The following is a 141,418-nucleotide window of genomic DNA, read 5'->3' as shown; positions in this document are numbered from 1 at the left end:
GAGAGACCTGATAAATAAATCAACTTAGAGGCCAGCCGGGCATAGAGTGAGAGAAGAATCCTTCACGCCTCTAAGCCCCAGTTAACATCAAGGACCAAAGACACCACAAAATTAAATATATTCACTTATCTGAGAGAGCTCAAGATCCTCATCATTTTCTTTAGCTGTCCAAGATAAGAGTCACAGGACTTTCCCCCCATTGGCCTTCAATCTGCACCTATTTGAACCCTCATACTCATTGATTGGAAGGTCTTTTTTTTAACTGGCCCTTTTTATGTGGAGATGGACATCTGAAAACATCAGGGAGCTTAAAATTAGCCCATCTTTACAGACAGCCAGGCACAGTTATTAGGGCTTAATTGAACATGACTGACTTTCCTCCAACAGTCTTTTTAATCCACTCTGAAAAGTTATTTACATATTTTCTAAAATTTGGTCTGTTTTTCTTTTTCCATATAGCAACTTTCAAATGGAGGCTTTTGACAACAGGACATTTAGCAACAAGCAAAGTACTGTACAGTGAAGTGCTGTTTTGTGTTGGGATTTAGAGACAGAGGTGAGGGGATGTAGCTGTGTGTTTACTTTAGAAAAACATTTCATCCCATTTTCCTATCACTTCTTCCTCATTCCGTTTGTTAATCTCAGCATCTGGCTGTTAAGTTTGCAGCAGTTTGGCAAGACCGTGTTCCAGGTTGTATCCATAATGACACCCTTTACCCTGCATAATGCACTACTTTTGACAATAGTAGTGTACTGCATAGGGAATAGGGTGACAGTTTGGGTCTCAAACCATTCTAGTATATAACCTGGGTGGGAGTTGATGTGTCTTTAGGCACATTTTCCCTCCCTGACAGGGGCTGGTATACGGAGGTGACAGCATCTGCTGGGAACTCTTTCTTCCTTTGTGGTTTAGATAAGTAAGTGTTGAGAAACACCCTTGTGATTAGAATTTCCTTCAGATATTTCTATCAAGATTTCATAACAGAGCAGCAGGCAGACAGACAAGACAGGCAAATTCATCTTACCTGACTGAGAGATGAGATCCCTACTGTCCAAAGGAATAGAGAAGCAGGTTATTTAAAATATTTAAACCAAGCTGTTTGGCATTGTTTGTCATAGTGGTGTATTGTTTGGTGATTACATTTGCTGGCATAGTTTGCATCATTATACATTTGCAGGAGAAGGATTCTGCCAAACACTCAGCTACACATGTGTTTCTGTGTGTGTGTGTGTGTGTGTGTGTGTGTGTGTGTGTGTGTGTGTGTGTGTGTGTGTGTGTGTGTGTGTGTGTGTGTGTGTGTGTGTGTGTGTGTGTGTGTGTGTGTGTGTGTGTGTGTGTGTATATATGCGACACTTCTGGTGTGAAACCACGGATGTCACTCTGAGGGAACGGAAGGAAGTGACACAGAAGGAACACCCCTGCTACGCTGTCATCGCCATCCATACCAGTGTATAATTTCAGTGTGTCTGCATTACACTTCACAGGTAGATGACACACACAACTACAACAATAACCTACCATCGGCCTGTCATCTCCTAAGCATCTGTTAATGTTGTTTCTACCAAACAATTATCTATTCTGAAGATGGAAAGAAGAGCACGATTCTCCTTCCCCCCAATCCTCTAACTATTTCATATTTTCACCCATCTGCAACAAAATAATAATTTACATTTCCTTGGGCGGGGGGGGGGGCTCTCTCCCTCCTTCCCCCTCCCTCTCTCTCTCCCTCCACCCCCCTCTCTCTCTACCAGAAGCTTATTTAACCAGAGGTTAGCTGACACCAGTGTGGTGGTTGGCTGGCCCTGTTCCAAAGCCCCATTATCACAGAGGTCAGCCACCTAATCTTGAGAAGCTACTCTTCTCTGCTCTTCATTAATGCTTTATTAACAAGCTACAGTATACTGCAGGGAGATGACTCTACACTTAGGATAATTGGGATTAATAAAAAGGGCCGGAGAGCTCTGTAGGAGGAGGTGAGGAGAGAAGGGGCAGGGGTTGAGAGGTAGGGGGGCAGGGGGCACCCCTCATCAACCCCTACATAGTGAACTAGTCTCCTCTTAAACAATTAGCTTATTTGCATATATGGAATGTTAAATGGGATAATTGAGGGACATGCTCAAGTCCCCAGACTAGATTTTAATTGATCTGGATTTTTCTTAGATTATTGGAGGTGAAGAGAGTTACTGAATTTTAAAGATAATGTGAAAGTAATTTTATAACATATCATACTTTTTCTGTACTTAATAGTAAGGACAATACAGAATATTGTCTGAATGTCCAGAAAATACATAATATTAGTATTATTCGTTCAACGATTCAGTCAAGCAGGAAGCAAATTCTCATGGACCTTTACTTTTGGTAATCATCTCTTCCAATTTACATTTTCATTCTCAGTAATTCCCATACAAGGTTGTTCCTATTTCCTCACACGACCTCTACTTAAGTATAGTGTCTGTTATATCCTCCCTCACGTACATGTGCTCTCTCTCACGCACTCTCTCTCTCTCTCTCTCTTTCTCACTCTCGTTCACGTTTACTCTTTCTCACTCTCATGTTTACTCTCTCTCCCTCACACTCTCTCTATCTTCCTCTCCCCCCCACTCTCTCTCTACTCTTTACACTCCTTCTCTTCTCTCTAATTGACTTCATGCCTGATCATGTTGAGGAACTGCCTGCCTCTCTCTCTCTCTCTCTCTCTCTCTCTCTCTCTCTCTCTCTCTAACACTGTATTCTCCTGTGTCCTCACTCTATTAACACAGAGTATATCCACATTCTGCTGTCTGTTACTAGACCAGCTCGGGGATGATGCTAGCCTGTTCCACCTCCAGGCAGGAAGAGATGATTCCACCCTCCTCTTTCCCGACCCAACGTTACAATTAAGAACAACATTATGAAAATCTTAGATCAACATCAAAGTTAGGTATAGGCTGTAACCTCTTTAACTACTTACAAAGTCAGCAAGCAAAACAAAGAAAGACTCAATAAAGACTATATTAATACGTGAACACACCAAAAAGCCCAATTGCATCGTTCCACTTTGTGTTACTTCTGTAGGCCTACATACAACATCGACGGGTGGGTCCCATGTTGTACAGAGTGTTGTGTTGGAACGTTGGAGTGTTATGGTGGAACAGAAAATATTGGCAGCAGAAAAACCACTCCTTCCTGCTCCACATGAACCCTCCAATGGTGTAAGTACAGAGGATTTAAATCGTTACTTATTAATAAAGAAATTCTCAATTCTTTGATTCCATCTTTTCAAGTAGGTATCCCAATTATGCGGAATAATTCAGAGCCCTTTAAGCAATTAGTTCAACTGACCTAGATAACTGTGGCTGGAATTCAGCTTTTTTCAAACAACTGCTTTCTTTCCTTTTTTTATCCACTTCAGAAAATGGAACAACCCCAATTTCCAGACATTTTTACCTGGCTTCAGGATAATCCACCGTATTATGCTATTCCCTAATGTGCTCTTCATTATACATTCAATGTTTTGTTGTGGGGGAGCATTTCATACAAAAAAAAGTTGTATATAGTTTGTCCATTTCTCTGCTCATGATAATAACCGTCACTGAAGTGCAGTGGTGTCACATTGAGGGTAAAAAACAACAGGATGTTTACACTCAGAAAGAACATGACTGGACTTTGATTTCACCACAACCCAACGTTGTATGTGTCCTAAATGGCAACTGATTATTATACAGTGCACTGCTTTTGACCAGGGCCCATAGGGATCTGGTCAAAACAATTGCACTATATGGAATAGGGTGCCATTTGGGATGCACTTTGGAGTGTAGCCTATGTGATGTAGAATAGCCTCAGTAGATAGCAGCCGTGGCAAAATCTACTCCAAGATCTTTCAAGGTATCACTCTGTTCCCTTTAAACCAGAGTTAAACATGTCATTTACCGAGCCCTCCTTGTGGAGCTTGTCTGTAGCTGTTGCTGTGAGCTTCCCTGAAGCAGATACACAGATCCTTAGCACAGGCACTTTAGCACTGTGGTTAATGGTGCACCCGTACCAGGATCACTCTCCTGCCCAAGCTCCCTGTGTAAGTGTACAGCTATTGAATAGTGTTACAGGACCATTTGTGTGCCTAAGTGCTCTGGCTGCAGTTACCCACAGCTTTGGTGTGTTACCCTCAGACATAACGATGATCTTAATGATGCCACTGTCAATTAATAATTAACCGTGATGTAGCCACTGAAGTAACTTTTATCCAGAGCTATCTGAGGTTACAGAGGGCTGCAGAGTTTACCACTGAGCAAGCTGGAACGTGTTCTCATTCTAAACTATATTACGATGTTGCCCATTTACTTGATTATCAGCACTACCAGTAATATTCCAATGCACCAATTCTATATGGAGCATCACACACACATAAACACACACACACACGCACGCAAACACACACACACACGCACGCACGCAAACACACACACACACACACACACACACACACACACACACACACACACACACACACACGTTTAATTTGTATTGATGGTCTCAGATGTTTCTTGGTTTGCTCATTTTCACCTCATTCTCACCTCATTCACACCTAGTGATGTATCTGCCTGCGATTAACACTAGGTCATAACCGTGCTCCATGGTTGACAACCGCAAGCAACTAGAAACACAGTACTGTACTGTATATCGAGCAGACAAACAGCCATACGACCTTACTGTCACCTTTAACAATGGATTTAGTCACTGTTCATTGTTTGGCTGGTGATTTCTGTATTCCTTTTCAAGGCATAGCAATTAGATCATGATAATCATCATCAAGCATTCATGCATGCTTACAGAATAATCCTTTTTACATGACTGTCCTCAGAACATACATTGTTTTTGTAATTACAAATAGACTTCTTCAAATACATATTTTTTTGTCAGGAACCTTTGGGTAAGACATGATACATACTACACACGGGTGTAGTCGGCAGGATGAGCTTTTCTTCTCTTTGACATTCAATCCCCCACATTACTCAAAAATCAATCAGTCTGATTTTTTTGGCCCTAATCTGTGACCTAAACATGTTACCTTCCATGTTTTCTCACGTGTCACCATATTGTGCCCACATATCTTGCCAATGACAGGCCTGCTTTAGAATTCACCAGGAAGTGATGTATTGTATCCCTCTGTTTACAATGACACTCTTTAAATAAAGCACACATTTAACATTGGGCTCAGCTCAGTGCTTGTAATACTCAGAACGTCAGTTTGGCAGCAGCGACTGCCTGAATTCATTGAATGCTTTTAGTCGACTGGGTTAAGCAGCTGAGAGCAGCTCTTTCTCTTCCACCCATATTCTACAGTATTCCCCACAGGCCAAACTAACGTCTCCTGGTACTGTTAGCCCTCTTTATCCTGAGACTCCTCTGACAGAACAGACTTCAGCCTACTCAGCTACAGTGCTACTTCTCTATGGTCTGCATCCCAAATGGCACCTTATTCCTAAATAGTTCACTACTTTTGACCGGAGCCCATGGGGTTCTGGTAGTGCACTGGGTCGCCATTTGGGGCACACAATATGGCATCACCATTGAGTCAGCGGCGACATAAACACACAGGAAAGATGAGGGAGATCTGCACGTTCATCCATTATTTATGAATGTGTTTAGCAGCAAGGATATAAATGCTTCTTCCTTACTTGGCCTTTTGTACCCCGTCCTCAGACTGTGGGATCTGTTCAGAGATAGAGATGGAGATGATTCTGGGTATTTCTACTTGTGGTTATTCTTTATGTATCCAGTATGATATGGTGTTTGTATGGGCCTGGGGAACTGGTCCAATATGTAGTCAAAGATTGCAGTTATTTATGATTCAAATGATAATTTACATAATATGTATACAACTATGATTGTATATGCATGCCATGTGTTAAGAAAACATGCACAGCACAACCATTGACTTATAAGGTTAACTGTCTGAGGAACTGGTTCAACAGGGGTTAAGCTGTATGTATGTGTATACCATGCCACCAATGTATACATGCAGTCTTTACAGACCATGCAGTAACAACAAATTGCCTTGCTTAACATGTAGCTCATGATCATGCCAGAGCCAGATGTGTTTCCAGTGACCACGGTGAAGAACAACCTGAACAGCAGAAAAAGAAGTGCAGTCCTCCAGCCTCTTGGGAAGAACCAAATCCATCTCCACACAAACTCCCCCTTAATAAGTTGGCCTGTGTGTTGTAATCAGAGAACCGCAGGTTTGGGTGTGAGTGGAGTTTGTGTGTATTTGTGTGTGTGTGTGAGTGCATGTGTGTGTGTGTGTTTGGAAGTTTGAGTGACAAGGTCTCGCTCTTGCCTTTTGTTTGAATTAAGAGAGGATAGACCGCAGAAGGTTTGGTATATTGAAACCTCCATTTGCATATTTGCCGGCGTTATTAAAGGGATCAGTTTTAGCCATGCAAGCCACAACAAACAGAGTGGGAGTACAGAGGAGCAGCATGGTTTAATATTACAGATGACACCCAGGGAACGACCTCACCCACCCCCTGCCCCAGCTCAGAGACTGATTAGAAGCTACTTAATTAGGAAAGCTTCCCATCTCTCACACTTCCCAACTTTCACACATCCCTCCCGCCCTCCCCTCTCTCTCTCTCTCTCTCTCTCTCTCTCTCTCTCTCTCTCTCTCTCCATCCCAGCATCTCTCCACTAACTTCTCCCCTCTTCTCTCTATGTACGCCTGGAGTTTAGTCATAGATTCAATATTTACCCAGCGCTCATCCTGTAGTTTTACCAGGGGTTTCTACACAGAGGATCTGGTGTGTGTGTGGGGGGGGGGGGTATTAATCATAAAATCTGCTTGTGGCTTGAATGCAGGTGCAAACCAATAACCAACTGGCATTTAGAGGACTTTCATTAATATTTTGTCACAGATAAAATTGGATGTCTGTTGTGTTTAAACACCTGGACCATGATGAGGGTTTTACATCTCCCTCTGTTGACAGCTCATAATCTTTGTGTTCAGTGAAACAGAGATACTATTGTGTACTTTCCAAAAACGAAATGCCTGTTATAGTTTTCCATTGCAAAACATTTGAATAGTTTCACTACTATGTGCCCTAATGTACCTGACCCGCTAGGGTAGGACTTGACTTGAGGGCCTTTTTGTACCTGCTGTTAGTGTTAAAGGTCAGGGGTCAACTGTCAGGGTCTATCCTCTAGAGCAGTGGTTCCCAAACTTTTTATTGTCCCGTACCCCTTCAAACATTCAACCTACAGCTGCATACCCCCTCTAGCACCAGGGTCAGCTCACTCTCAAATGTTGTTTTTTGCCATCATTGTAAGCCTGGCACACACACACTATACGATAGATTTATTAAACATGAGAATTAGTGTGAGTTCTTGTCACAACCCGGCTCATGGGAAATGACAAAGAGCTCTTATAGGACCAGGGCACAAATAATAATCAATAATTTTGCTCTGTATTTAACGATCTTATATATAAAACCTTATTTGTTAATCGAAAATGTTTGAATAACTCACCACAGGTTAATGAGAAGGGTGTGCTTGAAAGGATGCTCATAACTCTGCAATTTTGGGTTGTGTTGGAGAGAGTCTCAGTCTTAAATACATTTCCACAAACAGTCTGTGCCTGTATTTAGTTTTCATGCTAGTGAGGTCCGAGAATCCATTCTCACATAGGTACGTGGTTGCAAAAGGCATCAGTGACTTAACAGCGTGATTTGCCAAGGCAGGATACTCTGAGCACAGCCCAATCCAGAAATCTGGCAGTGGCTTCTGATTAAATTACATTTTCACAGAACCGCTTGTTGCAATTTTGATGAGGCTCTTGTTCAGATATCAGTAAGTGGACTGGAGGCAGGGCATGAAAGGGATAACGAATCCATTGAATATAGTTGCGGAGAGTCCCTGTAATCCTAGATTCAGATCGTTCAGGCGAGAAAAAACATCACCCAGATAGGCCAGTCGTGTGAGAAACTTGTCATCATGCAAGTGGTCAGACAAGTGAAAATGATGGTCAGTAAAGAAAACTTTAAGCTCGTCTCTCATTTTTTTTTAAACGTGTCAATACTTTGCCCCTTGATAACCAGTGCATTTCTGTATGTTGTAAAAGTGTTACATGGTCGCTGCCCATATCATTGCATAGTGCAGAAAATACACAAGAGTTCAGGGGCCTTGCTTTAACAAAGTTAACCATTTTCACTGTAGTGTCCAAAACATCTTTCAAGTTATCACTCATTCACTTGGCAGCAAGAGCCTCTCGGTGGATGCTGCAGTGTACCCAAGTGGCTTCGGGAGCAACTGCTTGCATGTTACCACTCCATGTCTCCCTGTCATGGCTTTTGTGCCATCAATACAGATACCAACACATCTTGACCACCAAAGTCCATTTGATGTCACAAAGCTGTCCAGTACTTTAAAAAGATCCTATCCTGTTGTTCTGGTTTCCAGTGGTTTGCAGAAGAGGGATGTCTTCCTTAATTGACCCCCCATAATTGTAACAAACATATACCAGGAGCTGTGCCTGGCCCGCCACGTCTGTTAACTCCTGCTGTAACGCATGGAATTCACTGGCTTGAATGCAAAGCAGTAACTGTTTAAAAAAACCTCCTGCCATGTCACTAATGCGTCGTGAAACAGTGCTGTTTGATGGAGACGACGTCTGTATAGTTTTTTTGGCCTTTTCCCCCAGCATTGTCTCAGCCATGCCTGCGGCAGCAGGAAGAATTAAGTACTCCACAATAGTATGGGGCTTGCCTGTCCTAGCCACTAGGTAACTCACCATATAAGACACTTCTAGCCCCTTCTTATTAATGGTCTCTGTTGCTTTTATATATGTCTTACTACTCAAAATTCTTCTTAATTCTTAAAAGCTCCCGTGGCTTATTTTTCAAATTGGCATGTCTGTTGGTGTTTCCCGGGTAAGGGGGCAGTAGCACTTCGGCGGCATCAGATTCACAACTGTCATTGTCCATGCTAGCTGGGCTAATAACAAATGTAGAATTACTGATGCTAGTATTGGACGTGCTCGTGGAAGCAGAACAACTTGTGTCGTTGACAGGTGCAGGTGTAGTACTGCTGGTAGTAGCAGTACTACCAGTAGAGCTGGTATGTGTCTCTATGGACATGGGCCTGTTGTAAAATTTGAATAATTGTTTTCATTTATTAAAAAATATATATACTGTATATATATATATATATATATATATATATATATATATATATAACTATATATATATATATATAACTTTATGTACATATATATATTCTTCATGTGAATCACATTTATATTTGGTGTACCCCCGGGGGTACACGTACCCAAGTTTGGGAATACATGATCTAGAGTGATGATTCTAGAGACCGCTCTCCTCAGACACCAAGGCCAGGGTTTAGCAGGGTTCTACTGGGTTTCACAGGTCAGACCCCCCAGCTGCCCCAGGGCTAGAACGCAATTACCTGTTTATAGGACACTGTTGTACCTACTGTAGCCGCATATGCTAATGCATTTCCCCCTCAAGACTCCTTGTGGTCCTCTCAGTGCAGATGTTTATCAAGGAAGCTGGATAGTCTTAAAGTATATGTTTCACCCCTAAGACTTAAAACCTATGTTACCTTCCAGAATTAATGCTTATACTAAAAGGGGAAGTTTACCTAAAATCCCAAATTTCCCAAGTGATCCATTGTTTGTGCACTACTAACTCTGCTCCATTGTCAGTCAAAGAGAGATTGAGAAATCCGCGAATTCTGGACACTTTCTTTGTTTTATTGAAAGCTTATGGCCAAAGGAATTTTTTTTAATCCAAAGTATTATCGGTTTTGAGTCAGGAAATGTGTACTTTTCCAATTAAAACAATTGCGATTATTTTAAAACATTATTTTATGTGTGCGCTCTCACGGGGCAAACTCTGTGACATATTTGGAGCTTGAAGTCACAGATGTGAGTTTTATGGGGGGGAAGAAGGAGCTGGTGTAAAAGGTGAAAGACATCACAGGTAGCCTAAAGTTAGTGGAAAAGTGGAAATCTGAAGCGATGGCGGCAGGTGCAAGCTGGTGTTCGGTCCTAAGCTGCACTTTGTATAAGAAATCTAGGGAAGAAGGTATAACATTTGACTGTATTCCGTTGAAGGATACAGACAGATGCAGAAGCTAGTAACGATATAAAAAAAGGAAATACAATGTAAACACTCCTGCATCCAATCTTGCAAATCCACCCGTGTGTCGTAAGCCCTTCATCGATGATGACTACGAAAAAGTAATAATAGGAACAAAACACAGAAGAAAACTCAGACACGGCTGTTTTTTCTGTATTCCCATCGACTGGACATGGTGCCATGCCAAAATACAGAGGCCTTTTTTCAGAAGTGTCAAAGTGAGCGTACGGAGGTACTATGTAGTCTAATCATTGCAGTTAGAGTCAATGTTATTGTGTTGTAAGCATTGCACCATGTCATGAACAGTAGACATAGCCTATTCAAAGTTCAGGAATAACAATGTCACATAATAAGTTGAATGGACTCACTCTGTGTGTAACAATAGTGTTTAACATAATTTTTTTAATTACTACCTCATCTCTGTACCCCACACATAGAAAGATCTGCCAGGTCTGTAAATTGAGCATTGAATTTCAAACACAGGTTCAACCAAAAAGACCAGCGAGGTTTTCCAATGCCTTTTAAAGCAGACATTGAATATCCCGTTGAGCATGGGGAAGTATTTAATTACACTTTGGATGATATATAAATACACAAAGTCACTACAAAGATACAGGCATCCTTCCTAACTCAGTTGCCGGAGAGGAAGGAAACCACTCAAGGATTTCACCATGAGGCCAATGGTGACTTTATAACAGTAACAGAGTGGCTTTGATTGGAGAAAACTGAGGATGGATCGACAATATTGCAGTTATTTCATAATACTAACATAAATGACATAGTGAAAAGAAGGAAGCCTGTACAGAATAAAAATATTCAAAAACATGCATCCTGTTTGCAATATGGCGCTAAAGTAAAACTGCAAAAAAAATGTGTCAAAGAAATGTACTTTTTGTCCTGCATACAAAGTGTTATGTTTGGGGCAAATCCAACACAACACATTACTGAGTACCACTCTTCACATTTTCAAGTATGGTGGTGGTGTCACGATCGACGTGGTAGTCATATTCGGACCAAGGCGCAGCGTGCGTAGAGTTCCACATGTTTAATTAATAAAACTCACCAAAACAATACAGAACAAACTAAACGTAAAGTCAATGCAGTGCTCACAGGCACTACACAAAAACAAGATCCCACAACAAACAGGTGGAAAAAGTCTGCCTAAATATGATCCCCAATCAGAGACAATAATAGACAGCTGCCTCTGATTGGGAACCATACCAGGCCAACATAGAAATAACAAACCCAGAATGCCCACCCTAGTCACACCCTGACCTAACTCAAAATAGAGAATAAAGGATCTCTAAGGGTGTGACAGTACCCCCCCCCCCCCCCCCCCCCCACAAAAGGTGCGGACTCCGGGCGCAAAACCTGACTCTATAGGGGAGGGTCTGGGTGGGCATCTAGCCTCGGTGGCGGCTCCGGTGCGAGACGTAGACCCCGCTCCGCTCGCGGATCCACCCGCTTGGGTGGCGACTCTGGTGCAGGGATCGTCACCTGAAGCTCCGGGCCATGGATCGTCGCCAGGGGGATCCAGGCCGTGAATCATCGCCGGGGACTCCGGACCATGGATCGCCGCCGGAGGAACCGGGCCATGGATTGTCGCCGGAAGCTCCGTCCAGTAGATCGGCGCCGGAGGAACAGGGCCGTGGATCATCGCTGGAAGGTCCGGCCTGGGTACCCTAGCAGGAGGCTCCGGACTAGGAACCCTTGCAGGAGGCTCTGGACTAGGAAACCTCGCAGGAGGCTCTGGACCATGGATCATCACTGGAGGCTCTGGACTGGGTACCCTCACAGGAGGCTCTGGACTGGGAACCCTCGCAGGTGGCTCTGGACTGGGATACCTTGCTGGAGGCTCCGGACTAGGAACCCTCGCAGGAGGCTCTGGACCATGGATCATCACTGGAGGCTCTGGACTGGGAACCCTCACAGGAGGCTCTGGACTGGGAACCCTCGCAGGAGGCTCTGGACTGGGAACCCTCGCAGGAGGCTCAGGACTAGGAAGCCTCGCAGGAGGCTCTGGACCATGGCTCATCACTGGAGGCTCCTGGCCATGGATCATCACTGGAGGCTCCGGGCCATGGATTATCACTGGAGGCTGTGGGCCATGGATCATCACTGGAGGCTCTGAGCTCTGGATCATCACTGGAGGCTCCAGACTGGGAACCGCCGCTGGAGGCTTCGGACTGCAGACCGTCGCAGGAGGCTCCGGACTGCAGACCGTCGCTGGAGGCTCTGGACTGCAGACCGTCGCTGGAGGCTCTGGACTGCAGACAGTCGCTGAAGGCCTGGTGCGTGGTGCTGGCACAGGGCGTACAGAGGTGGCATCGGACGGCTAACACGCTCCTCAGTGTGACTGTCTTGCCTCTCCAGCCAAACCAACAGCTCTTCCGCTTCACTCTCTTCTCATTTCGCCAACCACTCCTCGAAGGTCTCTATCTCACCCCTCCATTCACTCTCTCTCAATCTCTCCATCGCTTCCTCCATGGTCTCTGACTCACCCCTCAGCGTCGCCGACCACCCCATGTGCCCCCTCCCCAACATTTTTTGAGGGCCTTCTTGGGCCTACGTCGTGGCCGCCGCGAACCCCGTTGTCGTCTCTGTCCCTCCTTCGCTGCTTCCACCTGCTTCCATGGCAGGCTTTTGTCTCCTGCCATTATTTTGTCCCAAGTCCAGGATGTCCTCCACTCCTGGCTTTCCTCCCAGGCCCAGGATCTCTGCTCCTCCTGGGCACACTGCTTGGTCCGTGGGTTGTGGGATCTTCTGTCACGATCTACGTGGTAGTCATACTCGGACCAAGGCACAGCGTGCGTAGAGTTCCACATGTTTAATTAATGAAACTCACCAAAACAATACAGAACAAACGAAACGTGAAGTCAGTGCAGTGCTCACAGGCACTACACAAAAACAAGATCCCACAACAAACAAGTGGGAAAAGGCTGCCTAAATATGATCCCCAATCAGAGACAATGATAGACAGCTGCCTCTGATCGGGAACCATACCAGGCCAACATAGAAATAACAAAACTAGAATGCCCACCCTAGTCACACTAGTTCCTGAGTGGTCTAGTTACCGTTTTAACTTAAATTGGCTTGAAAATCTATGGCAACACCTGAAAATGGCTGTCCAGCAATGATCAACAACCAACTTGACATGTTTTCACCTTGTCATTATGGGATATTGTTTGTAGATGGGTGAGAATAAAAATATATTTAATCAATTTTGAATTGAGTCTGTAACACAGCAAATTGTGTAATACGTCCGGGGTATGAATATTTTCAGAATGTATTGTTCCTGTTACTTTGACTATTCACAAGTCCTCGCAGTCTTCCACTTCCTGAAAACCAGTGTAGACCCCACAAGGCAATGGGTATTTTGCACGGATGGCATTTACCACGTAGCATGGGAGAGGAATCCGGACTCCTGGGCCCAGTGTCTCATCACGGAAGTCCACCTCCAAAACGATGCCGTATTAGACCAGTCTGAACTTTCTGTAATGATAAACATAGATCAAAATGAAAAGATTTGAGAATCTGGAGCAGCAGTCATCTACTTTTGAAAACAGTTTCTTATTTTCTGTTCTTAGATTTTGCTGTTCAATGTGTAGGCCTATATTTCCTATATCCTACTCAAATAAAAGATGCCAAAAACATTGTTATAGTGTGAAAACATATCTGGACAGTGTTTAGGCTCATATGAAAACATCAACCCACTAACTATCCAGCTCATAGAGGTTTATGAGTTTTGCTACTAACTCGTTGGATAATGGTCCATTTGGCCCAGCTGGAATGGGGTTGTGTCTCCAATTTCTTTTTGGGATACAGATTTTTTTTCCAGGACACCAGAGTTGATGTGGACAGCAAAATCCCTGTGGTCGTGAAATCAAACTAACTGCTCCTCATCATCGATAAGTTCCTCCATATGTAATCAAATTGTCTGCAGCATAAGCGGTCTTCATGAGTCGGCATTGGAGCACAGTTACCACAACTGAACCACTAATCTGCGTTGATCCTGGGGTTGGGCCGGGGCTGAGGCCCTGCTATTGCTGCAGCCTCGGTGGCTAGAGTGGTGATGGTCATCTGAAGCTCAATTTACCTAAATTCTTCGTCAGAATAGTCAGGCTCAAATAAATACGGTTTGACGACACCATCCAGTAGTTTTCTTCATCACTCATGAGAATTTTGTCATCAGACATGTTTATACTGTAGGTTGTTGTTGCATCTGGTTGTGAATAAGGGCCTGATGTAGTTTTACGTAAAGGGATTCCCCCATGAGAGCGCATAAAATCATCGCAATCGATTTAGGTGGAGAAGTACACATTTTCTGACTCAATGCCGATAGTACTTTTTATTTTTTTTAAATGCTAATTCGGCTGTACGCTTTCAATAAAATAAAGAATTTGTCCACAATTAGTAGATTTCTCAATTGCTCTTTGACTGACAATGGAGAAGAGCTAGCAGTGCACAAAGACACAAAGTCACGAGCCACGTGACCCATTTTAGCAGCATTCCAGTTCGAGACTGCAGGGAGAGAGAGGTGAACTCAATCTCCACCTAACTACTTTTACTAGATCTATTGTGTTATATTCTCCTACATTCCTTTCACATTTCCATAAACTTCAAAGTGTTTCCTTTCAAATGATACCAAGAATATGCATATCCTTGCTTCAGGACCTGAGCTAAAGGCAGTTAGATTTGGGTATTTAATTTGAGGTGCAAAGTAAACCCTGGTTCAAAACCCTGTCAGTCCCATGTGCATAGACTTTGAACACTGTGGCTAAAGGACAGTCCCAAGTGCACTGACTCTTTATAGAACATATTTGAATTGCCATAATATATAGTTGATAAAGGACATCCTTGTCTTAAACCCATAGATAATGTAATATTCTGTCAACAACACAACTATGCATCCAGCGACATATTAATTTAGTTGCATTTAGAGTAGACTGCTCTCATCTGCATGTTGATCAGCCTGTGTTTGTAAAGCATACATTAAAGGGATACTGGGAGATTTAGATTAATTCATAGATATGTTTGTGTCTCTGCGTGAAGTTTGAAGAAAATCAATGCTAGCTAATTGCAATTGCTGGAAGTCTCCGGGTGCAGTAGCCAGCTCCTCTCAAAAGCAGGGAAATAGACCTAACTACTCCAAAGTTATGTGGTTGGTCATTTATAGTCTTAGAAAGCTGTACATAGTAATCAATATTTTATCAATTATCACAGCACACTCACAAATCATATTGGACAAGTCATAGACAGCTAGTACTATCTAGCTCAAAACTGAAGCGCTGTCACATTGTCGGAGCTGGCCAGCAGTGTTGACATGAGACGTCAAGCACAACCTATTATTGCGCCTATGGCAAATTAATGAAATGCGTAGCTTGGAGAAAATAGTTCCAAACAGAATTGCAATTGAAATATTATAGTTTAATATACAATGCATTCTGTAAGTATTCAAACCCCTTGACTTTTTCAAAATTTTCTTTCGTTACGGTCTTATTCTAAAATAGATTTTCTCATCAATCTACACACAATACCAAATAATGACAGAGCAAAAACAGGTTTTCAAAGATTTTGCAAATGCATAAAAAATATAAAAACTGAAATATCACATCGTATTCAGACCCATTACCCAGTACTTTGTTGAAGCACCTTTGGCAGCAATTACAGCCTTAAGTCTTCTTGGGAATGACTCTACTCCCATTCTTCTCTGCAGATCCTCAAGCTATGTCAGGTTGAATGGTGAGCATCGCTATTTCAGGTCTCTCCAGAGATGTTAGATCGGGTTCAAGTCCGGGCTCTGGCTGAGTCACTGAAGGACATGCAGAGACTTGCCCTGAAGCCATTTAGGGTCGTTGTCATGTTGGAAGGTGAACCGTTGCCTCAGTCTGAGGTCCTGAGTGCTCTGGAGCAGGATTTCATCAAGGATCTTCTTGTACTTTGCTATGTTCATCTTTCCTTGCCGCTGAAAAAAATCCCCACAGGATGAATCTGCCACCACCATGCTTCACCGTAGGGATGATGCCAGGTTTTCTCCAGATGTGACACTTGGCATTCAGGCCAAATCTTGGTTTCAGCAGACCAGAGAATCTTGTTTGGCAAACTCCAAGCTGGCTGTCATGTGTCTATTACTGAGGAGTGGCTTCCATCTGGCTACTCTACCATAAAGGCCTGATTGGTGGAGTGCTGCAGAGATGGTTGTCCTTCTGGAAGGCTCTCCCATCTCTACAGAGAAACTCTGGAGCTCTGTCAGAGTGACCATTGAGTTATTGGTCAACTCCCTGACTAATGCCCTTCTCCTCCTATTGCTCAGTTTGGCCGGGCAGCCAGCTGAAGAAAGAGTCTTGGTGGTTGCAAACTTTTTACATTTAAGAATGATGGAGGCCACTGTGGTCTTGGGGACCTTCAATGCTGCATACATTTTTTTGTATCCTTCCCCAGACCTGTGCCCGTCTCGGAGCTGTACGGACAATTCCTTCGACCTAATGGCTTGGTTTTTGTTCTGACATGCACTGTCAACTATGGGAACTTTATATAGACAGGTTTGTGCCTTTCCAAATTATCAGGTATCAAGTTAAGACCCAAGTGCAGACTGTGTGAAGTAAAAATGTTTAATGTAACAGGGGCAGGCAAACAGGTCAAGGCAGGCAGGGGTCGATAATCCAGAGTAGGAGCAAAGGTATAGGACGGCAGGCAGGCTCAGGGTCAGGCAGGTGGGCTCGGAGTTAGGACAGGCAAGGGTCAAAACCAGGAGGGCGAGAAAAGAGAAACTGGAAAAGGCAAGAGCTGAGACAAAACGCTGGTCGGCTTGAACAAACAAGACAAACTGGCGCAGACAGACAGAAAACACAGGTATAAATACCCAGAGGATAAGTGGGGAAGATGGGCAACACCTGGAGGGGGTGGAGACAAGCACAAAGACAGGTGAAACAGATCAGGGCGTGACACAAATCATGTTGTTACGTAAGGCTCTTGGTGGAGGGAATGCAACACCCTGCTACAACTCAACTCCCAGTGGAGTGAAAAAGGCATGTGTTCGTAGGTGCGGGAGAAAGAGGCTGAGAAAAGTTACCTTTACAGGGAATTTATTTCCTTCACACGGTAAACTGAGAAAAGGGGGGTGGACGGAACCAAAGCAAAGAAATTAAAAGTTAAAGAGCCCCCTCTCCTACCTTACCTAACTACACACTACTTACCTAATCTTAGCACCACTTGGCGCGCTAAACAAAATACAGGGGGTGGTCCGCCCAGGTCTTACCTAGTGTGCATAGACAGAGTACATACTACAGGTATGTATGCCCACAGGCCTCTTGCCTAAACACTTATAAGGTGCCTTCCCCTTCCCCCCCTGGGAACAAATGAAACAGAATAATTCACCAAACTTAGTGAACAATTTAAATAAACCAAAAAACACTCAATCCTACGGCATACACATACCTCTGCAGGAGAGGCTACAAAATACGTTACAACAACACTTTCTAACCAACAACCAACACAGCACATACAAAGAAGCTCCCTCCTAACAAAGGAACACTGGCTTTTCAAGCTACGGAAGGAGTCAGTAATTGACGAGCCAGCTGTTTACCCTGACGCGAGGGCGGGGTCAGAGCTCCAATCTGCAATGGGGCCGACCAATCGGCTGCTAGGAATCCAAGACGTCATCCGGAAATACACACATACAAACCCACAACAACACAGAAACTGGTGAAGGTAACACATGTCCAATCAATTCAATTTACCACAGGTGGACTCCAATCAAGTTGTAGAGACATCTCAAGGATGATCAAAGGAAACAGGATGCATTTGAGCTCAATTTCAAGTCTCATGGTAAAGGATCTGAATACATGGGGTATGAATACATGTAAATAAGGTACTTCTGTTTTTAGTTTACAAATTTGCAAACATTTCTAAAAAACATTTTTTGCTTTGTCATTATGGGGTATTGTGTTTAGATTGGTGAGGAATAAAATGTATTTAATAAATTTTAAAATGAGGATGTAATGTAACAAAATGTGGAAAAACTCAAAGCGTTGGAATACTTTCCAAATGTACTGTATGCTTAGAATACAGTAAATAGAGTACAAGGTCCTATCCACCAAAGTTTATTTCCCTGCTTTTGAGAGGAGACTTCCAGCTATTGAGCTAAGCTAAGAATAAGCGTATGTCAATTATCTTCAAACTGCATGCAAAGACATAAAAATTATATCTGTTCGTTAATTTGACTCTGGGTAAGTAAAAAAAAAAGGCCAAATCCCCAAATCTTGCAGCATCCCTTTAAGGACTGATTGGGAAGCCACTCAGAACTAAATTGTGTTTGCTCAATCCACATACAGTCCAAAAAAACTAATAGCAAAGATAAATGTGTATGGGTTGTAAGAGAGTATAATTATGTGTGTCTCAGGCAAATTATTGGTAATGAGTCAAGAGACTGCACTCGTTCACATACATTAAATCAGCTATCATTAAATACATTAAAAACCATCATTACCAAATTAGGGCTTTGATTAATCCCGTTAATGACACGGTGGAGCTCGTGGGAAAAGACACGGCCTCAGATGTCTGTTCGCCTCGCTGTGATGAAACATTGCCTGCATAAGATCTCTTTTTTCTCTCTCTCTCCTTGCTCTCTTCTGCGCTCTCTCCCATCTCTGTTTCTCCCCCTGTATTTCCTCTCTGTACCTTTCTCTCTCTCTCCTCTGTTTATCTCTCTTTCTCTCTACCTCTTTCACCTCGGTCTCTCTTTCACTCTCCCCACTCTCTTCCCACTCTCTCTCTCTCTCTCTCTCCCTCCCTCTTTCCCCTTATGGTAAAACAGGGTTGCTCTTGCACAGCACTGCCACTTGAAATGCAAACGAGGAGAATGCATGCAGCCGACTGCTAATGAGAACAGATCCCCATGATAAGGAGAGGGAGAGAGAGAAGGGTAAGGGGTGAGAGAGAGAGAGAAGGGAAGTGGGTGAGAGAGAAGGGAAGTGGGTGAGAGAGAGAGAGAGAGAGAGAGAGAGAGAGAGAGAGAGAGAGAGAGAGAGAGGGGGAGTTGAGAGAGAGGGGGAGACGGACAGAGAGAAAGAGACAGATCGGGAAAAAGCAAGAGAGTGAGCAATAGAGAGAAAGCGAGGGATCGGGCGAGAAAAGGAAAGCGAAAGAGGGAGAGACGGTTAATAAATGGGTGAATACATTAAAAAGGTGAGGGAGAGAGGAGATCTGAACAGAGGATAAGAAGCGGCAGAAGGAACTGTGATGTCCCCAATTAGGAATGGTGTCACCCCCTGTCTGGGCCTCAGTAATAAAGCCCTCACTCTGTATTCTCCCTCACATGGGTCCCTCCCTTACACTCTGTTAACATTCTAATGTCCTGGCCGTGGAGCCCCACATTAATTACCTGGCCGTTTCGATGAACCCCTCAATCTCCTTCATGTTTGCCTTAAAATGGAAATCTGAGCTCTGGATTAGGACCGTTACATTAAAAACATAATAAGTACTATTTACCCAACTAGCAAGCATCTGTAGCCTATTAATACCGTGCGATGCAGCTGGTGCTGTCTTTCCTTCTTTCCTTATTGACTGTTTAGGTTACTATGATGTAATCCCTGTGATATTCCATATGTTGTCTCTTTCTGGCCCTCTAATAGACAGCCTACTGTTTGAGAGAGGTCGTGCTATGTTTCACTTTTTTTACAGGTGTTTTAAATGTACGCACATCCCCTCCAATCAATTCTTAACAGGCAGATCCAGTGATTTAAGGCAATATCCCAAAACAATTTCTGTATGGTCACTTATAATAAGAATAATAACCGTATCGAAAGGCATGTCTGTGTATGAAAAGTATATATTTCTTGGCTTTTCTCTGTGGAGAACAATCGTCTTGTTCTGTGGTCTCTTTACGTATCATAGTAGATAGGAAATTGCAGCGGAATGGACATTCTTCAGATACACTGACTCCAAATTGACAACTTTCATCTGGTAGAAACCACGGTTGCTGTATTGTTTTCAGAATGTAGTGAACCCAAAAAGAAAGGGTAACCCATTTTGGTGTGTGCATGTGTGTGTATGTGGCTGTGTGTGTTCATTCGTTCGTGCACGAGCGTGTGTCACCAGAGACGTGTTCTTTGGGTGGTAATATACAAGAGAAGACCCTAGATAAAGGGGAAAGATTACATTTGTCCCCCTGTGCAGCGGTGCAGAGCTGCCTGTGAGAGGAGGCTGAGAGAGGAGAGAGTCAGAGAGAATGTAATGGTTGTATTACTGCATTCCACCATGCATTATTAATGTTAACGTGATCAGGACAGGTGGACAAACCCAGGAGAGATATCACTGCTTAATGAAAAGACCTCATTCTTTTTCTCTCTTTCTTTCTCTCTCGGTCTCTTTTTCTTTCGCTCCCCTGCTCTCTCTCTCTTTCTCTCTGTATATCTCTTGTCATATCTCTCACTTTATATCTCCCTCTCTCTCTTGCTCCCCCCTCTCTCCCTCTGGAACAGGCTGTAGCAGCTGTTATTGTTGCATTGAGAGGTGTTAGCTCCTGTGCCACAGTGGGTAAGGTAGCCCCTCTATTTAATTTACAAAAAACATAGCCTCTCCTAATTGACTCTGTTCATAGACCAGCGCTGTGGTCGCGCCTGTCTACATTTTAAATGAGGAGGCAAATAGGTTTTAGTGCTACATGGATAATTTGTGTTTCCAGTCAGTCGGAGCATATCAAAATTGCCAGTCGATAAATTACCCCGATAACTGTTTTTGTACAAATCCTTTCCAGGAATTAAAGGATGCCAGCATTGACATATATTAAAACATCATGTTGACACACAAGCCCCCCCCCCCCCCCCCCACACACACACACAAAAAAAAGTACAATACAGTCACTTAAAATGGAATGATTTGGTTGAATGTCAGATTGGGAAAATGTGTCTCTTTGGGAAAGCGTAGGGCCTAGCAAAACAGTATTAAACACATGGCCAGCAGAATGCTCTCCGACTATTAGAGCTGTATTTTATAATGCAGTGTATAACATTATGCATTTTGTATAGAGTGTGCACTAAGAAGTTATCGCTGCTCACATTCCGGTAGACTGAGACCTGAGTTTTCCTCCATCTCGGCAAGAACTGGCTAGATGAGGAAACTTTGAGCTGCTCTTTCATAAATATAAAATCTAATCAGAGATGATTTGTTTTAGTTGCACTATTTTCACCAATATAATGTACCAAATGTACACTATTCAGAACATACACAATTCAGACACATCAAACTATGTCCAAATGTACACTATTCATACACATCGAACTCAATCCAAACACACAATATTCAAATGACTTAAACTATAAAAAAGAAAACATCCTTTTCACCCACGCAAAGGCCCTATCTATGCTCTTTTTGAACCGATTCTATGTTGAGCTGAGGTAGCATACAGTCTTTTCAGTCTAACACACCCTACACTCTACAGTGCATCTGTTATATTTTCTGGTGTTTTAGAGGAGATCCAAATATACAAGGTAACACACTAAAAACCTACTTGACTTCTTTATGAATCAGTGTAAACAATGATTTTACTTAGGAGAACATTGAGTCCGTCTGGTGTCCTTCTTCATGTCTAGAACGGTTCTGAGGCCATCCAAGTCCACTATAATATGCTATAATATGTGTTAAGTCCTTTACTGCCCCCTGCTGTGTTGTGGTGGTATTACAGGGATACATCAGAGCAGCTGACAGTGGTTGTATGGCAGGCAGGTGGCTCCTGTGGGAAATGCACACCTCAGTGAATACAGATCCATTGTAGCTCTAAGAGCACTGATCTAAAGAAGGAATTAAATATATGCTTGTCGGTAATCAAAAAGCAATTTTACTGGCTTAGAGATGGACACAGATGGGTTTTGTCAGTTTCCATTATTTCATTGAAAGCATAAAGCATAGGTATGATTGTGCTACACAACAGTTCTTCTGTCCCTGCATGCACACCCATGTGAATTATTTGAGGGAGTAGGCCTTTACACATATGTGTTAGTTTAGGTACCAGTAAAATATTTGACAAAATAATTGAGAACACTAACATTCACACTAACATGCCCACGTACACACACACGTACACACACACACACACACACACACACACACACACACACACACACACACACACACACACACACACACACACACACACACACACACACACACACACACACATATATATATATATACAGTTGAAGCTGGAAGTTTACATACACCTTAGCCAAGTACATTTAAACTCAGTTTTTCACAATTCCTGACATTTGATCCTAGGAAAAATTCCCTGTCTTAGGTCAGATAGGATCCCCACTTTAGTTTAAGAATGTGAAATGTCAGAATAATAGTAGAGATAATTATTTCTTTCAGCTTTTATTTCTTTCATCACATTCCCAGTGGGTCAGAAGTTTACATACAGTTAATTAGAATTTGATAGCATTGCCTTTGCTCCTGACAGAGCTGGTGTAACTGAGTCATGTTCGTAGGCCTCCTTGCTCGCACACGCTTTTTCAGTTCTGCCCACAAATGTTCTATAGGATTGGGGTCAGGGCTTTGTGATGGCCACTCCAATACCTTGACTTTGCAGCCATTTTGCCACAACTTCGGAAGTGTGCTTGGGGTCATTGTCCATTTGGAAGACCCATTTGCGACCAAGCTTTAACTTCCTGACTGATGTCTTGAGATGTTGCTTCAATATATCCACATAAATTTCCTTCCTCGTGAATCCATATATTATGTGAAGTGCACCAGTCCCTCCTTCAGCAAAGCAACCCCACAACATGATGCTGCCACCCCCGTATTTCACGGTTGGGATGGTGTTCTCCGGCTTGCAAGCCTCCCCTTTTTTCCTCCAAACATAACGATGGTCATTATGGCCAAACAGTTCTATCTTTGTTTCATCAGACCAGAGGACATTTCTCCAAAAAGTACGATCTTTGTCCCCATGTGCAGTTGTAAACTGTAGCCCGTGTTGGAACAGGGTCTTCTTCCTTGCTGAGCGGCCTTTCAGGTTATGTCGATATAGTACATGTTTTACTGTCGATATAGGTACTTTTGTACCTGTTTCCTCCAGCATCTTCACAAGATACTTTGCTGTTGTTCTGGGATTGATTTGCACTTTTCGCACCAAACTACGTTCATCTCTAGGAGACAGAACGCGTCTCCTTCCTGAGTGGTATGACGGCTGCGTGGTCCCATGGTGTTTATACTTGCACACTATTGTTTGTACAGATGAACCAGACTTGTGGAGGTCTACGGTTTATTTTCTGAGGTCTTGGCTGATTTCTTTTGATTTTCCCATGATGTCAAGCAAAGAGGCACTGATTTTGAAGGTAGGCCTTGAAATACATCCACAGGTACACCTCCAATTGACTCAAATTATGTCATTTAGCCTATCCGAAGCTTCTAAAGCCATGAAATATTTTCTGGATTTTTTTCAAGCCGTTTAAAGGCACAGTTAACCTAGTGTATGTAAATTTCTGACCCACTGAATTGTGATGCAGTGAATTCTAAGTGAAATAATCTGTCAGTAAACAATTGTTGGAAAAATTACTTGAGTCATGCACAAATTAGATGTCCTAAACAACTTGCCAAAACGATAGTTTGTTTAACAAGAAATTTGTGGAGTGGTTGAAAAACGAGTTTTAATGACTCCAACCCAAGTGTATGTAAACTTCCGACTTCAACTGTATATATGTATATAATATATATATATATTGCTCTCAGAACAGAACAGAACAGCCTCAATTCGCCAGGGAATGGTTTTGAAGCGTTTCACAGGAATGCTGGCCCATGTTGATTCCAATGCTTCCCACAATTGTGTTAACTTGGCTGGATGTCCTTTGGGTGGTGGAATATTCTTGATACACACAGGAAACTGTAGAGCATAAAAAAATCCAGCAGTGTTGCGGTTCTTGACACACTCAAACCGGTGCGTCAGCCACCTACTACCATATCCTGTTCAAAGGCACTTAAATATTTTGTCTTGCCCATTCACCCTCTGAATGGCACACACCATCCATGTCTCAATTGTCTCAAGGCTTAAAAATCCTTATTTAACCTGTCTCCTCCCCTTCATCTACACTGATTGAAATGGATTTAACAGGTGACATAAACAAGGGATCACAGCTTTTACCTGGATTCCCCTGGTTCGTCTTTGTCATGTTATGCTGTATACAGTGCCTTCAGAGTGTACTCACACCCCTTGACTTTTTCCACCGTTTGTTGTGTTAGAGCCTGATTTTCAAATGGATTAAATTGAGATGTGGTGTCGCTGGCCTACACACAATACCCCATAAATTCAAAATGGGATTATGTTTTAAGAAATGTTTACTAATTTATTAAACATGAAAAGGTGAAATGTCTTGAGTCAATAAGTATTCAACCACTTTGTTATGGCAAGCTTTAATAAGTTCAGGAGTGAAGATGTCCATGAGCTGCACGGTGCAATTTAAGATGATATTTAAGATGATATTTAATGACTACCTCATCTCTGTACCCCACACATACAATTATCTGTAAGGTCCCTCAGTCAAGCAGTGAATTTCAAACACAGATTCAACTACAAAGACAAGGAAAGTCTTCCAAAGTCTCGCAAAGAAGGGCACCTATTGGTAGACGGGTAAAAAATAAAAAAGCAGACATTGAATATCCCTTAGAGCATGGTGACGTTATTAATTACACTTTGGATGGTGTATCAATATACCCAGTCACTACAAAGATACAGGCATCCTTTCTAACTCAGCTGCCGGAGAGGAAGGAAACCGTTCAGGGATTTCACCATGAGGCCAATGGTGACTTAAAACAGTTACAGAGTTTAACGGCTGTGATAGGAGAAAACTGAGGATGGATCAACAACATTGTAGTTACTCCACAATACTAACCTAAATGACAGAGTGAAAAGAAGAAAGCCTGTACAGAATACAAACATTCCAAAACATTCCTCCTGTGTCAGACCCTGATCTGTTTCGACTGTCTTTGTGCTTGTCTCCACCCCCCTCCGGGTGTCGCCCATCTTCCCCATTAACACCTTCGCATTTGTACCTGTGTTCTCTGTTGCCAGTTCAACTTGTCTCGTCAAGTCTACCAGCTTGTTCTTCGTACTCCTGTTTTCTTGAGCCGGTTTTCTAGTTATTTCCGGTTTTTGATCATTCTGCCTGTACTGACCCTGAGCCTGCCTGCCGATCTGTACTTTTTGACACTGCCCTGTATTACTGACCTCTGGCTGCCCTGACCCTGAGACTGCCTTCCGCTCTGTACATTATGGACTCTGCCTGGACTACTGCCTCTGCCTGCCCTTAACCTGTCATTTGCCTGCCACCTGTTTTCATAAATAAACGTCTGTTATTCAAACTGTCTGCATCTGGGTCTTATCTTGTGCTATGATATCCTGTTTCCATTAAGGTACTAAAGTAAAACTACAAAAAATGTGGCTAAGTAATGAACTTTACATCCTGAATAGAAAGCATTATGTTTGGGGCAAATCCAGCAAAACACTGAGTACCCCTCTTCATATTTTCATGCATGGTGGTGGCTGCTCCATGTTATGGGTATGATTTGAATTGGCCAAGACTAGGGACATTTTTGGGATAGAAATAAATGTTTAGAGGCAAATTCCTAGAGGAAAACCTAGTTCAGACTGCTTTCCAACAGACACTGGGAGACAAATTCACCTTTCAGCAGGACAATAACCTAAAACACAAGGCCAAATATACACTGGAGTTGCTTATCAAGATAACATTGATTTGTGCCTGAGTGCACTAGTTACAGTTACTTAAATCAGCTTGAAAAGGGCTGTCTAGCAATGATCAATAACCAACTTCACAGATCTTGAATAATATTTGAAAGAATAATGTGCAAATATTGTACAATCCAGGTGTGAAAAGCTCTGATACTTACCCAGAAAGATTCTAAGCTGTAATAGCTGCCAGTGTGATTCTAACATGTATTGACTCAGGGGTGTGAATACTTATGTAAGGGATGGATTGACATTTAAAGAGTGGTTACCTGGAGGGAAATGGCGGAAGGTCATGCTTTTTCCATTTCCGTCAAGGGGAGGTTTAAGTAAAAATAAAAAACTATGTAGTCCAGGGGTGGGTCATGTAATTTGTAATTGAAATGTTTCAAAATTCAATTTTCAATATTTCACAGTGTTTTAGAATGAGTTGCTTATTAGGCTATATATCGACGTGTGCCCAAAGGCATCTCTCATCTCTGATTCTCTGCTCTGCTCCCAATACCAAGTGGGCATAAGCTATTTAGTGTGGTTTCAATCAAATGATCCATAGCCTATATTCTACTGTATATGGCATGCGATGTGCATGCTCGAAGAATCACAGACCAAAGTTATATGTCTAAGATAGCTGCTGGGATATTCTAAATATAGGCTGCATTACACACTGCAATGGCTGTTCCAACCCTGAACCTTGGCCTGCTCTGCTCTTGCTGGTCAAACACATGTTGTGTGCTGCATAACCAGTGGCTGTGCTGTGTTGGCCTACGGTGGCAGTTCAGAAGGAGAGTCAAAGGCTTCTTCTGAATATTTTTATGTATTAGGTCTAGTCCAAAACAATGCATAAAAAATATTGCGCACGGACTAGCCTATAGACTATAGCCTATGTTCTGTTCAGTTTGAGAAGGGGAGCGCGAAGATGAGGAGGACCGGAGGTCAACTTTGATAGCTTGCTACTACAATAATTGATGTAATTAAAAACAATATGTTTCTTGCCCATGATGTATTTATCAGAGTTATTGACCTCACAATAAGCCAGATTCGAGTGACTTACATTGTGGTGCTAAAACTTCAAGCAGCAGCCAAGGCATGTACAATTGGAAATGGACAGCTTATGGTGCTGAAAGTAGGCACATTTAATTAGACTTTACTAACAACAAGAGGGCTTTGTGTTGGAGCCTATTTCTTCCTATTTAAATTAAGAGGTAGGCCTACCTGTTTGACAACCCAAATAAGGCTATAGGCTGCTATATCCATAGATGTGTCGGACAATTCCTCCATCCACCATGTACTATTTAAAAAGCCCACCTCCATGTCAGTGAAGAGCTGTTAAGACCAATACTTGAATATGAGATGGTCTGAAATAGGTCTACCATTTATCAAAGCAAATGACAAAAAGCAAAGGCCATGTTAGCTTAAGATTTTGAGGAAAATAAAACGTGTCCATTTATATAAAGTGATATACGGTATGACAACATTTTGGTCCTCTATGCTTTGTGCTAGAAATGAGCTGTGTTTTTGTGAATATGTGTGTGAATATCATTGTTACGTTTCTTTGACAATCTGAAATACGACCTTCTATAGCCGAGTAGACAAAACATAGACTGTGCTTGGAAAGTAATTTAATTCTGTCACTATCAATTCATTAAGCTATTCACAGTCTGTACAATAGAATATGTTTAAACCCAGACAGCTTTTGGGGAAACACCTTCTCTCGCTGGGTTAAGCCACGGAAGAAGAGTAGCCAACAGTTAAACTTACATTTTTCTGTGTCGTCAGGGGTGGAAAGGTAGGCCTAACTTTTGAAAGTACCATGCTCAGATTCCTAATGACGTCTCATATTTAATTACTTGCAAACAGGGACAGTTTCGTTGCAAACAAGACACACTGATTTGGCATTGGAGAAATATGAATTTGAAAATAATTTGTGTTGTATTAAAAAAAGATTCTGCTAATATGTAAAATTATATAGAAGGCTTTTCTTTTCTCGGACCTGCAAATACAATAATAGATTCAAGCAATGCTTTTACTATAAAGGCAATATTTCCACCTCTACTCTTGTCCCCGGTGGTCTGCGAACCCACAACCTTCTGGCCCGCAGCCTTGTGCACTATCAAAATGAATACAATACCATACAATGGTTTTATAATGAAGAACAGTATGTATAACTGCATATCTAAGGTTTGTTCTGGTCTGTCCAAGAAGTGAGGGTGAAAGGTAGACATGTTCTCTGCTATCCACTTTGTTTTAATCATTATTTTGGGTATAGGGGATGGTCACATGTTTTTTTTTTTCAAGCTTTCAGGGAGGGTTCAGAGAAAATATATTTGCTGAAGGGAGGGCCTTCCATTTTAATTTCAGAGAGGTCTGATTTCTCCATGTAACCCTTATTATAAATAATGTTCACATATGAGATATCCGTATTTCTTATTCAATATATTTGCAAAAAAAATCCAAAAAGATGATTTGCCTTTTACATTATGGAATATTGTGTGTGGGTGGGAGAATTTTTTTGTTTTAATACATTTTGAAATCAGGCTTTAATACAAAAACATGTGCAATATGTGAAAAGGTATGACTACTTTCTGAAAGCACTGTTTGCAAATTGGTTGAAAATGAAATACAGAAATAATTCAATACATGTTACATTCACTTCTAGCAGCTATTACAGCTGTGATTATTTCTGGGTAAGTCTCTAAGAGCTGTGCACACCTTGATTGTACAATATTTGCACATTATTATTTTTTTAATTCTTCAAGCTCTGTCAAGTTGGTTGTTGATCATTTCCAGATAGCCATTTTCAATTGAAGTCAAACCTGTAACTAGGCCACTCTAGAACAGTCAATGTTATCTTGGTAAGCAACTTCAGTGTATATTTGGCCTTGTGTTTTAGGTTATTGTCCTGCTGAAAGGGGAATTTGTCTCCCAGTGTCTGTTGGAATGCAGACTGATATTACTGAACAACGTCTATTTGCGCCCCTACTGGATGGAAATTACAAGTGTAATGGCTGTGCTCAATGCAATGGCACTTATAAATGTAGATCCTTCAAACACCCACAAACAGAGAAACAGATCCCAATCAAAGGTGTTATTACGTGCTCCACTAAGGCAGTTATTTATCTTATAACTTGTCCTTGTGGTAAAAATTATGTGGGTAAAACAAAGCGCAAATTAAAAGTACGTATCTCAGAGCATCGTAGCACCATTAGGTGTAAAAACTTTACTTATCCAGTTGCGGCCCACTTCTTGGAGGCAGGCCACTCGATTTCGTCTCTGCGTTATATTGGCATCAAACATGTCACCCTCCCTAGGAGAGGGGGTGACCTTGATAATTTATTGTTAAAACGAGAGGCTGGCTGGATCTTTAACTTAAAGACCCTTGCTCCCTTCGGTCTCAACGTAGACTTTGATCTGAAGCCATTCTTGTGATTATTGTGACTTTGACATTGTAATTGTTTGTAAGCTTGTGTAGTCAAAAATGAATTTATGATCGTATACTATCCATTTGTATGCTGTTCTTTGTATGCCATTTTAATATTTGAGAATTAACCAATGATATTAGGCCACTCTTGGCCATGATTACAGACACCTGTGTCTTTTGACACTATATAAACGAGTCATCCCGCAGTGTTTGTGATTATACCCTGATGAAGACAGCTTGGCTGTCGAAACGTTGGTAATTACATTTTTGCATCTGAGCTCCTAGAGTGTGCTTTTTATTTTATTTTCAAGGAATGCAGACTGAACCACGTTTTCCTCTAGGACGTTGCCTCTGCTTAGCTCTATTCTGTTTATTTTTTATCCTAAAAAACTCTTTAGTCCTTGCCGATGACAGGCATACCCATAACCCATTTCCCTAAGTGGCGCAGCGGTCTAAGGCACTGCATCTCAGTGCTAGAGGTGTCACTACAGACCCTGCTTCGATTCCAGGCTGATTGGGCGGCACACAACTGACCAAGCGTCGTCTGGGTTAGGGTTTGGCTGGGGTAGGCCGGCAGGGTAGCCTAGTTTGACTGGGGTAGGGAGGCAGGGTAGCCTAGTGGTTGGAGAGTTGGACTAGTAACCAAAAGGTTGCAAGTTCAAATCCCCGAGCTGACAAGGTACAAATCTGTCGTTCTGCCCCTGAACAGGCAGTTAACCCACTAGGCTGTCATTGAAAATAAGAATTTGTTCTTAACTGACTTGCCTAGTTAAATAAAGGTAAAAAAATGTAAAAAATAATTTGTTCTTAACTGACTTGCCTAGTTAAATGAAGGTTAAATAAACACACACAAAAAATATTAAGAGTGGTACTCAGTAATGTGTTGGATTTGCCCCAAACATAATGCTTTGTACTCAAGACATAAAGTTCATTTATTTGCCACTTCTTTTTTTCGTTTTTACTTTAGTGCCTTATTGCAAACAGAATGCATGTTTGAGAATATTTTATTCTGTACAGGCTTTCTTCTTTTAACTCTGTCATTTAGGTTAGTATTGTGGAGTAACTACAATGTTGTTGATCCATCCTCTGTTCTCCTATCACAGCCATTAAACTTAGTAACTGTTTTAAAGTCACCATTGGCCTCATGGTGAAATCCCTGAATGGTTTCCCTCCTCTGCGGCAACTGAGTTAGGAAGGACGCCTGTATCTTTGTAGTGACTGGGTGTATTGATACACCATCCAAAGTGTAATTAATAACTTCACCATGCTCATAGGGATATTCAATGTCTGCATTTTTTTTTTCTCACCCATCCACCAATAGGTGCCCTTCTTTGAGAAGCATTGGAAAATCTCTCTGGTCCTTGTGGTTGAATCTGTGTTTAAAATCTACTGCTCGACTGAGTGACCTTACAGGTAAACTAACTGTATGTGTGGGGTACCGAGATGTGGTAATCATTCAAAAATTATGTTAAACACTATTATTGCTCACAGAGTGAGTCCATGCAACTTATTATGTGACTTGTTAAGCACATTTGTACTCCCAAACTTATTTAGGCTTGCAATAACAAAGGGGTTGAATACTAATTGACAATTTAGCTTTTCATTTTGTATAATATGTGAAAGTATTCTATGGCGTTTAGGCCAGTGACATAACATCTCAATTTAATAATTTTAAATCGACTGTAACACAACTAAATGTGGGAAAAGTATAGGGGTGTGAGAACTTTCAGAATGCTCTGTATACATTAACCCTAACATATTAAATTAATTATTCTGTTCTGTTCTGTTATGTTACCTGTCAGTGTTTCTCTGGTTGATAGTAAAGATATAAACATGAACACAGATTAAACCAATGTATCTCAATTATATTATATTGCTATATTGTTGCGAATAAATTAGGAATAGAATGTTAGTGAGCAGCCCAATAGTAATACTTCCTCTAAATAGGCGAGGGATGCCCCCGTGCATGTCCTGCCTGTTTGGTTGGGGAGGAGGACAGGTTTGCCTGTGTAGAAGGGTCCAGGGTAGACTGGGCCAGGGGAGGAAAATGCAGAGGGGGTGAAGTGCAGACACCCAGCCACCCAACACTTTGACAGGCAGCGCAGGCTTTGTTTACCAGCAGTATCCCCATCCATGCTGATGAGGACGGAAGACGACACAAATAATGCATAAGGAAGGCTACACACACACACACACACACACACACTTAGCTTTGCACACACACAGCTCCTCAGACAGGTATGACTGGGGTTAATGTAATACTTATGGAGGTGTTTTGGGAGGGATGGGTACATATGAGGGGAGGATTTGGGGGTGTATGGAGGGAGGGATGGTGAATAGGGGGGAAGGATTTGGGTCTGGGCTGCCGCCTCCTGCCTAGCGAGGTCCCTGCTAACCGACTGAGCGCAGCTCCTCATCAGCCTGGATTAGCTGCATGTCAGGATGGAGGAGACATGAGAGTGGCACTGGGTTGATAAGACACTGCACCACCACTGGCAGCCAGACACATACAAACACTCACCTCCTATATATCCTCCTCCTCCTCTTCCACCATCACCTCCTCCTCCTCTCCCTGTTACGGGCATTAGTCATGGGACTGCGTTAGGGGATTCCAGGAACGAGGAGACGCTAGGAAAAATAATGATGGGATTAGATATCCTGGATGAGCTGTTGGAAGCCGTCATGTTATGAATGTGAATGATGTGATGTTACTGTCTGTGTCCCGAATGTTCCCATATTCCCTATTGTGTACTACTTTCAACCGGAGCCTTATTGTCCATGGTCAAAAGTAGTGCACTTAATAGGGAATCGGTTTTAACCTGGGACAAAGCCTATGTGTGTGTTAATATCATGTCACCTTAGATGAAGAGCAGGTTATGTTGTAGCCGCTGGGTCACACTTATCCATTGTCCATTATGTACAAATCCTTATCTTGGATATCAAATTAGGAGAATTGTATTTCCATGTGGTAACAAGCCAGGTTTGTTTTGCTGGGTACTGTAGGTTGTTAGTAACACGTATGAAAGGTCTACAGTAAGAGCACTGAGAGTTAGGCCAGGATATCCTCTCTGAACAACTTGGTCCAGTGAAAGCTGTCATTATTTTTCAATAGAGGAAAAAAATAAAAAATAAACACAATAGTAAAACCTAGAATTTATTGTGGCTTTTGGTAGCTAGAACATTGTAGCTACGCCCGAGGCTAAAGCTTACCTGTGCTTTTATACATACTTTATTCTTACCTGTTCTCTTGCTATGCCTTGGACCCTGTATGATAGCTTTCTGCTTCAATTCCCCAGCCACAGCAAGCTGTTTGAATTCACAAGGTTGTGAATAAAACAAGCCTGGCCTGTTTCTTCTGCCCGAGTAGCTTAGTGTATAATTCAGGATCTTGCCATTGGTTATAAATTGACAATGCCCACATAGAGAGCAACAATATCCCACCTCTCAGGTCTGGTATGATGGCTAAAACAACACAAACAACAGACAACTAACTATCCATCAGGCAAACAGATCATAGAAACAGAATGAAAGAAAAGATAGGAAAAGTGGTAGTTATCCAATAAAGTGGAAGCATTCGTTGTGGTGATAACCAGAAAATGAAGGTTGGTGTGAATGGTGGTGTGGGTGAGTTTGGAGTGGACTGACACCATGGCACAGCTTAGCAATAGTCAATGGTTTGTGGTGCTAAGGAGAGGTCTGAGGAAGCTTGATGTGGACAGCAGTATGCAGCTAGCTGGCTTTCTGTAGCGAACAAAGGTTATGTGTGTATGGTGGTGTGGGTGTGTTGGGAGTGAACACCACACCGCTGTTTGTCAGTAATCGGTGGTTCGTAGTTAAAAGAAGCACTGAGGACTCCTAGCATGGACAGCAGTATGCAGATAGACTAGCTGTGTCTCACCACAGCGAGCTATCTAGCTGCGTACTGTTGTCCACATCGTGCATCCTCTCTACCAATACCACAACTACTCACAAACCCCTGATTATTGCCAAGGTGTGCTGTTATGGAGAATGTAGCATGGACAGCAGCAAACAGTAAAGCTACCCTTCCCATAGCGAGATAGAGCTGAGAGAGCAGCCTGGCTAACAAAGCCACCGCCACCAGCCTGGTCTGAGGGAAACATGGAGCCTGAATATTTTATGACCCCTCCGAGCACAGAGAGGCTACAGAACTGGACTGGCTATGATTGGAGAGGTGTTGCTCAGTGCTCACCAAAGGTCAAGACAAGAACCAACATAGAGAAACAGAAGCAAAAGACTTGTTTGAGGAACACCAAAACAATACGTCTTCATGAAAAGTACTGTATACAATGCTGTAAAGCGCCACATATGTAGTTTTTCTATACATCACTACTGCTCTATCTCTGTTACAACCAAACACATACCGGTAACTGCCAAAATAAAGGGAACACTCGATTAAACGAGGGAGACATAGTATATTGAAAGCAGGTGCTTCCACACAGGTGTGGTTCCTGAGTTAATTAAGCTGCGTACTGTTGTCCACACCGCGCATCCTCTCTACCAATACCACAGCTACTCACAAACCCCTGATTATTGCCAAGGTGTGCTGTTATGGAGAATGTAGCATGGGCAGCAGCAAACAGTAAAGCTACCCTTCCCATAGCGAGATAGAGCTGAGAGAGCAGCCTGGCTAACAAAGCCACCGCCACCAGCATGCTGTCCATTAACAATCCAGCATGCTGAGAAACATGCATTACAATGGGACGGCTGGAAATGTAATTTGAATATTGAAACAATGTTGCAAATGTCAGAGAGACAGACAGCAAGGTTTATACAGATCTTCGATGTTGAAAACTAAATGTTAGTCTAAAAGAAATGTGAGATAATGACTAAATGCTTTTTATAGTGGAGATCATGTTTATAAATTGCGTGGTTGGGCTGATGAGACAGTGGATTGTGCAGTCAGATTGAATAGAGTAAATAGATTACGTCATAGATTTTGCCAGTGGTAGCTTGTGGAATAGACACCGGCTGGAAAGCGGTCTTAACCAATCAGCATTCAGGATTAGACCTACCCGTTGTATAATTGTTCGATATGTAATGACATGCTCTGACTATGAGTATATGTTCTTGATATGCTTAGACTTTGTGTCCCAAAATAGCAATGTGAATGCAATGGCATTCCTCACTGAGACCTCTTGCAATGTGAGCAGAAGGATATCGAGTTCTAATCCAAATCAGTTCTCTAAAAGTGGACTAAATGTACACCAACCTGCATCCATTACTGTCCGTCTCACAATTCTTCCTGCTCTGTACAGTTTAGAATAGATGGAGAAGACTATGGAGCTCCTGCAGAAATTTGATTTATTTTGTCGTAATCCCATCCAGTAAAACCACAGGATTGATAGAGATTTGGTCAGTTTTGCACACTCAAAGAAACCACTAGCCACAGACCCATGCCAGACAATTAGCTAGACTACTCCTCTCAAACCCATGCCCGGCTACCAGTTTGCCTGTATGCTATCCAGCAGTGTTTCAGAGCAGCCTGCTGCCTATATGTCTGGCTGCCGACTGAGACTTGGTACTGGTCCAGTCCTGACCAGATGTAAGCCTGAGGGGAGATCTGTCCATGGTCATGCTATAGGTCAGGGTTAATGGTTGTTCTGAGGATCCATGTTAAGCACTGTTGAAGTCCAGGCTCTACAGTATGTCACCCTGCGAGAGCCCTGCCAGGTCCTAGTTCCCATCCCCGGGAGAGGTCAGAGGGCAGAGGGACCATTAGTCTCAGTCCTGCACTTCATTAGCCCTGGTTAAATACGCGTTTCCTCTACAGGGATGGCAGCAGCGTAATGGCTGAAACCTGCATTGGCTCTGTCTAGCTTTTCTCTAGTGCCATGATCTGTCTCTGTGCTGTATGTGGCCGTAATAACTGCCATATGTTCCATGTGGCCTGAGTGTCTCTCCTGTGAGAGGAGGCTATATCAGGTCATATACGGTAGCTTTGAAAGTGGCCGAGTTTTGTCAAGTCAACGTATCCACAGTTACTTATAGATCCAGTGACGTACGTATACAGCTTTCCTATCAAACCCTGGATGCACGTCCGTGTATGAACTTTCACCCCTGATATGTTTGTCAGTTATAGACTGACATGGAGGCCTAGAGTGTTACACATCGACAGGCCCTATTTTTCTGCTTTGAGAAAACACTCTTATGGGTCTTTTACACTGTCATCGATGGAACAGTGGCCTGCCACTGTCCTTTTGGCCTTTCTCTCCACTGGAGAAGAGCATCTCTCCAAAGTGCTACCAACCACTGATGGGCGACGCTGGCCGCTACCTGCTGGGCTAGCTGTCTGGTAGGTGTCAGAGCTGTGATTGCTTTCTGACCTAGGCTGCCTCTATTATGTCCATAATAAAACCTCCTCTTCCTCTGCAGCTGAACTTTAAGTGGGAGAAGCCGCCTGCCTCGCCGCACGCCTTTCCCTTTGATTTCACACGGCCGCTGGCATTTGATCCATAACGTGTGTCTTCTTCTGCGACCATGCGTCGTGATACCTCCGGGACCCCCGGGGAACTGCCATCATGGTACAGCAGCCTTGCTTGAAGGCTTTGGTCTCACCAACACTCATCCCTGGCCTTTACTACAACTCTTTGATGAAGGGCCTTTTGACCAGATACAGGAGGCCATCTTAAGGACCTTTAAGGAGAATCTCATCTCTCTTGACAGAAGAACATGACCTTGATGATGGAAAACTAGCCTAACTACCGTTCAAAGTTCCCGTTCCGTTTCACAAGGAGCGACAAGGTATTTGATATGACAAAAATGTCAGATGGCAAAAATGTCAGATGACAAAAATGTCAGTTTATCAAAGTAATTACCAGAAGTTAGAGAGAAACAAATCCCTGTCTTCAAATGGACATAACGTCCCTGGTGGAGGAATATTCCTGTGGATGGGCAGTCTTCTGTACCACTGTTATCTCTTTATTGTTTTGACGGTCTTTGATCCTGATGTTAGCTCAGCAGCACGTCCATCAGAAAATGCAGCTGGCCGGTGCAGTGCTGTAGGAGACGAACTAGACGGCAGGCCGATATCTCTCTTTACTGGGGGTATGGATTTGTCATCTAATGCTTTTGGAGGTGGAAGAAAGAGAGAAAGAGAAAGGGATGGTCACAGTGAGAGATGGGGGGAGTCGTGGGGGAGGAGAAGTGGAGAGGGGTGAGAAAGGAGAGTTGGGGGGGGGGGGGTCTTTTTGAAGAGCATGGATGCATCATCCTATAACTTGGCGAGTTGGCTGCACAGGCCTGTCTGTCTGAAAGGACCCATTGATCAGCCCTGAGTCTCGTGTTCAACTCTAACCACCATCCTTCATCCCGACTGTCACTAAGCCATCAACATCAAATCTAGCCGCTTTCACATTCATTCGGCAGGCCTAAGAGCAGAGCAGAGCAGAGCGGAACTAGCTTTCTCTCAGATTCTCCTACAACCCGAATAGGCATGGGAGCGATAGAAAAAGCCCACTAGACTAGAAACACCCTGAACTGCTGCCTGCTGCCACGTCTCTGGCAGCCATTACTGCCTTTCTTGTGATTTTGTGACAGTTTTGGATATGTCACCTTCTGATCTGATGCGGTCGAGGGCTCGAGGGTGTGGGCTGGAGTAGAGAAGACGGAGTAGAAAGCGAGCACTTTGCATTCAATTACTCCCTTTTTGGTCGTTGTTCCTCTGCCATGTGAAGAACAAAGACACACAAACAGACATCCAGAGGTGCTTTCTCCCATTTTTCATCCCTGTTGTCAAATTAATTTGGGTCTGTACAGTGTTTTCCTGGTTACTGGATGGATGGCATGTGATTTATTGATTTATTTTTTCCTCTCTTCCATCTCTCCCTCCTTCCATTTGGAGGCTTGATGGAACAACAGGGAGGGTTTGTGTCCCAGAGGAGGGCTGTGTAGTGTACAACTCTGTACACGCCACTTTACACCAGCAGTCACTGTCGGGAACATACAGGAGAATTCAATTTACACTGCTTTTAGACAAATGTAAACATACCGCACGCAGCTGCAAACCTCCAGAGCACAGGGTCGTCAACCCCAAGCACACTGGAATGTGATTTTGTGAATATGATTCCACAAAGGAAGTGTAAATTAGACCAGGTATATATTATATGAAAAATCTTGCATTATCTCTCCAAAGCCCCTTTGCTGTGAAAACACTTTATTTCACTGGTCGCCTTTAAAGTTCAAATTATTCCCGCGGAAAGTAATGTCAAACTCCTTTTGAAAACCCAACCTAATTATACAGATATATAACTGAAGAGAAAAGAAACGGTCACACATTCTGGGTTTGAAAATGCATGGATGTAAGGATGTTTCCGGTCCTACTGATGTTACTGATATTTCCGTGGCTGATGGTGTCTTCAATTAAAACACTAGTTGTTTGAATGAATTTCTCTTCCCATGGAGAGAGACAGAGGGAGGCTGGGGGCTGGGGGGGGGGGGGGGGGGGGGTTGTCAGACTGCGGCAGGCAGACAGACTCAAGGTTTCTGGAGGAAAGTGATGTCTTGAAGAGGAGTGATCCCTGGCGCAGAGCAGTGTCAGAAAACCTCCCTGACGCTACTAATCCAGCTCACGGACGGGAAAAATAGTAGAAGCCTCTCCTGTGATTAGCTTCCTAATGAACATGCCCAAAATGGAGGGAGAGCAGGAAATAGGTCAGAGGAACCGCTCGTTAGCCAGTCTGAATGTGTATCCTAAATGGCACCCTATTCCCTATATAGTTCACTACTTTTCACCATGGCCCATTGGGCTCTGGTCAAAATTAGTGCACTATATATGGAATAGGGTGTCATTTGGGATGCACAAACTTTGGTCCTCTAATGTTATGCAGATTATAAATTCTTTGGCAAGCAACTCCCCGAAGAAGATTAGGCCCAATAAAACAACATGGCCACCCAGCCCTAACTGGTGTAATAATCACTCCAATGTGTATCTGCCTTTTTTTTACAGGCTTGACAACACTTCAGTGTGCTTTAGATTGCTTAATTAACAGATTAATACATCTCAACAGGACATCAGAAGAGAGGGGTGGAAGCTTCCCTACGTCAACACAGGCATAGACAACATTATCATTTGCATTTGCAGAACCCACGGATACAAAATATATATACCGAAGTATGTGGACACCCCTTCAAGTTAGTGGATTCGGCTGTTTCAGCCACATCCGTTGCTGACAGGTGTATAAAATCGAGCACACTGCCATGCAATCTCCATAGACAAACATTGGCAGTAGAATGGCCTTACTGAAGAGCTCAGTGACTTTCAATGTGGCACCATCATAGGATGCCACCTTTCTAACACGTCAGTTAGAAATTTCTGCCTTGCTAGAGATGTCCCGGCCAACTCTAAGTGCTGTTATTGTGAAGTGGAAATGTCTAGGAGCAACAACGACACAGCCACGAAGTCGTAGGCCACACAAGCTCACAGAACAGGACCGCCGGCTGGAGTGGTGTAAAGCTCATTACCATTGGACTCTGGAGCAGTGGAAACACGTTATCTGGAGTGATGAATCATGCTTCACCATCTGGCAGTCCGACGGACTAATCTGGGTTTAGCGGATGCCAAGAGAACACTACCTAACCGAATGCATAGTGCCAACTGTAACGTTTGGTGGAGGAGGAATAATGGTCTGGGGATGTTTTTCATGGTTCGGCCTAGGCCCCTTAGTTCTAGTGAAGGGAAATCTTAACACTACAGCATACAATTACATTCTAGACTATTCTGTTCTTCCAACTTTGTGGCAATAGTTTAGAGAAGGCCCTTTCCTGTTTCAGCATGACAATGCCCCCGTGCACAAAGCGACGTCCTTACAGATATTATTTGTCGAGATCGTGTGGAATAACTTGACTGGCCTGCACAGAGCCCTAACCTCAAACCCATCGAACACCTTTGGGATGAATTGATTGGAGGCTGTTCTAGCAGCAAAGGGGGGAGCAATTTCATATCAATGACCATGATTTTGGAATGAGATAATCGACGAGCGGGTGTCCTCATACTTTCGGTCATGTAGTGTATGTGATTTTGTTGTTTTTAATGTGCACATCATTTAATGGAAACGTATTTTATACAAATAATATTTATTGGCTTATATAGATTTTTGCTCATCTTCGTGTTGCTTAAGTTGTTTGTATCAACAGACTTTCCCAATTGAAGCCCAATTGTGGTTAAGACACATTTTTGTCTGGTTGCTTTTCTTAATCCTTTTCCACAGTGCTTTCCCCACAGCCTTCTTCCTCTTGTCTACTAAGCTCTGTGTTTGCTGACAATTGGCAGATCTGTTTTTATACTCTGTGTCATCAATAGAAAATTAAACAGTGTTGCTCTTGATGTGAACAACTTAAACCATCAAAGATATTAATTGTTGCTAAAAACGCTTTCAGATCTTTGCTATTCCCTTTGCTGAGACTGGCTTCCATCTGTCTCCCAAACACTGCACCAGGAAAGGAATATGGTGCACACACACACACACACACACACACACACACACACACACACACACACACACACACACACACACACACACACACACACACACACACACACACACACACACACACACACACACACACACAAGGGGGTTTGAACATACTCTCAGATTGACTCAATGATGAAAAAACAGACAAGCAGTATTCAGTTGTGAGTTATAGAAACAGAGGAATGAGAGGACTTCTGTGTATCTGTGAGGGTCATGCTGTTACTGATTGGCTAATTGAAGATGTATCTACTCTTTGCCTAAAGCCTGGATATGTGAATAGTTTATCTTACCCTAAAAAGTCTGTAGTAGCAGAGGGAGGCGAAAAGTGAGCTTCCCATGAGGTGTCAGGCTCCACTATCTCTCTCTCTCTCTCTCTCTCTCTCTCTCTCTCTCTGCTACTACTACCACCCCTTCTACCTCCTTCTAAAATGAAAGTCAAAGTAGGATTTAAAATGGCAAAAGTTGCAGGTTAGAAATACCACAACTTCTCTTCTTCTCTACTCTGTGCCAGTAGTCTCTCTCTTTCGCTCTCTCTCTGCCCCAGTCAGCCTTGGCCCCGGCCTCAACCTCACAGCTTTTATATTTCCTTTGTTGGAGTGGCTGCACTGAGACAGTGGTTCTCCTACCCTCCATCCACCCTCCATCCACAATCCTCACCCCTCCTTAACCATTCTTTACCCCTCCTCCTTTGTGGCTCTGAAAAAGATGACTGCCTATTAACAACCTGCCTCCCCCCTTCACCACCTCACCCTTTCCTTCCTTCCTCCCTCCATCCCTCCATGCCTATCTCTCTTTCTCTTTTTCTATCAGTCTTTCTCTCATACCCTGGCTTTATGCTTAGCAAACATCAAAGGGACCTATCATACCCCGATGTTTTAAATCTTTTAACAGGGAATAACAGCCAAAGAACATCCAGATCCCTGGCGTCCCACAGCCATGTCACTGTGTCGTCTTCCACCTACTCCCCCTGCTTCCCCCGCCACAACGCCCCCATCTCCAGGGGAGGGCCTCCCACTCCCACCGACCAGGTGGAGATCTCTCCTCTCTCTAGTTGGTGCATGTATCTCTACTCCAGCTCTGCAGGACCGTGAGGGGCCCAGGCTCTCTATGTGCTTCACTGTGATCAGTGGCTAGGCCAAATTCTGTTTGAAATGAGAATGGGCTAATTTTGATCAGCCTCCCTACTTGTCCTCCGTGGCTCCGTGGCGGCTGGGGGAAGTCCCAGGTGTCTCAGCATGCCAAGGGTCATCATTAGAAAACGCATGACGCCTTCAAAGAAAATGAAGAGAACAAGAGAAAAGCAAAGCAGACAGGCAGGCGCACCGCCATTGCGTCTTGTGGCAATGTTTCTCTTTTATTTTTTTCCCTTCAACTCCTCTCTCTGTTAAATGTATAAAAATTAATGAAGAAAATTTACACAACCCACGCAGGCTCTTTCCTTTCTCCCATGTCTCTAATTTTCTCTTTCTGTATCTCATGTTTTTTTGTCTTTCCTTCTCTTCTTTCGGTTTAATTTCGCCCCCTTCTTCCTGGCTTCGGTTGGTGTGTATATAGTAAACAAACGAGAGAGTTGCAGAAAAGGAGGAGACGACCTAGCAGAGGTACTTTGAGGGGGCTCATTTCTGAATTTGGAATTCTGAAGGATATGCCTGATCAAAGGGGGCTCAATATCTTTCAGCTGTTCAAAGGGACTGGTATAAAACAAATGTGATGTGACCAAGAATAGAGGAGCTATCATTAAGAGAACTGAAGCAGATAACGACAAGGAGAGCAGAGGAAGACATAGCCACGTTCTAATTCTCTACCCTCACTGAACAGATGCACATTTCTTTGCTTTCGCCTAGCTGTCTTGTATGTCTTCCCATGTTTCTTATAGCGATTAGGGAGGGAATGTGTTATGTTGGAATCTCAGACAGAGACACCGCTATGCTATAGCCTGTCAGAGCCAACCGTTGAGTTGATTGTTATTCTGTGCTGTGCGGTGTGAGAGCAGCACGGGAAATGGGGAAGGAAGGATACTTCTGCACACAGGAGTCGCTAGGAGCTAAACGTCTCTTATGGGCTTGTTGAGTTTTACGTCATCTCCGTGTTGTTCTATAATGAGGATGACAGTATCCATGTGAACTTAACAATCTCTTATCCTGTGTGTGCATGTGTGTTTGCATATGCTTGTGCGTGTGTATATGTCATTATGTGTAGTCTAGGATATCACGATCCCAGAGCAGAAGAAGCTAACGTTATCAACGCCTCCATGAACCTTCACCCGGCCTGAGCCATGCAATCCCTTATACAGTACATAATAACAATACATAATTGACTGTGTGCATGGTTCAGTGGAGGCTGCTGAGGGGAGGACGGCTCATAATAATGTCTGGAATGGAGTTATGGGAATGGTATCAAACACATGGAAACCACGTCGTTGATACCATTCCATTGATTCCATTCTTGACATTATTATGAGCCGTCCTCCCCTCAGCAGCCTCCAGTGGCATGGTCACACTCTGAAGATAATCCAGCCCCATACTCACATGTAAAGCGTAATAAAAAGTAATCAGTATGGTGTATAAAAACACATGCTAGTCTGTGTATGGTCACACTCATAATCGCATGTAAAGCTTGAAAATATGCCAGTAATGTTTCAAATCCATGGTAGTCTTTTGTGAGAAATTATTTGTATGATAAAGGACGCCTCTAGACTAACAGCAATTGTCCCACAGGGGAGAGCTGTATCTACTTCTGTATGTAAAATAATGAATTAATGTATTGTATAATGCAACCAATGAAATTAATTAAGGGGTTGTAGGTCAACGGAGGACACACATTTTCCAGTGCCACGAGTTCTCCCTGCTAAGATTTCCCGATAAATATTTCTGAAGGTCTTGGATGAATTTTTCATGTCTGAGTTGTGAAGATGAAAGGAGGGTGTTGGGTGGAGGGATTCAGGGGACGGGTAGAGCCCTTCCTCCGCTGCTCCACTCGGCTGCTTAGCCTGACACGAGAGCTGCCTAGCTACCAATCTTTATCAATGACATCAACGACATCCACCGCCACATTATTGCTTTAATTACCCAGTGCTTTTTTTGCATCCCAAATGGCACCCTATTCCCTACAGTATATCGTGCATTACTGTTGACCAGAGGAACTCTGGTCAAAAGTAGTGCACTATAGATAGGGTGCCATTTGTAGGCACTCTTTGTCACGGGCCTCCGCAGTGTCATTAGAGGCGGTGCAAGTAGGTAGCCTAGTGGTTTGAGCGTTGGGCCAAAAACCGAAAGGTTGCTAGATTGAATCCCTGAGCTGACAAGGTAAAAAATCTGTTGTTCTTCCCCTGAACAAGTTCCTGGGCTGTCGTTGTAAATAAGAATTTGTTCTTAACTGACTTGCCTAGTTAAATAAAGGTACAATTTTAAAAAAAAGATAAGTATTCAACCCCATATTTTAAAAAACGGAGAAGAAAGAAGCCGTCCAGTTAGGTGATTAAGGTGCTTAGGGGGGGATCTTGTAAATTAGAAGCATTCACCTCCAATGTGATTTCCTGTCCACATCCTTTAAAAAATAAAATGATGTAATAGTGATCAAATAGAGCAGTGACCTATGGTACTGCTATTGGGCCCATGCTCCCTAAAGTCACAGCGGCAAATAATACTGGAAGCTCTGAGACGATGATGTCATTCAGCATGAGGCTGGAAAAACTCTATACTATTTTGTGCCTTCAAAAAGTATTCACATCCCTTGACTTTTTCCACGTGTTGTGTTACAAATTGGGATTAAAGTGGATTTAATTTCAATTGTTTGTCAAAGATCTACAAGCAAAATTATAACATTTGTAAAACATAATGAAAATAAAACACGTTGGTTGGGCGGCAGGTATCGTTGGGCGGCAGGTAGCCTAGTGGTTAGAGCATTGGACTAGTAAACGAAAGGTTGCAAGATCAAATCCCTGAGCTGACAAGGTAAATATCTGTCCTTCTGTCTCTGAACAAGGCAGTTAACCCACTGTTCCTAGGCCATCATTGAAAATAAGAAATTGTTCGCAACTGACTTGCCTAGTTAAATAAAGGGACAATTTTAAAAAAGATAAGTATTCAACCCCATGGGTCAATACATGTTAGAATTACCTTTGGCAGTGATTACTATCTTTCTGGTTGAGTCTCTAAGAGCTGTGCACACCTGGATTGTACAATATTTGCACATTATTATTTTTTAAATTATTCAAACTGTGAAGTTGGTTGTTGATCATTGCTAGACAGCAATTTTCAAGTCTTGCCATAGATTTTCAAACCGATTTAAGTGATAACTGTAACTAAGCCACTCAGGAACATTCAATGTTGTGTTGGTAAGCAACTCCAGAGTATATCATGTTAAACACTCCTGAACTTATTTAACAAAGGGGTTGAATACTTATTGACTCAAGACATTTCAGCTTTTCATTTTTCGTTAACTTGTAAAAAATTCTCAAAACATATTTCCACATTGACATCATGGTGTATTCGGTGTAATTTAACCCGTTTAACCCATTTCAAATTCAGACTGTAACACAACAAAATGTGGAAAAAGTCAATAGGTCTGAATACCTTCTGAAGGCATTGTACATTCTGACTTTTCCAGACCGCCTTTCAAACACCTTGGTACATACAATTTACAGTATAACAGCACATTTATTTTCTTCTCTAACTGATCCATAAACTAGATTGATAGTGATCGATGGTCAAAACTGATCTATGTCAACATTATGATACCACCATCTTTTATCTGCTCACAGATTGCACTCTAATTCTGTATCAGGAAATATTGTTCCCTCCCCCACCCCATCCAGGGAAGAAGCAAAGCTGGCTAATTCAGGAGAAAACATCTGGCACAAGGGCAAGATAAAAACAATATCCCACCTGGGATACATACATCCACTGTACAATCTTTCTAGAGCTGTAACCATCTCAAACAGCTATTCACATGTCGAGGTTTGAAAACACCAACAATTAGCTTCACTTTGAATAATTTTTCTCTCTTCCCGTTATTTTCAGTGGCACAACTTTCATGTTCTTCTTATGAATCCACTCCACAAGGCCAAACACTCTTACTAATTGAGATCAATCTGTGTGTAAATTGCAGGGTGTCCCAGTGTCCCACTCCCAGCATCTACACACAGACTCCCTGGAGAAGCAACATATCAATTAACACTGAGTTCATGTTAATTGAATCCTCCTAAATAAGAAGTAGAACAATATTTGACCTGCTTAAATGGAAGTCTGGCCTCGAGAGAGAGAGAGAGAGAGAGAGAGAGAGAGAGAGAGAGAGAGAGAGAGAGAGAGAGAGAGAGAGAGAGAGAGAGAGAGAGAGAGTCACGTGTAACCCCCCCCCTGTCACTTCAAGACAAACTAGGTTGAAACCAATTTGTTTCATCTTAATGGTGCTATTCTTCAAGGGTGTTCTGCCCTAAATTTGGGTGATGATTTGTAGGTTTATTTGTTTGATCGTTTGTTTTGTGTGTTGGTTCTTTGTGTTTGTGTTTTTTTTTTTTTTACTTCCGTAGTCACATGGAAAAGCAGCTTAACTTCACCAATGGCTCCAAACACTCAACACTTTGTTGGACCAATTGCTTAATTCCTTTGTATTCTGGCTGATCAATGCATTCACTTCAAAGAGACGGGAAGCGTCTGCATCCACAATGGATTGATCAGTTCTAATACAAGTTATTAACATACAACTTGTTTAACAAGTCAGGCCTCTGTACTGTATCTGTGAATCAAGTGATGCATTGATGAAACCAGTCCAGGATTGTCAATGTTCTTAAACATTGAACAAACACTCCTTCTCTACTGCAGAATGGATGGGATTAACCACCATCCACCATATAATCGCTCTCTCGCTGGCTCTCTTCTTCCCTTTATATTCTATTCACTTCTCTCACTCTGACTCTCTCTCCCTCTCTCTCTCTCTCTCTCTCTCTCTCTCTCACTCTCTCCATAGCTCTGTGTCTCTTTCTCCCACCCCCACTCTCTCTTCATCACTAGTATACTTTACTGAGGGGAAAGGTATTAAACAACCTCATGAATAGCCGGGGGTTCCTACCAAGGCTGCATTTCTTTTTCATCAACAAAAATAACTCTTCAGGTGCAGTAAAAGCATGCTTAGAAACTAAAAGGCAAGTTTTACAGATGAGGCTAAACACACACGCAGGTGCACACAAATACACACGCTCATGCATGCACACACCCACACACCACACAAAACACACACACACACACACACACACACACACACACAAAGAGCTGGCATGTGGAAGCTAGACCAGGGCATGGATTGCTGTTATGCCTTGGTCTATGGACTGTTTACAGGGTAGGGAAACTAATATGTGATTCTGTAATTTACATGACCTATCCCTTTACACAGTGGACCGTGTCTTTTATACTGTTTTTCACACTGTGTATTCATATACTGTATTCTACATATAGCTAATTTTAATATATCTACTACTGTACATTACATTTTAGTTTCACTGTTTATACACACCATATATTTATATACTGGATTCTTATATACTGTATTCTGAAGAAGAAATAGTTTTTTAACATTTATTTAACTAGGCAAGTCAGTTAAGAACAAATTCTTATTTTCAATGACAGCCTAGGAACAGTGGGTTAACTGCCTTGTTCAGGGGCAGAACACAAGATTTTCACCTTGTCAGCTCGGTGATTCAATCTTGCAACCTTTCGGTTACCTGTCCAACGCTCTAACCACTAGGCCACCTACCATGTGAGGCAAAACACAGATTTTTTTTAAACATCATTTGAAGCTCCAATTACAATTTTGAAAGACACCTTTGTGGAATTGTTATATACTTTTGTGTAAAAAAACATGGAATTTAAAAACAAAGAACAACATTTTAAGTGAGAAGAAGGGATTGGTCTGAAGCCCGAAAAAATAAAGGAAAGTCTCATGAGCTCCACAAAGCCTACTCCACAAAGCCTACTCCACAAAGCCTACTCCACAAAGCCTACTCCACAAAGCCTACTCCACAAAGCCTACTCCACAAAGCCTAATCAACCAAGCCTACTCCACCAAGCCTACTCCACAAAGCCTACTCCACCAAGCCTACTCCACAAAGCCTACTCCAGAAAGCCTACTCCACAAAGTCTACTCCACCAATGCTCTACCAAGGTTGTCCAGCACACACCTTTGACCTTACGCTACTACAGTAGCTACTGTATGTTGGTATTGTACTTGGGTATGCAAACAATGGGTATGCAGGTTGCTTAGGATTCAAACCTTCTCAAACAGCCATATATCATATTTCCCAACATGCTTTATTGCAAGGTGATTTTCTAAATTGTTTTAATATCTGTGTTTTTGCATGTACATTAATTGGTTGATTATTTTATGCTACACACGGATAAACTAATCCAATCTGTTAATAGTCTGACTTATTGCACCCATTACTGAGATGGTTGTTCCAGTTAAGATGATTGAGGTCGTCTAAATATTACATTTTCCCTACCCTGGCAGTCATTCTGAATGCAGGTTGCGGGTGATAAAAAAAAAGTTCCACTTGTTGGATATCTTAACTCTGTCTGGATTCCAATAGGAATTAAACATCACTTTTCAAGCCAGAATAATGTGAGTTGAAGGCCTGATGTGGCCTGTAAACCAGGAGTTTCATAACACCACTGTGTTAGGGTATAACTAGGCGCTCAAAGAAAGGCCTTATGGTATATGTCATGTATTGGGATAAATAATGTAATTTTAAAGGCTAATAAGGCTGGTGGAACCCCCCAAAGACAAAAGGGTTCTCAGTAGAATCCTTCATAGAGGGTCTACATAGAGGAATTCTAGGTAGAAGTATTTGCAGGGGGTTCTATTAAGAACCCTCCATAGAGGGTTCTAGGTAGAGCACTGCAAAGAGTTCTAAGCACCAAAAAGGGTTTCCCAATGGGTACAAACCGAAGAACAGTATATGGTTCTTCTTAGATCTTATCTTTCTAAGAGTGCAGTGTTATTTGGGTTGTTTAACTGGATTTGTTCTCACATTCGTGATTTCTAGTTTTTTCATTATTATTTGTGTTCTTGTTTGACATTTTTACTGCATTGTCAGGAGCTAGTAACACAAACATTTCACTGCACCCGCTACAACATTTTCGAAAATGCGTACGCAACCAGTAAACTTTTTGAAAGCTAAATTAAGCCTTGGAAAAAAAAACAGGGCTCTATTTTAACAAACCTTACGCAATAGTACATCTTAGAGTTGGCATTAGAGGTACAGTATAGGTTCAGGGGTGTGTCAGAAATATTTTTGCTGCAACCAAAATGACGGGTGCAGTAGCTGGTGGTGGCAGGAAATGGCAGGGTTTTGATGAATATATAAGTTGTGGGTGTGTTGAGACTTGTCCCATCACTGGCCAATGAGAACGTGCTCCATGGCTAAATATGTGGTTGCTTCAAGTTGTGTATTTACAGTCTTTTATGTATTGCGTTGTCATCAACTCCAATTCAAATGTTAGCCCGTTATAGCCTAGTTCATTCAATATCCCGCTCCATATTTGCTAAATATGTTCCAAAACATGTTTGCAGTCCACAGTCTTCTAATTGCATTGCTTCAATATGGAAATACATTGTTAAACATAGGCTATAGCAGAGAGGAAGAGGCGAAGCGAAAGGTTTTACTCCACCCAAAATCTATCCATGAAAATAATAATTTTTGTATGGAGGTCAATGAGTGTCGAAGTCGGTCAACAACAAAAATTGTATTACTAGTTTGCAACGTGAGGCTTATTTGTTCGAATGGAAGTTCCGTAATGGCTAGGAAGTTACAAATACACTGATATGAGTGGACGCATGTGGCGTTTTAGCAACTTTAAAAAACAACAACTTTATATCGAAGTTGTGCCTGTTGTCATGAAGATAGACAGAGGACTCATCATGGATTTAACCCGTTTTAACATGGACATTGCCATTGACGCCTCCGCCATTTTAAAGTAGTCAACTGGGTGGGATTCCTATGAGTTGGGGGCAATCATCCAATGAAGAATAAGAAAATGTACTACTTTAAAATGGAGATAGCCTCAATGGCGCTGCCCATGTTGTCACAGACGATATAATGGGACAGATACAAAGATGAGTCCTTTATCTATCTCTATTGCCACTTGTTCATGCGTGTATCTGCCCTCTCATTTGCTAGAAAGGTCCCACGTGATCTAGCCTCCTCCATAGCCACGGGAAGTAGTTTGGGGGTTGGGGTGCTGCAATTTGCAGGAAGAAAATTGCTCACTCTGAAGACGTCTATATTGCTCCGCTACTTGAAATACTTTGCACACAAAAAGGGGTTGTTTACCGTGTTATTTGATCAATATTTTATTTTTATTTGATGTGGATGTTTTGTGTCTTTGCCCATAACGTTGCACCTTTTGATGTAAATGTTTGAAGACAGGGTTTGGTTCTTTATTGGTTTCCATAAGAATGACTATGGCAGAGAAAGGGACAGGGCAACAACTCTTACAATTCCAACTATTGACTCCTGCAAGATAATTAAGAACAGTATCTAACTACCTTTATTGCAAAGTTGAGATGCTAAAAAAAAAAAAGCCCCTCGTTACAGACATCTATATCGGTCCGCGAATACTAGTAAAGGCCCAGGGTACTGCTTTTGTGAAGAAGGAAAAAAAAATCATACAAATGTTTTGCCAGGGGGTGCTGCAGAATCATCAGCACCCCTACTTCCCGCTGCTATGGGTAAATTGACAAACCTTGGGCTGGAGAATGCCAGTGTGACCGTTTTTACACGACGAACTTGCAAACTAACATGCGTTTGACACTTATGCCTGCGCCTCCTTAGCACCAGACGGAAATAGAGCCCACAGTGTCTTAATTAATTCAGGCTTTAGTGGGTTTGAGTAGCTTCTTTAGCGTAGAAATATGCAATCTCCTGATACAGGATCAGTCCCCAAGGGGTTTCCTCTCCTCTTTATGGCCTGGACTGGTGTACATTTCCCGTTACATCAACAACCTGGGTTGTTCTTTTAGATTCACATACAGTACCTGCTGCAATATTACATCAAACTGACCTGGGCATCGTTCATTTGCATAGTTTAGTACTTTGAAAAATATCTAAATTGTTCTGGCTAAAACTTCTGTGTACACTGCAAACTACAAATCAATCAAATCAGTGCAAAGTTTTGCAGCAAAGCAATTATTGCAGTTGACTAGCAGCTTTACTGGGGTTTTTAGACTAACACAGAGTGGTTAATATTTAAATATCTATGCACCCTACACACATTTATATTTCATCGGGTTTCCAATGCAGTTTATACTCAAAGCAAAGTGTTGGACTGAGTAATTATTTCAGTTTAGAACTTTTTCCAATCCATTACTTCCATAAATACAAGAATCTGCGTTATAGCTCCTCAGAGGGCTAATTTAAGAAAGGCATGTATTCATTAAAACAACCCTAGATGGAAAGCGGAGAAATCCCTAAATAAGCTGTTGGTTGAATAAGATGATTTCTCTCCTTCAAAAGAAACAGGGGACAATTATTGGAGGAAGCAGTGGTTATTTTTCTCCCTCTCAGCTGATTTAGTCTGCTACAAGCAGGTCTCTCTCTCTTTATTTCTCTCTGGACACCTCAAAAAAATAATGCTTCCATCAATCAGTGTGAACCCAGGCTGCCCATTCTCCTAGCTCAGAGCAGAGGGAGAGTAAGGAGACACACACATGCAGACATGCACACACACACGCACACAAGCACACACACACTGGACAACTACACAGATGAGACCCCAATGTCATCTGTGGTCATTCGATGGAATTAATAGTAGTAATAGTCTATCAGATTAGATGAACAATATTAGATCAATAGAATGTTGTATGTAGATATTATAAAAGAGATTAATATTTGAATATTAATTTGTCTCTCTGTGTCTGTGTTATTAAATAATATGGTTTATAAGATTTTCAGTTTGTCATTTTTTGTAGTGTTGTGTCAATTCTTTTGTTGTGTTGTGTGTGCCCATTGTTGATCTCTGAATCCAGAGTCTGGAATAACGAAATAAATATTGAGCTGTTTAATATTTTACAGCCAACTAGGAGTAAAGTGGTAGTGTTTTTCTGCCAGACCTTGTCTGCCCCCCCCTCCCCTCCTCCCTTCACAAATGCATTGTGTGCTGTGGCCAGGCTGATCCATCACTCTGTGTCTGGTGGGAAAAAAAGCACTTTCCCAGGGTGTGTTTTTTATTTCTGCCAGCGCTGCTGTTTCCGTGGCACCCATGAGACCACGCTGATGGACACTGGTCATCACAGGAGAGCTGGGGGACTCCTCACAACCTTCTATACACCCCTTTACCTCATCCCTATCCACATACAGAAACATGCACTTACACACACACACACACACACACACACACACACACACACACACACACACACACACACACACACACACACACACACACACACACACACACACACACACACACACACACACACACACACACACACACACACACACACACACACATGTAAGCAGGCACACACCCACACAAATACACACATTGATATACACACACATTCCACACCTTTCCACCCAAGCCTCCAACATCCCCCCTCCCTATCCCACCACTCACCTCATGTGTCCTGCCATCACCTTCTCCCATGTCCACCCTCTCCAGTCAAATCCAATCTTATTGGTTGCATACACATATTTAGCAGATGGTATTGTGGGTGTAATGAAATGATTGTGTTCCTAGCTCCAACGGTGCAGTAATATCCTACAATACACACAAATCTAAAAAGTTAAATAATTTAATTCTATATATATATGAGGATATATAGACAATATGGACAGTATATGGATAGAATATGTAGTATATCTGAAGAATAGTATATGTACAGGAATAGTTCAATAGGACACGCCTTGACAAGAATACAGTATATACAGGTACATTTGAAGTGGGTAAAACAGTATGTAAACATTATTTAAGTGACCAGTGTCCATAACTATGTAAATAGGGCAGTAGCCTCTAAGGTAGAGTAACCGGATAGTAGCCGGCTAGTGACAGTGACTAAAGTTCAGGGCAGGGTACTCGGCTAGTTGTGACTATTTAACAGTCTGATGGCTTTTCACCTTCTCTACTGCGGCCCCGTCGATGTGGATGGGGGCGTGCTCCCTCTGCTGTCTCTTGAAGTCCACGATCAGCTCCTTCGTTTGGTTGAAGTTGAGGGAGAGGTTATTTTCATGTCCTCTCTAGTCCTACCTAGTCCTCTCTTGTAGCTAACGTGACAAGGTCATCAGAGAAAGAGCATGTCATGATTTGCATGTCATCATTGTGTGACAGTAAGGATCATAATTAACATGATTATTAACAGGCTGGAAGGTCACTGCAATTCCAGACAAAAGCAACAGTGAGGGTGAAATTGTAGTGAGCTAAGTAGCTTGTCTAATCATAGACAAGCTACTAAGGTGATTTTTCCATTCTGCAGTTATTCACATATTGGTCTGATATGGAGGAGGTGCATTGCAGGAGACACTACAGAAATTCATACAGTGTTTCATTTACCAACTGTGATGCCTGGTTTGCATTGTCGTTGGAGAGAAAGCTAGGTAGCTAGGGGAGGAAGGGGGTTGTGTGTGTGTATATGTGCTTAGAACAATTATGTTGCAGTAAATATATTCAAATTGAAGTCTGCTCCAGTTTTACTCAGACAAACTGAGATTTGATTTCCAAAATGCTTGCTCGTCTCGTTCTACACAAAGAAGCCAGCGGGGAGAGAGGGAGAGAGAGCGAAGGAGAGAGAGAGAGAGGGCGAGAGAGAATGAGAAAGTGAGAGCGAGTGAAAGTGAAAGCGAGAGAGAGAGAGAGAGAGAGGGAGAGGGAGAGAAAGAGGGAGCAATCACTGGAGAGAAGTGAAGAGAGCTGGAAGGCAAATCTAGGTGATGTGTATGTTCTCTGAGCGCCCCTGGGTCTATCCTGGGTAGGTAGGATCTGACAAAGAGATCTGTACGGGGGGAGAAATCCTCCACTCTGCTAGAGCATGGGAAATTAAGCTCAGATAAAGATTCACTCTTAAACATATTCCCTTCTCTCTTTCTTTTTTCTTCCCATTCTTTTTTCTCTCCTCCGCAGTAGCAGGAGAAATTACTAATTGTACTATTTGATAAACCAAAACAGTCCTGGTTGATAAGACCTTGGCTGCATCCCAAATGGCACCCTATTCCCTTTATAGTGCAGTACTTTTGACCAGGTCCACATAGGGCTCTGGTCAAAAGTAGTGATATATATAGGAAATAGGGTGCCATTTTGAACACATACGTGTAGTTGGTGTAGCAGTCCCAGAACTGGTTGTTAAGACCTCTAGGTGCTGGTTCAGTCCCAGTTTAGTCTCCCTGAGGTGTTTGTTCAAAGGGAACCTCTACTAAGCCTCCTGGGGATGTTTAACTCATTGCTATGTTAAGTATTTAGAGAGAAACTCCACAAGTTTGGTCCTGTCTGCCCGATCCACAACTCAACTGTCACATTAGGTCCCAAAGAATTCTGATTGGAAGGAATTACAATCTGACCAATCACATCATTTTGACAAACCCTGGCCACCACCAATGACAAGTGGGACAAGGGGCTACTGTTTTTTTTGGGCGCAGACATTTAATTAGAATATTAAACAACACGACACTAAGTGCATTAAATTAGATGATTAACTAAGATTATAGCAGCGATGGCTGTCTGTCTGGTTCCCTGTTTTGATATCAAACAGATTTAGGCAGAGCAAACAGTGTTTTTTTTGAGGGGTTGATTTATGAATAATTTAATAAAGTCAGTGGAGGATACATCAATAAACTGGTACCGAATTGTGTGGAATTTCTAATTCAGAAATTGACACTCAGCAAACATCTTAGCAGGTCTTGTGAGTAATAAGGCTCTCGGGTTCAAAATGCATATTATTATTATTTTCCGGGGACAATAATAGCAGTGAAACCCTCCTGACTAAGTGTAATATATTGTGATGAATGTTACTATTTTTTGGTAAAAGAACTCAATGCATACATTGCAGATATAGCAATGAGTGTTATCAAATATGATAAGAATATGACTTTGAATTATTGTAATGAAATGTCAAAATACTTTTGATTCAATCCACATTATATATTCACTACAAGCAATATAGAAGATACAATTTGATGAAGCTCAAGTTGACTGTAGGCTGTATGTTGATTGTTCAGTCAGGTCACTCTAATGTTAAGGTTTGAGCGCCCTCTAGCTGTAGATTTAGAACATAACAAAAACACGTTTCACAAGTATTGTGAAAGGCCGGCTGACGGTTGACGGTGTACGAGGGAGTTGTGTACGTTGGTCGCATGAGGCTCAAATCAAATCAAATGTATTTATATAGCCCTTCTTACATCAGCTGATATATCAAAGTGCTGTACAGAAACCAAGCCTAAAACCCCAAAACAGCAAGCAATGCAGATGTAGAAGCACAGTGGCTAGGAAAAACTCCCAAGAAAGGCCAAAACCTAGGAAGAAACCTAGAGAAGAACCAGGCTATGAGGGGTGGCCAGTCCTCTTCTGGTTGTGCCGGGTAGAGATAACAGAACATGGCCAAGATGTTCAAATGTTCATAAATGACCAGCATGGTCAAATAATAGTAATCACAGGTTCCATGATTGGTGAAGCCTGTAGAGTTGATCCATAGTTCGGGGAATGGGAATGGGCGGAGAGCAGTGCGGACCAAATGGAGGAAAAGGAGAAAACGTTGGTGAAGCAACAGCTGCGCTGGAATGCAAACAATATGGGTGTCAGTTATGATGGTATGGAGCGGGAGGATGAGGGTCAAGGACCAGAATGGTCGGTAGTGGAAAGACATAGGAAGAAGAGAGATCATGATATAGAAAGCAGTGGGGCGTCTAGTAAAGAAACCATAAACAGGGCCAAGGTAGGAAGCAAGAGCAGTGATGTGTTGGATTGGAAAGTGGTGATACTGTTTGATGAGACCACAGGGCCTCACTTACACCCTATCCAACTAACTAATGCCATAGAGAAAAAGGTAGGTGAAGTGAAATTAGCCTGGTTTATTGGAAATGGTAGATTGTTAATATTGTGTGGTAGCCAGGCCCAGCAAGAGAAGAGGTTGAATTCATTACGGTGAATGTGGAAGCAATGTGAAGGTGATGTGCTGTAATTGTGGGGGAGAACACAATGCAGCATTTGGTGGATGCCAGGTACAAAGAGAGGCTCAGAGATATAGGATCAGTCATGATGCATTGTATGCAGAGGCCGTAAAACAGAAGTTAGGGATTTATTTGGTTTTGAATTGTATTTTCAGAATTGGGCAGATCATGATTGATCGTACATTCCAGCACAGTAGGTGGAGGCATGCACTTAAACGATTGTTTGAAGACCGCCAGGATATCATAGAAGAAGAAGAAGAAGAAGATTGTGAAAGGCCTGCTATCCACGCTAGAGAGCACCAGATTATTGTGATGATCTTAAGTAGGAAATTATTTCCCTTATTGTAAAATGTATGACTTAACTACCAAATATTTATCTCAGATTTAACACAGCAACAAGACAGATTGGACTATGGAAAGGTGTTCGAGCAACAAGATGACCAGATTTAATACCAGGCCCTATGACTCAATAACGCTGTGTGAATAATTCATTTTGAAAGTGTGAACGTTTAAGAAGCAGCAGAGCACGTTTCAAGTTATTTTTTGAAAAATAAATAAGTGTCTACAGGTCGCTCTCTTTGGACTATTACTGTTTCTTGTTGTTCTCTCTGTTTCCCTCAGATGTTGCAGCTGATGTTGTGAGTGTCCATCCAGGCCTTTTCTGACCTCCTGTGAGGCAGCAGGCATGTGGATAAGCTAAAGTACATTTTCAAGACCCGTAGCTCAAATCAAAAACTCATTATAGATTTTACCTCCAAGGGAACCCAGGTCTCACAAGGTCCTTGGCAATTTTACCTGTAGAGGAACCTAAAAGGGTTAGAGTCTCCGAGGATGGGTGAAGGGGGAGGGTGTGAAAAGAGGGAGGACAGGGGTGGGAGACATAGCCTAGCCCAGGACCCCAACCCTCATCTATCCTGTGCCAAGCAGGGGGGCAACACAGGTCCAAAATTGAGATTTATAAACGCTTCAACGTCAGTGATCCCCCGAACATCAGGGCCAGCACCACAGGAGAGAGAAGAGAGGAGAAAGCAGAGGAGAGGAGTGGAGAGGGGGATACATCTTCCAATCTAGGGGTATAGGTTGCGTCACAAATGGCGTACATAGTGCACTACTTATGGGCCCTGTCCAATAGGGGATAGGGTGCCATTTGGAACATAGAGATAGAGATGAAGTGCTCTGAGTCTTTCACTATGTAAGGGGATCACCAGGGGAGTTATAGCTTCCTTCAACCCACCTTGCCACCCTGCCCTCCAAATAATATATTTAACAGTTATTAGAGAACCCTGGTCTCTCTGTGAGTCCCCACACCCTCCTAAACCATGAGTTCCCACACCCTCAGTAACCGTGTGTACTAACAAGAAAGACGGAGTCCAATGAGGCAGCCAGATCGCATCAGGACATCTGTCACTTTACAGCCACGGTCTCCTTAATGAGGGACAAGGCTACCCATGCCCTGGGCACACGATCGGAAGAAGGGGAGGAGGAGAGGGTGGTTAGCAGTCGCTGGGGGCGTTAACGGGGCAACACAGCCGTCAAAGTCATCCGATGCCCTTTTTCTAAAACAAGTTTTTCCAATTATAGCAAATCTGGGTGATCTGTGGCACTGAACTATCAGGCCGCTGTGGCCAGTATGCGGCAGACTGCTGACATCAAAGCTGCCAACCAACCAACTGTGGGTGCCATGGTGGACTTCATAGAGCTTTCAATCAGTAGACTTCATAGGGGTAGTGTTCCAAATGCCACCCTATTCCCTTTTTAGTGCACAAAGTTGACTAGGGGCCATAGGGTTCTGGTAAAAAGTAGTGCACTACAAGGGGGGATAAAGTGCCATTTGGGATGCACATAGAGCGTGTCAACACCAAATGTTTTCAAAATACTCTGTCTTAATTTGTAAGAGAGAGGGGTGGATGCCCTACAGAAATCATTAAAACATAATTACAGCTCATCAGCTATGCAAGTGCTTACAAGAGGCCATCACCGGAGATCTGTTCCTTATACCTCCGGGCAGAGAGGGAGCATCAGGCCACACACTCATCCAAATTCCCCTTCAAAACCTAGCCATGTCTCCATCCCAAATGGCACCCTAGCTATTCCCTTTATAGTGCACAACTAATGGCGGCGGCCCATAGTACAATAAAAGATCATATGGAGCTATTTGGGATGCATGCAGCAGTGCAGCCATACTTCCACAATTCCTGTGAAAGGCCTAGTCGGAAAAAGCATCCTCAATGGAGATTCTCCATAGAAATCTCAAGCATTTTAGTCCAGGACTAAGTTCAGGCCTAGATTCAATCAGATCAAGCATTAACCAGCGATAACAGACACCCACATAGGTGGTGTTGGAGGTGGAATTGTGTTGCAGCTGCTCTTGCAATCATTGTCACACCCGCCCCACTCAAGTTAGAAGTTTAGTTATAAATAATTATGTTTATATTGGATTTGACAAAACGGATCTGAGTGAATAGAGCCCTTAATCTAGGCCCGGGAAACTGTCCCCATATATTTCACATAAAACCCCTACATGTGGTATTTCTCAAGTTAGGGGCAAACAGGTTTGCAACCACAGACCCGGTCTTCCTATCCAATCACATCTAGAGCTAGCAGTCAGGGTTTTCTCCATGGTCAAAAGTAGTGCATTATAAACAGTTTAGGGTGCCATTTGGGACATATGCAGTAAATGCACTACTATACTACCACACAGTGGCGCCCCACTTGTGATTGGTCCCAAAAAATAAGTACGTATTTTTATTTTTTATTTTTTTGGGGGGGGGGGGGGTGTTATAGAAATTCATGGCTTATGAATGAAATGCTCATAAAAGTACAGTAAATGCGTATATTTTCCTGTTGCAAAAATATATTGTTCATAACAAGCTGTTCAGATACTTACTACTCTGCCCCACAGTGACTGCCAGCAGAGGCAGCTCCGCCTCTGTGGGCGCATAGGCCATGCGAACATTGTTTGGATTGTTTTGCCAGCTATTTGCTATGATGGGGAACTGCCCTAATGAAATTGCAGGATTTCATAGCATAAATTATAACAGCACAAGGTAAATGGACCGTCCTGAGGCTCTCAAATGTGCGTCAGAACTTCTGAGTCTCTCGCGCCAGAAGGCTTACTTCCGCACGTGAGACTAGATCTACTCTATCAGGTACAGATAGGGTAAAAACAAAAAAGACAATTGCAATTAACTCGCAAATAAATAATCATGGGATCCTGGGACCTGACAAACCAGACAACTACTTACAACAAGAGTTGAAGGACAGAGGGATACACTAGGTAAAACCTTCTCGTCGCAGATCTGGTAGGACAAGAGAGCATGGACAATTTTATTGCTTAACCCCATGTCGTTCATCAGGTTCTACTGTAGGTGAAAGGGTGGCATGTTGTGTGAACTAAAAAAGCATAAAACTGGGTGTATTATCAAATTAATTAGCCAGCTACAGTCAATTGGAGAAACATTGAGAAATACTATAGTTTGGTCAATTACATTTTTTTGGTAAATATTTTTCACTCATATTGTAAGTAATTATAGGTTATATTTCATAAAAATCTGGAAACACTGGACAGTTACTTGAACGTCCGCTACTTTGACTGCATTATTTGCTAACTATATCTGGAATATGACTTATTATACCTGGGGAAAAAAGTATCTAAATAATGGTTCGCAGTAGTGCCAGTGTGAAGTAAGATCCATTGAATTATTAGAAAGTAAGTGGTTTTGCTATGTATGCAGGCTTATCTATGAGGAAATAAGCTATAGTAACACTATCTTCCCACACAATGGCACTCCAAGACCGTTCACCACTAGACCTACCATCTGGTCCCAAGGCTGTCGGGTGACATCACAGCCTCCAATAGGATATTAATACGTTGCATCTCCATTCCCAAGAGAAAGCAGGGGGCACGTTCAGCAAGACTCAATGTTTTGGAACATTTAGATAGAAATATGCTATGTAGAACAAACATGGATCTCTTACATGTAGAATAAGGACTCACGTCAGCTCTATTTGTAGTATTTCTATCTGCAACATTTAAGAACATTTTGTGTACTGAACATGGCCCAGAAGAGCACGTCTGAGAACCACATTTAAACAGATACTGAAATAATAAAAAGTCATGTTGGTAACTGTCAAAGATAAAACAGGTACAACATGGATATCATTGTTTTTATTGTTCATCAAAAAAAGATAACAGGTAACCGAGGAATTTGATCAGGAGTTGTTTGAAAGTGCTGCAGGGATCACTGTTATCAACCATCCTAATAGCATAAATCATTGTTAAGTAAACAGTGTGGTTTGTATAATAACAATAATCCACAATGTACAGTTGTCAACACAAATAGGATTTGTTAATGCATAACCTGGGATGGTCTGTCAGGAAGGAAGTACTGTGCCTATAGACAGTCTACACCGCCTTGAACTTATCACATTTTGTTGTTACAAAGTGGGATTGAAATATATTTAATTGTACATTTTTGTCATTGATCTATACAAAATACTCCATAATGTCGAAGTGAAAATGAAATTCTAAAATGTTTACAATATAATAATTTATCAACTAAAATATAGTTGTTGCAAAAGTATTCATTACTTTTTTTAGGCAAGCCAAAATTAGTTCAGAAGTCAAATTTGGCTTAACAAATCACAAATTACATGAACTCACTGTGTGAAATGTTAGGGGTTGACAATTTTTAAATGACTACCCCTTCCTCTGTCTCCTATACATACAACATATGTAAGGTCCCTCAGTAAAGTATTGAATGTCAAGTGCAGATTAAACTGCAAAGACCAGGGAGCTTTTCTAAAGCCTCATAAAGAAGAGCAGTGATTGGTAGATGGGTATCAATAAACCATCTAATGTTGAGTACATCTTTAACCATGGTCAAGTTAATAAATATGCTGTGGATGATAAACCACCCAGACACATCAAAGATAGTCGTCCTTCTGAACTGAGCTGCAGGACAGGAAGGACACTGCTTAGGGATGTCACCATGAGGCCATTGTTGATTTAGAAAAACCTACAGAGTAAAATGGCTGTGATGGGAGAACTGAGGATGGATCAACAACATTGTAGTGACTCTTCAATAATGACCTAATTGACAGCGTGAAAAGAAGAATCCAAATATAAAGAATAACAATTATTCCAAAACATGCAAAAAGGCACTAAAGCCATACTGCAAAGAAAAAATTCAACAGAAAAGGAATACACTTTTCTGCCTAAATGCAAAGCCTTATGTTTGGGGCAATCCAACAACACATCACTGGGTAACTGCCTCCTTATATTCAAGCATGGTGGCTGGATCATGGTATTCTTGACATCGGCAAAGACTTTTTCAGGATGAAAAGAAATAGGATGGAACTAAGCACAGGCAAAATCCTAAAGGAAAACCTGATTCAGTCTGCTTTACACCAGACACTGGGGGAGGAATTCACCTTCCAGCAGGACAATAACCTACAACACAAAGCCAGATCTACGCTGGAGTATTTAGTTCAATCTGCTTGAACACATTGGGCAAGATTTGAAAATCACTGTCTAGCCATGATAATAATAAGAGAGAATAAATTGCACAATCCAGGTGTGCAAAGCTCTGATGAGACTTACCCAATAAGATTCATAGCTGTAATTGCGGCCAAAGGTGTTTCAAACATCTATTGACTCATTTATGTTTTATTTTTCATTCATCTTAAAAATGTTATCTTTTCTCTTCCACTTTGACAGCAGGGTAGCCTAGTGGTTAGAGCGTCGGACTAGTAACCGGAAGGTTGTGAGTTCAAACCCCCGAGCTGACAAGGTACAAATCTGTCGTTCTGCCCCTGAACAGGCAGTTAACCCACTGTTCCCAGGCCGTCATTGAAAATAAGAATTTGTTCTTAACTGACTTGCCTGGTTAAATAAAGGTAAAATAAAAATAAAAATAAAAAATTAGAGTAGTTTGTGTAGATCGTTGACAAAAAAAAAGACAATTAAATCCATTTTAATCCCACTTTATAACACAAAATGTCAAGAAATCCAAGGGGGGTATAGACTCTTTATTGCCTCTGTATGTAGTGTACCTAAATGTATTTTTGGTGGTAATGTAAGTCGACTCAAATTTAGCTTGTGTTAGTTTAGTAGATATAGAAGAGAAACATTAGAATATCAGATGGTTAAAATACAAAATATTCTATTGAAACGTTAAAAAGAATAACAAAAAAAGATGAAAATCATGTTCTTGTCATTTAGAAACTGTGGAAATACTACATTTTTTAAAAGTAACGTTATACCGTACTAAACAAAAACAAAAGGACAACGGCTTCATCTGAGACCCCCTTATTATTTGTTGTTTACAAAACAAGGTAAATGTAATTTATATTGGAACTTACATAATAATTCCCTGCCACACACGCACACAAACAGCATTATCAGTCAGAAATCATGCTTTGACTAGAAATGGTGGTGAGGGCGCATTACTACAGTGAATCACACGCATCCCTCATAGTAATCTTTTGGTTAGACAGTCTTTCTACACACTATTCTCATGACTTTTACAATGCTAAAAACGTGTTCTTCTAACATGCTAAAAACTAAATTATATAGAAATGAATATAAAATAAGAAACACACATTTCTCCCCCAAAAAATCTAAACAATCATGGAGAGAAAATAGTCATCATTTGGAAATGGGAATAATTGAAACCATTTGTGATATATTAACACTCTTAACATGTATTGCAGTCTATCAATAATGCATCAAATATGTGTATGCTTTTATTTGATCATTCTAATATTTTGATGGTCCACATTGTGATAGTTTCTGAGACCAAAGTGATACACTTTAATTTTGGGGTTCAAATAATTAAAATCTATACCTTGCAAGCGCAATCTACAACTGATGATCCCATGAGCTTGTCATCAAATCCATGCAAGATGGGCAACAATTGGTTTACTGTGCAAGTCAACGCAACTCCTTTATTGAGTTACAATTGTCATACCTTAACATTCATAATCTTTTAACAAGTCGAGACTGAACACTGTAGCATTTCAGATGGTAGCATTTTTTCCCCATTGGTTGAACGAAATTTCAACTTAAATAAAGTTTACCGCAAATCTAAGTTTGTCAGATAATTCCATGCAACAAAAAAGTGGTGTCAGGTTGAGGTGAATCCATATTCAACAGCAACTGCTGTGTAGATCAGCCTATAAGCATGAGGAGATATCTGCAGGTCTGAATCCTAAATGAATGGAAAAGATAGGCACTATATGACTAAATTAATTAGATGTGTGCCACCAATGGAAGGCAGGAATATGATACTTCTGACTGATTGAAAGGTGCAAAACAATTCAAACTGACCTGGCACGGCCTGCATCACATGCTCTGGTAGCCTACAACCATACCAGTGAAGTTGAAAATGCTTCAAACATATTGTGAAATTGCTAGACATAGGGGGAAATCAGATAACAGAGGAACCTCTGGTATATCTCATTCTGAATGCATCACAGTGGAACGGACATGTTGAAAATGTCTATTGAAAGAGTTAAATACTTTACTGACACATTTATGAGTAAAAGGATAGGATAGTAAACATAGACATGCACAATGTCATTAAGTGAGTAGCCAAGACCATATTGTAGATGCACATCAATGATGCAGAGCGGATGTCACATACAATAGTGTTTTATAATTGTCCTTGTTGATAAAACTCTTCCTTGCTTTAGTCTGATTATAACATGTGGTTCTTACCACAGCAGATATAGTATGGGCATAGGCATGCTTGTTGACTGGGTTGTCACACTTGTCGGTAAGTTTGGAGGTTCCTTTCAAACAACCACAGGTATTTATAATCTAAATAATGACAACAAAATAATTAAGTAAAAATCATGAGAGGAATCCCTAAACTCCTACATCCTGGATTCAGGTAAAAAGTAGAGACATGTTGCTATAAAAAAAAAAACAGTAAATAAAACAAAATAACAAAAGATGAGCTTTTATCAGTTCTTCAGTCCAGGGTTGGGCCCAATTCAGAATTTTGGAATTGACTCCCATTCAACTCATGAGTTGACATTTTAATTGAATTTAGCCACACTCCACAGGATGTAGAATTAGAGTTTGAGTGACAGGAAGTATAATTTAATTCAGTACAATTCAAATAAATTCAACTCAGTCATAGAACATGAGTTTCATTGAAGTCACACTTCCAGATACACTACCGTTCAAAAGTTTGTGGTCACTTAGAAATGTCCTTGCTTTTTAAAGAAAAGCACATTTTTTGTCCATTAAAATAACATCAAATTGATCAGAAATACAATGTCAACATTGTTAATGTTGTAAATGACTATTGTAGCTGAAAACTGCTGATTTTTAATGGAATGTCTAAATAGGCGTACAGAGGCTCATTATCAGCAACCATCACTCGTGTTCCAATGGCACGTTGTGTTAGCTAATCCAAGTTTATCATTTTAAAAGGCTACTTGATCATTAGAAAACCCTTTTGCAATTATGTTAGCACAGCTGAAAACTGTTGTTCTAATTAAAGAAGCGATACAACTGGCCTTCTTTAGACTAGTTGAGTATCTGGAGAATCAGGATTTGTGGGTTTGATTACAGGCTCAAAAGGGCCAGAAACAAAGACCTTTCTTCTGAAACTCGTCAGTCTATTCTTGTTCTGGGAAATGAAGGTTACTCCATGCAAGAAATTGCCAATAAACTGAAGATCTCATACAACGCTGTATACTCCCCTCACAGACCAGAGAAAACTGTCTCTAACCAGAATAGAAAGAGGAGTGGGAGGCCCCAGTGCACAACTGAGCAAGAGGACAAGTACATTAGAGTGTCTAGTTTGAGAAACAAACACCTCACAAGTCCTCAACTGGCAGCTTCATTAAATAGTACCCGCAAATGACCAGTCTCAACGTCAACAGTGAAGAGGCGACTCCGGGATGATGGCCTTCTAGGCAGAGTTCCTCTGTCCAGTGCCTGTTCTTTTGCCGGTCTTAATCTTTTCTTTTTATTGGCCAGTCTGAGATATGCATTTTTCTTTGCAACTCTGCCTTTTGAATTTCTTTGAATTTCACTTAATTCAAATGTATTTCCTGTAATTCAAATTGCAATTCTTATCCTGTTTGCTGCTTAAATTCAAATTCAATTCAAGAATAGAAATGTATAAAGTATTCTCAATTAAATTCTGAATTGAGCCCAACACTGATATACAGTCACCACCAAAATTGTTGACACCCTTAATAAAGATGAGCAAAAATGACAGTATCACATAAATAATACAAATACTGAACAATATTGTATGGCCTATTCGAAAAAATTTGAAAATTATATTTTATAATAATACAATTGCTCAGAGAAAAATATAATAATTTTGTTTAACAAGCTAAAAGAATATATATATTAAGATACGTAAAAATGATTGCCACCCATTTCCAATACATTGTGCACCCTTGCAAGGATAAGGGCACTTGTCCTTTTTCTATAAGGTTTTATGAGATTTGAGAACACATTGGGAAGGATCTTAGACCATTCCTCCACACAGAACCTTTCCAGATCCTTGAAATCCTTTGGTCTGTGCTGGGGTTCAAGTCCAGGGCCTGAGATGGCCGTTTCAAAATGTGGATTTTGTTATCAATTAACCATTTCTTTGTGGATTTGTTTTTTCTTTGTGGCCAAGTTTCAGCCTCCTGGCAGAGACAACAAGGGTTCTGGCTAAATGTCCTGGTACTTGGTAGAGTTCATGATGCCGTTGACCTTAACAAGGGCCTCAGGACGAGTGGAAGCGAAACAGCCATATTAAAAAAGATCTACCACCATATTTTACAGCAGGTAAACTAAAAAAAAATAAAAGTCTCTTTTTCAGGACACTGTCTTTCAAAGATAATTCGTAAAAATCCAAATAACTTCACAGATCTTCCTTGTAAAGGGTTTAAACACTGTTTCCCATGCTTGTTCAATGAACCATAAACAATTCATGAACATGCACCTGCGAAACGGTCGGTAAGACACTAACAGCTTACAGACGGTAAGAAATTAAGGTCACAGTTATGAAAACTTAGGACACTAAAGAGGCCTTTCTACTAACTCTGAAAAACACACAAAAAAAAGATGCCCAGGGTCCCTGCTCATCTGCGTGAACGAACCTTAGGCATGCTGCATGGAGGCATGAGGACTGTAGATGTGGCCAGGGCAATAAATTGCAATGTCCGTACTGTGATACGCCTAAGACAGCGCTACAGGGAGACAGGACGGACAGCTGATCATCCTCGCAGTGGCAGACCATGTGCAACAACACCTGCACAGGATCGGCACATCCGAACATCACACCTGCGGGACAGGTACAGGATGGCAACAACTGCCCGAGTTACACCAGGAACGCACAATCCCTCCATCAGTGCTCAGACTGTCCGCAATAGGATAAGAGAGGCTGGACTGAGGGCTTGTAGGCAGGTCCTCACCAGACATCCCTGACAACAACGTTGCCTATGGGCACAAACCGTTGCTGGACCAGATAGGACTGGCAAAAAATTATCTTCACTGACAAGTCGCGGTTTTGTCTCACCAGGGGTGAAGGTCGGATTTACATTTATCGTCAAAGGAATGAGCGTTACATCGAGGCCTGTACTCTGGAACAGGATCGATTTGGAGGTGGAGGTTCCGTCATGGTCTGGGGCGGTGTCACAGCATCATCGGACTGAGCTTGTTGTCATTGCAGGCAATCTCAACACTGTGCGTTACAGGGAAGACATCCTCCTCCCTCCTGCAGACTCATCGTGACATAACAAATTCTTATTTACAATGACGGCCTACCTCGGCCCAAACCATAACCCGGATGATGCTGGGCCAATTGTTCCACCCTATGGGACTGCCAATCACAGCCGGTTGTGATACAGCTTAGACTCAAACCAGGGTCTGTAGTGATGCCTCTAGCCCTGAGCTGCAATGCCTTAGACCGCTGCGCAACTCGGGGGCCCGGTGATGGATGACAAATGGATTTTACATGTGTGTTATCTCATTTTTACACAGGAAGCCATGGAAGGCCACAATATAGTTCCTTAAACTGAGACTCACATTAAAAAGTAAAATAAGAATCTTTGGGGGTGCCAATAGTTGACACCTATAGTTTTTAGATTTGTTTTGTTTTACTTGTTAAACCAAATCTACTTCTCTGAGCGATTGTATTAGTATAAAATAAAAATAAAAATTGCATACAATATAGTTCAGAATTTGTATTCTTTATTTTATACATTCTTTTTTGCTCATCTTTATCAAGGGTGCCAATAATCTGAGGCTACTGTATCCCTGGTATCTATGAATTCTACACCACCATTCTGTTTCATTAAGAGGAGCATCCCTTTTCCTCAGAACATTGACTAATCATTTAGTGGTCTAACACAAACATTGCTGTCATTCTACAACTAACTCACTCTGGAACCAGCTCCTTATTCTGGAATCAGCCCATCACTATGGAACTAACCTATCATTCTGGATCTAGACCATCATTCTAGCATTTTCCACAGTACCTGGAATCAACTCACCTGACTAGTTAGCACAGTGCCATTTTCTATAAGTTTAAACATCATCTGTTCGACGAGTCAGCCCTGAGCAAAAACCTTTATTCCAGTTCACATGCTGTAATTAAAAGAGTTGACTAGCTGGCTGTGTATGGACAGTTATTGCCACATTTTTGTAATCTCCTTCCTGTATGGGTAAAGTGACTGTCCTTCCACACTCACACCCCATTAGCAAAGGGAACGTTGGCTTCCTGATTGATACTCTCCTTGACGTCTAGGGGGAGTGAGTCAAAGAGGTGGTCCTCCACCACCAGGCAGTTCCTGCGGAGGAGATGACACTGGCCAAGCTGGGCTGGCAGGCGGTCCAGACAGTTTCCCTTAAGCTCCAGGTTTGTTAGCTGCACCAGATTGCTTATCTTCTCTGGAAGGACAGAGATACAGTTGTGTCCCAGACATAGTGTCTTCAATTTGGTGCACTTGAACAGCTGCTTGGGTACCACCTCCACCTTGTTTCCTGTAATGGCAAAGTGCTGGAGGTTCTGCATGAAGCCGATCTCCAGAGGGATCACCACTATGGAGTTGTGGCTAACGTCCAGATACCTCAGCTTCAGCAGGTTAAACAAAGGTACGGGCAGAGATTCAAGTTTGTTGTGCGAAAGGTAGAGGGACTCAAGGTTTTTGATGTGGCTTATGGACAATGGAATGGTGATGATTTTATTGTGCCACAGTTTAAGGCAGATCAGCCTATTGAGGTGCTGGAAGCTGATGACCTCCTCAATGGTGCGAATGTTGTTGGATTTCAGGTCCAGCTCTTGCAGGTTGGTCAAACTGAAAATAGCATGGGGAATCCTCTCCAGTTCACAATTGTGAAGCTCCAGTTCAGCTAGGTTCATCATTTTTTTCAAACTGTTCAGTACCAGGAGTTTAGTACCGTCATTATGTACAACCAGCTTGATCAGGTGTGGAGAGAGATCTGTTATGTTGGTTGGGACCTTCGTCAAGTTGCTTTTTAGATGCAGAATCTTCAGATGTCTCAGGTCTCTGAGAGATTCTAAACCAATCATCTTGTTGTTTTCAGAATTCAGATTCCCGACCAAGTATAGCTCCCTCAGACTTTTCAACAGGTACACCCAGGTGGGGATCTCAGCTACGTCTGTAAACTTGACATGAAGGCACCGGAGGTGGTCACGAAGGAAACTGAACGCGGTCTGCTCAACTTTGGCAGGGCAGTGATAAAAGTGAAGCTCCTGAAGGTTGATCATCTGGGAGATTTTGGCTGTTATCCTGGCCTCTGGGATCAGCTCCAGCTTTAGGATCTCCAAATCCGTCAGATCGAAGACAGCATCTGGCAGACCTGACAGCATGAAGAGATGGAGCTCCAGTTTGTCCTGAGCGTTGCGGGTTACATGCTGTCTCAGTTTCTCAAAGGTCCACTCGTGATTCAAGCTGATCTCTCGCAGTTTATTCTCGCTGACTTCAGAGAGGAAGACGCCAAAACGCTTCGAGTACAGCTGGTCATACTGATCGACCATGTGCAAGAGAAACGCAAAGTCGTTCTTCACGTCAGGAATGTCACTGAAACTACTCTCCTCTCTGACTTTCTCGAAAGAGTACTCCTTGAGAGGTCGTCGAAACAGCCAGAAGAGAGTGTATATACAGATTAGACCATATATACAGACGAGGGAAATATAGCTGACAAGCAGCTTCCTTAACATGAATGCCATGTTATGTGTGCATTGGAATTTAGAGTATCCGGTTAAATGTTTTATGTCAGGCTCACACACATGGTCAAAGTCAATTGAAGCAACAAATGTCATTGTGTAACACAAGATCAAAATGAACTTCACGGTTTTGATCACAGTTTGAGCAACATAGAGCTTGTAGATCAAATCACTGTCTTCCACGTGGGCACGGAACTTCCTAACCTTTTCAAACAAGGCCTTGGCCTGCTCTCCATCTTTCTTGTCCAGTATGGTCATGCATGGCACTTCAATAACAGGCTTATCAGCAGTAAACTTGACCCCAGATTTAGCCAGCATCGGGGTGGACTGGTTAGGACTTCCCTCTTCACTGCTGGTTGAGAAATGTTTTGGTAGGGAATGGGCACCAGTGAGCCTTTGCTTATTCTCCTCCGAGTCCTCACATGCAGTCTCGGACAATGCCTTGGTCGTCCAAGGAGACTCAAAACACTTCCCCAGAATCCCCACAAAATGCTCTATTTTTGAACTAGTCTTTGGATATTTGAACCAAAAGTTACTGCTGACCATGAGGACGATGGTGTGTATGAGAGCAAGGTATGGGAAGTATTTTGAGTACCACGGCAGGGCAACGTGGTAGCACATCTGATTGACAAAAACATACTGCTGAAAGTCCAGGTTTGTCCTGACGCCTGTTGGCGGAGGCTGCTGTCCAACACCACCAAACTGTGTGAAGTGGATGACACTATCCGGTAGATCATTAATCATTAGGGGCGCTGCGGCTAGAGTCACCCTGCTTCCTCCGTTCCCTGACCCTGACCCAAACCCCTCCTCTGGCTGCGGTGTCGTGAAGGTGCTGGGGTCCTCTGGAGTTGGTTCCAGAACGGGAAGGCAAACCACCTGGTCTTTGGTTAATTGCATGGTTCCAGAAAATATGGCCAGCATCAGCATGACGACGCCCAGGTAGTCCATAAATACGTCCCACCATGGTTTCAGGATCCGATAGGTCGGCTGGATGTCATTCAGGGCGGCTACCTCTGTGAGAGTAAACATCACTGCAACAGAAAACAGACATATTAATTAAACAGTGAATTGAAGATGGGGGGAACAAACGGCACTGTCTACCCCAGTACCTTTGTTATTGTTTTTGCTTTGTGGACGAAAGGTTAGGTTCATCAAGCAGCGTGGTAAAAAAAAAACAGCAGGATTCCAGCACTCCACTTACCAAGACCATTGCCGAATAAGGCACACTGTCACCTGCTTTTATCGTAAGCCCTGAGGTGGTACCACCCAGCACATCAAGAAGGGAGTGTATTTCATACCGAACCTCTCCCTTGAGATGACTACATCATGATTTCAATGGTAGAGTTGAACTGCTAGAGGCAAAAAAAAGTTATATTTTGGTATTTTTCTAGTAAATCTATCACTTTGTGGTCAAAATGTACACCAGAATTTACATCTTTCACTATAACTAAGCCTTAAACATTTGATTTCAATGAGAAAAAATATTTTTAATTAAAGTTACTCTTAGAAGTTATGGCCCATGTTATACAAAGAAATTGGCATCGTAGGCAATGTAACCAATCACATCCCTCATTTCAGTTGTATTATAGCACATCCTACAAATGATCAGCAGAGGGCGACCATTTTGAATCCATTTCACATTCACTCAGTTGGTAATACTTACAAATTGGATCCTAACTCTAAAAGTAGCAGAGATCCCACTCTGGAACTTTAATATGATAATGATTTACTTTGTTTTACCTATTTTCTATTGATATTGTTTTGTATATACAGTGCCTTCGGAAAGTATTCAGACCCCTTGACTTTTTCCACATTTTGTTACATTACAGCCTTGTTCCAAAATGGATTAAATAAAAAGATCCTGAGCAATGTACACACAAAGCATAAACCGTTTATTAGACATTTATAGAAATATATAAAAAATAAAATCAGAAACACCTTATTTGCATAAATATTCAGACCCTTTGCTATGAGCCTCGAAATTGAACTCCGGTGCATCCTGTTTCCATTGATCATCCTTGAGATGTTTTCAAAACTTGATTGGAGTCCACCTGTGGTAAATTCTATTGATTTAACATTATTTGGAAAGGCACACACCTGTCTATATAAGGTCCCACAGTTCAAAAACCAAGCCATGAGGACAAAGGAATTGGCCGTAGAGCTCAAGAAACAGGATTGTGTCGGGGCACAGATCTGTGGAAGTGTACCAAAATAATTCTGACCATTGAAGGTCTGCAAGAACACAGTGGCATATATATTTCTTAAATGGAAGAAGTTTGGAACCACCAAGACTCTTCCTACAGCTGGCCGCCCGGCAATCGGGGGAGAAGGGCCTTGGTCAAGGACGTGACCAAGAGCTCCAGAGATCCTCTGTGGAGATGAGAGAACCTTCCAGAAGAACAACCATCTCTGCAGCACTCCACCAATCAGGCCTTTAAGGTAGAGTGACCAGATGGAAGCCACTCTTCAGTGAAAGTCACGACAGCCAACTTGGAGTTTGTCAAAAGCAACCTAAACAATCTCAGACCATTTGAAACAAGATTCTCTAGTCTGATGAAACCAAGATTGAACTCTTTGGCCTGAATGCCAAGAGTCACGTCTGGAGGAATCCTGGCACCATCCCTACGGTGAAGCATGGTGGTGGCAGCAGCATCATGTTGTGGGGATGTTTTTCAGCAGCAGGGACTGGGTGACTAGCCAGGATCGAGGCAAAGATGAACGGAGCAAAGTACAAAGAGATCCTTGATGAAAACCTGCTCCAGATCGCTCAGGACCTCAGATTGGGTATGAAGGTTCATCTTCCAACAGGACAACACAGGAGTGGCTTCAGGACAAGTCTCTGAATGTCCTTGAGTGGGCCAGACAGAGCCCGGCCTTGAACCCAAATGAACATCTCTGGAGAGACCTGAAAATAGCTGTGCAGCAACGCTCCCCATCCAACCTGACAGAGCTTGAGAGGATCTGCAGAGAATGGGAGAAACTCCACAAATACAGATGAGCCAACTTTTAGCATCATACGCAAGAAGACTCGAGGATGTAATCGCTGCCAAATGTGCTTCAACAAAGTACTGAGTAAAGGGTCAGAATACTTGAATAAAAAAATGAAATATCATTTTTAAATTAGCAAAAATGTCTAAAAACCAGTTTTTGCTTTGTCATTATGGTGTAGTGTGTAGATTGATGAGGGAAAATAATAATTTAAACAATAAAGCTGTAACCTAACAAAATGTGGAAAAAGTCAAAGGGTCTGAATACTTTCCGAAGGCCCTGTTCCATTAAAATTATGCTGATTCATGACTTAGACAGGTTGATAAAAACTGCCTGCCTGTCTCATCCCGACACGTTCATTACTATGTGACAGCTGTTGATTAAATTTGATAATTGAAACAATAAGGTTTATACAAATCTCCGCTGTTGAAAACTAAATGTTAGTCGAAAAGAAATGTGAGATAATGTCTAGATGCTTTTTAGAGTGGAGATTGAGTTCTTAAATTGCCTTGCTGGGCTGATGAGACAGTGGATTGCGCAGTCAGATGGACCAGAGTAAATAGGTATTTTTACATCATAAATTTAACTTGTGGAATAGACACCGGCTGGAATGAAGTTTTAACCAATCAGCATTCAGGAATAGACCCAACCGTTGTATAAAAAGGCAACTATTGCACAATCCAGGTGTGCAAAGCTCTTAGAGACTTACCCAAGAAGACTCACAGCTGTAATTGCTGTCAAAGGTAAATGTAAACTCAGCAAAAAAAGAAACACCTCTCACTGTCAACTGCGTTTATTTTCAGCAAACTTAACATGTGTAAATATTTTTATGAACATAACATTCAACAACTGAGACATAAACTGAACAAGTTCCACAGACATGTGACTAACAGAAATTGAATCATGTGTCCCTGAACAAGGGGGGGGGGGGGGGGGGGGTCAAAATCAAAAGCAACAGTCTTGTGTGGCCACCAGCTGCATTAAGTACTGCAGTGCATCTCCTCCTCAGGGACTGCACCAGATTTGCCAGTTATTGCTGTGAGATGTTACCCCACTCTTCCACCAAGGCACCTGCTAGTTCCCGGACATTTCTGGGGGGGAATGGCCCTAACCCTCATCCTCCGATTCAACAGGTCCCAGATGTGCTCAATGGGATTGAAATCCGGGCTATTCACTGGCCATGGTAGAACATTGACATTACTGTCTTGCAGGAAATCACGCACAGAACAAGCAGTATGGTTGGTGGCATTGTCATGCTGGAGGGTCATGTCAGGACGAGCCTACAGGAAGGGTACCACATGAGGGAGGAGGATGTCTTCCATGTAACGCACAGCGTTGAGATTGCCTGCAGTGACAACAAGCTCAGTCCGATGATGCTGTGACACACCACCTCAGACCATAACGGACCCTCCACCTCCAAATCGATCCCGCGCCAGAGTACAGGCCTCAGTGTAACACTCATTCCTTCGACGATAAACGTGAATCCGACCTTCACCCCTGGTGAGACAAAACCGCGACTCGTCAGTGAAGAGCACTTTTTGCCAGTCCTATCTGGTCCAGCGACGGTGGGTTTGTGCCCATAGGCGACGTTGTTGCCGGTGATGTCTGGTGAGGACCTGCCTTTACAACAGGCCTACAAGCCCTCAGTCCAGCCTCTCTCAGCCTATTGCGGACAGTCTGAGCACTAATTGAGGGATTGTGCATCCCTGGTGTAACTCGCGCAGTTGTTGTTGCCATCCTGTACCCGTTATGCAGGTGTGATGTTCGGATGTACCGATCCTGTGCAGGTGTTGTTACACATGGTCTGCCACTGCGAGGACGATCAGCTGTCCGTCCTGTCTACCTGTAGGGCTGTCTTAGGTGTCTCGCAGTATGGACATATGGCCACATCTGCAGTCCTCATGCCTCCTTGCAGCATGCCTAAGGTACGTTCACGCAGATGAGCAGGGACCCTGGGCATCTTTCTTTTGGTGTTTTTCCAGCACATTGTAACAACTTTTTACCATTTGTGGGTAGGCTATTTAGGAGACACCCTTTTCCATTAAAAGAAATGAATGAGCTAGAAGTGATATAAACGGTGACAAAGCATTGGAAAAGGACTTTAGGCACACTAGAGCTCTTTAGATCAAACCACCTCTGAGTGAATTTAAGTAAACGGCATTGAAATGTCAACATTTCTTATGGATAACCGTATCAAGCGAAGGGTTTTACTCATGCTCAGTTCTAGGGTCTGGAGCGCTGTGCAAGTGGAAATTTGAAATGGAAGTTAAGGAACTCCCTCGTGTGCTTCTCTTAAATGTGAAAAAGTCCCCAATTAAAATGTATTTAAAATGTGGAGAATGATCGGCTACATTTGATTTGTTGGCCATCAAAGGCTATTCATTTCTATGCCATTGTAAGCTACTGTTGCCTACCATATGATACAGTACAATAAATATGTTGAAATGTTGATATCGCTGGAGTCATTGCAAATCAATTTGTGCCACTCATGTTGCCTACCTGGAGCTGGCAAACAGATGTAATAAATAGCCTTTAACTCAGTTTTTAGTTGTAGTCTTGTGATATTATGTAATTGTTAATGGCCATGTTTAGTTAATTAAATTGGAAGTGATCAATTGTGATCATGGTCACAGCTCTATCGCAAATGTATCATTCTCCACATTTAATGTCAGTTTCATTGTGGACTTTTCCCTGAAATTAGATGTTGGCCTTTCAGGGGCTATAGCCTACCTGCATCTAGCTCAGCAAACCTTGGCAAAGTTGAATTGCAATTATAAACCCAGATTTTTGCCAATAGCCTATGCCTATTGTACTAACAATGACATTTCGTAAACAGGCCATTTATAACGGTTTGTAGTCTTAACATCTGCAGCACAATTGCCAGAAAATAGCCTAGCATTCGTTTTTTGAAGTTCGTCCAAGTGTTTCTTCTGTCCAACTTTCATCATTCAAACTCTCCTGTCTGAATTATCTATAGTTATGCACATGCACAAACAGGATTTATTTGCAATTATAAACTGGATGGTTTGATCCCTGAATGCTAATTGGTTGAAAGCCATGGTATATGGTAACATGGGAATGACAAAAAAAAAAAAAAAAACACTTTTACCATTTTAATTACACTGTTAACCAGTTTATAATAGCAATAAGGCTCCTCATGTTTTTGTGGTATATTGGCCATATACCACACCTCCTAGGGCCTTATTGTTTAATCATAGCAGTCAAAACAAGTTACATCGACATCCATTGATATTGATGGAAAATGATCTGGAGAGTTTAATAAATGGCAATTTATATTTTCTCTTGAAACATATTCTTAAACTTGCAAGAATTATTATTTTGATGGAAAACCTAATTTTTCTTCCTAGCCTTAATCGTTAAAAATGAAGTAGACATTCCTTAATTCGCTCGTTAAAGGTATGGAAAAAAGGTATACATGGATAAATGTTGCAACTCTCTGCGCTGAAAACATTTTTTGGGACTGGTTTTCAGAGGTCATTGGCTAGAGATTTTAGCTCGACCTGGCAACACTGCCCACAATCAAAATAAACCATGTTTGTGGTAGCTAGATGCCCTTGTAGGCTTCTGTATTCAAACTGATGGACCACATTCAAACGCTGTAGGCTCGTCAGAGATTAAAAATATACCTGGTTTACATTGTCATATCACAGTCAAGGCTAAAAACTGCGTAATCTACACATCAACTACGCTATAGTTTATATGGACCTTAAATTATGAACAGTTTCGGCTACTACTGTGTTCCAAAAATGATTAAGTATGACATAACACGCCATATGAAATTGCATAGGCTACCCACCACCTCCTAGATTGAACATAGGCTAGTGTCATATTAAAAAGATGAACACAGCGTGATAAAGAACTCCCTGTTTTATATAGGTCAAACTGGATATAGCTATCCCACAACATCATCGGCTGCGCACTGGCACAGGATGCACATGAATGGGCTCTAAATGTGACACAGCATTTCTGCTCGGGAAAAGTCTCAACTGGATCCTCGAGACGTCTAACGTCACCCAATTGACGTTGCAATTTAACACGGTAGGGGTTATGGTTAGGATATGAGTTCAGGCCTGGATTTAGTAGGCTATAAAAAAAAAAATATGTATAGGCTACAGTAGGCCTAGCCTACTCTTGATTTCTGGACAGCGTGTTAACGTTACATATTGAAATGTAACACGGCCTAGCCTTCTCTATAGCAGCCTTATTGTAGCCTCTTCCAGTACGAGTTTTCTTAATGAGTGGGTACACATTATTTTGTGACAACATATATACATATGGTGCCGCTATTTATACAGAAAAGCATTGCATAATATTCTTGGCGGCGGTTTCTGAGACGAGACAGGCTACGCATACGCACCTTCAATTAAATTTATGGGTCCCGTTGCCTCGATACTTCAGCCGAAAAATGATAATTATTGGTACGTCCCATGATTCGATAAGGTAAACAAAGACGAAATGCTTAACATCTAGTCAACCGTACTGCTGAACAGACACTAAGCTGATTAGAAAATTGCTTTGGCTCTGCTTCCTCCATAGCGACATGCTGCGGCCATGAAGGTTGGTTGCAGCATGGGACACAGAGTGCACAGGAAATAAATATTTAATGTATCCTAAGCTAGTCCAATAGCTTTACCGAACCATCTTTGGTATTACTGTATCAACCAATCATGTCTCAAAAACAAGACAAGTCTCAACTCTGCTGCCTGGTGTGAAGTGTAAACTAAAGCCTGTAGGGCACACACACACAATCTATACAATATCCTTATGCAAAACCACCCATTGACTGTAAACAAATTATAAAAGCTTGGTTGTATTACATTGTCATAACTAACATATCTATGAGAATTTTTTTTTTACAGAAAAGCTATTGCTGCATTATTTATGTTTTGGTTTGATAGGAGATTTTGTTAACTATTTATTTTAGTCCTATATAGGGAAAGTAGTTTACTCCACTGGATTATTTTGGTACACCACTCAAAATAAAAAAAAAGTGCATTTCTGGCACCCTCCACAGATCCAGCAGCCTAATCAGCTACGATCAGTCCATGACAAGCAGTGACATTTCAAAGCATTTTTTTCTTACATGTTTTTTTCTTACATTTTTTCTTTCATGTTATAATGAATGACGGTGACCTCTGAAACAGCTCTCTAAAAGTGGAAACAGAGAAATGGCATACAGCAGCTGTGCTTTACTTGCTGTGTAATCTCGTGTCCTCATGACAGACTAAACATTTGATTCCTGGAGCCAATACTGGCTGTATATTCTTAGGTACTGTCAGACATTGCACCATCAACACATCATGTTGGTGTCAATATTTAACTTGTCATTTTGAAAAAACATATTCAAAAGAGGGCTTTGAAATTATTAAAATATATGTTAGGGGACTGGAATTCTGTGCTTCTCAAAATTTGCAAGGGGTGGTTCTTAGGAAGACATTTCCATTTCTCATAAAATTGATAAAGTACATTAGCTATCTATTCTGTGGATGATGATCCTAAATACTGTGTCTATGTCCCATTCAGAATGTCATTGTGTTCTCTGTAAAATGCCCTTCATAGAACAAGCCCTGTATTTGTGGGCCAAACAAATGCTACATAACACAAATATAGCCATCGTCTTGGACTGGGCAGCTTGCCAGGAACATGGAACAGAGATGTTGGAGCACTTCTGTTGAATAAACAAAGGCCAAAGTTACAAATTATTTTATGTTGGATGATCATTAAAACTATTCAGTATAATGATGGTCCTATTTATTTCTGTTAGTTGCGGTAGCCATGTAGCCACTGCACCTCCGAACAGTTCTTTGTCTCCTCCATCATGCCCCTCTGACTTAAAATAGTCAGTCTTGTCAATGATATGTCTATGGTCTTGTCAGATGAGGCTGATCAAATAGCCCTAGATAGTGACTACACAGTAACACAGCGGTAGAAATAGAATCTAGTAATTCTATACTTATGACCACATCTCCTCCAGTGAATTACAGCCACATCTTTCACCTGCCCTAACTAAGGTCACCTTGACTTATCTCCAGTATCAGGCACAAGGGCACACCAACATGCCTATCACCAAGGAGAGGAGGCATGAGAGATTGGGAAGATCTCAATTGCATACTCCTCGTGTCCTCACTCTTCTCAAAACCATTGAAGGAGACCTCTGACTTTCTCATCCAATGAGTTTTGAGAAGGCAGCAAGGAGATAGGCTGTTTGGAGAATGCAATTGAGATCTTCCCATGGAGTGTGGGTGATATACAGGTACCTGCCAAAATAGTGGAAACACTTGATTAAATGAGGGATACATAGTATATTGAAAGCAAGTGCTTCCACACAAGTGTGGTTACTGAGTTAATTAAGCAATTTCCAATGTAAATCCCAACAAGTAGGCTACCATTGTCAGATCGTGCAATGCGTGTTCAAATGCATTTTTACCTGGACAAATGATTAGATCACCTGCAAAAAATATATACAGTACCAGTCATAAGTTTGGACACACCTACTCATTCAAGGGCTTTTCTTATTTTTTTTACTATTTTCTACATTGTAGAATATTGAAGACATCAAAACTTTAAAAAAAATAACACATGGAGCCATGTAGCAACCAAAACAGTATTAAATCAAAATACATTGTATATTTGAGATTCTTCAAAGTAGCCACCCTTTGCCTTGATGACAGCTTTGCACCCTCTTGGCATTCTCTCAACCAGCTTCACCTGGAATGCTTTTCCAACAGTCTTGAAGTAGTTCCCACATATGCTGAGCACTTGTTGGCTGCTTTTCCATCACTCGGTCCAACTCATTCCAATTAAGTTGAGGTCGGGTGATTGTGGAGGCAAGGCCATCTGATGCAGCACTCCATCACTCTCCTTCTTGGTCAAATAGCCCTTACACAGCCTGGAGGTGGGTTTTGGATCATTGTCCTGTTGAAAATTAAATGATAGTGGGACTAAGCAGCACAAACAAGATGGGATAGCATATCGCTGCAGAATGCTATTCTAGCCATGCTGGTTAAGTGTGCATTGAATTCTAAATAAATCAGTATCACCAGCAAAGCACCAACACACCATCACACCTCCTTCATGCTTCACGGTGGGAACCACACATGCGGAGAACATCCATTCACCTACTCCGTGTCTCACAAAGACACAGCGGTTGGAACCAAAAATCTCAAATTTGGACTCATCAGACCAAAGGACAGATTTCCACCGGTCTAATGTCCATTGCTCGTGTTTTTTGGCCCAAGCAAGTCTCTTCTTATCATTGGTGTCCTTTAGTGGTTACTTTGCAGCAATTCGACCATGAAGGCCTGATTCATGCAGTCTCCTTCGTACAGTTGATAGTGAGATGCGTCTGTTACTTGAACTCTGTGAAGCATGTATTTGGGCTGGTAACTAATGACCGTATCCTCTTGCAGCAGAGGTAACCCTAGGTCTTCCTTTCCTGTGGCGCTCCTCATGAGCCAGTTTTATCATAGCGCTTGATGGTTTTTGCGACTGCATTTGAAGAAACTTTCAAATTCTTGAAATGTTCCAGAGTGAATGACCTTCAGGTCTTAAAGTAATGATGGACTATCATTTCTCTTTGCTGATTTGAGCGGTTCTTGCCATAATATGGACTTGGTCTTTTACCAAATAGTGACATCTTCTTTATACCACCCCTACCTTTTCACAACACAACATTTGGCTCAAACACATTAAGGAAATAAATTCCACAAATTAACAAGGCACACATGTTAATTTAAATGCATTCCAGGTAACTTCCTCATGAATCTGGTTGAGAGAATGGTAAGAGTGTCCAAAGCTGTCATCAAGGCAAAGGGTGGCTCGTTGAAGAATCTCAAATATAAAATATATTTTGATTTAACACTTTTTTGGTTGCTACATGACTCCATGTATGGTATTTTTTTAGTTTTGATGTCTTCACTATTATTCTACAATGTAGAAAATAGTAAAAATTAATAAAAAAGTATAAATAAGTAAGTGTCCAAACTTTTGACTGGTACTGCATATTTTTAAGTCACTGCAAAAAGGAGAGTGGACCAGAATTTACGCACTCTCCCCACTTTTTGTTCCTGTAGTGAGGATTATTTAGTAACTTATCTGCATATGTATTTATTTTATTTATTTCACCAGGTAGGCTAGTTGAGAACAAGTTCTCATTTGCAACTGCGACCTGGCCAAGATAAAGCAAAGCAGTTTGACATGTACAACACAGTTACACATGGAATAAACAAACATACAATCAATAATACAGTTGAAAAATCTATATACAGCATGTGCAAATGAGGGAGGATAAGAGAGGTAAGGCAATACATAGGCCATGGTAGCAAAGTAATTACAATATAGCAATTAAACAATGGAATGGTAGGATGGGCAGAAGATGAATGTGCTAATTGAGATACTGGGGTGCAAAGGCGCAAGATAAATAAATAAATACACTATGGGGATGAGGAAGATTGGATGGGCTAATTACAGATGAGCTATGTACAGGTGCAGTGATCTGTGAGCTGCTCTGGACAGCTGGTGCTTAAAGCTAGTGAGGGAGGTAAGAGTCTCCAGCTTCAGAGATTTTGGCAGCAGAGAACTGGAAGGAGAGGCGGCCAAAAGAAGAATTGGCTTTGGGGGTGACCAGTGAGATATACCTGCTGGAGCGCTTGCTACGTGTGGGTGCTGCTATGGTGACCAATAAGCTGAGATAAGGTGGGGCTTTACCTAGCATAGACTTGTCGATGAGCTGGAGCCAGTGGGTTTGGCGACGAGTATGAAGCGAGGGCCAACCAACGAGATCATACAGGTCGCAGTGGTGGGTAGTTTATGGGGCTTTGGTGACAAAACGGATGGCACTGTAATAGACTGCCTCCAATTTGTTGAATAGAGTGTTGGAGGCTATTTTGTAAATGACATCGCCGAAGTCGAGGATTGGTCGGATGGTACGTTTTACGAGGGTATGTTTGGCAGCATGAGTGACGGATGCTTTGTTGCGAAATAGGAAACCGATTATAGATTTTATTTTGGATTGGAGATATTTAATGTGAGCCTGGAAGGAGAGCCTGGAAGGAGAGTTTACAGTCTAACCAGACACCTAGGTATTTGTAGTTGTCCACATATTCTAAGTCAGAACCGTCCAGAGTAGTGATGCTGGACGGGCGGCCAGGTGCGGGCATCGATCGGTTGAAGAGCAGTTTTACTTGCATTTAAGAGCAGTTGGAGGCCACGGAAGGAGAGTTGTATGGCATTGAAGCTCATCTGGAGGTTAGTTAACACAGTGTCCAAAGAAGGGCTAGAGGTATACAAAATGGTGTCGTCTGTGTAGAGATAGATCAAAGAATCACCAGCAGCGAGAGCGACATCATTGATGTACACAGAGAAGATAGTCAACCTGAGAATTGAACCCTGTAGCACCCCCATAGAGACTGCCAGAGGTCCGGACAACAGGCCCTCCGATTTGACAGAGTAAATTATCGGAGAAGTAGTTGGTGAACCAAGCGAGGCAATCATTTGAGAAACCAAGGCTGTTGAGTCTGCCAATAAGAATGTTGTGATTGACAGAGTCGAAAGCCTTAGGCAGGTCAATGAATACGGCTGCACAGTACTGTCTCTTATCGATGGCGGTTATGATATCGTTTAGGACCTTGAGCATGGCTGAGGTGCACCCATGACCAGCTCTACAACCAGATTGCATAGCGAAGAAGGTACGGTTAGATTCAAAATGGTCGGTAATCTGTTTGTTAACTTGGCTTTTAAAGACCTTAGAATGGCAGGGTAGAATAGATCTAAGTCTGTTGCAGTTTGGGCCTAGAGTGTCTCCCCCTTTGAAGAGGGGGATGACTGCGGCAGCTTTCCGAGCTAAAGGTTAGCTGACTGATAGCTGATAGCTAGTTAGCGAGCTTCAGTTTAGATTTTCCAGTTCGGAGGTAAATAGAAATACTTTAGAAAAAAAACTCATCCACACCACATTGGGTGAGGCAGGTTGCAGGAGAGTATTTTGAAGTTGAGGTTTAGGAAAAATATTAAAAAGAATGCTAAGAAAAATATATATACATGGGACGAGACAAGACGTCTGACTGCTACGCCATCTTGGATATAATCAATGCTTTGAGCTCAAAAAGCAATAGTAACCGTATGCAAATGTTTATTTGGCCAGTTACCTGTATATGGTTAGCATCCCAAATGGAACACTATTCCCTACATAGTGCTCTGGTCAAAAATAGTGCACTATGGGCCCAGGTAAAACTAGTGCACAATATAGGAAATTTGCGACACACAGTGGTTCATGACAGACAGCTCAATTCAAGGTGAGGAGAACGTATACCCTGACAGACAGGTTGCTGAGAAGTGAGAGACATTGACTGTACAGTATTAGCCTCTGTCACAAGCTTTAACCTCACAGCAAAGCTTGGGCATCCAAGGCTAGTAAAGCATAGACCAAAGTCTGCCCCGTTGATCTAAACAAGTAGGATAGACTATAGTTTCCATCTATCACTTGAACATGGCTTTATTCAAAGCACATCACTGCCACCTAGGGTGCAACTTTGATTCCACATACCATAACAGTTTATTTTATTTTCTCTGAGGTAAACAGAACTGCAACTGTACATGAAATGGGATGCAACACACTGTACAGGTATAGGATAAGACAGACTACAAAATGTCTCTTAAAGCAGCTGGTTGTTTTTATTCATCAAGAACCAAACACAGCAAATACGATCTGTTAAAAGAACTGTTAAAAAATAACTGTTAAAAAACAACAATATATATACCTTTTAATTATCTTTCCTCACCAGATGTGTTCATTTGGGGGGGGGGTACTATTTCGCATTAGACTATAAAGCCCTACATAAATGTAGATACGGTACTGTTTTTATACATTAAGATAGCAGCTGACCCTGGCACCTTTGCAGTGATCTACAGCTCTGATAGACATTGCAGTGTAAGGCGTGGACTTTTTTTTACCTCTCTGAGGACCAAAAAGTTTAAATCTGTCTATAAGGCATGTGCAAAGTGTTTTGTGGATTGTAATAAAGATACATTACTTACAACTTGGCTGGTATTTTTTTTAGCTTGTGTAAGCTGTTGACTAACTGAAACAAGCTAGCCTTCCTGATAAATATAGTATTGCCACAGGCTATTGACAGAACAGCTACAGCTGAGTGAGTCCACACTGTTCTATAAATAACTTTCAACATGATATATAGACTACCTGAGTAGAGAACAGTGGATCAGATTCAATATTTCTTTTTTAGTGTTTCTATAATGTAAAAAGGTAACAGTCATGGGTTGAAATGGTTAAACGTGACCTGATCAAATGTTGTTTGAGCTTAAAAGGAGCAATCTGCAGTTCAAACCAAGTGGCCAGCCGCCACTGATTTGGTAAACAGCAGAGGGATGGAGAATGCAAACACTCAAACTCAAGGACCGAGGATTAGCCCATTCAAATAAATAGTAAATGTTAAACATTATACTGTCTTTCACAAAGCTGTCTGCCACTTGAGGGGATTTTTGCCCAAATGCTCCGTCTAAACGCAAATACACCTCGCACACGATACCATTTTGAAAACATTTGTAAGTTAACGCTCATATAAGCGAGAAATTATTTTTCAAATACAAAAAAACAACACGTACTGTACGCAGTTCAGGAAAGCTGCACCCGGCTGTATTTTGAGAAACAGGAAATGTGGAATGGAATGGAAATGGAAATGAAAGCAAAAGGTGAGAGGATGTGTCGTACCCAAGGCGACATGTGAAAACAGCCAGGTGTAACTTTGCCAAACTGCTCACACTAAGATCTTTTGAGAATAGAATAGAGATGTAGGACTGGTGAATGGATAATGGTCAACTACTGTGGGGCTGTGGTGAAGGAGCAGACAGAGGCAGAGATAAAGTCTATGTGTATTCAGATGAAGATGGTACATGGCATGGAACAGGTTCAGATTAGTTGAATTACAGCACATGGTTGAGTTAGGTGAACAGTTGTTGCGCCAGTCTCAACAATTATTGGTACACTACATGACCAAAAGTGTGTGGACACCTGCTTGTCAAACAACTCGTTCCAAAATCATGCGCATTAATATGGAGTCGGTCCCACATTTGCTACAACAGCCTCCATTCTTCTGGGAATGCTTTCCACTAGATGTTGGAACATTGCTGAGGGGAATTGCTTCCATTCAGCCACAAGAGCATTAGTGAGGTCGGACACTGATGTTGGGCGATTAGGCCTGGCTCAGTCGGCGTTCCAATTCATCCCAAAGGTGTTCGATGGGGTTGAGGTCAGGGCTCTACGCAGGTCAGTCAAGTTCTTCCACACCGATCTCAACAAACCATTTCTGTAAGGACCTCACTCTGTGCACGGGCGCATTGTCATGTTTAAAGAGGAAAGGGCCTTCCCTAAACTGTTGCCACAAATGTAGAAGCACAGAATCCTCTAGAATGTCATTGTATGCTGTAGCGTTTAGATTTCCCTTCACTAGAACTAAGGGGCATAGTCCGGACCATTAAGAACATCGGAAGACAATTATTCCTCCTCCACCAAAAACTTTACAGTTGGCACTATGCGGAGCCGTTGCTGCTCCTAGACGTTTCCACTTCACAATAACAGCACTTACAATTGACCGGGGTAGCCCTAGCAGGGCAGAAATTTGACTGAATTGTTGGAATACTCTTCATTAAGGCCACCTGCCAATGTTGTTTGTCTATGGAGATTGCATGGCTGTGTGCTCAATTTTATACACCTGTCAGCAACAGATATGGTTGAAATAGCTGAATCCACTAATTTGAAGGGGTGTCCACATACATACAGTATATACATATAAAAGCTGTGTATGTATGCATACAGTTTATCTACAAAGGAGACAAATGTACAAATAAGAACAGGTAATAATGTGCATAACTCATTGATGTAATTTGTATGAATTTCAAATGACAATATACAAATGCAATGTAAATTAGTAAAGCTTGTACATAAATATAGCAGCAATTCAACAAATCGAATGGAAAAGAGGGTGCAATAGCATGTGGCACAGAAGGCCAAAGCTAGAGCAGGCTAGGCTAGCAGGGGCTACATAGCATAGCACAGCACATGGCAGGCAAACAATATAAAAATAAAATTAAAAATGAAATGAAAAGTATTCAAGCAGCAATGCAATAGCCATAAAAAGCAGGCCTTAATTAGCATAACATAAGCAAAATGCAGAAAAGGTGCAACGAGTGATTAACATAATATGTCAACTAGCAACTACATATATCTGTTTTCTTCTGTTACGTTTGTGCTATCCTTCCATTCCTTGCCACGCCATGTCATGCCAAACATTGTGTGGCATATGACAGAGAATAAGGAGTCAAATATTAGCCTGGGTACAAGTACACCTTGCCTGTGACTAACCCTATTGTTAAGAACCATTTAATTACAACACAATGCCATGTTCCCTTCTGTCATGAAGTAAGACTTCGACATAATACTAAAAACATTCACCCATGATTATCACATCTGCCCCCTATAAACAAACTTAGGGTACAGTGCTTAGATTTTGATCGCGATGTGTAATACAGTAAAATCGACCATTTTGGTTGACTAGGATTGCCAGACAAACTGGCTTTTTATTTTTAAACAGTGAAGTAAGTTGGCTTGTCCGAGCCAGAATAACCCATTGGCTCCTGTCCTATCACTTTTTTATATAGTTTAATGCAGCTTGAAGTATACCCCCTGGGCGGGACGCTAGTCTATCGCAGGGCCTTTTGCACAGATACTGTAAGACATTTCACTCAGTCTTCATTTTGTCTCGGATTTCCGATGGCAAGGTTTCAAACAGAGCGTCTTCCACCATTAGGCCACCGCGCTTCAATGCCCGGCAGAACCCAAGCTCTGGAGGCAGGAGTTCAAAATGGTTGCCCTTCAGTTCCAGGTGTGTCAATAGAACCAGGTATGAGATCTTTGGTGAGAGCAATGACAGCGTATTCTTGCCCAGCTTGAGGGTTGTGAGCTTCTTGCAAAAGAACAGCTCGTCTGGGAGGTTCTCAATCTTGTTGCATGTGACAGAGAAGTACTGAAGACTCTGTAGGACACCAATCTCCGGCGGAATAAACCGGATGTCGTTGTTGGACAGGTCCAGGTAACGAAGCTTGTTGCATAAGAACAGGTGCGAGGGCAAGATCTCGATCTTGTTGTGACTGAAGTAGAGGCGCTCTAAGCTGCCCAGCTTCTTGATGTGTTCTGGGATGTAGCAGATACTGTTGTGCCAGAGTTTCAAGCACGTCAGCTTGCGGAGGTGCTGGCAGCTGACTATCTCCTCGATGGAGTGCAGGTTGTTTTCTTTCAGGTCCAACTCCTGTGGAGTTAGAACATTTTGTTTTAAGTATAACGCCACAATATTACAGGAATTGGCATATTTGAGGTCAAGAAAACCACCCAGAACAGGGGTCGCTGGAATTTCACCATTGAAGCCCTTTTCTCCACTAGGAGCTGACAGGAAGAACTCCTTACATATTTAAAAACCACATTGTAGACCACTCAGATAGCAGGCAGTCAAAGTAATGCATATCATACCTGTAGGTTCGTGAGGCTGAAGACAGCATGTGGGATGCGTTCCAGGTCACAGTGCACCAGCTCCAGTTCAGTCAGGTTCGCCATCTTCTTCAGATTGTTGAGCATCACCAGCTTAGTGCCGTCGTTGTAGACATAAAGCCTCTGCAGGTGGCTGGACACGTCCACAATGGACTGGGGGATCTTTGTAAAGTTACTTTTGAGTGACAGGGTCTTCAGATTCTTCAGCTCCCTCAGGGACTCCAGAACCACATTTTTAGAAGCGTCAGGACTCAGTGAGCCAATGAGGTAGAGCTCCTCTAGATTCCGCAGGTGGTACAGCCAATGAGGCAGCTCTCTGCTGTCATCAAACTTCACCCTGAGCACCTTAGATAAACAAAAATATAAAATGCAACAATTTAAAATATTTTACTTAGTTACAGTTCATAGAAGGAAATCAGTCAATTTAAATAAATTGGCGCTAATTTATGGATTTCACGACTGGGCAAGGGCCAGCCATGAGTGGGCCTGGGAGGTCAATTTACTTTGTCTCCACCCACTGGGGAGCCAGGCCCAGCCAATCAAAATTTGTTTTCCCACAAAAGGGTTTTATTACATACAGAACTACTCCACCTATTAATCCCATAGGAGGAAATGTAATGTCAATAACAAATACGTACAAAATACACATACTGTACGAGACAAAAACCCAATACAACGCCAGGAGGAATAAAAATATATATCCTATACAAAAAGACTACGAGAATAGCACATGGTAGAATAGCATACCTTGAGGTTCTCTTTGAGGAAGGAGGTGGCTGTGGCGTGGATCTTTAAATAACACTGATACAGAGAAAGCTCCTGAAGGTCTTCAAGCTGGGCGATGGAGGCTGGGATGGTTACGTTGTTGATGATTTCAAGCTTCAGGGACTGGAGCTCTGTCACCTCAAAGATGGTGTCTGGAAGCCCAGACAGCATGAAGAGCTGCAGCTCCAGTCTGTTGTTGTGGTTGGTCATCAGTCTCTGACGCAGCTTCTCTGGCGTCCACTCATGGTTCAGGTTCAGCTGTTTCAGTTTGTTTTCACTGACCTCTGATAGGAACACTGCGAATCTGAGAACAAGAGAGCGAAAGAGAGAAGAAGAAGTCAAAGATTACTTTATTGTCCAAGGATGGGCAAAGGAAACTTTTACAATTGGAGGCATTGCATACTTATCAATAGCAATGAAGAGCTAAATTACTTGTACAACTACAAAGACAACGCACCTCTTGGAGTATAGTGGGTCATACTGGTCGATCATGTGCAGCATGAAGGCAAAGTCATTCTTCACGTCTGGGATGTCATCGATTCCCGTTTCCTGTCGTACGTATTCAAAGGAGTATTCCTTCAGCGAGCGGTAGAAGAGCCAGTAGGAAGTGTAGAGGCAGGTGAATCCATACACAGCCACAAAGCATAGGTAACAGTATGACAGCTTGGAGAACAGGTGGGCCATGGTGTGATTACAGGAGAAATGCTTATATCCCGTCATGTCCTGCATGTCCACATTGCACTTCACTGTGATCTGCACCTCCGAGACTAACGCACTGTTATACGCAATGATGAGGAGGAACTTCATCACTTTGAGAACAGTTTGGCGAACATACATAATATAGAGGATGTCCCCCTCCTCAACATGCAGGCGGAACTTCTTCACCTTCTCAAACAGAGCTTTGGCTTGCTCTCCTTCCTTCTTTTCCAGGGCACTAGCCGTGGGCTTGTCCACGACGATCTTCTCTGGGATGGATTTGAGGGACTGGGTCTTCTCCAGGTCGTCCAGGTTCCCCTCTACAGACACGTTGAGGATCGCTCTGCTGGCACTGCACTTCTTATCCTTGAATGAATGAATGCACTTTATTTGACATATTAAAATGTATACAGTTCAATATAGGTTAGGTTTCTCGGACAAAGATTGAGCTTAGTCCTGGACCAAAATTATTTTAGGCATGTACACACACATATACAAACAATACCTTCTCCTCTGGGTTCTCTCCAGACACTTCAGACAGAGCTCTGGTAGTCCAGGGGGAGTCAAAGCACTTTCCCAAGATGGAGATGAAATGCTCTATCTTAGAGCTGGAGCCTGGGAACTTGAACCAGAAGTTGCTACACACCATGAAGATCAGGGTGTGTATGAGGACCAGGTAAGGGAAGTACTTGGCGTACCAGTGCAGAGCCTTCTCGTAGCACATCTGGTTGATGAAGCTGTACTGCTGGAGGTCCAGATTGGTTTTCAGGCCCATCATCTCGTGCATGTCCTGTGGCACAGCGGGTGAGACCAGCTCGGTTTTATTTGGTAAGAGTATTGTTTGGTTCGGCATGGACATTCTTTGGGGAAGGCAGATGATTTTGTCCTGCATCACCTGAAATGAAATAAGGAACAAATAAGCAAGCAAGCAAGATCGAAACTAGTCTGTCACAGTGATAATAGAAAGAGGGGAATATCTGTCTCATTTCCTGCACTGACTTCCCTGGTAGAGATGCGACTCAGAAAGGAAATAACCAGTTAATGTTTTAACTACCGCAAACTGGGAGGGAGACAGACTTCCTAATGCAATACTTAACCACCTAATTATTTGTTATGCTTTAACTCACTATTGCACCTCGTTAAACAATATTTGTTTTACTATTCATATAGTACTTACAACATTACAAGTATTTTACTTTATTGAAAACATAGATGAATCATGGATCCAAACAAAAATGATTATTTTTCCTTCAGCTTCGTAAAGATGTACTTGTCTTGCTATGATGCAGACTAGTGACTAAATATCATGTGGTTTATGGGCCATAGGAAATTACTCTTGGGGTTGTGCAGCAGCAGTACGGGGCAGAACAGATATGCAAAGTCAAACCTGCTAAGGGAGAGATTGCTAAGGGAGAGATACCATAGTACCCTCAAAGCTCATTACCAAGCTAAGGATCCTGGGTCTAAACACCTCCCTCTGCAACTGGATCCTGGACTTCCTGACAGGCCGCCCCCAGGTGGTGAGGGTAGGTAGCAACACATCTGCCATGCTGATCCTCAACACTGGAGCTCCCCAGGGGTGCGTGCTCAGTCCCCTCCTGTACTCCCTGTTCACCCACAACTGCATGGCCAGGCACGACTCCAACACCATCATTAAGTTTGCTGACGACACAACAGTCCTGATCACCGACAACGACGAGACAGCCAATAGGGGAGGTCAGAGACCTGGCTGGATGGTGCCAGAATAACAACCTATCCCTCAACGTAACCAAGACTAAGGAGATGATTGTGGACTACAGGAAAAGGAGCACCGAGCACATCCCCATTCTCATCGACGGGGCTGTAGTGGGACAGGTTGAGAGCTTCAAATTCCTTGGTATCCACATCAACAAATTAGAATGGTCCAAACACACCAAGTCAGTCGTGAAGAGGGCACGACAAAGCCTAATCCCCCTCAGGAACCTAAAAAAAAATTGGCATGGGTCCTGAGATCCTCAAAAGGTTCTACAGCTGCAACCTCGAGAGCATCCTGACCGGTTGCATCACTGCCTGGTACGGCAATTACTCGGCCTCAGACTGCAAGGCACTTCAGAGGGTAGTGCGTACGGCCCTGTACATCACTGGGGCAAAGCTGCCTGCCATCCAGGACCTCGACAACAGGCGGCGTCAGAGGAAGGCCCTAAATATTGTCAAAGACCCCAGCCATAGACTGTTCTCTCTACTTCCGCATGGCAAGCGGTACCGGAGTGCCAAGTCTAGGACAAAAAGACTTCAACAGTTTTTACCCCCAAGCCATAAGACTCCTGAACCAACCCCTATTTTTACGTGTCTGCTACTCTCTGTCTACTCTCTGTCCATCATATATGCATAGTTACTTTAACCATCCCTACATGTACATACTAACTCAATAAGCCTGACTAACAGATGTCTGTATATAGCCTTGTATCTCTTTTTTCAAAATGTCTTTTTACTGTTGTTTTATTTCTTTACTTACACACACACACACACTTTCCGCACCATTGGATAGAGCCTGTAAGTAAGCATTTCACTGTAAGGTACCTGTTGTATTCGGCGCACGTGACAAATAAACTTTGATTTGATTGAAATTTTCAGAATGGTTACCTGGAGATAAATGGGAGTGTCATATTTCAGTTTAGACTTAGTTGCTTATTTGTAGACCCGCATGGAATCCACGCACGCAGAATTCTGCCGAAAAGCCGCGTAATTCCGGATAGAATGCATATGATTCTAAAAGGTAAAAATAAGCTGCCAGCTGAAAGCAAAGTTAAATAAAATTGACTTGAATAACATTGTTTTTCACTGATGTATTTCAATCACCGAAAAACATCAGCATTCAATGGACTAAATACGCATCAAACGGCGGTGGAGCGCTAGCGGTCACAACGACACAAAAATAGGAGGGTTAGTGTGCCAGGTAAACATTGATGCTTTAGCAAGCTACAGATAGCTAGTTAATATAAGAGGTTTGTTCTAATTAGCTAATATCTGTTCTTGACCATTACATTTGTCTGTATCTTCAGTGGCAAGTCAGCTAGCTAGTTAACGTTAGCCTGGCAAGCTTCCCAAGTTACTCCAGCTACATCACTTTATTTAGGCTAGCTAGCTCCACCACATCACTTTGGCTATCAAAAACAAGAGAAGTTAGAGAGGGGGAAAAAAAACTACCTTTACTCCACACACAGAGACACATAAAAAAAAACTCCCCCACTCCCATTTGGCAAATCTGACCATAGGGGCCGAACAGGCCCCCCATTTAAATCGACTGGGATGTCGTGGAGTGGGTCGAGAGTTTCAAATTCCTTGGTGTCCACATCACCAACAAACTATGGTCCAAACACACCAAGATAGTCATGAAGAGGGCAGGACAACACGTATAATGCTATGTACTACTCCCTTCACAGAACAGAGCAAACTGGCTGTAACCAGAATAGAAAGAGGAGTGGAAGGCCCTGGGGCACAACTGAGCATGGCAAATAGGGACTTTGCAATTAATCTCTTCATAACATTCTGGAGTATATGCAAATTGCCATCATACAAACTGAGGCAGCAGACTTTGTGAAAATTAATATGTGTCATTCTCAACTTTTGGCCACGACTGTAGACACTAATGTACTTGTCCCTTTGCTCAGTTGTGCTGCAGAGTCTCCCACTCCTTTGTATTCTGGTTAGAGCCAGTTTGCTCTGTTCTGTGAAGGGAGTAGTACACAGCGTTGCATGAGATCTTCAGTTTCTCGCATGGAATAGCCTTAATTTCTCAGCCTCTATACGCCTACGTAGATATTCATTTTTCAGACGTTTCCAGCTACAATAGTAATTTTCAACATTAATAATGTCTACACTATGTGATCAATGATATTATTTTAATGGACGAAAAAAAAAAGCTTTTCTTTCAAAAACAAGGACATTTCTAAGTGACCCCAAACTTTTGAATGGTAGTGTATATAGTTCCAGTCAAAAGTTGACACTCATTCCAGGGTTTTCCTTAATGTTTTACTATTTTCTAAATTGTAGAATAATAGTAGGCATCAAAACTATGAAAACACATCTGGAATCGTGTATTAACCAAAAAAATATCAAAATATGTTTTATAATTTAAGATTCGTCAAAGTAGCCACCCTTTGCCTTGATGACAGCTTTGCACTCTTGGCATTCTCTCAATGAGCTTCATGAGGTGGAATGCATTTCAGTTAACATGTGTGCCTTGTTAAAAGTTAATTTGTGGAATTTCTTACTTTCTTAATGCTTTTGAGCCAATCAGTTGTGTTGTGACAAGGTAGGTGTGGTATACAGAAAACAACTTTACTTCGTAAAAGACCAAGTCCATATTATGGCAAGAACAGCTCAAATAAGAAAAGAGAAATGACAGTCCATCATTACATTAAGACATGAAGGTCAGTCAATCCGGAAAATGTTGAGAACTTTAAATGTTTCTTCAAGTTCAGTCACAAAAACAATCAAGCTTTATGATGAAACTGGCTCTCATGAGGATGGCCACAGGAAAGTAAGACCCAGAGTTAACTTGCTGCAGTGGATTAATTATTTTGAGTTGCCAGCCTCAGACATTGGACCTCAAATAAATGCTTCAGAGTTCAAGTAACAAACACAACATCAACTGTTCAGAGGAGACTGCATGATTCAGGCCTTCATGGTCTAATTGCTGCAAAGAAACCACTAGTAAAAGGACACCAATAATAAGTGACTCCCTCGGCCAAGAAACATGAGCAATGTTTGGACTGATGAATCCAAATTTAGATGTTTTTATTCCAACCGCTGTGTCTTTGTGAGACGCAGAGCAGGTGAATTTATGACCTCTGCATGTGTGGATCCCACCGTGAAGCATGGAGGAGGAAGTGTGATGGTGTGGGGATGCTTTGCTGGTGACACTGTCTGATTTATTTAGAATTCAATGCACACTTAACCAGCATGACTACCACAGCATTACGCAGTGATACACAATCCCATCTGGTTAGCGCTAATTTGTTTTTCAACATGACAATGACCCAAAACACACCTCCCACCTTGGCCTATTAGACCAAGAGAGTGATGAGTGCTGTATCAGATGACCTGGCCTCCACAATCACCCGACCTCAACCACAATGCTTTACGCTAGAAACAAGCTGTAAAATACCCAGGAAAGACGTGACTCCGATGCATTTGGGGGATATCATGGTTTCATTTCTTTGACGTACAGAGGCCGTCTTTGCTTGGGAAGTAATCTAATTCTGTCACTATCAATTGATTAAGCTAGTCAGTTTCTGTAGGCCTACAATAGAAGATGTTTAAACCCAGACAACCTTTTAAGGAAACACTGCTCTCATTTGGTTAAACCACGGAAGACGACTAGCCAGCAGTTAAAACATTTTTCTATGTCGGTAAGCCTACTCTGTCTGGGGTGGAAAGGTTGTGTGGTATTAAAAAAAAAAATTCATGCAAAGCTTTAGCTATAAAGGAGATCTTTATACCCTTACTTTTGTCACACCACGGTGCTCTACGAGCCTTCTGGCCCGTAGCCATGTGCATCAAAATTCCTTTGTCGTCATCTAATGCTTACAGGATGAAGAACAGTTTCTAAAACTGCATATATAAGGCTCTGGTCTGTCCAAGTAGTGAGGGTAAACATGTTCTGCTATCCACTTTGTTTTAATAATTTTGGGTATAGGGGAGGGTCACTTGTTTTTTTTTAGCGTTAAGGGAGAATTTAGGTCAAAAATACTTTGCTGAAGGGAGGGCCATCCATTTACATTTCAGAGAGGTCAAATTTTCTCCATGAATCCCTTATTATAAATAACGTTCACTCCCTAAGTACAGTCTCTAGAGAGGATTAGGAGAATTCTACACCCTCCTTTCTGTCCCCCTCTTACTCCCTCATGTACTCTGTTTCACACTCCTCCCTTTCTCTGTGCCCCTCAGCTCTCTTTCTCTTCCGCTTCGCTTGTCTTGTTCGCCCTCGCTCTCCCTCTATATATCCCCCCTTCAGCTTTCTCCCTTTCCCTATATGTGGTAGCTGGTATGTAGAGCTATACATGAGCTACTCTCGGTTTAAAAAAAAATTTTTCCCCTTTGGCAGGGCCAGTGTTTCCCCCACGATTCTAAACTGAGACAGGAAATGTATTAATTAGGGCTAGTAAAAAATAAATAAATATAAAAACAGTCTGCTTTGACAAGGCTGCAGTTCTCGGAAGTCATCGGATGGGTGGTGTTTTGTCAACCTTGTCTCAGAGAAATTCTTAGCATTTGGTAAGTAAATATGTTCCCTCCATTTAGTATGATAGATTACATTATGAATGGAATAGTGATCGTACAATGTCATACAAGTTACAGGACGTATAGTATTATATATCTTAGCCGGTCATACAATAGCATCCAAATTGGATGACTTAACTGATCATGTGTTATTTGTCACAAATACAGTACCAGTAAAAAGTTTGGACACCTACTCATTCAAGGGTTTTTCTTTCATTTTTACTAGTTTCTACATTGTAGAATAATAGTGAAGACATAACTATAAAATTGCTACATGATTCCATGTGTGTTATCAAAAAAAGTGTTAAATTCAAATATATTTGAATTTGAGATTCTAAGTAGCCACCCTTTACCTTGATGACAGCTTTGCACACTCTTGGCATTCTCTCAACCAGCTTCATGAGGTAGTCACCAGGAATGCATTTCAATTAACAGGTGTTGTTAATATGTGGAATTTCTTTATCTTAATGCGTTTGAGCCAATTAGTTGTGTTATGACAAGGCAGAAGATGGTCTTTTACCAAATAGGGCTAAGTCCAAATAATGGCAAGAACAGCTCAAATAAGCAAAGAGAAACAATAGTTCATCATTACTTTAAGACGTGAAGGTCAGTCAACGCAGAACACTAAGAACTTTGAACGTTTCTTCAAGTGCAGTTACAAAAACCATCAAGCGCTATGATGAAACTGGCTCTCATGAGGATCACCACGGGAAAGGAAGACCTAGAGTTACCTCTGCTGCAGAGGATAAGTTCATTAGAGTTACCAGCCTCAGAAATCATCAATTAACTGCACCTCAGATTGCAGCCCAAATAAATTATTCAGAGTTCAAGTAACAGACAACGTCAACTGTTCAGGACATCATGGTCAAATGGCTGCAAAGAAACCACTACTAAAGGACACCAATAAGAAGAAGACTTGTTGGACCAAGAAATATGAGCAATGGACATGACACCGGTGGAAATCTGTCCTATGGTCTGATGAATCCAAATGTGATTTTTGGTTCCAACCACCAAGTCTTTGTGAGACTTAGAGTAGGTGAACGGATGATCTCCGCATGTGTGTTTCCCACCATGAAGGAGGATATATTATGGTGCTTTCCTGGTGACACTTAGTAATTTATTTAGAATTCAAAGCACACTTAACCAGCATGGCTACCACAGCATTCTGCAGCGATAGTCCAAACCAGATGGGATGGCGTATCATTTGTTTTTCAAGAGAACAATGACCCAAAACACACCTCCAGGCTGTGAAGTAGCGTGATGAGTACTGCATCAGATGACCTGGCCTCCACAATCACCCGAACACAACCCAATTGGGATGCAGAGTGTAAGAAAAGCAGCCAACCAGTGCTCAGCATATGTGGGAACTCCTTCAAGGCTGTTGGAAAAGCATTCCTCATGAAGCTGGTTGAGAGAAAGCTTTACACACTCTTGGCAATCATCAAGACAAAGGGTTCCTACTTTGAAGAATCAAAAATATATTTTGATTTGTTTAACACTTTTTTGGTTACTATATGATTCCATGTGTTACTTAAGAGTTGATGTCTTCACTATTATTCTACAATGTAGAAAATAGTCAAAATAAAGAAAAACTTTTGAATGAGAAGGTGTCCAAACTTTTGACTACTACTGTACATATTTGGCAGATCACGGGTGTAGGGAAATGCTTATGTTCCTGGCTCCAACAGTGCAGTAATACCCAACAATAAAAAATAAAAAAACTTGCAATTCCCCCAAAATAAAAGGAAGTAAGTAATATAAGAATGAGATAATATGGCTTGGAGGACGTACAGTATTATACATCTTTCTCTGAGACCTGGTTGCTTGTTGCATCTTAACAACAAAAGGAGAGCGATGGAGAGAATTACATTAGTGGTTTGGAGAATTAATGACAAAGGTTAGGATAATTAACGTAAAAGGTTAGGATAACAAAAATGACCAAAGTTAGGATAATTTGCATAGCAGGTTAGCTGAATTCGGTTAAAGTTAGAATAAGGGTTAGCTAAAAATCCTAGTGACTCCAACACGCAACCTTTGGTTTGCTAGACGGTCGTGGTATACGCCCACCCATGATCCCCGACCAACCTCCCTACTGTAGTTTGTCTAAAGTACAGTAGCTAGATCATTGGTAGATATCATACATCTTGGAGGTTCTCACTAATACACTATATAAACAAAAGTATGTGGACACCCCTTCAAATGAGCAGATTCAGCTACTTCAGCCACATGCATGGTGACGGGTATATAAAACCAAGCACACTGCCATGCAATCTCCATAGACAAACATTGGCAGTAGAATGGACTTACTGAAGAGCTCCGTGACGTTCAACATGGCATCGTCATAGGATGCCACCTTTCCAACAAGTCAGTACATTAGATTTCTGTCCTGATCCAGATGCCTGAGGCAGCTCTAAGTGCTGTTATTGTGAAGTGAAAATGTCTAGGAGCAACAACGGATCAGCCGCAAAGTGGTAGACCACACAAGCTCACAGAATGGGACAGCCAAGTGCTGAAGAGCGTAGCGCACAAAAATTGTTTCACTACACCTGCTTCCAAACTGTCTCGCGAAGCAACGTAAGCACAATAACTATTTATCAGGAGATTCATGAAATGGGTTTCCATGGCCGAGCAGCAGCACACAAGCTTAAGATCACCATGCGCAATGCCAAGCGTTGTCTGCAGTGGTTTAAAGCTAATTGCCCAACATCAGTTCCAACCTCAATAATGCTTGTGGCTGAATGGAAGCAAATCCCCGTAGCAATGTTCCAACATCTAGAGGAAAGCCTTCCCAGAAGAGTGGGGGCTGTTATAGAAACAAACGGCAGGTGTCCACATACTATACATACACTACATGACCAAAAGTATGTTTCGTATTTCTGAGGCCAGGCTGGTTTTTACCATTTGTGAAAGCAACCATTTCTAAACACTCATTCTGTCTTTCGTAGAGACCCCTCCCTCGGCTCAAGGGACAACAGGGGATATTCCCACCCTAATAAATAGTTCCTGTAAGTGGTGTTTGGGGTTTAAAAAAATTATTAGTCATAATCTACACAGGTTTATACAGAGATGTAGCCCCTATGGGCCCTGGTCCAAATTAGTGCACAATGTAGGGAATAGGGTTCATTTGGAAAGCAGCCCAAGAATCAGCAAATCGAGCTCCACCCTCTCCAGCTGGTCTGAGTGATGAAGAACATTGAAGTGACAGGCCATGGGCCACATGAATCATTACTACATCTCAAATGGCATCCAAAATTCCCTATTTAGTGCACTATTTTTGATCAATGCACTATAGGAAATAGGGTGCCATTTGGGACAAATCCCATGTGTTTATAAAGAGCGGGTGGGGAAGGCAGGAGGACATTTTTGGTGTGGTGCAGTGTGTGTGTGTGTGTTATGCAGGAATTTCTTTCCTTTCCGTTTGTATACTCCCGCCAGACTGCAACTTACTTGAACCCAACACCGGGCTGTTTGTCACTGCAGGACACAAAGTTCTAGAGCTTGGTGTCCCTAATGACTTACTGTATCTTATTTATTTGTAAACAGCTGGTGCACAATATCTAAGGAAGTCAAGGTTTTGCTCGTCTGAGCTAGAGTATCGCATGATAAGCTGTAGACCACACCATCTACCTAGAGAGTTTATCTGTATTTTTGTAGCTGTCTACATACCACCACAGACCGATACTGGCACAACGACCACACTCAATGAGCTCTATTCCGCCTTAAGCAAACAGGAAACGCTCATCCAGAGGCGGCGCTCCTAGTGGCCAAGGACTTTAATGCAGGGAAACATAAATCAGTCTTACCTAATTTCTATCAGCATGTTAAACCAGAGGGGGGAAAAAATCTAACATATATTAAAACATTTATTATTATTATTTTACTCTGGACCACCTTTACTCCACCCATAGATGCGTACAATGCCCTCCATTTGGTAAATCTGACCATAATTATATTCTCCTGATTACAAGTAAAAATGAAAGCAGGAAGCACCAGTGACTCAGTCTATAAAAACGTGTTCAGATGAAGCATATGCTAAACTACATGACTGCTTTGCTAGCACAGACTGGAAAATGTTCCGGGATTCTTCCGATGGCATTGCGGAGTACACCACATCAGTCACTGGTGCATAGATGACGTTGTTCCCACCGTGATTGTACGTACATACCACAACCAAAAGCAATGGATTACAGGCAACATTCACACTGAGCTAAAAGGTAGAGCTGCCACTTTCAAGGAGCAGGACTCTAACCCAGAGGCTTATAAGAAATCCCGCAATGCCTTCCGACGAACCATCAAACAGGCAAAGCGTCAATACAGGACTAAGATCAAATCATACTAAACCGTCTCTACAAGCCCTGCCAAACCCGACGAGCATCAAACTATTACAGACGACAAAGGGAACCACAGCCGAGAGCTGCCCAGTGACATAAGCATACCAGTGACATAAATAACTTATATGCTCGCTTTGAGGCAAGTAACACTGAAACATGCATGAGAGCATCAGCTGTTCCAGACGACTGATCACGCTCTCCGCAGTCGATGTGAGTAAGACCTTTAAACAGGTCAACATTCACAAGGATCAGGGCTGGACGGATTACCAGGACGTGTACTCAGAGCATGTGCTGACCAACTGGCAAGTGTCTTCACTGACATTTTCAACCTCCCCCTGACTGACTCTGTAATACCAACATGTTTCAAGCAGACCACCATAGTCCGTGCCCAAGAACATGAAGGTAACCTGCCTAAATGACTTCCGAAACGTAGCACTCACGTCTGGAACCATGAAATGCTTTGAAAGGCTGGTTATGGCTCACATCAACAACATTATCCCAGAAACCCTAGACCCACTCCAATTTGCATACCGCCCAAGAGATCCAGATGCAATCTCTATTGCACTCCACACTGCCCTTTCACTCCTGGACAAAAAATAACACCTATGTGGGAATACTATTCATTGACTACAGCTCAGCGTTCAACACCATAGTGCCCAAAAAGAGCATCACTAAGTTAAGGACCCTGGAACTAAACACTTCCCTGGATCCTGGACTTCCTGACGGGCCGTACCCAGGTGGCAAGGGTAGGTAACAACACATCCGCCACACTGACCCTCAACACAGGGGCCCCTCAGGGGTGCATGCTCAGTCCCCTCCTGTACTCCCTGTTCACTCATGACTCCAACACCATTATTAAGTTTGCAGACAACAATAAGACAGCCTATAGGGAGGAGCTCAGAGTCCTGACCGTGTGGTGCAAGGACAACAATCTCTCCCTCAACGTGATCAAGACAAAGGAGACGATTGTGGACTATAGGAAAAGGAGGACCGAGCACGCCCCCATTCTCATCGACGGGGCTGTAGTGGAGCAGGTTAGGTTCCTTGGCATCCACATCACCAACAAACTAACATGGTCCAAGCACATCAAGAAAGTCATGAAGAGGGCACGACAAAACCCATTCACCCTCAGGAACTGAAAAGATTTGTCATGGGTCCTCAGATCCTCAAAAGGTTTTACAGCTGCGACATCGAGACTTAAGCCACCCTAGTCATAGACTTCTGTCTGCTTCCGCACGGCAAGTGGTACTGGAGCACCAAGTCTAGGTCCAAGAGGCTTCTAACCAGCTTCTACCCCCAAGCCATAAGACTCCTGAACAGCTAAACAAATGGCTACCCAGACTATTTGCATTGCCCCCCCCCCCTAATCTGTTATCATCTATGCATAGTCACATTAATAACTCTACCTACATGTACATATTACCTTAATTGCCTCATTCCCCAACTCTGATGATTATTTCTTTTGGGGGGAAATGTTGCCAATAGTTTATAGAATAAAAAAATATTTAAAACAAATCTAATTCTACCCAAACACATAACTATAAATAGTAAAATCAGAGAAACTGATAATTTTGCAGTGGTCTCTTAATTTTTTCCAGAGCTGTATATATTTTTTATTATTATATATCGTTTTTGGAATAGGACTACGATGAGCATTAAAGAACACGAGAATGCAAGTATATACGGGTCAGCGCCAGTACCTCATTCAATGTACAGGGGTACTGGAGTGGTTGAGGTGAGTTGATACATAAAGTACCAGTCAAAAGTTAGGACACACCTACTCATTCCAGGGTTTCTTTACTTGGACTATTTTCTACATTGTAGAATAATAGTGATGGCATCAGAACTATGAAATAACACATATGGACGAAAAAAACAAAAATATATTTGATATATTTGAGATTCTTCAAAGTAGCCACCCTTTGCCTTGACGGCTTTGCACTTTCAACCAGCTTCATGAGGTAGTCTGGAATGCATTTCAATAACAGGTGTGCCTTGTTAAAAGTTAATTTGTGGAATTTCTTACCTTCTTAATGTGTTTTAGCCAATCAGTTGTGTTGTGACAAGGTAGGAGGTGGTATACAGAAGATAGCCCTATTTGGTAAACAACCAAGTCCATATTATGGCAAGGACACCTCAAATAAGCAAAGAGAAACAACAGTCAATTATTACTTTAAGACATGAAGGTCAGTCAATCCGGAAAATTACGTTTCTTCAAGTGCAGTTGCAAAAACCATCAAGCTCTATGATGAAACTGGCTCTCATGAGGACTGCCACTGGGTCTTCCATTTCTGAGTTACCTCTGCTGCAGAGGAGAAGTTCATTAGAGTTACCAGCCTCAGAAATTGTAGCCCAAATAAATTCTTCATAGTTCAAGATTAGTAACAGACACATCTCAACATCGACTGTTCAGGTGAGACTGTATCAGGCCTTCATTGTACAATTGCTGCAAAGAAACCACTACTAAAGGACACCAATAGAAGAAGAGACTTGCGTGGACCAAGAAACACAAGCAATGCAAATTTGACTGATGGAAATCTGTCCTTTGGTCTTATGAATCCAAATTTGAGATTTTTGGTTCCAATCTGCAGCGATATGCCATCCCATCTGGTTTGCACTTAGTGGGACTATCATTTGTTTTTCAACAGGACAATGACCCAACACTGCCAGGCTGTGTAAGGGCTATTGACCAAGAAGGAGCGTGATGGAGTGCTGCAGATGTGTTATTAATGTGATCTTCACTATTATTCTACAATGTAGAAAATAGTACAAATAAAAACCCTTGAATGAGTAGGCGTGTCCAAACTTTTGACTGGTATTATAGTTTAAAAGAAACAAAATATAAAATAAAATATGACTGTTCTGTACACAGAACAGAAGGCAGACTGAACTACAATAGTAAAACTTACTCAGTTTTGCCCCCTGGGTATAGGCTTATGCTTTAAAATGTTTAGAACATGTATGCACCCCTTAGGAACAATAGTTTGTTCATAGATAGTCAGGCTTTTTATGGAAGAGCTTTTGAAGCTGTTGGATGTTACTGACCTGTAAGGTGCATCCAAACACTCCGATCATTAGCATGACCACAGAGAGGTAGTCTGTGAACACATCCCACCAGGGCTTCAGAACCCGGAACTGTGGCTGCTGTTCCGAAAACTGTCGGAACTCCGTCACAGGAATCATGACTCCTGCTGGGAGAGAGATTAAATGTAGGGGTTGTTTATAAACAATGTATAGCTTCAAAATATGTTTAGTCCTTATATGTGCCAGTTATTACAAACATAACTGCATTTATGAATTTGTGGTGTGGTGACATTTCTCCATCCCCTTCCCTTAGCTTTAGAGCAAGTGGCAGGCCTGCCTTTTGGTTGAAAAACAGGCCTTAAGCCTCCATTTAAATCCCCTTGTCACATTCCTGGAGGATGCCCACCATATAGGTTCAATATGTCCAGCTTCCAGACTAGTTGACAATGCAGGGGGAAATCCTTCACAAGACAACACTAGGATCGAAGTTGACGTTAAGCATTGCCTTCCGTACAACCACTCTGTCTATTGTTTGTCAAACAAACCAGCCCTGCCAAAATACAGCAGGCCCCAATATGGCCATGTTTGTTTTACATTCAATTAGGATCATACGACAGGCCTTTCACTGGAACTGTGAATCAAAGTTTCCTTTCGGTGTGAGGTTTGATGGATTTCAACTGCTTCCTATCGTGCTGTCAAACATGACAAAAAAAACTATTGTAACTAATGGTGTATAATTCCCTTTGTGATACGGTTAAAGATTTGAATGTACAACAACAAAAAACTCACTGGTTTGATGTACCAATACACAGAGGAAAGCCTCACTTTTGGCAGTTGGTTAAGATCAATTTCGTGGCTGGCATAGACAAAACAATCTGCCTGTTAGGATGGATAACTGAATCAGTCTAAAGCAGCATAATATATGGAGTAATCTCAGTTAACCCAGATTTAAGTCTCACATGATTGGTCTCCTGCTTGATTAAGTTCTGGATCCATACGTGAGAGAAGAGATGACGAGATGCTAGAACGAGGAGCGGAACCGGCACGAGGAGCTCCATCCACCCTCTCTATTTGCAAGTTAATGGCCAAAATGTACCCTCCCCTTCCGAAATTTGAAAGACGCTAACACCTGTAATATCGTGATTTCTCCAAATAACCATTGACGAAAAACCCAACACAATTACTGCTGCTTGTTATCCCACAGTACCAATTATGTTAATGGAGATCTGGCCACGAGAGAATGTAAAATGGAGCAATGCTTTAGCATCATCAAGGCCTTATAAACATATGTCTATCATGTCTACAATGACTTTACTATCCCGGATTGAAAAAAAGCACCACCAACTGGTGGTGGTCTCTGAAAGAGGTGCCAGTTAAATATAGGTAGAATCGTACTGGCGCCTCTTAGGTGTGGCAATGACTAATAGGAGACGGATGTATAGAAAACTCTATTGCAAACACTTAAAGATGCACTATGCAGAAAATCTCTCCACCACTTCCTGGTTGCTAAAATTCTAATAGCCTCATTTCAGTTTGTGTGACTAAAGCAAGAAGTGTCTAAACCGCAGTGATTTTTATTTTCCATAATTAAAAATAAAGTATTTTCAGCTGTTTGATGCAAAATTTAAGAACAGAAATAACTCACATAGAACTATTAGAATATTAGCTACATCTTCTTAGACTTGCTTTCAATGAGAATGACATATCTATAACTCAAATTTCTATGTGAATTTGGTCAGGTCACCCAAAATCTTACATATTGCCGCTTTAAGACACACCAACATAGCAAGAGGGGACTAGTAGAAGTGATAGTGGTTTCTCTAATAAAACAAACAGAGAGTATGTAGAATAGGCTAAACATAGCACTCAATATAAACATAGCAGTGGGCTAGCACGCTATAGGCTAGGCCAGGGTTTTGTAGGCAAGGCACAATACAAGGCATTCAGGTAAACTATAATTTGCAAGGCTAACAGTGATGGCCAGCAGGGCAATCTACAGTGACCAAAAGGGCTTCCACTGCACACAGTAAACAATAATAAGGCCATGGGAACAGGCACAGATCAGGCACTACCTTTGTAGACTGGAAGGGGCATGTGCTCTGCAAAATGCCCTGATAGTACAATTTCCCCAAAAATGTTTTTTGTATACAATTGTCAATGTCATTCTGAACCCGCTGCCAGCAAGTAGTCATTAAATTCTCATCTATACTTCAGAACCAAATACTTGCACATCTTGATTGACCAATCAGCATTGGCAAGCAAAGGCGGACCAGATTACAATCCAGATTACTGACCAAAAATAACTGGGTTTTTTTCCCCTCCAGTTTTGCCTGGCAAAAACAGAGTAGGCCTACATTTATCATCCATACAAAATAAAGTTTAGCATTTACTACTGACTCATCTTTGCCAAAACAATTTGAGTGAACATTTTCATTTTTTTCAGATTGGCCTTTAACATAACTAAAATAGTAATTGCATAAGTATTCAGCTCCCTGACTCAATACATGTTAGAAACACCTTTGCCATTGATTACAGTTGTGGGTCTTCTTGGGTAAGACTATAAGAGCTTTGCAAATCTGGATGGTACAATATTTGTCCATTATTCTTTTGAAAATTCTTCAATATGTTGGAACATGGCTAGACAGACATTTAAGTCTTGCCATATATTTTCAAGCAGACTTAAGTCAACATTTTTACTTGGGCACTCAGGAACATACACACTGTCGTCTTGGTAAGCAACTCCAGTGTAGATCTGACCTTGTTGTAGGTTATTGTCCTGCCGTAAGGGGAATTCCTCTCCCAGTCTCTGGTGTAAAGTGGAATGAAGCAGGCTTTCTTCCAAGATTTTGCCTGTGCTTAGCGCCATAATTTATTTTTATCCTGAAAAACTCCAGTATTTACAGATGTCAAGCATACCCTTACCATGATGCAGAATCCACCATGCTTGAAAATAAGGAGGCAGTTACTCAAATATCTGTTGGATTTGCCCCCAAAATGCATGTTATGGAATATTTGTATGTATATTTGTATTCTTTTCGCTCTGTCATTTAGGTCATTATTGTAGAGTCACCACAATGTTGTTGAGCCATCCTCAGTTCTCCCATTACGGCCAATAAACTCTGTAGCCATTTTCAGATCAGTGACCCCATAGTAACATCCCTGAGCAGTTTCCTTCCGGTCCTGCAGCTCAGTTCAGAAGGACAACTATCTTTGATGTGTCTGTGTTGTTTAATACATAATCCACAGCATAATTATTATAATTGACCATGCTTAGAGATTTCAATGTCTACCAATCACTGCCCTTTTTTATGAGGTTTTCAAAAATCTCCCTGGTCTTTGTACACTGAACAAAAATATAAACACAACATGTAGTGTTGGTCCCATGTTTCATGAGCTGAAATAAAAGATCCCAGAAATGTTGAACATGCACAAAAATATTCTCAAATTGCACATATTTACATTCTTTGTTAGTGAGCATTTCTCTTTTGCCAATCCATCCTCCTGACAGGTGTGGCATATCAAGAGGCTGATTAAACAGCATGATCATTACACAAGTGCACCTTGTGCTGTGGACAATAAAAGGCCACTAAAATATGCAGTTGTGTCACAATGCCACAGATGTGCCAAGTTGCGGGAGCATAAAATTGGCACGCTGACTGCAGGAATGCCCACCAAAGCTGTTTCCAGAAAATTGAATGTTAATTTCTCTACCACAAGTCGCCTCCAAAGTAATTTGAAAGAATTTGGCAGTACGTCGAACCGGCCTCACAACCGCCGACTACATGCTTGGCGTTGTGTGGGCGAGTGGTTTGCTGAAACATTGTGAAGAGACTCCCCCATGCTGGCTGTGGGGTTATGGTATGGGCAGCTTTAAGCTACAGACAATGAACACAGTTGCATTTTATCAAATGCAATTTGAATGCCCAAAAATACAGTGATGAGATCATAAGGTCCATTGTGAGCCCTATTTGTTTTGTGTGTGTGTGTGTGGGGGGGGGGGGGGGGGTCCTGTATTCCCAGTCATGTAAAATCCAGAGATTAGGGTCTAATGAATTTATTTCAATTGAGTGACTTCCTCATATGAACTGTAACTCAGCAAAATCAATGAAATTGTTCCATACTTGACTGAGGGACCTAAGAGTGGTATGTAATTGGGGACAGCACAAGGGTTAGTCATTCATAAAGTATGTCACAGAGTGAGTCCATGTAACTTACTGTGATTTGTTAAGCCAAATGACAGGCTACATTTGCATAGCAATTGTGCGTGCACATGCAAGTGTGCGCACGCACGAACATGCACGCACAATCACTGTGCAAATGTAGCCTGTCATCACAGCCATAAACAGTGATGCATTTTCAAAATGCAAAATAGGCGACATAAATAAACTGCATTTTACACCTGCATTTGGAGCTGGCATTCATTCATGTTAGCAGCCAATATCAGCTAGCGATATACAGTGCCTTGCAAAAGTACTCAGACCCCTTGGATTTCTTCACATATTGTTACAAGGTGAGATTAAAATGTATTTTCTCAACAATCTACACAAAATAAAAGTTGAAGATTTATTGTTGTTTTTGTTGATCAATAAAATTCCATAACTAAAATATAGTAATTGTTTAGGTATTCAGCCCCTTTGTTTAGGCAAGCCATTAGGTCATGAGTAACATTTGGCTTAACAAATCACAATAAGTTACATGGACTCACTCTGTGTGGGGGGGGGGGGGGGGGGTCACATGTTTTGTACCATTCCTTTTTGGGGGTCATCCACTGGTAAACATGATGGTAGTAACAAATGGAGTTGGGTTGGATATAGTAATGGTAGGCTGCAGTATTTCTTTAACTGGAGTTGTGTTGTCATTGTTAATAAGTGCAGCATTTATTCTAGTTGAAAATAATTTGCTAAATACTTTACTCAGATTGTGCTGCTTTACCCTCCTGTAATAATTGCCCAATGAGTCTGACCGTGGTTGCGGGGAGAATACATTTTGGGTGTACTTTTTGTTTCAGCACATGCCCCCCAAAATGTCTGTGCACAGCCCTGCACAGGAGCAGCCATCTTAGGTTACATAACAACACAGTGGCCATCTTGAGGCATATAGTAGCAATGACCGAGCCTGTACTGGCTGGTCTAAACATAAACAAGCAGGTTTCAATACACCCAAACCCAGTGAAGTCCACTTACTACATCATGGATCCACTAACACTAGCGTGTGTTGTCAGAGTCCAGGGCTTCAAGAGAAAGGTCCATTTGTTGTGGCCCCGCTGTCGGTGTGCAGGGCAGAAGTTATCAGAGAGTTCCTTACTCTGCCACTGCTTTCTGAAGATGAGAGGCAGGAATTGGGTATCTGTGATCCCAGATGACTGCCTGTGATTGGCTGACCCCATGGTCTGATAAGGCAACCCTAGCAACTTGGCCTAGCAACAGAGGTGTGAAGTGCAAGTTTATGGCCCTTTAGGCTCCAGCGGGGATTGGGCGCCTACTTGGTGCAGTTGGACACATCTTGGGGATTTCTCAGGGCCAGAGAGAGGGTTTTCTCCACTGATGTTGCACGTCTCAGTCTTTCCGTCTCTCTCCCTCTGGTCAGCTTTAGCAATTTGCTTACTACGGGTATCACTCTGAATTCTATACAAATGATGAAATATAACAGCAATGCTTTTGTAAACACAAATAGGCCTACCATATAATGTGTCATTTACTGTATACAGCCCATTACGTCAGAGTGTACTAAGTTTCAGCTTAACTGCGGGAAATGCCATATACAACTGACTGATGTTCTAGACAGGATAACATAGAAATAGAATCACTATTTCTGATCGCTATTGTGATTCTATTTATCTTACAGTATGAGCATGATTCTATTCTGTCTGCACTTTTGTGCAAATGTCAACAAAAAATACAACTTAGAATGGTAACCCAGATACCAAAAACTTTTCCCATGCTTGCTATTTCCCGCTGTCGCTATGCCCATGGCTATAAATTCCTACCGCCAGCGAGCGAGTGGAGTTTGCCGCTCAAGACATGATTTGCATCTCCGGCTGGTAGCCTCCATTCAGAAGACCGCTAAGCCGTCGGCAGGCCACTTTTGAATCACTGGCGGTTAACATCCACTCTGAGGACAGCTATACGCCCTAGGCAAACCATCTAGCCATGAAGTAATTCAAAAGACAATAGCCAGGAATTCCTCGACTCTCAAATTAGGCCTGCCACCATCCAGCTAACCACAGCCAGCCAGAGGCTACAAACTGTTTTTGTTGTGATCTATAAAACTTTCCCCTACAACGTGATTTAAAGTTGATTTGCCAATTTAAAATAAACAGACAGCGCATTGAAAATAATTGAGGATGACAAAAGTGATACAACTAATAATTTACAGTTTATAGCCATTAATTGTATGTAGTAAGCTATATTTAAAGGCAATACCAACTGTTCCAGTTGCTTTGTTAGAGATGCCACTCCCTAAACCACTTCACACAGTATCGATCACTATCATTAAGGGTGAAGTTGTATATAGTCATGCAGCCAATTCAAGTCTATTGTATTGAGGCCATTAACACAGCCTACATTCCGGTGTCAGAGGAAGGCCCTAAAAATGGTCAAAGACCCCCCCCCCCCCCCCCCCCCCCAGTCATAGACTGTTCTCTCTACTACCGCATGGCAAGCAGTACCGGAGTGCCAAGTCTAGGACAAAAAGGTTTTTTGTCAGTTTTTACCCAACGGTTTTTACCCCCAAGCCATTAGACTCCTGAACAGGTAATCAAATGGCTACCCGTACTATTTGCATTGTGTGCCCTCCCAACCCTCTTTTTTTCGCTGCTGCTACTCTGTTTATCATATATGCATAGTCACTTTATCTATACATTCATGTACATACTACCTCAATTGAGCCGACCAACCAGTGCTCCCGCACATTGGCTAACCGGGCTATCTGCATTGTGTCCCACCACCCAGCAACCCCTCTTTTACGCTACTGCTACTCTCTGTTCATCATATATGGATAGTCACTTTAACCATATCTACATGTACATAGTACCTCAATCAGCCTGACTAACCGGTGTCTGTATGTAGCCTCGCTACTTTTATAGCCTCGCTACTGTATATAGTAGCCTGTCTATTTACAGTTGCTTTATTTCTTTACTTACATATTGTTCACCTAATACCTTTTTTGCACTATTGGTTAGCCTGTAAGTAAGCATTTCACTGTAAGGTTTACCGCTGTTGTATTCGGGGCACGTGACAAATAAACTTTGATTTGACATTTAATTCGATTACCTGTTTATTGCTTCAAACTATGTTCAAATCGAAGCCACAGTCAATGTTGCTACTTGCAATGTAAATTTAAATGAATAGCCTGCATTGTTAAACTTTAGGAACCCATAGCCTTTTGTTCTGTGACCACAGATCGTGGATGGTAAACTAAAACTACTCCCTTTTTACCCTCCTTTGCCAAGTAAATGTTACTTGCATTAGATATCCATAAGCTGCTACAGTCTAAGACACGAGGAGGTGTGGTATATGGCCAATATACCATAGCTAAGGGCAGTTCCTATTCACGACACAACAGCATTATTAGAGCAGTAAAAATAAGTGTTGTCATACCCGCAGTATACGGTCTGATATACCACGGCTGTCAGTCAATCAACATTCAATGCTCGAACCACCCAGTTTGTAATTTCCTACAACCTTACCAAAAGAGAAATGCACACTACTTACAGTAGGTGGCAGCACCTCTTAAACCCTCAAAGAAGAAGCTGGAAAGCCCAATGTCATCCCTGTTGTAGTAGCTATAGAAAAATGGCAACGGTAGGCTTTTGTAAATAAAGAACAGATGAATTGTTTATATTTCTCACCACCGAACGTTTTGAAATACCGAATGTATACTAGTGGCATCATGTTCGCGGGCCTGGATTTTGAGTCATTGAGAGCGATTCATGTTGTCTTTGTAAAAACTTGCTGGAGATATATCTATATTTTTATCTTTCTGTTTAATTGTTTGGTACATTTTTTATTTATTTTTTTACCATCCAGAGCATTAGAAAATGTTTCTAGTTTACTAATTTGTTCATGCACCAGATTGGAACGCAAAGCCTTTAAAATCGTTTTGTTGTGTTAAATTGGCTGGCTTACCATCTGCTTGTGACCATGCTAGCTGAGTTACTTACCTAGGTAGGTTGCTAATGTTAGATGCTAGCTAACAACATATTTCTTCTTCTTAGAACTAGTTGTCTCCCTATAACACAGACGCCACTTCAAGGGGCAAAGAGTCTGAATAAAAGAGAAGCATTATTATTTTCAGATGTGCTCGGTCCTGCTAAATACTGATGGAATTTCAGAAGAGAAACAAGACCTTTTATTCATGTAATCTGTCTATCAAAAAGGGCACTGGACACCCACAGTATAATATTCACGACAGCAGCATATGGATGACAGCTATGAGGTATGTAGTACATTCACTTAGCCTAAATGACACTATGATTATCTGTCCAGTTTTGAACAATATGTTATTGGATTGAAAGTAAACTAATTTTCCACGAGGGTAACTTTTAAACCTTGGTTTTATTTTTCAGGGCAGAAATCCAAGGACTGCATTTCTGCCCTGTTTTTCTGCCAAAGACTCCAGCAAGTTATTAAGGTGCTAAGGGGTGAGCAAGCACGTGAGAACAAAACTTGCACATCTATTTTTGGTGTATAATTGTTTTCAGGAGTGTGACAGTGATTAACTGTCGTCACAAACATTTATTTATTTTTACTATTTTCTACATTATAGAATAACAGGGAAGACATAAAAACCATGAGATCATGTAGTAACCCAAAAAATGTATTTAAAAAAGTTAAACAAATCAAAATATATTTTATATTTGAGAATCTTCAAAGTAGTCACCCTTTGCATTGAGGACAGCTTTGCACACTCTTGGAATTCTCCCAACCAGCTTCATGAGGCAGTCACCTGTAATGCATTTCAATTAATAGGCGTGCCTTGTTAATTTGTGAAATGTATTTCCTTCTTAATGCGTTTGAGCCAATCAGTTGTGTTGTGACAAGGAGAGGTGGTATACAGAAGATAGCCCTATTTGGTAAAAGACCAAGTCCATATTATGGCAAGAACAGCTGCATAAGATAAGTTCATTAGAGTTACCAGCCTCAGAAATTGCAGCCCAAATAAATGATGCAGAGTTCAAGTAACAAACTAATCTCAAAATCAACTGTTCAGAGGAGACTGCATGATTCAGGCCTTCATGGTCTAATTGCTGCAAAGGAACCCAATAATAAGAGACTTGCTTGGGCCAAGAAACACGAGCAATGGACATTAGACCAGTGGAAATTGGTCCTTTGGTCTGATAAATCTAAAATGTAGATTTTCGGTTTCCAACGGTCGTGACTTTGTGAGACGCAGAGTAGGTGAACGGATGATCTCCACCTGTGTGGATCCCACCATGAAGCATGAAGGAGGTGGTGTGATGGTGAGGGGGTGCATTGCTGGTGACACTGTCGGTGATTTCATTAGTATTCAAGGCATACTTGACCAGCATGGCTACCACAGCGATACGCCATCCCATCTTGTTTGCGCGGGAATATAATTTGTTTTTCAACAGGACAATGACCCAAAACACACCTCCAGGCTGTGTAAGGGCTATTTGACCAAGAAGGAGACTGATGGAGTGCTGCATCAGATGACCTGGCATCTACAATCACTTGACCTCAACCCAATTGAGATGGTTTGGGATGAGTTGGACCGCAGGGTGAAGGAAAAGCAGCCAGCAAGTGCTCAGCATACGTGGGAACTCCTTCAAGACTGTTGGAAAAGCATTCCTCGGGAAGCTGGTGGAGAGAATGCCAAGAGTGTGCAAAGCTGTCAAGGCAACGGGTGGTTACTTTGAAAAATCTAAAATGTATTTTGATTTGTTAAACACTTTAAGGGTTTCCTAATTCATTATGTCATAGTGTTGATGTCTTCACTATTATTACTACTATGTAGAAAATAGTACAAATAAAGAAAAACCCTTGAATGAGTAGGCATGTCGAAACTTTTGACTGGTACGGGTGGTATTGGACGCTTGAGATGGATAACACGAATACCTTGTTAGCCTATCAACAACAGGCCAATGGAGACCAGGCTGAACCAGGACACCGAGCTCCAGGAGAGACTTGTGAGTGTGCTCAGAATTGTATATAGCCATTGTTTTGTCCCGGGAAGAAGCAAGAGACGTTGAACTTTGACGTTGTTGTTGCGAGCATAATAAACTGATGTGACAGCAGCATTTTCTAAATTCCTCCACTCAAAATTATAACACAAGGCATTTATATTACATTTAAATAAACTTCAGGACCCTGTCTTTCAAAGATAATTCGCAAAAATCCAAATAACTTCACATGCTTGTTCAATGAACCATAAACAATTAATGAACATGCACCCATGGAATGGTTGTTAAGACAAACAGCTTACAGACGGTAGTAAATTAAGGTCACAGTTATGAAAACTTAGGACACTAAAAAGGCCTTTCTACTGACTGAAAAACACCAAAAGAAAAATGCCCAGGGTCCCTGCTCATCTGAGTGAGCATGCCTTAGGCATGCTGCAAGGAGGCATGAGGACTGCAGATGTGGCCAGGGCAATAAATTGCAATGGCCGTGCTGTGAGACGCCTAAGACAGAGCTACAGGGAAACAGGACGGACAGCTGATCATCCTCGCAGTGGCAGACCATGTGTAACAACACCTGCACAGGATCGGTACATACGAACATCACACCTGAGGGACAGGTACAGGATGGCAGAAACAACTGCCCGAGTTACACCAGGAATGCACAATCCCTCAATCAGTGCTCAGACTGTCCGCAATAGGCTGAGAGAGGCTGGACTGAGGGCTTGTAAGCCTGTTGTAAGGCAGGTCCTCGCCGGCAACAACGTCACCTATGGGCACAAACCCTCCGTCGCTGGACCAGACAGGACTGGCAAAAAGTGCTCTTAACTGACGAGTTGCGGGTTTGTCTCACCAGGAGTGATGCGGGTGGCCCGTGAGTGAGGCGATGGTCAAAAAACCTGTGGCATGTCACGCGACCACTGTGGAGGGTTGCCGGCCTCCCAATTGCTCATTGTTAACTGGGAACCCACTGGGCACAAACTGGTTGAATCAATGTCCTTTCGACAATAGAATGCAATGTGATGATGTTGAACTAATGTGGGAAAATGATTGGATTAGCAAAAAGCCAGCAATGTAAAGGCATTTCGTGATCGTCTTTTTTTCTACCCTAAATCCAATGAGATGGTTAACATATAGTCAGGTCCATAATTATTGGCACCCTAGATAAAGATGAGTAAAAAAAAAAATCTGTATAAAAAAATACAAATACTAAGCTATTGTATAAAGAAAAAAAATGGGAAATTATATTTTATATTAATACAATTGCTCAGAGAAAGAGACTTTGTTTAACAAGTAATAAAAATATAATTTTGACCTATGGCCACCGCTGTTTTCAATACTCTATAGCACCCTCCCCTTGAGAGGATAATGACACAGCCTTTTTCCTAAAATATTTTATGAGATTAAAAAACATGTTGGGAGGGATCTTAGACCATTCCTCAATACAGAATCTTTGCAGATCCTTGATATCCTTTGTCTGCTCTTATTGACTAAACTCTTCAATTCAAACCACAGGTTTTCAATGGGGTTCATGTCCAGAGACTGAGATGGCCAATGCAAAATGTAGATTGTGGTCAATGAACCATTTCTTTACGGATTGAGTTATTTTGTTGATGGAAGGTTCACTTTCGGCAAAGCGTCAGCCTCTTAGCAGAGGCAACCAGGCTTTTGGCTAAAATGTCCACATACTTGGTAAAGTTCATTATTCTGTTGACAAGGGCCCCAGGATCAGTGGAAGCAAAATAGCCCCATAACATCAAAGATCCACCACAGGTATGAGGTACTTTTCTGCATATGCTTCTGTTTTCCAACGCCAAACCTACCACATGTATGCATGGCCAAAGAGCTCAATTTTCATGTCATCTGACCATAGCACTGGTTCCAATCCAAGTGCCAATGCCATTTGTCAATGTTCAGATGACATGAGAATGGAGCTCTTCATATTACACACATTTTTGCTTTGTAGCACCTACATATGAAACATCATGGAGTCTTAAAAGGAGGCATGGGTAAGGTCAAAATGTCTTAAATATGCCAACTTTTATTAATTATTTCTCAATTATTCTTTTAGATACAGATGTTTGTATGGAATCACTTAATTAATGTGTATACACAGTCTCCAGCACTAAACAACCTCTATCAAAACATGTCTCAAGGGAGCTACAGCTAAATATTTTTGTACTTACAATAACACAGCTGCACTGTTTTACGTCACTGGGGCCAAGGACCTCTATACCAGGCGGTGTCAGACGAAGGCTCAAAAAATTGTCAAGGATTCCAGCCACCAAACTCCTAGACTGTTCTCTCTTCTACCACACGGCAAGTGGTACCGGAGCGACAAGTCTTAGGTCCAAAAGGCTCCTTAACAGATTCTACCTACAAGCCATTAGACTACTAAACAGTTAATCAAATGGCTATCCGGACTATTTGGACTGACCCCCCTTTTTTACACTGCTGCTACTAGCTGTTTATCATCTACGCAGTCACTTTAACTCTACCTACAGGTACATACTACCTCAACAAACCTGTACCCCTGCACATTGACTCGGTACCAGTACCCTCTGTATATAGTCACGTTATTGTTATTTTAGTGTGTTACTTTTTTCTTACTTGAGTAAATTGTATTTTTCTTTAGCAAATGTTTTCTTACTTGAAAAAAAATGTCAACATTGGGCTTGTTAGTAAGCATTTCACGGTAAGTCTACACCTGTTGTATTCAGTGCACTTGACAAATACAATTAGATTTTTACTTTTTGATTTAATCTTAAATTAGACCGTGCCAGTAACAAACCGCCATCTTTAACCAGGGTTGGTCAGCATACAACTTTGTCTGAAAGTCAGACAGATTCTCATAATTTCACTGTGGAGACTATACAGTACTACTAGCATCTCTAATTGTCAATCGCAACATTGTTTCCTTGAGGAGTTCCTGAGTCTCATGGAAATATTGAATGTACCTCTGCAAGAAGGATGGAAGACGTAAACATTCACCTATTGAACCTGAAGTGTCTATATTGCTCATAACTTCAACTCTACATGAAGTCTCAAAGGGTGGTTAATTCATGCAACTGTACCAAACAGTACCAAACTCTATCAAAGAAAATAACTGTATGAGGGTTTAACTTAACTACGGGCGGGGCTTTAGATCATTTTTAGAAAATGGTTCCTCCCTTGCCTAGATTAGTTGTTCGCCTTGTCACCACAGTGAGCTGGCCTGGCTGTCCGGGCAGCCCGGGTCTTATCCTATGTCTGGCTCTTCCTGACAGGAAACTCTGCAGATCTAACACACACTGGAGTCACTCGGACTGCCCAAAACAGACTACGATTGCATTCAAAATGGAACCGAATATCTTACCTATAGCACTAGTTTTGAGCAGAGCCCTGTTGTGCCCTGGTGAAGAAAATAAATAGTACAATATATAGGGAATAGGGTGCCATTTGGGAGACATGCATGTCTGGATAGTTCACACCCAGTCCCCAGGATAACACATCCTGTCCAAGATGGGTTCATTAGTTATCCATAAGGACCACAGAAATACACTGCAAAAAATATTAGACTCCAGGGTCACTTTGAGAGTATCAGGGGGTTAACTTGTAATAATAGGTCTTAAAATGTTAACAAAAACACAATAACGTCAGAAATCTTTTAACAATAACTTGTACAATGAAAATCCCAAATCTTTTAGGCTACTACTAGTACTACTACTAAACTGCATAATGCAAACTGCTGAGCCTATTGGCTGACCTTAGAGCCGAATTTTCTCCTTGTTCAACTTCAAACCACATAATAGGTTACAAAACTTTCCCCAAAAACAGACAAACTCAAAGCCATTAGTAAATTCGGCTATACAGTATAAATCTAATCTATGGTGTAAATTCTCGCCTTGCATTAATAGGCCCTCATAGGCTACTTGCTAACCAATTATTCATATGGCCTGTGAAGCCATGGTGTGGAGAATAATATTTTACAACTCCTTTTCTATTATTTTCTTTTTGGGAAGACGGGGAAGAGGTGGGGGTATATGTGATATCATTATCCAAACTCGAGAAATCGCCACGACTTCTCCTATTTCTAGCCTTTAAACAAAATAATAAAACATAGGCTGTGTGTGTGTGTAAAAAAAAACGAATTGAGATATGTGGCGTATGCTAAAACTCAATATTAGCACCCTTCAGTAACGGTGCCAGTGATGCAGGAGGCTCGGGTTACATGGGCTATATACAGGCGAAAGTTATCTGTATCGCTTACCGGCAACAATGTGTGAGCTAATTTACAGTAAAACCCAAATACAGTCCCTGACAATGTAACGAAATGCATATCGTAAACAACATGGACCGTTACAACCAATCATAAATGTATACAATAACAACATTTACCTTACGCCTAGTGATGTCCGTCCGAAAGCCTAGGTTCTATAGAAGACGTCGATGGGTGTTTTTTAGGAGAGCGGCGATCATGTCCTTGTGGATCTGTGCACTGTGTTCAGTAGGCCTACGAAAAAACAGTGTGGAACGTTAAACTAAACTGTGTTGTTCTGAACGATCAGTTAAAAAAAACGTGAGGAGTGGGAGAACGCTATAAGCATGGCAGCTGTCTTTGAATACGTCACATTCCTTCAAGCCACACCCCGCCACACCCACCAAACGGTTAGCGCTATCCTTTGGCCGTCCCTATCCTAAACCTAACCTTAATCCCTATCCTATCCTAACCCTAATCATAAATTTTACCTAACCATAATCATTGTACATTTCGACTTCAATTGGGTAGAGGTGCCCCAAGGATCCCAAATAGCATGGACCCCCACCAAATGGAGAAAACGTACGTAAAAAGCATTGTCACGAACGTTGAAGAACGTTTTGGGGAAACGTGTCAGTGTAAAACGTAACTCAACGTAGCAAACGTTTAATGGACCTGAACACACCCCTAGTGTGGTCCTCCGCTTTCCATTATTTCTGACTGCGAGTTGCTGTAGTTAGTTCAAGGTTACTGTTTGTGATGCACGAAGACTACTGACTGACGCGGTTTTGCTGAAACGGAGTTATTCCGCTGCTCTATCGTTCGCTACGTACTTCAGTCAGACTGCCATCATTGAAGTCGTTGGTGGTGATGTAAAAATAAGGGATGTTGTACAAAACAAAGACCTGGATTTTGTGGATATGAATAATAGCTTTAAGATTAAGTAGTTGAACAAATGCATAGAATCTTCTGAATCGTTATGGTTCTTTATTCCTCATTTTAAGGACATTTGGGGTTTACAATTATCAACATTTTATCAGCAAGCACTTATGGCATGGGAATTGTGTTTTGTGCTTGACTTTTCACCTCATAAAGCTATTCTGTGGGGAAAAAAATATATCACTGTTAAAAACAAAAGGGTTTTTATGCAACATTGGATAAAGAAAAATATAATATTTGTAAGTGTCATCTTCAATAGAGGTGGCCAAATGTTAAGTTATGAGGTTTTCTCAAGAGTCAAAGCCTTTCCTGTTCAATACAAAGAATATTGCTCTGGTTGATGCTATTCCCTCAGATATTTCCCAACTGATGAGTAGAGTAGAACCTAGTCTGTGTATTAATGGTATTGATATCAAAAGTCACAAGTGTACAAATAAACATATGAGATAATATTTTTATAGCAAAAGAAAGATATCACCAAGAGGGAAATCCTTTTGTAATTCACAGCTACCAGACATTCAATGGCGAATGGCTTAGCTTTGTCCCTTTACATTTTGTATTTCTAATAAGATAAGAGAGGTGCACCCAAAGATTTTGCACAATATGTACTCCTCCAACACAATGGTGCGAAGATTTACAGACATTGATGACAAGTGTAGCTTCTGCAATGATTATCCTGAAACGCTGACACATTTTCTTTTCTCAGTTGTTTGTACACTATAAGATTTTTTGAGAGATATGGCAGCCAAACCTCACATTCAATTTGTGCATTTTGGATATGGAGGAATACATACTGAGTAAAAATAAAATTGTTTGAAATTTTTAAATAACGTAATGATTTTGGTTGGTAAATTTTATATCCACAAAACTAAATGTTTTTAAATCAACCACCTGCTTTAAAGTGTTTTATTTAATTCTCTGAAATTTCTACAGTCCAATATTATAACAAATTAATTTCTGAATCACTGTCATTGTCACATTTTATTTTATGTTGTCATGTTAGTATTTTATGTTCTTGTCAATTCTTGAACTCAATGATGTCTGATTGCAATATTTGATTCAATATAATAAAAAAGACATCAGCGATTGGATCATGTCTAAGCAATCAGAGTATCAATGACAATTTTTCATAATGCCACTTTACCCACATGTATTCCTGCTCTGGCTCAGCCCATCGGTTTCTGGGACCAATCAGACGGTCTAGAATGGATTTCCATTCTAGATATCATCAGGAGGTACTCAGATACAGAGTCATTGCGGACAAGAAACAAAACGTCCGTGGGCGTGGCATAGCATTTGGCCGGAGCAAGGGTAGCAAGGCAATCTGAATCTCTTGACGTGGTCGCTAGCTTTTGGGTTATTGCCGCTCCTTTACCCTTTGTGGGAGCGTGTCCACACACTTCTCTATACCAAGTCCCTCACGTGTAGGCCTAAACAACTCTCTGATGGCCAAATGGACGCCATCCCACTTCCGACACCAATGTAGCGAATTCAGAGGGTAGCCCCGACTGAGACTTGAACCCGGGTCCAGCAACTGTCAAGCCAACACCTTAACCGTTACGCCAATATGGCCAAACTTCTTGACGAGGTCACTAGCTCATTAAATGAACCCACCAATTAGCGTGGATTGAGAAGCTTGCTCCAAAGCAGGTTTAGTGTTTTGTGTTGGACAGACAAATGTATGGCGCAAGATTCGACTGGTGGGGAGAGAGCGAGAGGTGTATATGGAGGGATCTAGGAAAGGAGGAAATGGGGCTAGGAAAGGAGGAAAGGAAAATAGTAAAAGAAAGGTGGAAATTGAGATAGTGAAGGAAGGTATCTCGGAAAGGAAGCTAGGAAAGAAAGGAAGGAAAGGGAGCCAGGAAAGGATTAAAGGAAATGAAGCTCAGAAAGGATAGTAGGAAAGAAAAGGAGGACATGAAAGAGAGCTAGTAAACGAGTAGAGGATATGAAGCTATGTAAGGAAAGAGAGCATAGAAAGGAAGCTCAGGAAGAATATGAGGAATGAGGCTAGGAAAGGAAAGGAAGCTAAGAAAGGAGGAAAGGAAAGGATCTAGGAATGGAAAGGAGATAAGAAAAGGTACTTGGAAAGGGAAGGGAGAACGGAAAGGAGGAAAGAGAGCTAGGTAAGGAAAGAAAGAAGGGAATATAGGAAAGGAAGCTAGGGAAGGAAATGGTGCTATTAAAGGAGGACATGATAGGAGGAAAGGGAGCTAGGAAAGCAAAGGAGGGAAGTAAAGTAGGAAAGGAAAGGGAGCTATCGTGATGAAAGAAAGGGATCAAGTAAAAAAGGGAGGAAAGGGAGCTAGAAAAGGAGGAAATTAAGGGGAGCATAAATAGGAGGAAAGGGATTTAGGAAAGAAAAGGAGTTCACCTGTGTGTTAGGTAGATGGCTATCGTAGGCTGTTGGTTTTAGTGAGAGGACACTTTTATCTGCTACAGGGATGCAGCTGGGGCTTGAAGCGCTGGGCATCACAACATTTAGACTATTACCACAAACAAAAGGGGAAACCTTATCAGTATCTTTGCTTTTATTAGTATATCATAACTTCACCGAATTACATAATTAAAAGACCTACGGAGGAGCGGCTACTATGGAGGAACGTCCCAGAGTAGGACCAGATCTAGCTCATAGAAATGGATGAGCTAGGTAATAAGCTTGTGTGTGCAGAGCGGCACCAAAATTAAAAACGTCTTAACCTTTTTTTAGTTAATAAATCCAATGTGAAACGGGGTAACTATAGTATTGTAGCGACCTATGTGTTTATATATATATTTTAAATCCATTCTTCTCTAATAAAAAAATCACTCTCTCTCATAATCACACTTGTAATGTTAGGCTACAAAACATACACAGACATTCCATGGTCATGTCGCAGCACTGTGTTGGAGGGAGATTCCAAGATGTAGGAAGTGTGCAGGAGGGCATGGGACAGAGGATTATGTAGTTTTGGTGGAAAAAGTTGTGTGTGTCAATTGTAAGGGTGCACATGGTTACTGTGGATCGGAAGTGTCCAGTGTGAGAGGAATCAGGTTGAGGTAGCTAGAGTCAGAGTAGTACAGAAGATGACACATGCTGAGGCAGTGAAGAAAGTAGAGGAGGATGGGTCAAGGTTGAGGGATTGTGAGAGGACCCCTGTGAATAGTAGATCTGTGCCAGCACAGAGGGATAGGCCAATAATTGATGTGTATACAGTGCCTTGCAAAAGTATTCATCCCCCTTGGCGTTTTTCCTATTTTGTTGCATTACAACCTTTAAATTGATTTTTATTTGGATTTCATGTAATGGACATACACAAAATAGTCCAAATTGGTGAAGTGAAATGAAAAAAAACAATTACCTTCAGAAGTCACATAATTAGTTAAATAAAGTCAACCTGTGTGCAATCTAAGTGTCACATGATCTGTCACATGATTTCAGTATATATACACCTGTTCTGAAAGGCCCCAGAGTCTGCAACACCACTAAGCAAGGGCACCACCAAGCAAGCAAGGGCACCACCAAGCAAGCAAGGGCACCACCAAGCAAGCAAGGGCACCACCAAGCAAGCAAGGGCACCACCAAGCAAGCAAGGGCACCACCAAGCAAGCAAGGGCACCACCAAGCAAGCAAGGGCACCACCAAGCAAGCAAGGGCACCACCAAGCAAGCAAGTGCACCACCAAGCAAGCGCGGCACCATGAAGACCAAGGAGCTCCCCAAACAGGTCAAGGACAAAGTTGTGGAGAAGTACAAATCAGGGCTGGGTTATAAAAAATATATCAGAAACTTTGAACATCCCACGGAGCACCATTAAATCCATTATTTAAAAAAATTGAAAGAATATGATACCACAACAAACCTGCCAAGAGAGGGCCGCCCACCAAAACTCACAGACCAGGCAAGGAGGGCATTAATCAGAGAGGCAACAAAAGAGATCAAAGATAGCCCTGAAGGAGCTTCAAAGCTCTACACCGAAGATTGGAGTATCTGTCCATAGACCTCTTTAAGCCGTACACTCCACAGAGCTGGGCTTTATAGAAGAGTGTCCAGAAAAAAGCCATTGCTTGAAGACAAAATAAGCAAAGAACAATGTTTTGGAAGGCTAATTCCATGGTCCATTCATTGTTTTGGTTTTGTGGATTTCCTTTGGATAATTCTTCTGAACCGATCAACTGTACTGGTAAGATCAACCCTTATTTTCATCTTTTCCCCATTTGGATTAATTGGACTTCTTACTTGGATTCTGAACTGAACTAAGCATTGACTTTTCTTTTTTTGAAAGTTTGAGACTTTGTTGGCTGTCCAAAGCTGAGCTTTTCATTTGTGTTTCAGAGCCTTACATTGGGTGAGTAGAATTTGTGGAATGTTCCAACAGGAATCTGTTCCAAAAACTATGTAAATAACAAGGATGCCAACAAACAATGCATACAAAGTAGCATGATCAATTCACCTAGCTAACTAGCTGCCGAATATGCATCAACTCACCATGTAGCTTATTCTTAATGTTTTTCCAGAGGCTACCAGAGTGAGGACAGACATTTTTCAGAATAAACGTGGATGAGTGAAACTCAACAATTTCGCACTCACCTACTTGGTATCTTATTCTGCCGCTACACAACTTTGTTTAAGTTGTTTATTGGCAACATTGTTATTTACAAAGTTTTTGGAACAGATTCCTGTTGGAACGTTACACAAATTATACTCACCCCCTTACATTTTAGTAGATTTTTGTGGGGGGTTGATTTGATTTTGAATACCATCTGTTTTATTTGACTAATACACACATTTGTATTTTACTGGGCTGATGGTGCCTGCATCTGATGATTAGTCTTAGTTGAGGGAGAGAGCAGCAGACTGAGGGTCCGCCTCAACATTACTCTGCTCTCCCTTTCCTCCGCTGACACTGACCAGCTGATAGAGAAACTTGCAAATTCATGTTTTACTCCTATGAACAGAGAAAGTGAAATATTCCTTGATATGAAAAAATACCCAAGGCGCTAATAATAACGACAACGCAAGCCTATCGACACTTTCCTACTCTTTCATTACAACTGCAGTGCTGGTTATAGCACCAGTGGAAGTAGGAAGAACGCACATTTTATGGCTTATAAAAGTGTTGAATAAAAAGTGTTGACAGTGCTGAGTAATAACCTAAACATGAACTCACTTATAAAAACAGGACGTTGCTATATTTCTTGACAGTCTCTCTCTAGTAATGGTTTTGAAATCTCACAGTATCAACTTTGCTTTAACTTTCTTTTAGGCCTGTTACGTTACTGCAGACACGGTAATCTGACACGGCCAACCGATTGGCCTGCGATAGGCGGAGGCAAGTAAGTACTCCTGCTTGGTCTGTCATCTTCGGCGGCTGCAGCTGGTCCTGGTCTCCAAAGCCGCTTTCTCAGGTTCCTGAGGCGTTCCTCAAGGAAACCAGTAGAAGGACGGTGGTGTCATCCTTGGGTGTACCAAGCATCCTTGAAGACAAGTCTGTCATTAATTAACTAGAACACTCACGTTTCTCCAAACCTCTCGAGGCTTGCCACAATGGCTTTTCCCTCCGGTGTTGTGCTGAGTATTTATCGAATATTATGAATATTCACTCACACGCATAGAGATCAACAAAAACCTTACATTTAGCTATATTCCGTGACATGTAAAGAATCAATGTTAAAGTGTAGGTAGCATAAACGCAACCATGTAACATGTTGATTTGCATTAGAATACGCATTATAAGTCCATTTGCAAATTTACACCTCACTTTTTTTCTAATTTCCGAGTTATCACATGAAACTGATCAGAATTCCGAAGAATGCCTAAGTCGTGCCGGAATATTTTTTTCTGTGGGGCGATATAAAATGGAGGACCCGGCAAGCCGGCCTATTCCCTATAATGTAAAATCCAACCAAAATAACTTCAAATTAAACTAAATCCTTTGCACTCATCACTACTGATTTCAATAAATGTTCAGCCAATTTACAAGCAAATTATTGATTTATATATTGTTACAAATCAGCTTGCAAGGTTACTAGCCTGCTAACTTTAGCCCTACCAGCCTGCTAACTTTAGCCCTACCAGCCTGCTAACTTTAGCCCTACCAGCCTGCTAACATTAGCCCTACCAGCCTGCTAACATTAGCCCTACCAGCCTGCTAACATTAGCCCTACCAGCCTGCTAACATTAGCCCTACCAGCCTGCTAACATTAGCCCTACCAGCCTGCTAACATTAGCCCTACCAGTGTAGGAGAGTTAAAAAGGTTATTCAATCAAACTTCAAATAATTAGAATAGTACACAATGCAGAACAGAACAACCAGGTTGAGGGTCAGTGGCCAAAGCCCGCGAACAGGAATATTCCAAGTTCATACAGAAGGGCGGAGTCAGATCGCTATGATCTGTTGATGTTAGTTAGGCAGCTCCAGTAGCTAAATGATAACATCTTTGGGTTTTGTTTCATTAAATGTATTTTATTTCATCTGGGTGCTTGTGTCACCTACTAACACCCTGGTACTACCCGTAGCTCCCGTTCTCCTCAGTCCGAGAGAACACAGAGTGAAAGGTATGTGCTGCAGTTTATCCTTTGTAGAAGTCCATAAAGTGAAATAAATAAAACATCCCAAGGTTAATGCTGTAGATAGTATTATAAGGGAGTGTGAGACTATTGAAACATGTAACTTTCAGAGTTTTATTGTTATTAATATAGTTTACAGAGTGCTAAAAGTGCTGCTGTTGCTGGCTTGCATGCCTTTCTGTGATGCAGACGGTTAGCTGAGCTGCTGACTGGTGCTTGCATTGTATTATGGGAGATGTCGTTTTGGCCCTCTAAGGTCTGAATGGGGATAGAGGCGATTTCACGTTGTAACTTTTTTGTGTTGCAGTGTTTTTGCTATTGAGTTGTTGTATTTTGGTACTGTCAACACTGAAAGCACCTAGCAATGTATTGGGGATGTGAGACAAGATATGTGTTTTAGATTTTTTTCATGCTCCTGTATAGAACAACTTGTCACATGGTGCATTGGAGACTGATGTGTTCCTGTCCTGTCTTTTCACAATACTATTGCAGGTATGGTTCTATTGTCTAAGAATTAAGATTATACATTCGTTGTATTAAAGGACTGGTTATTATGTTATACTATGTGTGAATGTATTAATGTGATTTGTGATAGTCCGAGAAAACACAGAAAGAACAACTTGTCACATGGTGCGTTGGAAACTGATGTGTTCTTGTCCTGTCTTTTCACAATACTATTGCAGATCAACATAAAAGACAGACGTGGTGTCGCTCTTCATTTCTTGGTTCTCCTGTGGTACATATAAAGACCGCTATTACTTTAGCAACTGGCTATCAACACCTAGCTTACAGCTACATTAAAGTAAACCAAAGTTTTGGAAATACATAGCCACATCTAACCATTAGGTTATATGCAGTTAACGTTAGCCATTTGAGACAGTTAGATAGCCTAGTCAGCTAACCTTACATCAGTGAAGACCAGCGTACACAGGCAGTAACCCACAGAACAAAACCCTCCAGCAGATAAAAAGCTGAGAGACCGGTGACTTACCATGATGGGCCCCAGCTGTCAATATGTAAGGACAGTAGGTTGAGTCAGCTACCAAATAAAGCAAGAGCCAGGGAGAGAGGCACTTCTGTTGTGAGAAGCTTAGCTATTTTATCCAGCTAACTAGGCTTGCCAGCTATCATATCACTGCAGATAAAACTTCAGCCAGATATGAAATGTCAATATCAGGCAGAAGCAGCGACTCCGAGCATAGCAGGAACTCGGTTTCCTCTGGGCCTGACCTTTTTGGAGAATCTGATATAGTCAAGGTGGTGCTAGAGCAGGCAGCTGAGTCAGGATTACTTTCCCGATTTGATGCTGAACTTGTAGTGCAGGATGCGGCTCCACATGTAGGGATTGTTTATTGGTAATATGGCTAGCTAGTTTGCTACTGAGAATACACCCTATAATGTCACGTCCTTCGTAACTACGGCTGAATCATGTAAAAATAACTTGTTGTAGGTGCTCGTGCAGCAGGTGTATTGCCATGCCAACAGCCATGGAGTATGTGTGCTGTCAGGAATACCAGGTCCACGATGACGGAGGAAGGAGAGTGTTTTATTAAGCAATATTCTAGCTTCCCCACGGTCTGTCTGGATGTCAATGTGCTGCACACAGCCTACAATACATACCGGCAGGACTACACCAAAGAACCTGACATTCCATACTCACCACAAGTTAATTTTTAAATAGAATCTTCACGAATCTAATGCAATAATGAAATCAAATAATGTTACACCACTCCCCCTACCAATAGTAGTACACTTTTCCCTTTTTATAAAGTTCAGACAGTTGCCTTCAGGCAGTTCATCAGCTGGAATTGGTGCTATCTGGGGTGGTACGACCATGTGCCAATTCCAGTGTGTGCAGTCAATGGGATAAGAAATAGGTTCCCAAATTAGGATAACATGCCCTATATGGGATTCAAGTATAAAAATACAATAACGTTTTTACCTTTTTATTAAGTTTAAAAAATATATATATATATATATATATATATATATGTGTTACACCAATACTGGTGCATCACTTTAGTCATAGTCTGTCACATTTCACTTAGTGGTCACAGTACCCATAATATTGATATTTTTATTATTGTATATTATCTAACATTTAGAAATACAATAATTGTTATTTTTGTTTTTTTTAATGGATGAACAAGTTCCACTGAAAGCTTGGCGCAGCAGCAGAGACGTGCAGCGATTGGTGTGAGAAGGCTCAAGGAGCCCACTGTCCTGTTACAGAATAAAAGTGCTCCTTTTATTCAATTATCGCAGCTCAGTAATGGGTAGTAAACATGAGCAGAGGGAGAACAACTCTGTAAAAAATAAATAAAAATAATGGCAAGTACAGATCTACTCTAGCAGATGTGTATTCTCAGTAGCAAAATAGCAAGCCATTGTGAGGGAAAATGCTGTCTGAAGAGCTAGCATTGAATTGCAAACAGCATCTCCCTGGTTCGTGTAGGTGAATGTGACCTTTCAATATTCCAAGGCAAGAAGTTTTAGGTTGTAGTTATGTAACGGAATTCCACTCCTTCAGAGGAGGAGTAGCAAGGATCAGACCAATGTGCAGCGTGGTAAGTGTCCATAATGATATATTTAATAAATCAACTGAACAAAAATACAAACAAACAACCGAAACAGTCCCGTATGGTGAAAACACTAACACATGATACAACCACCCACAAAACACAATAGAACCTGGCTACCTAAATATGGCTCCCAATCAGAGACAACGACTGACACCTGCCTCTGACTGCGAACCATACTAGGCCAAACACATAGAAATATAACAACAGAACAAAGCATAGAAAAACAACATAGAATGCCCACCCCAACTCACACCCTGACCAACTAAAATAAAGACATTAAAAAGGAACTAAGGTCAGAACGTGACAAGTTATCATAGGAATTATAGGACAATTTCTCTCTGTACGATTTGTATTTCATATACCTTTGACTATTGGATGTTCTTATAGGCACTTTAGTATTGCCAGTGTAACAGTATAGCTTCCGTCCCTCTCCTCGCCCCTACCTGGGCTCGAACCAGGAACACATCGACAACAGCCACCCTCGAAGCAGCGTTACCCATCGCTCCACAAAAGCCGCGGCCCTTGCAGAGCAAGGGGAACAACCACTCCAAGTCTCAGAATGAGTGACGTTTGAAACTCTATTGGCGTGCACCCCGCTAACTAGCTAGCCATTTCACATCGGTTACACCAGCCTAATCTCGGGAGTTGATAGGCTTGAAGTCATAAACAGCTCAATGCTTGAAGCACAGCGATGAGCTGCTGGCAAAACGCACAAAAGTGCTGTTTGAATGAATGCTTACGAGCCTGCTGATGCCTACCATAGCTCAGTCAGACTGCTCTATCAAATCATAGACTTAATTATAACATAATAACACACAGAAATACGAGCCTTAGGTCATTAATATGGTCGAATCCGGAAACTATCATCTCGAAAACAAGACGTTTATTCTTTCAGTGAAATACGGAACAGTTCCGTATTTTATCTAACGGGTGGCATCCATAAGTCTAAATATTCCTGTTACATTGCACAACATTCAATGTTATGTCATAATTACATAAAATTAGGCGACCCAAACTGTTATACACTGACTCTGCGTGCAATGAACGCAAGAGAAGTGACACAATTTCACCTGGTTAATATTGCCTGCTAACCTGGATTTCTTTTAGCAAAATATGCAGGTTTAAAAATATATACTTTTGTGTATTGATTTTAAGAAAGGCATTGATGTTTATGGTTACGTACAGTCGTGCAACGATTGTGCTTTTTTCGCAAATGCGCTTTTGTTAAATCAACCCCCGTTTGGCGAAGTTGGCTGTCTTTGTTAGGAAGATAAGTTTAATGCTAGCTAGCAACTTACCTTGGCTTCTTACTGCATTCGCGTAACAGGCAGTCTCCTCGTGGAGTGCAATGTAATCAGGTGGTTAGAGCGTTGAACTAGTTAACTGTATGGTTGCAAGATTGAATCCCTGAGCTGACAAGGTAAAAACCTGAACACGGCAGTTAACCCACCGTTCCTAGGCCGTCATTGAAAATAAGAATGTGTTCTTAACTGACTTGCCTAGTTAAATAAATGATAAATAAAGTTAAAAAAAAAAAAAATTTATCAGCCAAATCGGTGTCCAAAAATACCGATTTCCGATTGTTATGAAAACTTGAAATCGGCCCTAATTAATCGGCCATTCCGATTAATCGGTCGACCTCTAATACAAAATAAGCATAGGATACATTTGATGGGTTGGTGACAATTGAGAGACAAACAATGGAAAGGGCTTTGATACACTTGACTGTTATAATGAACATTTCAGTAGTTGAAAATGATCTTACTTTGAAATGGCTTTACCAACCTTGCATGCATTCCCTTGTAGGAGAAGGCAGTGTTTTTCCTCAGGAAGTGCAGCATGATATGCCTCTAGCCCTGATGTCTGGTAGTCAGTGGATAGTTGCGCGATCTACTTCAAGATCAATGCCACATGTACAATATTCTTCAACCCCACTGAGGAGTGGAATTAAATGAAAAAACAGAATTAACCATTATATTGTCTGTTCTGTAAAAACTAATGTACTACATGTAGGATATGGACACTTGGTTCCAGCCACTCCTTTGTCCATTCCTCTGCTTGCAGTGGTGTATGAGGACACAAAGTCATGACTGATATCAGTAGGTTGGTTCTATATGTGATACAGTGCAACTTTCTATTTTGGCACAATCATTTCCCAGCTTTCTTCAGGAGTCGTTGATAATGGAGTTCCAAATTCAGCACACCCTCTCTAGAGTGCCCGCTTCTCAATATTCTTGCATAGAGCCAATCACAGTGGGAAATGAACAGGTAATACAAATGTATACATCGATGAGTAGAAAAATCATACCCAGTTAATCATACCTACTCATATTTCAAACATCCAGCGTGGCGTTACTCACCATTCAGTGAATTATTGCCAATTCATATCAATACAGGGGTTTCCATTCAGATTTGATATTTAATATTTTTCATTTCATGTGACATTTAGTAACCAATATTTATGCAACTGATAATATTTTGGTACAATTATATCGTTTACAAACAATGGAGTAAAATGAGCTCATCATTTGGGTTGGACATCGCATACTATTATTAATAAATGGCATCAACATATTGCAAAACCAATTAACCCAATCAGCTGACCAAACAACTGACTTGCAAGACCAATTAACAAATATGTGCAAAGCAACACATATCTCGGTCCATCTTAGTATGAAAAACAGAATGTCAAGTTTGTGCATGGTATGTAAGTTTAGTATTACTTTTCAACCAATCCAATGCATTTTTGTTGACCATTACATTTTTGGAAACCAGCAACACTTCAAAGAATTCAACAGCTGAAAAATGAAACAAACAAATGGATCAAACAAAGACAAACACTACCACTTTTCAAGCCTGCTGAAGGTGGTATGGTAAACACCAGCCCCTGCTCTACCAGGGGCATGGTTGAGGTCTCTGTGGTCTCCCACAGCTCTGCGTATGACTGCCCCTGCAACACAAAAATAAACATTTAGTTATATTATATAAAACTGTCAAAGTAATGGATAGGGCTCATCTATGTCAAATCAAATCAAATCAAATCAAATTTATTTATATAGCCCTTCGTACATCAGCTGATATCTCAAAGTGCTGTACAGAAACCCAGCCTAAAACCCCAAACAGAAAGCAATGCAGGTGTAGAAGCACGGTGGCTAGGAAAAACTCCCTAGAAAGGCCAAAACCTAGGAAGAAACCTAGAGAGGAACCAGGCTATGTGGGGTGGCCAGTCCTCTTCTGGCTGTGCCGGGTGGAGATTATAACAAAACATGGTCAAGATGTTCAAATGTTCATAGATGACCAGCATGGTCGAATAATAATAAGGCAGAATAGTTGAAACTGGAGCAGCAGCACAGTCAGGTGGACTGGGGACAGCAAGGAGTCATCATGTCAGGTATTCCTGGGGCATGGTCCTAGGGCTCAGGTCCTCCGAGAGAGAGAAAGAGAGAAGGAGAGAATTAGAGAACGCACACTTAGATTCACACAGGACACCGAATAGGACAGGAGAAGTACTCCAGATATAACAAACTGACCCTAGCCCCCCGACACATAAACTACTGCAGCATAAATACTGGAGGCTGAGACAGGAGGGGTCAGGAGACACTGTGGCCCACTCCGAGGACACCCCCGGACAGGGCCAAACAGGAAGGATATAACCCCACCCACTTTGCCAAAGCACAGCCCCCACACCACTAGAGGGATATCTTCAACCACCAACTTACCTTCCTGAGACAAGGCTGAGTATAGCCCACAAAGACCTCCGCCACGGCACAACCCAAGGGGGGGGGGCGCCAACCCAGACAGGATGACCACATCAGTGACTCAACCCACTCAGGTGACGCACCCCCTCCAGGGACGGCATGAGAGAGCCCCAGTAAAGCCAGTGACTCAGCCCCTGTAATAGGGTTAGAGGCAGAGAATCCCAGTGGAAAGAGGGGAACCGGCCAGGCAGAGACAGCAAGGGCGGTTCGTTGCTCCAGAGCCTTTCCGTTCACCCTCCCGCTCCTGGGCCAGACTACACTCAATCATATGACCCACTGAAGAGATGAGTCTTCAGTAGAGACTTAAAGGTTGAGACCGAGTTTGCGTCTCTGACATGGGTAGGCAGACCGTTCCATAAAAATGGAGCTCTATAGGAGAAAGCCGTGCCTCCAGCTGTTTGCTTAAAAATTCGAGGGACAATTAGGAGGCCTGCGTCTTGTGACCGTAGCGTACGTGTAGGTATGTACGGCAGGACCAAATCAGAGAGATAGGTAGGAGCAAGCCCATGTAATGCTTTGTAGGTTAGCAGTAAAACCTTGAAATCAGCCCTTGCTTTGACAGGAAGCCAGTGTAGAGAGGCTAGCACTGGAGTAATATGATCAAATTTTTTGGTTCTAGTCAGGATTCTAGCAGCCGTATTTAGCACTAACTGAAGTTTATTTAGTGCTTTATCCGGGTAGCCGGAAAGTAGAGCATTGCAGTAGTCTAACCTGGAAGTGACAAAAGCATGGATTAATTTTTCTGCATCATTTTTGGACAGAAAGTTTCTGATTTTTGCAATGTTACGTAGATGGAAAAAAGCTGTCCTTGAAATGGTCTTGATATGTTCTTCAAAAGAGAGATCAGGGTCCAGAGTAACGCCGAGGTCCTTCACAGTTTTATTTGAGACGACTGTACAACCATTAAGATTAATTGTCAGATTCAACAGAAGATCTCTTTGTTTCTTGGGACCTAGAACAAGCATCTCTGTTTTGTCCGAGTTTAAAAGTATAAAGTTTGCAGCCATCCACTTCCTTATGTCTGAAACACATTCTTCTAGCAAGGGCAATTTTGGGGCTTCACCATGTTTAATTGAAATGTACAGCTGTGTGTCATCCGCATAGCAGTGAAAGTTAACATTATGTTTTCGAATAACATCCCCAAGAGGTAAAATATATAGTGAAAACAATAGTGGTCCTAAAACGGAACCTTGAGGAACACCGAAATTTACAGTTGATTTGTCAGAGGACAAACCATTCACATAGACAAACTGATATCTTTCCGACAGATAAGATCTAAACCAGGCCAGAACTTGTCCGTGTAGACCAATTTGGGTTTCCAATCTCTCCAAAAGAATGTGGTGATCGATGGTATCAAAAGCAGCACTAAGGTCTAGGAGCACGAGGACAGATGCAGAGCCTCGGTCCGATGCCATTAAAATGTCATTTACCACCTTCACAAGTGCCGTCTCAGTGCTATGATGGGGTCTAAAACCAGACTGAAGCATTTCGTATACATTGTTTGTCTTCAGGAAGGCAGTGAGTTGTTGCGCAACAGCCTTTTCTAAAATTTTTGAGAGGAATGGAAGATTCGATATAGGCCGATAGTTTTTTATATTTTCTGGGTCAAGGTTTGGCTTTTTCAAGAGAGGCTTTATTACTGCCACTTTTAGTGAGTTTGGTACACATCCGGTGGATAGAGATCCGTTTATTATGTTCAACATAGGAGGGCCAAGCACAGCTCTTTCAGTAGTTTAGTTGGAATAGGGTCCAGTATGCAGCTTGAAGGTTTAAGAAGCCATGATTACTTTCATCATTGTGTCAAGAGATATAGTACTAAAACACTTGATTGTCTCTCTTGATCCTAGGTCCTGGCAGAGTTGTGCAGACTCAGGACAACTGAGCTTTGAAGGAATACGCAGATTTAAGGAGGAGTCCGTAATTTGCTTTCTAATAATCATAATCTTTTCCTCAAAGAAGTTCATGAATTTATCACTGCTAAAGTGAAAGTCATCCTCTCTTGGGGAATGCTGCTTTTTAGTTAGCTTTGCGACAGTATCAAAAAGGAATTTCGGATTGTTCTTATTTTCCTCAATTAAGTTATAAAAATAGGATGATCGAGCAGCAGTAAGGGCTCTTCGGTACTGCACAGTACTGTCTTTCCAAGCTAGTCGGAAGACTTCCAGTTTGGTGTGGCGCCATTTCCGTTCCAATTTTCTGGAAGCTTGCTTCAGAGCTCGGGTATTTTCTGTGTACCAGGGAGCTAGTTTCTTATGAGAAATGTTTTTAGTTTTTAGGGGTGCAACTGCATCTAGGGTATTGCGCAAGGTTAAGTTGAGTTCCTCAGTTAGGTGGTTAACTGATTTTTGTCCTCTGGCGTCCTTGGGTAGACAGAGGGAATCTGGAAGGACATCAAGGAATCTTTGTGTTGTCTGTGAATTTATAGCACGACTTTTGATGTTCCTTGGTTGGGGTCTGAGCAGATTATTTGTTGGTGGTCCGATAGTCCAGGATTATGAGGAAAAACATTAAGATCCACAACATTTATTCCATGGGACAAAACTAGGTCCATCTATGTCCTCTGTTATACCCGGCACTTAAATGCTACTTCTGTCATCCGATCACTCCAAGCTGCATTAGTTCTGTATGCACGAAAGTCACATTCTGCTCACATTAGGTTCAGATTTGCCAGGACTTGGTATTTGGTATTTATGGGCATTGTGTTCGGAGTTTGACAGTCTGGACGCAATCAGGCCATTGAATATGCATAAGCAATATAAAGAGATGGGATGAATGAGTGGGGAAAAGTACATTCTAAACAGATTACTTTCCTAATAACAAAGAACAAATGTGTGTGCCTGAGGGTAAATAAACTTTCAGAAAGTGAAAAGGGGCAAGAAATTACATGAATATCAATGGACAATTTGCACTAATGTAAATTAACATAGATAATGGAACATATTCCCTTTTGCTTACGCGATGAACTGCTAAGGCAGGGTTTCCATAACTCAGTTCTCAGGACCCCAATGGGTGCACGTTTAGTTTTTTTGCCCCAGCACTATACAACTGATTCAAATAATCAAATAATCATCTAGCTTTGATCATTTGAATCAGCTGTTTAGTGTTAGGGCAAAAACCAATACGTGCACCCCTTGGGGTCCTGAGGACCGAGTTTGGGAAACGCTTCGCAAAGGGGATATAAATATTTGTCATCTAGACCATGTGTGACATCTCACCTCTCTAGCTGTAGACAGCTCTCTGACTGAGCTCCACACTCCCCAGGGTCCTCAGAGGAGAGGAAGGCTGGGGAGAGCGAGAGGGATGGAAGGATGAATGGATCAATCATTCAACAAGTCAGTCAGTAAAATAAAGAGAGCGTTAATAAGCTTAAATGTTCATCTCCCACCCATGGAGAGACCTGTATATGGTATCTTACCTACTGGAGAGTCTCGTAGGTAGCAAGGCGGGGCAGATTAGCTCATCTCCTGGTCAGCTGACATATCGTAGGGGGTGAGTGAACCCTCACACACACATAGGACAGGGACATAGAGCCTAGTTAATACAACACTACTATGGCGTCTTTTTGTAAACACTAACTCTGCTATGGTTTGTTGGACAAAATTAATTTTGTGTAGTTTTTGGATAAACAGAAAATAAGGTCTGTGATAAATACAGGCTAAGGAAATCTCCCTACTAATATGTGTCGATTCACACAATGAGACATGCTGGGCTCGTCAACAACAGTACTGCCCACAGAGAGTTTTGTCTTTGGAGGTAGGCGGCCCCACACCAGATGCTCACTCATGGGTTGGAGCGTTACTGCTCTCTTCAACTTAATGGTACCCACTTTATCTGGGATGGAGTCTCCTCTCCATCTCTCCAGATTTGATAGGAGACGCAGGAACTGGCTGTCATCACACTGGCCAGAAGGACCTGGCGTACCCACCACCCGCCCGTAGCTGTCATCACACTGGCCAGAAGGACCTGGCGTACCCACCACCCGCCCGTAGCTGTCATCACACTGGCCAGAAGGACCTGGCGTACCCACCACCCGCCAGTAGCTGTCATCACACTGGCCAGAAGGACCTGGCGTACCGACCACCCGCCAGTAGCTGTCATTTGATTTGAACTGTCTAATCAGAGACTTCAACACGTTAGTGCCCACAATGAGTTCATCAACCTGTCCATCTACAATAAGCACTGGGACTACATAACTGAAGCCATAAAGCTGTATTTTTAAGTCACACATGCCCACTGGGCTAGTTTGCGTCCCACCACAACCCACCAGGATGATGTCTGAAGGAGCTAGAAAGTTCCCCTCTATCACTCCTGCCTCCCTCAACCGAGGTACAATATCTGCGTGCAGAATAGTAGCCATGGACCCACTATCTAACGTCCCCTTCAGCTCAACTTTATCCTGTACCAGCACGGTGGTGTAAAACAAACTGTCATTCTGAGTAATTCTCATTGTGTTCTGAAAAATTACTGTGTTGTTCTTGGGAACTGACTCACAAAAATAAGAATAAACAGATTGGATATCATCATCAGTGGAGGAAAAATTAGACTGCCCCACATTGCCCTCCTCAGAATGGAGGCTTTCTAGTTTTCCTGAGACCTGCCAGTCTGTCCACATCCAGGGCTCTTCCGCTTCCCAGTCTCACTACAGTCAAAGCTCAAGTGGCCAGCAGAGAAGCACTTGAAACACAGCTGGTGCATCTGACAGTGAGCTTTGGTCCAGTGATTAGTGCTTCCACAGACAGTGCACTCACGCTCACGTTGCTAGCACAGACTGGAATATGTTCTGGGATTCTTCAGATGGAATTGATGAGTACACCACATCTGTCACTGGCTTTATCAATAAGTGCATTGAGGACGTCGTCCCCATAGTGACTGTATGTACATACCCCAACCAGAAGCCATGGATTACAGGCAACATTCGCACCGGGCTAAAGGGCAGAGCTGCCGCTTTCAAGGAGTGGGACTCTAACCCGGAAGCTTCTAAGAAATCCCAATATGCCTTCCGATGAATCATCAAACAGGCAAAGCATCAATACAGGACTAAGATCGAATCGTACTACACTGGCTACGATGCTTGTCGGATGTGGCAGGGCTTGAAAATTATTACAGACTAGAAAGGGAAGCACAACCGAGAGTTGCCCAATGATACGAGCCTACCAGACGATCTAAATAACTTCTATGCTCGCTTCAAGGCAAGTAACACTGAAACATGCATGAGTGCATCAGCTGGTCCAGATGACTGTGTGATCACGCTCTCCGCAGCCGATGTGAGCAAGATCTTTAAACAGGTCAACATTCACAAGGCTCCTGGACCAGATGGACGTGTACTCCGAGCATGCGCTGACCAACTGGCAAGTGTCTTCACTGACATTATCAACCTCTCCCTGCCCGAGTCTGTAATACCAACACATTTCAAGCAGACCACCATAGTCCCTGTGCCCAAGAACACTAAGGTAACCTGCCTAAATTACTTCTGACGCGTAGCACTCACGTCTGTAGCCATGAAATGCTTTGAAAGGCTGATCATGGTTCACATCAACACCATTATCCCAGAAACCCTAGACCCACTCCAATTTGCAAACCACACCAACAGATCCACAGATGATGTAATCTCTATTGTACTCCACACTGCCCTTTCCCACCTGGACAAAAGGAACACCTATGTGAGAATTCTATTAATTGACTACAGCTCAGCATTCAACACCATAGTGCCCTCAAAGCTCATCACTAAGCTAAGGACCCTGGGACTAAACACCTCCCTCTGCAACTGGATCCTAGACTTCCTGACGGGCCGCCCCCAGGTGGTAAGGGTAGGTAACAAAACATTTGTCACGCTGATCCTCAACAAGGGGGCCCCTCAGGGGTGCATGCTCAGTACTCTCCTGTACTCTTTGTTTACCCATGACTGCACGGCCAGACACAACTCAAACACCATCATTAAGTTTGCTGATGACACAACAGTGGTATGCCTGATCACAACAACGATGAGACAGCCTATAGGGAGGAGGTCCGAGACCTGACCATTTGGTGCAAGGACAACAACCTCTCCCTCAATGTGATCAAGACAAAGGAGATGATTGTGGACTACAGGAAATGGAGGACCAAGCACGCCCCCATTCTCATCGACAGGGCTGTAGTGGAGCAGGTTGAGAGCTTCAAGTTCCTTGGTGTCCACATCACCAACAAACTAACATGGTCCAAGTACATCAAGACAGTCATGAAGAGGGCACAGCAAAACCTATTCCCTCTCAGGAGACTGAAAAGATTTGTCATGGGTCCTCAGATCCTCAAGGTTTTACAGCTGCCCCAAGCGCATCCTGACGGGTTGCATCACTGCCTGGTATGGCAACTGCTCAGCCTTCGACCGCCACGCACTACAGAGGGTAGTGCGTACGGCCCAGTACATCACCGGGGCCAAGCTTCCTGCCATCCAAGACCTCTATACTAGGCGGTGTCAGAGACTCCAGCCACCCTAGTCATAGACTGTTTTCTCTGTTACCGCACGGCAAGCGGTACCGGAACGACAAGTCTAGGTCCAAGAGGCTTCTAAGCAGCTTCTACCCCCAACCCAGCTACTCTCTGTTATTATCTATACATAGCCACTCTAATAACCCTACCTGCATTTACATAATTACCTCAATTACCTCGACACCGGTACCCTCGCACATTGACACATTGACTCTGAACCGGTACCCCCTGTATATAGCCCTGGTATTGTTATTTACTGCTGCTCTTTAGTTATTTGTTTATCTCTTACTTTTTTTAGGTATTTTCTGACAACTGCATTGTTGGTTAAGGGCTTGTAAGTAAGCATTTCACTGTAAGGTCTACAGGTTTCACTGTAAGGCCTGTTGTTTTCGGCGCATGTAATTTTATTTCAGTCATGTTTGGCCACTCAGTCGTGGGTGAACATGGAGTACAGGAGGAGACTAAGTACACACCACTGAGGGTCACCAGTGTTGAGGATCAGCGTGGCAGACGTGTTGTTACCTACCCTTACCACCTGGGGGCGGCCCGTCAGGAAGTCCAGGATCCAGCTGCAGAGGGAGGTGTTTAGTCCGAGCTTAGTGATGAGCTTCGTGGGAACTATTTTGTTAAACATTGAGCTGTAGTCAATGAACAGCATTCCCACATTTTCTTTTGCGGTGACGTGTGTTCCTTTTGTCAAGCTGGGAATGGGCAGTGTTCATACACACAATCCCAAAAGTTCATTTTGGATCGTGCTTGATGTACCCTTAAAAATTGGTTGGTCATCATAATGCCGTTGTAGCCTGTAATCTCGTTCACGCATGGTCTCAAATTCCCCAGAAAACGCCTGGGTTCAAGGAGTCGGTCGACTCGTCATGGCCCCACAGTGCTGTCTCACAATTGCCAAAGAATTGAATGCATACTATAATTCTGGCAAGCACGTACCTATTCTCCTCCGTTTGTTGGTTGTGAAGGTCAATGGGTCGTCTATATGCAGTGTCTAGCTGAGCCACAACGTTTGATTTCCCCAGTAATCAGAGTTTAACAGCTTTGTCTATATGTGATGCACAATTGTCATGTTTTTGAGACACTTTCAGACACGTTTTAAATCCTTAAACCCAGACCACTAACTCTCTCTACTGAATAGCAGGCAGGGGACGCAAAATAGTGATTGCTTCGAGATGCTTACAGTTAGCCACTGATTCCTTCCAAACCACTCATCGTTGAATTTGCAATTTCCGACTTGTGTAATGTTTATGTCCAATGGCCGATAAGCACCAAGACATTTTATATCTAATTTCTCTTCACATGACACGGATTGAGAAGGATTTGCTGGTAGATTGTCGATTTCAGTCATAATGATGACTGCTAGCTTGCTAGCTAAGATTATGAAAGTATGATGTTGACATGATCAGTCCAATCAAAGCTACTGTAGATATAACGTGATTTGACGTAATTCTATCTGTGGTCAATGACCTTGAGCCTTCTTGAATGGGCACTTCTAATGTAGCTTATAGCAGCACCCAAGGGGCTTGAATTTTCGAGCTCTCCCTATAATTCTGCAGTGATGTAGTGTCTCCATGAGTGACAGAACACTGAGCCAATCACGGCACAACTAGAGAACATTATCAACCCCTACGCTCTGTATTTCCGCTGGCTGCACCACCACCACAGAAAGCACTGATCTAGGCTGAAACACCTGTATTTTGGAGCTGCCTTACTCAAGAAAGCAAAAAAGAGACCTAGTTTGTATGCAGCGTTATTAACAATTTTTTTGTTTTTACATGGTTTGCAAACTGATATATGACACGTATTAATGCCAAAATAACATGCTAAACAGGCCGTTTGAGGTAGCCTAGTGGTTAGAGCATTGGGCCAGTAACCAAAAGGTTGCTAGATCAAATCTTGACATGGCTGACAAGGTAAAAATCTGTCATTCTACCCCTGAACAAGGCAGTTAACCCACTGTTCCTAGACTGTCATTGTAAATAAGAATATGTTCTGAACTGACTTGCCTAGTTAAATAAAGGTTAAATAAAAAGTGTGAAAATATATCGTACATGGTATTGCCTGATATTGACTCATTAGAAATCCTGAGATAGGCTTATGTGTACATCTTATTTTCTCTATATGATGACAAATACTGACAGTTGGCCTACATGGCATATTTTCTCAGCACAGGCTCTTGACTGAGGTCCGTATCAGGATATTGATATGCTAAATAAGAACAATTCCTGAAGCTTATTTGAGTTTTGAGGACATGCACAATAATTTGACAAATATTAAATCCATATCATTCTTGCAGACACTAGGTATAATTTTTAAAGGTGTGATCAATCCGCAAGCTATAAGCACTGTAACTGGTAGCCTAGCAACAAGAATTTGATATTTTTCCAACTAAAGGTTTGCCATGATGATGGCGACAATGTCAGATGTGATATGAGAGCTCTCCTCAAAGAATACAAAAAAAAATCTACCACTAAACTTTGTTTCAACAAGTCAAAATACGTTTCTATTTACTTCTCAGACACCCTAAAATGTCGTCAAATTATAATATTTATTTCGGAAAGAAGTATGTTCAATAGGAAACCGATTTTAGCAGGTGCATAATGTCTTCATGGCACGCGCAAACTCGAATTTCCAAGACTCTGTCCCTCTAATAAAACTGATATTTCTTATGCGTTTTTGAAGTTATATGCCTGAAACCTTGAACATAGACTGCTGACACCCCGTGGAAGCCATAGGAATTGGATCTAGGGAGCTAATTTTCAATATGACATTTCTCTTGCATTTCTAAGAGGATGGTCTCTCAACAACAACAAAAAGATTCTGGTTGGTTTTTCTTTGGATTTTCTCCTACCATATCTATTGTGTTATATTCCCCTACATATTTTAACATTTCTAAAAACTTCAAAGTGTTTTCTTTCTAATGGTACCAATTATATGCATATCCTGGCTTCAGGGCCTGAGCTACAGGTAGTTTACTTTGGGCACGTCATTCAGACAGAAAGTGGAGAAAAATGGTTTACAGTGCCTTCAGAAAGTATTGATACCCCTTCACCTATTTCACATTTTGTTGCGTTACAGTCTGAATTAAACATGTATAAAACAGTATCACCCATCTACACACAATAAGCAATAATGACAAAGTGAAAACATGTTTTTAGACATTTCTGCACACTTATTGAAAATTAAATACAGAAATATTTAATTTACATAAGTATTCACACAGAGGCAATATTTATAAGAGGCAATATTTGGTAGAATCACTGTTGGGAGCCATTACAGCTGTGAGTTTTTTGGGGTTAGGCTCTGAGCTTTCTGCATCTGGATTGTGCAACATTTGCCCATTTTTTTATTTTCTAAATTCTTCAAGCTCTGTACAATTGGTTGTTGATCATTGCTAGAGAACCATTTTCAGGTCTTGCCATAGATTTGGAAGTAGATTTTAAGTCAAAACTGTAACTCTGTCACTCAGGAACATTCTCTCTTTTCTTGGTAAGCAACTCCAGTGTAGATTTGGCCTTGTGTTTTATGTTATTGTCCTGCTAAAAGGGGAATTCATCTTCCAGTGTCTGGTGGAAAGGTCTGTGTATCGTCTGTTCATTGATTATTCCATTCAAATCAGTGGAAAAGCAGGAAATGGGTCATGTATTGTGTTTGGTTTCAGAATTTTATGAATGAAAATCGGAAATCAACAAGTTTTCTCGTTTATGGTGTGCAAATGGGGCATTGATTAACAGAAAACAAATAGCGCCAAAATATATCCCATATTTTGTTTTCCATTTTGTTCATACAGTACATGCCCTCTAATAGAATATTGATTGTGCATAATGGGTGTTTGGTTACAATCTGGGTTAAACTGCAATGTAGGATTAGACATTTGTGTGACAGGATGATACAAATTGGAACATTAGCTAAGATAAATACGTATAACTCAACAACAACTGAACAAAGTTGGCTTGCACCACCTAGCTAGCTAGCATTAGCCGGCTAACTGACTAGCTAGCAAGCTGGCTAACCGACTAGCTAGCAGGCTGGCTAGCCAGCCCTACCTGGCTACTGGCTATCGTTATGCTAGCTAGTGAAAGTCAATTAGTTCCTCAACCTGCTACAAGATGAAGCTGCCCAGCCAGAGGTGTACCTGCTGCAGAAAGGTGATATTTCTACATTGCTTTTTGCAGCTAACTTCACTAGATCTTCTTGCTGGCTGATGTTGGTGCTTATTAACTGAGTAGGTTAATAATTAACTACAGTTAATGTAAATGGTTACCTGTCTGGGCCTTTGCATATGTATTTCTTGCACATAAAACACAACAATATCCAGTTAAACTACAGTCAATGCTGATATTGTGTGTGTGTGGGTTCATAATATGCCCGCAGGAGAAGAACACAGTATGGCATCTGAACAGATCATCATGAACTTCATTCAGTTACATCAGCCAATGCAGTAAGTTTTTGAAATCAGTCTTTTTATTGGTGTGGGTATAATTCACAAACCTCCTTGCCTGCTTACAGAAAGGCAGATATAGAAAAGGCTATGTGTGAGGATACTACATGAATCGCTAGGACAATTGACCTTCTTTTCTGAATTAATACATGCCACCTTTCAGGGGGCTGATAATCTATTTTACAGATCCAGTCTGATATGACTTGATTACGGATTCCCCCTACACTCTCCTTCTCTCTCATTCACAGGACTATTCCAACAGTCCAGTCACTCAGCCCTATCCAGAAACTCTCAAGGTCCTACACTACTTCCTCCTACAACACCCTGATGAGAAGCAAAAAGCCTGACCCGATGACTGCAATTTGCATATCTCTCTAACCCTGCAGTACCCTGCCATGCTGAGACAATCAGACTCTAAAACAGTATTATACCATTTTTAAAATAAAATGCTTCACAGTTATGCAATGATCTCTCTTTCTCTCTCTGCCATGCTCACAGTTCACTCACTAAGCCAATAGGCTGGGTGATGGCACCTACAGGCCTGTTTGAGGGACAACTGGACAGAACATATCAGAATGCTTGGACCTCGCCTGAGACTCACCTCTCCTTCCCAGTCTTTCAAGGAAAGCACCTACTTTACACTTCCTGTTTGGCATGATGATCTCAAGGTGTGCCTCTTTGTCAAGTTGTGTGGTATATTGCCTATAGATGACTCCTAGACACTTTCACATAGTTTGCCTCTAAATTGGTGTCCACATCAGGCTATTTACTTGCTACTGTGTGTTAGAATAATGCGTCCCTTTCACATAATTTGAATGATTCCTCCACTGCCACATGCTCTGTCTTTCTCGCCATGATACATTATGGGAAGTTGCTTTGTTGTTGGCACCAATCCCACCAATCCCACGCTGCCAGTAGTTTTTTGGCTCTGGGTTAAACAAAGTAAAACACACCATTCCATCTCTTAATTTCAACAATGTGTACAAATGTGGTATGTTTGGTATTTTTTGGTAAGTAAATCTTGCTAATTTGTGCCCCTGTTTCGGAAACTCAGTCATATTTTTCCACCTATTTTCAACTTCAATACCAAAATGTTCTGGCTGCTCCCATAGGATACATTAAAAAAAGTGTGCAATGCTAAAAGTAGGGCTTAGGTTTAAAAGCTCTTGTATGGTGTTTATCATTAGAAATGTGGTTGGCACTATGCTGGCCCAAAGGTTCCATGGCCACAATAAAGCTAGATTATGATTCAGAAAGTCATGGGAATTTTCTACCAGAATATTTTTGACCAGGATAACAGAGGACCTACTCCCAAATACCTCTGGATTTTCAGATTGACACAGAAAAGATAATGTCTCAACACTCACCAGCCAATCAGTGTTTGCAACTTGGTAGCATTGGAAATGACACCCTTCAAGTACGGAGAAAATATCCAAATGAATGGAATGCCCTTAATTTGCAATGCGAATGTTGCATTGATGGATACTAAATATGACTGTTTGTGATCAATAGTATAAATACAGGAGTGGAAA

The 141,418-nt window shown here is 41.9% G+C and overlaps 2 protein-coding genes across 5 annotated transcripts; both read right to left on the bottom strand.

The window, feature by feature from the left end:
- Positions 1–60,931: 60,931 nt before the first annotated feature.
- LOC139406727 (volume-regulated anion channel subunit LRRC8D-like) lies at positions 60,932–75,731 on the bottom strand. 2 transcript variants are annotated; one of them, XM_071149696.1, is made up of 2 exons: positions 75,495–75,731; positions 60,932–69,159 (listed from the first exon to the last, which is right to left on the bottom strand). In XM_071149696.1, exon 2 carries the CDS (start codon positions 69,155–69,157, stop codon positions 66,626–66,628), a length of 2,532 nt encoding a protein of 843 aa, XP_071005797.1. In that variant the 5' UTR covers positions 69,158–69,159; positions 75,495–75,731; the 3' UTR covers positions 60,932–66,625. The 2 variants fall into 2 exon arrangements, with proteins under 2 accessions (XP_071005797.1, XP_071005798.1); XM_071149697.1 differs by lacking the exon at positions 75,495–75,731 and adding an exon at positions 69,330–69,482.
- Positions 75,732–82,362: 6,631 nt separating this feature from the next.
- LOC139406726 (volume-regulated anion channel subunit LRRC8C-like) lies at positions 82,363–115,683 on the bottom strand. 3 transcript variants are annotated; one of them, XM_071149695.1, is made up of 8 exons: positions 115,284–115,511; positions 105,952–106,086; positions 100,790–100,935; positions 87,655–88,044; positions 86,911–87,515; positions 86,436–86,757; positions 85,671–86,033; positions 82,363–85,452 (listed from the first exon to the last, which is right to left on the bottom strand). In XM_071149695.1, the coding sequence occupies exons 3-8, from the start codon at positions 100,925–100,927 to the stop codon at positions 84,886–84,888; spliced, it is 2,385 nt and encodes a 794-aa protein (XP_071005796.1). In that variant the 5' UTR covers positions 100,928–100,935; positions 105,952–106,086; positions 115,284–115,511; the 3' UTR covers positions 82,363–84,885. The 3 variants fall into 3 exon arrangements, with proteins under 3 accessions (XP_071005796.1, XP_071005795.1, XP_071005793.1); XM_071149694.1 differs by lacking the exon at positions 105,952–106,086 and having other exon boundaries at positions 100,790–100,932; positions 115,284–115,683; XM_071149692.1 differs by lacking the exon at positions 105,952–106,086 and having other exon boundaries at positions 115,284–115,523.
- Positions 115,684–141,418: the final 25,735 nt, after the last annotated feature.

This window comes from Oncorhynchus clarkii, chromosome 4 (assembly GCF_045791955.1).
Source record: "Oncorhynchus clarkii lewisi isolate Uvic-CL-2024 chromosome 4, UVic_Ocla_1.0, whole genome shotgun sequence".
Lineage (NCBI taxonomy): Eukaryota > Metazoa > Chordata > Actinopteri > Salmoniformes > Salmonidae > Oncorhynchus > Oncorhynchus clarkii.
The sequence above is the reverse complement of the archived record's forward strand: the minus strand, read 5'-3'. Positions and strand labels throughout refer to the sequence as shown.

Bases quoted from the DNA above. Each gene is read 5' to 3' on its own strand.
- LOC139406726 (XM_071149694.1), bottom strand. From the start codon at position 100,927: ATGATTCCTGTGACGGAGTTCCGACAGTTTTCGGAACAGCAGCCACAG. The intron at 87,516-87,654 runs GTATTGTTTGTA...CATTCATTCAAG, and splicing joins GAGAGAACCCAGAGGAGAAG to GATAAGAAGTGCAGTGCCAG. The intron at 85,453-85,670 runs GTATGATATGCA...CTAACTCCACAG, and splicing joins TCAGCCTCACGAACCTACAG to GAGTTGGACCTGAAAGAAAA.
- LOC139406727 (XM_071149696.1), bottom strand. From the start codon at position 69,157: ATGTTTACTCTCACAGAGGTAGCCGCCCTGAATGACATCCAGCCGACC.